This window comes from Scyliorhinus torazame, chromosome 30 (genome assembly GCF_047496885.1).
Source record: "Scyliorhinus torazame isolate Kashiwa2021f chromosome 30, sScyTor2.1, whole genome shotgun sequence".
Lineage (NCBI taxonomy): Eukaryota > Metazoa > Chordata > Chondrichthyes > Carcharhiniformes > Scyliorhinidae > Scyliorhinus > Scyliorhinus torazame.
The window spans coordinates 21,349,350-21,491,960 of record NC_092736.1 but is presented as its reverse complement, the minus strand read 5'-3'; the positions used below and the strand labels follow the sequence as shown (position 1 = coordinate 21,491,960).

General features: G+C 52.3%; 3 protein-coding genes across 7 annotated transcripts in view; 1 reads left to right on the top strand and 2 right to left on the bottom strand.

The window, feature by feature from the left end:
• Positions 1–37,731: 37,731 nt before the first annotated feature.
• Positions 37,732–99,434, bottom strand: neil1 (nei-like DNA glycosylase 1). 4 transcript variants are annotated; one of them, XM_072492935.1, is made up of 10 exons: positions 99,242–99,434; positions 88,288–88,773; positions 80,235–80,354; positions 73,723–73,870; positions 67,516–67,615; positions 57,933–58,057; positions 52,022–52,049; positions 46,854–46,930; positions 42,324–42,594; positions 37,732–38,076 (listed from the first exon to the last, which is right to left on the bottom strand). In XM_072492935.1, the coding sequence occupies exons 2-10, from the start codon at positions 88,758–88,760 to the stop codon at positions 38,027–38,029; spliced, it is 1,392 nt and encodes a 463-aa protein (XP_072349036.1). In that variant the 5' UTR covers positions 88,761–88,773; positions 99,242–99,434; the 3' UTR covers positions 37,732–38,026. The 4 variants fall into 4 exon arrangements, with proteins under 4 accessions (XP_072349036.1, XP_072349037.1, XP_072349038.1 ...); XM_072492936.1 differs by having other exon boundaries at positions 42,381–42,594; XM_072492937.1 differs by having other exon boundaries at positions 73,807–73,870; positions 99,242–99,433.
• A 7,762-nt stretch (positions 99,435–107,196) lies between these two features.
• On the bottom strand, positions 107,197–123,955 carry commd4 (COMM domain containing 4). Of its 2 annotated transcripts, XM_072492933.1 has the most exons (8): positions 123,882–123,955; positions 120,635–120,706; positions 117,230–117,295; positions 114,622–114,661; positions 112,058–112,177; positions 110,049–110,129; positions 109,698–109,874; positions 107,197–107,357 (listed from the first exon to the last, which is right to left on the bottom strand). In XM_072492933.1, the coding sequence occupies exons 1-8, from the start codon at positions 123,882–123,884 to the stop codon at positions 107,317–107,319; spliced, it is 600 nt and encodes a 199-aa protein (XP_072349034.1). In that variant the 5' UTR covers positions 123,885–123,955; the 3' UTR covers positions 107,197–107,316. The 2 variants fall into 2 exon arrangements, with proteins under 2 accessions (XP_072349034.1, XP_072349035.1); XM_072492934.1 differs by lacking the exon at positions 110,049–110,129.
• An 11,565-nt stretch (positions 123,956–135,520) lies between these two features.
• Positions 135,521–142,611, top strand: part of LOC140404416 (zinc finger CCCH domain-containing protein 10-like) — an 8,542-nt gene continuing 1,451 nt past the window's right edge. Inside the window, exons 1-2 of the mRNA XM_072492932.1 lie at positions 135,521–135,691; positions 142,325–142,611. The exon at positions 142,325–142,611 is cut by the window's right edge and continues 1,451 nt beyond it. Coding sequence (XP_072349033.1) covers positions 142,382–142,611 — 230 coding nt within the window. The 5' untranslated portion in view covers positions 135,521–135,691; positions 142,325–142,381. The remainder of the gene's footprint in view (positions 135,692–142,324) is intronic.

Genomic DNA, 142,611 nt, shown 5'->3' with positions numbered 1-142,611 from the left:
TTTTGGTGGTCTTGTGACGCTGTGGAGGGGGAGGGGGGGGGTGCGGGTGCGCTGCCTCTGAGACATAAGCCCCAGGTTCGGGTCCACCCCAGGATTTGATGGCCATGACGTTCATAACGCGGCCAAACTGGTTGAGTGTCGACCTGCCAAACCCTTCCAAACACGCCAATGGCTGGTGGTAAGGGCGGGGGAGATTCCTGGTCAGCCATGCTTGATGTGGAGTGGCACCCCCTCACGCTATAAGCTCCCTGGCGTTAAACTAGCAACCTGTTCCAGGGGTTACCAGCTGTGGAAACAGACAAAACTCTGCCTTAGCGCATCACTAGGTGCGGGAAGAGAACTGGAATGCAATTAAACCTTTTATTGTTTTAACGTGAGGATCTTTTGTCCCTCAGAAAGGTGCCTTTCGTGAATTCAGGATTTCCCAAAGCACTTTACAGACAGTGACCTGCTTTTTTTGAATGTAGTCACTGATGTAGTGTAGGGAACACAGCTGCTAATTTAAAAAAAAATTAATTTAGGGTACCCAATTATTATATTTTTCCCAATTAAAGAGCAATTAAATGCACGGTAGTATTGCGGATAGCACAATTGCTTCACAGCTCCAGGGTCCCAGGTTCGATTCCGGCTTGGGTCACTGTCTGTGCGGAGTCTGCACATCCTCCCCGTGTGTGCGTGGGTTTCCGGGTGCTCCGGTTTCCTCCCACAGTCCAAAGATGTGCAGGTTAGGTGGATTGGCCATGATAAATTGCCCTTAGTGTCCAAAATTGCCCTTAGTGTTGGGTGGGGTTACTGGGTTACTGGGGATAGGGTGGAGGTGTTGACCTTGTGTAGGGTGCTCTTTCCAAGAGCCGGTGCAGACTCGATGGGCCGAATGGCCTCCTTCTGCACTGTAAATTCAATGTAAATTTGGCGTGGCCAATCCACCTAGCCTGCACATCTTTGGGTTGTGGGGGTGAGATCCACGCAGACAGTAGGAGAATGAGCAAACTCCACGCGGACAGTGACCCGGGGCCGGGATCGAACACGGGTCCTCAGCGCTGTAGGCAGCAGTGCTAACCACTGCACCACCGTGCTGCCCTCAGCTGCCAATTTGTGCACAGTAAGCTCCCACAAGCTGCAATGTTAGAATGACCAGCCAATGTCTGTTATCGATGTTGGTATGCCAGGGATGACTCCACCCACAAAGGGGTCTTTCACATCCAGTTGCAAGAACAGACCGGGCATCGTTATAAAGCCTCCTATGATTTGTTTTTAATAAATTTAGAGCAGCCAATTGATTTTTCCAATTAAGGGGCAATTTAGCATGGCAAATCCACCTACCCTGCACATCTTTGGGTTGTGGGGGTGAAACCCACGCAAACACGGGGAGAATGTGCAAACTCCCCACGGACAGTGACCCAGACTCGGGATTGAACCTGGGTCTCCGGTGCCGTGAGGCAGCAGTGCTAACCACTGCGCCACCGTGCTGTCCCATAAAGCCTCCTCTGATGGCAACGCCTGAGTAAACCTCGAGTGGATATAATTGAAGCACCTGAAATAGTGAAAAACTTTGCTCCAAGTGGATATGATATTTGTGTTGGACAGGACTAAAATGAACAATAAGAATGTTGCTGATTTGTTCAGTAAGTACTTTGTTTTTGATTTTACAGGAGAAAAAGGAAACAAGATATAGAACCATAAAATTCTTACAGTGCAGAAGTAGGGCATTCGGCCCATTGAGTCTGAACCGACCCTCTCTCTGCAAGAGCTCCCGACACATGCCCATTCCCTCGTCATATCCCCGTAACCCCACCTAACCGACACATCCCTGGACACTAAGGGGCAATTTAGCACGGCCAATCCACCTAACCTGCACATCTTTGGACTGTGGGAGGAAACCGGAGCAGCCGGAGGAAACCCACGCAGACACGGGGAGAACGTACAAACTCCACGCAGACGGTCACCCAAGGTCGGAAACGAACACAGGTCCCTTGGCGCCGTGAGGCAGCAATGCTAACCACTGTGCCGCCCCGGAGGTTGAGTCTCAGTTATCCAAAATCCCCGGGGCCGATCGATTCCGGATTTCGGGTAGTTTCGGTTTTCAGATACCGCAAATAGAATTAGGCCTACTTACAGCACAGTGGCCGGTGCTTCGGCTAACTATTGTCTGAAGTAAATGAGAATGGATGGAAAGGCAAGATGTATCACTGAATAATAAATACAAGGAAACCTGGAACAGGTTCCCACCCATGGTGATTCTGCCTAAATGCTTCGGAGTCATACAGGCAGACAAATAACTAGACTAAAGGATGGGTGTGGGTAGCATGGTTCCTGTTGGCACTAAGGGCGGCATGGTAACACAGTGGGTAGCACTGTTGCTTCACAGCTCCAGGGTCCTGTAATGATATGCAGACATCTAGCCAATGGGTCATCAGAACAAGGCGCAACCAATGGGTAATCAGAACACCCAGCGGTGGCATCACCACAAGAGGGCACCACACGACCACTATAAAAAGGACAAGGCACACAGGCCCTGCCCTTCCACCGGCAGAAACCTAGAGAGCAAGACATGTGTGGTTAACAGCACCATCACACCATAGAATGTGGTCCAGAGCAAGTTCATATAGTTAGTATACTGTGTTACTAGAGTCAGATTAGTAGAGTGTAAAACTCATTTAGGAGCTTTGTTAATCGCTCAACTTACCTCAAGATCTGGACCATCCTTCAGCAACGCCTACACCAAGTAGCGGCTTATGCTACTCAAAGTAACATCACAACACAGGTCCCAGGTTCGATTCCCGGCCTTGGGTTACTATCTGTGCGGAGTCTGCAAGCTCTCCCCGTGTCTGCGTGGGTTTCCTCCGGGTGCTCCGGTTTCCTCCCACAAGTCCCGAAAGACGTGCTGTTAGGTAATTTGGACATTCTGAATTCTCCCTCCGTGTACCCGAACAGGCGCCGGAGTGTGGCGACTGGGGGCTTTTCACAGTAACTTCATTGCAGTGTTAATGTAAGCCTACTTGTGACAATAAAGTTTATCATTAAAAGTTGATGAGATTCAAAAAAAGTGTGATTTTTGGAACCGTTGGTTTATCGGATTGACGGATAAAGGACACTCAATCTGTACCAGCTACAAGATAACCTGAAAATATCAATGACAGCAAATGGATTGAATATAAGTAATAAAGGGCAACGGAGAAAAATAACGGCATTAGGAAGGCAAATCCCTGGAGCCCAGTGATTTCCACCTTGATTTACTGAAGGAAATGAGGACAGAGATGACAGCTATGCTAGTCATAATTTCCCAAAGTTCTTTAAATTCAGGTAACACATCTATTGGGCGAGATTCTCCGACCCCCCGCCGGGTCGGAGAATCGCCGGGGGCTGGCGTGAATCCCGCCCCCGCCGGTTGCCGAAGTCTCCGGCACCGGAGATTTGGCAGGGGCGGGAATCGCGCCGCGCCGGTTGGCGGGCCCCCTCGCGCGATTCTCCGGCCCGGATGGGCCGAAGTCCCGCCGCTAAAATGCCTGTCCCGCCGGCGTAATTTAAACCACCGACCTTACCGGCGGGACAAGGCGGCGCGGGCGGGCTCCGGGGTCCTGGGGGGGGGACGCGGGGCGATCTGGCCCCGAGGGGGTGCCCCCATGGTGGCCTGGCCCGCGATCGGGACCCACCGATCCGCGGGCGGGCCTGTGCCGTGGGGGCACTCTTTCCCTTCCGCCTCCGCCACGGTCTCCACCATGGCGGAGGCAGAAGAGACTCCCTCCACTGCACATGCGCGGGAAACTGTCAGCGGCCGCTGACGCTCCCGCGCATGCGCCGCCCGGAGATGTCATTTCCGCGCCAGCTGGCGGGGCACCAAAGGCCTTTTCCGCCAGCTGGCGGGGCGGAAATTCGTCCAGCGCCGACCTAGCCCCTTAAGGTGCATTCCGCACCTTTGGGGCGGCGCGATGCCCGTCTGATTTGCGCCGTTTTGGGCGCCAGTCGGCGGACATCGCGCCGTTTCCGGAGAAGTTCGCCCATTGGCTGAAAAAGTTGAACTTCTTTAAGATGGGAAGAGGGGACAAATATGGAGGTAATCGCAATGACCGGGTTGGTAATTACTTGGGAGGTAAGAGACCAGGAGTTGGGGCAAAGGGAACATAGAACTGTACAGCGCAGTACAGGCCCTTCGGCCCACGATGTTGTGCCGAACTAGTCTGAAACTAAGATCAAATCAACCTACTCCCAATCATTCTAGTGCACTCCATATGCCTATCCAATAACCGCTTGAAAGTTCCTGAAGTGTCCGACTCCACTACCATAGCTGAGAGTGCGTTCCACACACCAATCACTCTCTGAGTAAAGAACCTACCTCTGACATCCCTCCTATATCTTCCACCCTGAACCTTATAGTTCTGCCCCCTTGTAACAGCTACATCCACCCGTGGAAAAAGTCGCTGAACGTCCACTCTATCTATCCCTCTCATCATCCTGTGCACCTCAATTAAGTCACCTCTTATCCTCCTTCGCTCCAAAGAGAAAAGCCCTAGCTCCCTCAACCTTTCCTCATAAGACCCACCCTCCAATCCAGGCAGCATCCTGGAACATGCTCTGATTGGGGCGATAAGAACAAGAAACACACAAAGTAGCAGTGGGAGTGGACCATTCGGCCCATCGAGCCTGTTCCACCAACCCAAACGGTGATCCTGGGCTTCAGCCCCACTTTCGCTCCCCCCCTCCCCACCCCCCATATCCCTTGATTCTCTGAGAGATCAGAAATCTGTCTATCCCAAACTTAAACATATTCAACGTTGCAGCAACCTCAACTCTCTGGGGTAGAGGATTCCAACGATGAACACCCCTTTGTGTGAAGTAATTACTCCAAACCTCAGCCCTAAAAGGCCGCCCCGTCACGCCCAGTTTGCTCCCCTTGCGTTCTGGAAACACATTTTACACGTGGCAAGCGATCTCTACAGATTTGTGTCGGGCATCGGTTTTACACAGTTACGGGGAGGTGGTGGCACAGTGGTGTTGTCACTGGGCTAGTAGTCCGGAGACCCCCCAGGGTGGTGCTCTGGGGACCCGGGTTCGAATCCCACCAGGGCAGATGTTGAAATTTAAATTCAATAAAAATCTGGAATTAAAAGTCTAAAGATGACCACGAAACCATTGTCGATTGTTACAAAAACCCATCCGGTTCACTAATACCCTTTTTAAAAATAAATTTACAGTACCCAATTCATTTTTTCCAATTAAGGGCCAATTTAACTTGGCCATTCCACCTACACTGCACATGTTTTGGGTTGTGGGGGTGAGACCCACGTAAACACGGGGAGAATGTGCAAACTCCACACGGACAGTGACCCGGGGCCGGGATCGAACCTGGGACATCGGCGCCGTGAGGCAGCAGTGCTAACCACTGCGCCACCGTGGTGCCCCACTAATGTCCTTTAGAGAAGGAAATCTGCCCTCCTTACCTTGTCTGGGCCGACATGTGACTCCAGACCCCACAGCAATGTGGTTGACTAAATGCCCTGCGAAACGGCCGAACTAGCTATTCAGGGGCAATTAGGGATGGGCAAGAAAGGCTGTTCACTGACGTGCTACCAAATGCAGGCCCAGCCAGCAACGCCCAAATCCCTTGAATGAATTTGAAGACATTAACCTTCATGCCTGGGATAAGGGAGAGGTTTGTAGTGTAGGTACCATTTAATTTGGAAGTAAGACGTGCAGCCATGAGCTGAAGGTTACAGTGACATGGACAGACTGAGTGAGAGAATAAATGTTCAGTTTGGGGGGGGGGGGAGTGTGATACCATCCATTTTGGATCTGAGAAAGTCAAATCGCAATGTATTTCTCAATGGCGCGAGACGAGGAGCTGTGAAGGAGCAAGGGACCAAGGTGGCCGTGTGCGCAAGTATCAGAAAAAGCAATTTCAAAAGCTATTGGAATATGATCTCAAGAGGTTTGGAATGCAGAACTGTGGAAGTGATTCTTTGATTTTTTTACAGAGCCTTGGCCGCATCCCAACTGAAGCACGGCCCTCAGTCTCTCAATCTCTTAGATAGGTTGACCTTGAAGGGGCGAGTCCCAGAATTCACCTGAATTGACCTGCATTAGAATAAACCCCACAACCTTACTCACCCCGATTGGGAAGACTGTCTGTATTTTATTGTCTATTTGTATTAGGACGGCACGGCATCACGGTGGTTAGCACTGTTGCTTCACAGCGCCAGGAACCCGGGTTCGATTCCCGGCTTGGATCACTGCCTGCGCGGAGTCTGCACGTTCTCCCCGTGTCTGCGTGGGTTTCCTCCGGGTGCTCCGGTTTCCTCCCACAAGTCCCGAAGGACGTGCTGTTAGGTGAATTGGACATTCTCAATTCTCCCTCAGTGTACCCGAACAGGCGCCGGAATGTGGCGACTAGGGGCTTTTCACAGTAACTTCGTTGCAATATCAATGTCAGCCTACTTGTGACAATAATAAAGATTATAAAGATTATTATTACACCCATCCCAATCTTTAATGGAAGATACTTGGACAAGGCATCAAATTGTTGTCCGGTTCTGATCGTGTCCACTAGCTGCCCAGCCAATTAGCCTACAAATGCCCACTCTGACTCAAACAAGAGAGCGTGGCTTCTCTCAAGCATCTGGCTCTCCTTGTGGAGTTTGCATTCTCCCCCTATCTGCGTGAGTCTCACCCCACAACCCAAAACATGTGCAGGGTAGGTGGGTTGGCCACGCTAAATTGCCCCTTAAATGGGGAAAATGAATTGGGTACTCTAAATTTATTTTTAAAAAGGACATGAGTGAACCAGATGGGCAGCCCGGTAGCATTGTGGTTAGCACAATTGCTTCACAGCTCCAGGGTCCCAGGTTCGATTCCCGGCTTGGGTCACTGTCTGTGCGGAGCCTGCACGTTCTCCCCGTGTCTGCGTGGGTTTCCTCCCACAGTCCAAAGATGCAGGTTAGGTGGATTGGCCAGGATAAATTGCCCTTAGTGTTGGGTGAGGTTACTGGGTTATGGGGATAGGGTGGAGGTGTTGACCTTGGGTAGGGTGCTCTTTCCAAGAGCCGGTGCAGACTTGATGGGCCGAATGGCCTCCTTCTGCACTGTAAATTCTATGTAAATTCTATGATAATCTATGAAATCTGAAGTCTGCAAACAATCCCAAAAGTAGCATCCACCCAGAAACCGGTAACCGGATCGCCGTTTCCCACTTCGTTTCGGAAAGTCGCAGCCTTCCCGACAGGCTTTTCTGTAAACTATATCGAAAGTCCGCCTCTTGTTCCCGTAAATGAATCCCGCTCGCCTCAGCGTTATCTGCCTCCCTGTTTGTATCTCGGCTTCGCTGAAGTGCGTTTTTGTTTTCACATTTCAGAGACAGCAGTGACAGGAAACATCACCGTGAACTTTCACCCCCAGAACCCAGCAGCAACACCCCCCCCCCCCCCCCCCCCCCCCCCGACTTTTTATCTGACATTTTTTCAAACTGCTTCGGAGGTCCCGGTGAACTTTGGCCTTTAGCATCAGATGCCCTGACTGTGATTGATGGCTCTCATTTCAAAGCCGACAGGCACTCACTCAGAGCGCCTGTGCTGTGAGCGACTCCGCTTGGAGTGATAAGCAGACACTTTCGACGAACAAATGTGGATTTCATTAGGAAGGCAGTTTCGTTTGGTATCAGCTTACTGTCCCAATTGTAATTTAAAACATTCGAGAAGTGCACCCACACAGCACAACGCCCTTTTTATTGCCCTCTGACTAGCCAGGCCAGCACTTATCGGAACATTAAGGGAAAACTTAACAGTAAAAGTCGTCAGCCAATGTCTTGTTCTGCTGTGATCATTTTGGTGTAATTCTGTCTTCTGACCTTTAAGGTTCATTGTTCAGTAGGAGCATTGATTCCAATCAGTACAAACATCATCTAATCGAGACTGAATACCCATACCCAAATCGTGACTGGGGTACCACAACTAGGAGTTAATTAAAGGGATAAAAATCTTAGAAATCAAGAAAGATTCGCATATATCAGGTCAAGATATATGGGCGGCACGGTTGCACAGTGGGTAGCACTGTTGCTTCACAGCTCCAGGGTCCCAGGTTCGATTCCCGGCTTGGATCACTGTCTGTGCGGAGTCTGCAGGTTCTCCCCGTGTCTGCGTGGGTTTCCTCCGGGTGCTCTGGTTTCCTCCCACAAGTCCCGAAAGACGTGCTGTTAGGTAATTTGGACATTCTGAATTCTCCCTCAGGCGCCGGAATGTGACGACTAGGGGATTTTCACAGTAACTTCATTGCAGTGTTAATATAAGCCTACTTGTGACAATAAAGATTATTATTATTAAGATTCTTTAGCCAAAGCCATCGTTAGGCCATTTTGGTTTTTGGATATCGCCTGTAAACTTAAGCGAACTCTCTGTCTCTCTCTCTTTCTCTCTCTCTCTTTCCCGCATGGGTCAGGCTTTCGTCTGTTTCTGTAGCTAATTATTCCTTCCATCTGCCATCAGGGGCTTACAGCGTGAGGGGCGTTACACCACATCCAGCAGACCCACACTCACATGCGCACACACATACACGGACAAACTAAGGGACAATTTTAGCATGGCCAATCCACCTAACCTGCACGTTTTTGCACTGTGGGAGGAAACCGGAGCACCCGGAGGAAACCCACGCAGACACGGGGAGAACGTGCAAACTCCACATAGACAGTCACCCGAGGTCGGAATCGAACCCAGTCTACAGTAAATAAAATAGCTAGAAAGGTAAGATGTATCACCAAATAATAAATGCAAGTTATCTGTAATTAGTTTCTTTTTGACATGTTCAATTCAAAAATCGCAAGATAGACAGTGCAGAAAAACAACTAGACTAGATGTGCTCGCTCTTGGGATTTCCAGATAAAGGTTACTCGATCTGCGACACTTTTCACAACACCAGGATGACGCAAAGTGTTTGACAGGCAGTGAGGTACATTCGAAATGCAGTCACTGTTGTCATGTAAGTATACTTGGAGCCAATTTGTGCACAGCAAGCTCCCACAATGTGAAAATGATCAAATAATATTTTTCAGTTTCATGGTTTAAGAAATGTCTATCGACCAGAACCCATGGAAGAACCCCCATGGCATCCTTAAAAATTGCACCCCGGAATCTCCTATGTCCGCCTGGAAGAGAAGGCAAGATTCCTGTTAAACATCTCATTTGAAAGACTGTGGGCGTCATTCTCCGCCGGTGGGAGTCTCCGTTCTGCCGGCGCCCGGGGGTTTCCCGACGGCGTGGGGCTGCCCCACAATGGGAAACCCCATTGACCGGCCGGTGTTACGGAGACTCCCGCCGGCCGGTCAGCGCAGAAATGTGGCGGGGCGGGTAGGAGAATTTCGCCCTGTATCTCCGATGGAGAATGCCCTCGGTACTGCACTTGTAGCTAAAGGTTGACCTTGCCAGCGATACTCACGTCCCATGGAAAAATGATCCAAACCCCATTAATGCTCCTCTGTAACAAAAATCTATCACTCTCATGGGAACATAGAAACCCACCAGTGCAGAAGGAGGCCATTTGGTCCATTGGGTCTGCACCGGCCCTCCGAAAGAGGACCCCACCTAGGCCCACTCTCCCACCCTGTCCCTGTAACCACACCTTGCCTGCACATCTTTGGACACTTCTAGCATGGCCAACCATCTAACCTGAGCATCTTTGGACTGTTGGAGGAAACCAGAGCACCCGGAGGAAACTCACGCAGACACGGGGAGAACGTGCAAACAACGTGCACACAGATTGTCACCCAAGGCCGGAATCGAACCTGGGTACCTGGTGCCTGTGAGGCCGCCTGTAGACTATACACCAGCCACACACACACCGATCCCGGCCTTAAAGATGGCACTTGTTGTGCTGGACCGTGTCCCCGTTCACCCCGACCTCACAGCCCACCTCCAGGGCCACCCACCACTACTCCCACCCAGCCCTGGCAGAGGCCCGCCAGCCAGCGGCATGACTGTCGACGGAGTATGGCGGTGCCGGACACTCCCTGTACACCCTCTCTCTCTCCCCGCGGCCAACGCGCCAGGCTCACGACCATTGAGAGCAGACGTGGACTGCGCCGTCGGGAACACGGCCCATTGGAGACGGAGCATCACAGGTGGGCCCGCGAATGAGATGCGAACACGGTCGCGTCTACACGCGTGTGTCACAATGCCGTTTTCGAGAGGGCGGAGCATTGGGATTCGGCGTGAAACCGGCACCTGTCGCAATTTCGGCGTCGGGAGCTAGTCTCTGCCCGATCGCTGCTCCTGGTTTTGGCGTTGGGCAAACGGAGAATCCAGCCTGAGGTATTGGTTTGTTTGAGAGCCTCTGGTGGGATTTATTTATAGTTAGATCAGTACAATCAGCACAGCAACCTGTAGGTACACCCTATTGCCGAGGATACCACAGTGCACAGAGAGAGACACCATAGCTCCTGGTCACAAGGTGCCAAGGGGCATGGGGAGAACTTGGGAGAATAGCATTGAGCCGGAGGACCAACCATGATCATATCAAATGTCGGAGCAGGCTCGAAGGGCCGAATGGCCTACTCCTGCATCTATTTCCTATGTTCCTGTCATGGCATCCAGGTACCTCACTCACCTGCACGTCCAACTTCTTAAACGGACATCACCCTTAAAGCGATATTCCAGCATCCCCCCCTTTATTCCGCAAAGATAAATCTCATAAAATCATAGAATCCCTACAGTGCAGAAGGAGGTCATTCGGCCCATCGGGTCTGCACCTGCCCCCAGAACGAGCACCCCACCCAGACCCAATCCCTTCCCTATCCCTGTAACCCCACCTAACCTTTGGACACTAGGGGGCAATCGAGCACGGCCAGCCCACCTAATCCGCACATCGTTGAGCCTTTCGTAACATGTGAGACACCATCACCATGCGAGACCTCAGAGGCACCTATTGCCAGTTATAATGACCTAACCGGCAGTCTGATGTCACGACGGAGGGAGTGAATGAAGCTGTAAGTGATCTGCCGCAGCTCTGCGCAAACGTTCCTCCAAATGGGTGGATTGTTCGGACTGGAATCTTCGAGAAATCCATTGGTAAATCATAGCTGGCAGGTCAACCCCTAACTAAAGCTGCCTGGAGTGCAGTCACTAACAGAACGCGTGGATCCGCGGCCTAATCACTTCAAATGTCACATTTCAACCAACAGCAATAATACAGATTCTCTGACCGTTATCACATTGCCGTTTTTGGAAACTGGCTGCGCCTAAGTTGGCTGCTTTGTGTTTCCTACATCACAACAATGACAACATTTCACAAAGTACTTCGTCGACAGTGAGGAACTCTCAGATGCCATGAGGTTGTGAAAGGAACTTTAAATACAAACCTTCATTCATTTCAAATCTGACACGCCATTAAAATAGGACTCAGGTTAATTAAAGTCGTCTCCCCCCCCCCCCCTTCTGCGATTGTCTTCCAAAGCGAAATGAGATTAGACGGTCTCAGAACTGCTCCTCCGCAATAAGACCCAAAAACATTAGCACAAATTGCCTCTTACTTGGAATTCTCCTCTTCGTGCTGTATCCTGGAGTAGTCGTAGAAACCCTACAGTGCTGAAAGAGGCCATTCGATCCATTGAGTCCGCACCGACCCTCTGAAAGAGCACCCTACCTCGCCACACTCCCCCGCCCTGTAACCCCACCTAACTGGCACATCTTAAGACACTAAGGGACAATTTTAGCATGGCCAATTCACCTAGCCTAGGTAGGGTGGTCTTTCGGAAGGTACGTGCAGACTCGATACGAATGGCCTCTCTTCTGCAGTGTGGGGATTCTACAATTCTATAACATGCACATCTCTAGTTGTGCCCTAACCAGAGTTTTCTAACGGTTCAGCGTGACCTCCCTATTTTTGTTCTCAGTGTGTCTATCAATGAAGCACAAGGTCCCATATGCTTTGCTGACCTCGAATAGAATAGAATAGAATCGCTACAGTGCAGAAGGAGGGCATTCAGCACATCGGGTCTGCAGCGGCCCTTGCTCCGATAGAGCACCCTACCGAGGCCCAATCCCCCACTCCTATCCCCGTAACCCCACCTAACTTTATTTTGGCCAATCCACCTAACCTGCACATCTTTGGACTGTAGGAGGAAACCGGAGCACCCGGAGGAAACCCACGCACACACGAGGAGAACGTGCAAAATCCACACACAGACAGTTGCCCAAGGTCGGAATCAAACTTGGTTTCTGGCACTGTGAGCAGCAGTGCTAGCCACTGTGCCACCGTGCCGCCCAATGTGCCCTGTCACCTTCAAAGACCGATTCAACGCCCACCCCGGGGTCCCTCTCTACCTGCGCACTCTGTATAAATTGTGTCAGTAAGTCTATGCATTTATTCTGTATTCCAAAGATCCAAGTCATTTATACAGAGCAAAAAAAAATAGTCCTAGCGCTGATCTTTGGGTCACTGTTTTCTGTTCTTTGTTATCCAATTGGACACGAACCCTCCTACAGTATTAGCCTCAATCTTGTTAATCAGCCTTGTGATGAACGGTTACTGTAACACTGTACCCTTGTCATCATGTAAGGTGATGTCCCCTTTAAGACCGGGCTTGGAACCCTGGGGAAATCCGCCTCTGGCTCCGCCCATCTGGGAGCTGTATATAAGGAGCCGCCTTGTGGGCAGTGCAGCAGTTAGCACACATCTCAGCTCTAGTCTAGTTCTTAGTTTATTAAAGCCTTCTTTACTGTTTACACACTAAGCGTCATTATTGAGGGTACCACAAGCCTTTAATATGGGACCTTGTCAAATGCTTTCTTAAAATCTACATAGACAACATCCACTGTATTCCCTTCACCAAAGGCCCATTACTTCATCAGAAAATCCAATTAGATTCGTCAAACACTATCTGCCATTTACTAATCCACGCAGACTCTCCTTAATTAATTCAATTTCTCCAGTTCCTGTGGATTTTGTTATCCCCTGATTCTGGATTCAAAACCTTACCCACCAGTGGCGTTAAACTAACTGGCCGGTAATTGTTAAGGCTCTCCTAACACCCTCTCCTGGATTCCCTCTCCTGGATTCTCACTCGCATTACTCACTCTCCAATCCACTAGCATCTCCTCCATATCTGGTGAATTTGAAAGATTATGGCAAGCCCTTCTGTTCCACCTGCACCTACATTGACTAAACTGGAATAGAACAAAGAAAAGTTTGTCACAGGAACAGGCCCTTTGGTCCTCCAAGCCCGTGCCGAACATGCTGCCCGTCTACACTTCAACACTTCCAGGGTCCGTATCCCTCTATTCCCATCCTACTCATGTATTTGTCAAGGTGCCCCTTAAACGTCACTATTGTCCCTGCTTCCACCACCTCCTCCGGCAGCGAGTTCCAGGCACCCACTACCCTCTGTGTAAAAATTCTTCCCTCGCACATCTCCTCTAAACTTTGCCCCTCGCCCCTTAAACCTATGTCCCCCAGTAACTGACTCTTCCACCCTGGGAAAAAGCTTCTGACTATCCACTCTGTCCATTCCCCTCATAATTATGTCAGTTTCTCAACCTCCCATCACTCCAGTGAGAACAAAACAAGTTTATCCAACCTCTCCTCATAGCTAATGCCCTCCATACTAGGCAACAACTCTTCTGCACCCTCTCCAAAGTCTCCACATCCTTCTGGTAGTGTGGCGACCAGAATTGAACCCTATATTCCAAGTGGAAGCCATCTGGACCTGCAGGGCTGTAGAGGTTGGGTCATTAAGTATGTTCAAGGCTGAGATGGACAGGTTTTTAATCAGTGAGGGAATCGAGAGTTATGGGGACAATCCGGGAAACTGGAGTCGAGGATTATCACATCAGATCAGTCGTGATCTCATTGAATGGCAAAGCAGACTCGAGGGGCTGAATGGCCTACTTCTGTCTCCTACGTCTTATGGACCAGATGACCTATTCACCTTAAGTATAGCCAACCTTTTCAGTTCATCTGCTCTTTCAGTTTCCACACTATCCCCCACTATCGCAATTTCTACTGATATTTTGTCAGGTTCCTATTCCTTAGTAGCGACTGATATTATGGGGGCGATTCTCCAATATTGGGCCCAAGTGTTCGCGCCGTCGTGACCGCCGTCGCATTTCACGACAGCGCGAACTGGGCCCGGTTACATCCGATTCTGTCCCCCATAGGTTCACACCGCACCTGCCTCCTTTGGCGCCGCGCCAACCCACGCATGCGCAGTTGGGGCAGCTCCATCCTTCGCATGTGCGAGAGACTTCTTTAGCGCGCCGGCCCCGACTCAAGATGGAGTCGGTGTTCAGGGGCCGGCCGTGCCAGAAGGGAGGCCCGGGGGAGGGGGGGGGGAGAGGCCGGCCCACCGATCGGTGGGCCCCGATCGTGGGCCAGACCCCATCGGAGTGCCCCCCCCCCCCCCCCCCCGGTGAAGGAGTCCCCCTCCTGCCCCCACAGGCCACCCCCCCACCCCCGAGCGTTCCCGCAGAGTTCCCGCCAGCAGCGACCAGGGGTGAACGGCGCCGGCGTGTGATTCTTCTTTAGCAGAAGGTGCAACGGGGCCAGCGTAGTTGCCAGATTGGGGAGGAACTTCCCGTAACAGTTTACGAGACCGAGAAAAGAACGAAGATGCGAAGTGTCAGTCGGGGCGGGGGCCTGTTGAATTGCGCGCACCTTCTCTGCGACGGGGTGCAAACCTTCGCGGTCCACCCGATAACCCTTCCTTCGCCTGAAAGATGCACTTTGTGCGACGTAAACAGACTCCAGCCTCTGAAAAGCGTCTAAGGACAGCCTCCAAATTTTCCAAATGTTCCTGCTCCAACGTCCCTGTAATCAAAACGTCGTCTAAGTAGACAGCGACACGCGGTAAACCTCTCAAGATGCCCTCCATGACGCGTTGAAAAATTGTGCAGGCAGAGGATAGGTGGCCAACCTGGCCTGTGTTTCGGTTAACATTAGGGTCTGTATATCCTGCTTGATGTGGTTGAATGTCCTCTGGGCGATCACGGAGACCGCTGCACCAGTGTCCAACTACATCTCAAGCGGGTGACCATTGACCCGTACTGTCACCTTAATGGGGGCCTGCCACACAATAACGGGGAGCTGCCACACAATGCAGCTGCAGGCAGTCGTCCTCCGTCTCCACGTCCTCAGGAGTAGTCGCCGCAGGTTCATCCACATGGAAGATACGGCCCCTGGGCTGGTTCCAGTTTCTGTCGGAACGTCGGCGCCTCTGGCGCCCCCAGGACCGGCGTCCGCGACGGGGTCGGCGCCTACAAGGCCGACACAGACATGGCTCCTCATCCATTGGTTCTGGAGAAGGCTCCCTTCGGGGAGGAACGTCCGACGGCCACTGGCGTCGATCCGGACGTCGCCTCGCCCAAGGTACTGCAGGAGTGCGGGGGGACGTTTTCGGACAGAAGGGGTTGCGCCCCAAGTTGTGCACCTCCATTCCCTGTAGTTCCTGCACTCCCCGTTCTGCGCTCTCTCGGGACAATACTATTTGAATGGCCTGTTGAAAAGTCAATGTTGGCTCAGCTAACAACTTTCTCTGGGTGGCCGCATTGCAAACCAAATGGTCGCGTAACATTTCTGACAAGGTCTCACCATAGTCACAGTACTCCGCAATAGCCTGGATAGAGACTCTGCAAGGGATTCTCCTGGGGTCCTCTCAGCGGTATTAAACCGGTAACGCTGGACTATTGTGGATGGGGTTGGGTTAAAATGTTGCCCCACTAAGTTCACAAGTTCATCAAACGTTTTGGTGTCCGGCGCAGCTGGGTACGTAAGGCTCCTAATCACCCCAAAGGTATGTGGGCCGCAGGCAGTGAGCAAAATGACCACCTAGCGCTCGTTTTCGATGATATTGTTTGCCCAGAAATAGTAACACATCCGTTGTGCGTACTGGTTCCAGCTTTCCAGCGCAGCATCAAAAACGTCCATACAGAGGCATGGTGTAACAGAAATACAACAGGGAGGTGGCTTCAGCAGCGGAGACAGCTATCCACTTTAAACCTCGTCGCCAGTTTTATAAGGGCCACGAAGGGGGGCTCCTTCACCGGGGGTGGGGGGGGGGGGCCTCCGATGGGGTCTGGCCCGTGATCGGGACCCACCAATCGGCAGGTCGTCATCTCTCCCCCCCCCCCGGGTCTACTTTATGGCGCAGCCGGCCCCTGAACATCGACGGCATGTTGGTTGGGGCCGGCGCTAAAGAAGTCCCCCGCGCATGTGCAGGTTGGCGCGGCAGGAGGCTTTGAGCGGCATGAACCGCTCCAGCGCCGTGCTGGCCCCCTTGGGGGCCAGAATCGGTCGTACGCGGGCCGGTTCGCGCCGTCGTGAAACTTAACGGCGTTCACGACGGCGCAAACACTTGGGCTCCATATTGGAGAATCGCCCCTAGAGAGTACAAATTATAGTCACGCCGTTTTCACAATATTGATTCGAATCAATTTGTTTCACAGCTGGTCGAAGCTGACACTGGAAGATGGGGGGTTTTGTTGCTTATTTTTCTGATTCCAAAGTTGATTTGTTGCCATGGTATCATTTAATTGTAAACAGGCACAAAACCAGAACACATCCAGCTGTTGTGGGACAGGCTCATGTGAGCCGACCAGACATATTGGCCGCAGGACGCACTCGACTGTCGCACAGAGAGCTGATTTTTCCTCTCTGGGTTGCTTTAGAAAGTGCCTTACGTCTGATATCAAAGAGGGTCCTCTGAGTTCCCCACTACCGCATGGGCTGGTTTAGCTCAGTGGGCTAGACAGCTGGTTCGTGATGCAGAACAAGGCTAGCAGCGCGGGTTCAATTTCCATACCAGCCTCCCCGAACAGGCGCCGGAATGTGGCGACTAGGAGTTTTTCACAGTAACTTCATACTTGTGACAATAAAAGATTATTATTTACCCCCCCCGCCCCCCCCCCCCACCCCCCGCACTCCCCCCCACCCCTGGCCTCAGCTGAACCTCACTCCTGAAACATTTGGATGCGCTGCATAATCTCGCCATGGTATCTTCGACCCCCCCCCCCCCCTCCCCCCCCACACAGGGCTGAGACCTCCGCCAGCTGGAAGGACAAGGGGCATTGAGCCATGGGGACATCACATTTTCGCCCATGACACCCTCTGATTGGGCGTCGCTTCATCATCGCTGGGTCAACATTCTGAAACCCTTTACCCAACATTATAATTTAGGCACACGGACCGCAGTGCATCGAGGTGGCGGCTCTCACCAGATTTACAAGAGGGTTTAACTGACGTACAGTAAATACTGGCCTCTGCTGTAATGTCAAGAGGAAGGTTCCATTCATTCAAGCAATTTTTTGCTGGGTTCAGACCCGGTTTCCAATAGCGCGGAATCCAACCCGCCATCCAGGCCCCGGTCCCAGCCACAAATTAACCGCAGTTTTTCCAAAGTAGCTATAGTAGCTATACTTTGGTTTTCTGACTGGGACCAGACTGCTTGGCTTCTCCCGGTTGCCCCTTAGTGTCCAAAGATGTGCAGGTTAAGTTATGGGGCTGCAGGGGAGGGGTGGGGGAGTGGGCTGAGGTAGGGGACTCTTTCGGGGGGAGGGTTGGTTCAGATTTGATGGGGAGAATGGCCACCTTCTGCACTGTAATAATAATAATCTTTACTATTGTCACAAGTAGGCTTCCATTAACACTGCAATGAAGTTGCTGTGAAAAGCTCCTAGTTGCCACACTCCGGCGCCTGTTCGGGTACACAGAGGGAGAATTCAGAATGTCCAATTCACCTAACAGCACGTCTTTCGGGACTTGTGGGAGGAAACCGGAGCACCCGGAGGAAACCCACGCAGGCACGGGGAGAACGTGCCGACTCCGCACAGACAGTGACCTGAGCCGGGAATCGAACCTGAGACCCTGGCGTTGTGAGGCAGCAGTGCTGACCACTGTGCTACCATGCCGCCCATAAAGGGATTCTATGATTCTATGAAGATTGGAAGGACAATGATGAAAGGGTAAATGTTGGCTGTTGCCTCGCTGACTAAGTCTGTACCTTGAACTTCGCATTGTGGGGGCATCAGCTCCAGTTACATTACTCTACTTAGTTCTGGAGCATTACTCTTTGACAATTGGATTTCAGCCACCTCAGACCATCTGGTTTGTGTCAGCAGTCGGAGAAATAAGATTTGCAACATTATCACAAGCTGGTGCTGGTCGACATTTTACACCGAGCAGATCATCATTCAGACCTGTCGTTGAGCCTCGGCAGTGGGAAAGGTTTCGCACAATTACATTTAGATCCTGGAAACAATCACCGATGTTTCTTTGATGTTTTCGGGGTCACCTGTGAAAATGCTCATTCGCAGCCTCAGCCCTGTTCTCGTGTCTACGCTGCCTATGTGGATTGTGGCGTCAGTTCTGCGGAGATATGCATCTGCACGTTGATGGAAATAGTCATCGGTGTGACCTCCGACCAGCAGGTGGCACTAGAGATCCATCATGTGACTGGAGACACCTGGCAGTTGGCAGTGAGTCGTGCTAGAGGTCAGTCGCATTAGAAGTAACTCCAGGAGAATTCAATTATCAGTTACCGTTTGTGTCATAATTTGTTGGTTATCTTTCCACGTGTTGATCTTGTCAATAAATTCTCTTACTAATCAAGGAACTAGATGTTCTGTGTGCATCTGTACTATGGCCACAACACAGAACATAACAAGTTCCATGCTCCACATAGGCCAACCCATTGAATTGCAATTTATTAACCACGGGGCTCAAACTGAGGTCTTTGACAACTGTACGAAAGGAAGCTCCAAGTGATTGTAATAAAAAAGGTATGATTTCTGGCGCCTAGTGAGTGAAGTTACAAATTACAGTTCACCAGCCTTACCCCTGAGACTCCTTGCATTAAAATAAATGCCACCTAATCGTGCCATATTCTCTTTTGCCTCTTTCCTCTGCCTACCAGACAGCCTCAGTTTTTCTTCTATATTTCACTGTTTATGTCCCCCGACTGTACCTCCACTCTGCAACCTATCCCCGCTGCCAAATTAGTTTAAACACCACCACCCCCATTGGCAGTAGCAAACCTCCCCGCAGGATGTTGGTCCCATTCCAGTTCAGGTGCAACCTATCCGACTTCTACAGGTCCCACCTTCCCCAGGAATGGACCCAGTGATCCAGGAATCTAAAGCCCTCCCTCCTGCAACATCGCTTCAGCCATGCAAACATCTGCTCTATTCTCCTATTCCTACACTCTCTAGCACGTGGCACCGGGAGCAATCCAGAGATTACAACCTTTGAGGTCCTGCTTTTCAATCCGCTGCCGAGCTCCCTAAATTCATGCGGCAGGATCTTATCCCTCTTTCTACCAATGTCGTTGATACCAATGTGAACCACGACCTCTGACTGTTCACCGTCCTTCTGCAGCCGGTCAGTGACATCCTTGACCCTGGCACCAGAGAGGTAACACACCATCCTGGAGGCACGTCTGTGGCTGCAGAAACGCCTGCCTGCACCCCTCACTATCGAGTCTCTGACAACTATTGCTCTTGAGCTACCCACAATGCCGTGAACTTGGCTCCGGCTGCCCTCCGCAGAGGAACCGTCACTCTCACCGTTTTCCAACACAGAGCAACGGTTCTTGAGTGAGATGCACTCTGGGGCTTTCCTGACTACCTGCCCCCCTCCCCTCCCCTTCTTCTGACTGGTGGGCACCCATTCCATCTCTGACTGCACTTCCTTAAGCTGCAGCGTGACCATGTCTAACAAAGTGTTAGCAACAAACCTCTCAACCTCGCGGATGCACCGCTGCCTCCAGCTGGCGCTCCAGCTCCAAAACGCGGCTCTCAAGCTGGTCAAACCGGTGACATATCCTGAAAATGTGGTCGTCCACTGCCCAGAGAGTCTAGGGGACTTCCCACATACTGCAGGCCAGGCAAAAGTCGGGACTGAGCTCCCCAATCATACTTTAAGTTTTAAAAAAGCTTACATTAAATTTATTCCATGTAGAAGAATTATTCAAGTTATTTTTTAAAAAGCTAGAACACTTGCTTTTCCTTAATGTAGCTTTGAATTGGAGAAAAATAACCTACTCACTAATCCCCAGTCAGCTCTCTCCCTTGAAGCCTCGACTCCAGCTCTAGGTGCTGGCTGTCTGTCCTGGTGCTCTCGTTCTGCACTCTCCTCCATCTGCTGCCCACTACTACACCTCTCTCTACATTCTTTAAAGAAGTGTAGCCTCTCTCTCCTTATTGAAATTTAACCTCTCTCTCTGCTCTTTATTGAAGTCTCACCTCTCTGTGCACTCTTTATTGAGGTCCCGCCTCTCACTCTGCCCTCTTTATTGAAGTCCCGCCTCTCTCTCCGCCCTCTTTATTGAAGTGTCACCTCTGTCTCTGCCCTCTTTATTGAAGTGTCACCTCTGTCTCTGCGCTCTTTATTACTGTAATGGAATACTCTCCACTTGCCTGGATGAGTGAAGCTCCAATAACATTCAAGAAGCTCAGCACATTAGCACTGCTACCTCACGGCACCGAGGACCCGAGTTCGATCCAGGCCCCAGGTCACTGTCCCTGTGGTGTTGACGCATTCTCCCTGTGTCTGCGTGGTTCTCACCCCCACAACCAAAGATGTGCAGGGTAGGCGGATTGGCCAGGCTAAATTGCCTCTTAATGGGAAAAAAAAAGAAATGGATAAAGAAATCCAGGACAAAGCAGGTCGCTTGACTCGGGCGCCATTAACAAACATTCACTCCTTCCACCACGGATAAAAGGTGGCAGCAGTGTGTGCCATCTACAAGATGCAGTTCAGGAACTCACCAAGGCTCCTTAGACAACACCATCCAAACCCATGACCGCTACCACCTGGAAGGGCAAGGGCAGCAGACACATGGGAACCCCCACCACCTGAAACACCCCTCAACGCCACTCTCCCGCCTGAATTGGAAATATATCCCTATTCCTTCACTGTCGTCGGGTGAGAATCCTGGAACTCCCTCCCTGACAGCACAGTGGGTGTACCTACACCTCATGGACGGCAGCGGATTCAGAAGGCAGCTCGCCACCGCCTTCCCAAGGGCAATGACAGATGGGCAATAAAAGTTGGCCTGACCAGCGACGCCCAAATTCCGTGAATAATATTAAACAAAGCCCTGGGGGGGGGTCAGAGGCTCAAATCCCACCACAGCAGCTGGTGGAATTTAAATGCAATTAAATTTTTTAAATCTGGAATTTAAAAAAGCTAAGCTCTGTTATAGCGACCACGAAACCATTGTCGATTGTTGTAAAAACCCATCTGGTTCACTAATGCCCTTCAGGGAAGGAAGTCTGCCGTCCTTACCCGGTCTGGCCTACGTGTGTCTCCAGACCCCACAGCAATGTGGTAGACTCTGAAAGGTCAAAACACGCGAAACACTCAGTTCAAGGGCAATTAGGGATGGGCAACAAATGCTGGCTCAGCCCAGCGACACCAGCCCATAGAAGAATAAAAGATACTTATAGTTATAGCCCCTTGCTCCTGTCTCGACTGCCTGTATATTTATCCTTCAGGTCTTTTTATATCCTCCAAGAGGAAAACGCTCAAACCTGCTCAATCGTTCCCATTAGCTCTAAGTACTTAGAATAAAGTCTTTCTTTTAAGTCAATCAGGTTGCCAGTTATCATAATCTCGGCTCACGTGTTTGTCTGATTTAGGTTAGATTTAGATTTATTGTCACGTGTACCGAGGGACAGTGAAAAGTATTGTTCTGCGTACAGTCAGGCAGATCGTTCCATACATTAAAAAACGTAGGACATACGATAGATACGCAATGTAAATACATAGAGACAGAGATCGGGTGAAGCATACGGAGTGTAGCGCTACTCAGTGGAGAAGATGTGTGGAGAGATCAGTTCAGTCCATAAGAGGGTCGTTCAGGAGTCTGGTAACAGCGGGGAAGAAGCTATTTTTGAACCTGTTAGTGCGTGTTCTCAGACTTTTGTATCTCCTGCCCGATGGAAGAGGTTGGATGAGAGAATAACCCATGGGGGAGGGGTCTTTAATTATGCTGCCCGCTTTCCCAAGGCAGCGGGAGGTGTAGACAGAGTGAATGGATGGGAGGCGGGCTTGTGTGATGGACTGGGCTGTGTTCACGACTCTCTGTAATTTCTTACAGTCTTGGGCTGAGCAGGTGCCATACCAGGCTGTGATGCAGCTGGATAGGATGCTTTCTATAGTGTAAAAATTGGTAAGAGTCAAAGTGGACATGCCGAATTTCATTAGTTTCCTGAGAAAGTATAGGCGCTGTTGTGCTTTCTTGGTCGTAGCGTCGTAGTGGGTGGACCAGGACAGATTCATAGAATTTACAGTGCAGAAGGAGGCCATTCTGCCCATCGAGTCTGCACCGGCCCCTGGAAAGAGCACCCTACCCAAGGTCCACACCTCCACCCTATCCCCATAACCCAGTAACCCCACCCAACACTAAGGGCAATTTTGGACTCTAAGGGCAATTTAGCATGGCCAATCCACCTAACCCACACATCTTTGGACTGTGGGAGGAAACCGGAGCACCCGGAGGAAACCCACGCACACACGGGGAGGACGTGCAGACTCCACACAGACAGTGACCCAAGCAGGGAATCGAACCTGGGACCCTGGAGCTGTGAAGCAATTGTGCTAACCACTATGCTACAGTGCTGCCCATTGTTGGTCATGTGCACACTTGGGAATTTGAAGCTATCAACCACCTCCGCTTCGGCCCCGTTGATGCAGACAGGGGTGTGTACGACACATCGCTTCCTGAAGTCAATGACCAGCTCCTTAGTTTTACTGACGTAGATATACTGACACATAACACCATGATTTAAATGCAACTTTCTGCAAGACATTGCATACTCGGGGAAAAGACGTTAACTTCTATCATTGATGGCACATACTCAATCGACCGGTAATCGTACGTAGCACTCGTATTACTGAATGAATTTCCCATACCGTCATTGGCGGCTGAGAGAGATGATAAAAAGAGACAAATAATGTGGAGCCGCGCCTTGGCTTAAAGAAGGCAAAGATCCACTTTGCATGATTAAATTTGCCTCTTTGGTGACTGATGAGATTAGCCATTGCCTATAGAAGTGTAGATACTTCAGGCAACCCTAGCATATCTTCTGCTTACCATCCCAACTTGGAAATATATCGGCCGTTCCTTCACTGTCGCTGGGTTAAAATCCTGGAACTCCCTCCCTAACAGCACTGTGGGTGTACCTACACTTCAGGGACTGCAGCGATTTAAGACGGCAGCTCACCACCGCCTTCTCAAGGGCAGTTAGGGATGGGCAATAAATGCTGGCCTGTCCAACAACGCTCACATCCCATAAATCAATTTCTGAAATGATAGTTATGTGGCTTGATAATTAGTTTCCGGGGTGTCAGCAGGCAAGAGAACTTAAAACAATCTGACTGCTTCGTATTTTTCTTGACGGTTGAGCTGCAAGGCTGCAGACTGGAGTCCTCAAGCGCTTCAGTGCCTTACATCCAGTAGGAATTGCACACATAGCAGAGCTAACAAGAGTGTGGCACAGTGGTTAGCACTGCTACCTCACAGCGCCAGGGACCCGGGTTCAATTCCCGGCCTCGGGCGACTGTCTGTGCGGAGTCTGCACGTTCTCCCCGTGTCTGCGCGGGTTTCCTCCGGGTGCTCCGGTTTCCTCCCACAGTCCAAAGATGTGCAGGTTAGGTAGATTGGCCATGTTAAATTGTCCCTCCGTGTCCAAAGAAGTGGAGTTACGGGGATAGGGCGGGGGATTGGGTCTAGGTAGTGTGCTCTTACAGAGGGGCGGTGCTGGCTCGATGGGCCGAATGGCCTCCACCTGCACTGTTAGGATTTTATGAAAAACGCACAACATGGAGAAATGTTAGAATTTCGACAAACCGATAACTGATAGATTGAGTGTTCTGTGCCAAGATGGGCACTGTCTCACAGGCAGAGAAATGTTTCCACCGCGTATTCATTTTCAAACCGAAAATGAGGCCAACGAAGATTAATTTTGGGATGAAACGTGTCGCCCCCGATCATACCTCCATTAGCAGTGCCGCCATATTGGTAAAGGCAATCCTTTACCAATATGGCGGCCGTCCTGCCCAGCTGAAATGGGCACTCGGCCTCTTACACTGTTTGACGTCGTCTGCCACAAACCTGTCTGCCCAGTGCCAAGCAGACTCAGGAGCATCTTTCCCAAGGGTGGCCGAGCCAGTGGTCCACTGGAGTCAAAAAAATCTTTCGTAACTACCTCAGCGGAGCCCACAGTAAAAAGCATATCCTCCCAGCTCCACCACACCATTATCGGTCACTATCAGCCCGCACGAGTCTTTCTCACGAACCCCCGTCCTCTCAGTACTTAACTGACAGCCACTGGCGGTGAGAGGCTGTATTGTTCCCATGGTGGCGGGCGACCGGCCCCAGGAGACAGAGCGAGGGCCCTCTGCAAGTGAACTGCAGGCCTGTAGGACGTGTTCCACTCACTTCGACCGCCCTCCGTTCGAAATTGGAGTGGGAGCAACAACTTGCCCATTGTCTCCACTCTAACCCTGGACTTTGACTACAATCTTCCATCATTTCATTAAAACCCATGAATTCCAGAGGAGGCGGGGCCGGGCGAGTGGAAAGCGCGGGCTTTTTCCCACGCTTAGGGTTGAAGGGGCGGGGCCGGAGCTGGGAAGCGCGGGCTTTTTCCCGCGCTGGGAGTGGAATGGATGAGAGCCTGCTGGTGGACAAGTGGGGGGAGGGGAAGTTCCACACTGGGGGGGGGGGGTCGATGGAGTGGCAGGAGTGGCCGGGGTCAGCAGGAGTCAGCTGACTTACGGGAGTGCAATGGGGGGAGCCATGCAGCTAGGGGGGGACCTAGCTGGGGTGGGGGGAACGGGTTGCTGCTGGAATGGCCAAGGGGGAGCTGGAGTTGGTAGAGGAGGTCGGGGCGGGGGTCTGCCGCTGTGGCAAACAGGTCATGCGGGGGGGCGCGGGCATGTGGCTGGCCTAGGAAGGGCTATGGCTAGTCGGTGGGGGAGGGGGGTGAGTAGCCCCCTGATCCGGCTGATAACCTGGAATGGGCCGGTCAAGCGGGCCCGGGTGTTCGCGCACCTGAAGGGGCTGAAGGCGGACGTGGCCATGCTTCAGGAGACGCACCTGAGGGTGGCGGATCAGGTAAGGTTGAGAAAGGGGTGGGTAGGGCAGGTGTTTCATTCGGGGTTGGATGCAAAAAATCGGGGGGTGGCGATCTTGGTGGGGAAGAGGGTGTCGTTCGAGGCGTCGAACATCGTGGCAGACAATGGCGGTAGGTATGTGATGGTAAGCGGCAAGCTGCAGGGGGAGCGGGTGGTGTTGGTCAGTGTATATGCCCCGAATTGGGACGATGCGGGGTTCATGCGGCGTATGCTGGGCCGGATTCCGGACCTGGAGACAGGGGGCCTGATAATGTGGGGGATTTCAACACAGTGCTGGACCCGGCACTGGATCGCTCTCGGTCTAGGACGGGCAGGAGGCCGGCGACGGCCAAGGTGCTGAGGGGGTTCATGGACCAGATGGGAGGGGTGGATCCATGGAGGTTTGCGAGGCCGGGGGCCAGGCAATTCTCATTCTTCTCCCATGTCCACAAGGCCTACTCCCGGATTGAGTTTTTTGTCTTGAGCAGGGCGCTGATTCCGAGGGTGGAGGATACGGAGTACTCGGCGATAGCCATTTCTGATCATGCTCCGCACTGGGTGGACCTCGAATTGGGGTGGAGAGGGACCAGCGCCCGCTGTGGCGCCTAGAGGTGGGGTTGCTGGCGGGCGAGGAGGTGAGCGGGCGGGTCCGGGGGTGTATAGAGAGGTACCTGGAGGCTAATGACAATGGGAAGGTGCAAGTAGGGGTGGTCTGGGAGGCGCTGAAGGCGGTGGTCAGAGGAGAGCTGATCTCCATTAGGGCACACAAGGAGAGGGGGGAGAGGAGAGAGAGGGAAAGGTTGGTGGGGGAGATGGTGAGGGTGGATAGGAGGTACGTGGAGGCCCGGGAGGAGGGATTGCTTAGGGAGCGGCGTAGCCTCCAGGCTGAGTTCGATTTGTTGACCACCAGGAAGGCGGAGGCGCAGTGGAGGAAGGCGCAGGGGGCGGTATATGAATACGGAGAAAAGGCGAGCCGTATGCTGGCGCACCAGCTTCGTAAGCGAGAGGCAGCTAGGGAGATCAGGGGAGTTAGGGATGGAGGAGGGAACACGGTGCGAAGTGCGGTGGGCATCAATGGGGTCTTCAGGGACTTCTACGAGGAACTGTACCGGTCTGAGCCCCCACTGGAGGAGGGAGGGATGGGTCGCTTCCTGGACCGGCTGGGGTTTCCGAGGGTGGAGGAGGGGCAGGTGGCGGGGTTGGGGGCGCCGGTTGGGTTGGAGGAGTTGGTCAAAGGGATAGGGAACATGCAGGCGGGGAAGGCACCGGGGCCGGATGGGTTCCCGGTTGAATTTTACAAGAAGTATGCGGACCTGCTGGGCCCGCTGTTGGTAAGGACCTTTAACGAGGCAAGGGAAGGGGGGGCCCTGCCCCCGACGATGTCTAGAGCGCTGATTTCCCTGAACCTGAAGCGGGACAAGGATCCCCTACAGTGTGGGTCATATAGGCCGATCTCACTCTTAAATGTAGATGCAAAGTTGCTGGCAAAGGTTTTGGCCATGAGGATAGAGGACTGTGTGCCGCAGGTCATACACGAGGATCAGACGGGGTTCGTGAAAGGGAGGCAGTTGAATACTAATGTACGGAGGCTCTTGAATGTTATAATGATGCCGGCGAGGGAGGGGGAGGCGGAGATAGTGGCAGCGATGGATGCGGAGAAGGCCTTTGATAGGGTGGAATGGGGGTACCTGTGGGAGGTGTTGAAAAGGTTCGGGTTCGGGGAGGGGTTTGTCAGGTGGGTGAGGCTGCTACATGAGGCCCCGGTGGCGAGTGTGGCCACGAACAGAAGGAGGCCAGAGTATTTCTGGCTACACCGGGGGACGAGGCAGGGGTGTCCCCTGTCCCCCCTGCTCTTTGCGCTGGCGATTGAACCCCTGGGCATGGCATCGAGGAACTGGAGGGGGCTGGTGCGGGGTGGGGAGGAGCATCGGGTGTCGCTCTATGCGGATGATTTGCTGCTATATGTGGCGGACCCGGTGGGGGGAGTGCCGGAGGTGATGAGGATCCTTAGGGAGTTTGGAGATTTCTCCGGGTACAAGCTTAATATGGGGAAGAGCGAGTTGTTCGTAGTGCACCCAGGGGACCAGGAGAGGGGGATTGGTGAGCTCCCGCTAAAAAGGGCGGAGACGAGTTTCAGGTACCTGGGGGTCCAGGTGGCTAGGAGCTGGGGGGCCCTACATAAGCTTAACTTCACGAGGCTGGTGGAGCAGATGGAGGAGGAGTTTAAGAGGTGGGACGTGCTGCCACTGTCCCTGGCGGGTAGGGTGCAGTCAGTTAAAATGACGGTGCGCCTGAGATTTTTGTTCCTGTTCCAATGCCTCCCCACCCTGATCCCTAAGGCCTTCTTCAGACGGGTTAACAGGAGCGTTATGGGGTTTGTGTGGGCGCAGAAGACCCCGAGGGTGAGAAGGGTGTTCCTGGAGTTGGCGCTGCCCAACCTCTGTGGGTATTATTGGGCCGCCAACGTGGCGATTGTGCGTAAGTGGGTGATGGAGGGGGATGGGGCGGCATGGAAGAGGCTGGAGATGGTGTCCTGTGTGGGCACGAGCCTGGAGGCGCTGGTGACGGCACCGCTGCCGCTTCCTCCAAAGAGGTATACCACGAGCCCGGTGGTGGCGGCTAACCTCAAAATTTGGGGGCAATGGAGAAGTCACAGGGGGGAGGTGGGGGCCTCGGTGTGGACCCCGATTCGGGGGAACCACCGATTTGTCCCAGGGAGGATGGGCGGAGGGTTCCTGAGCTGGCACAGGGCAGGTATTAGAAGGATGGGGGACCTGTTTGTGGACAGGAAGTTCGCGAGCCTGGGTGAGCTGGAGGAGAAGTTCGGGCTCCCCCCGGGGAACACCTTCAGATATATGCAGGTAAGGCCGTTTGTTCGGCGGCAGGTGGTGGAGTTCCCACTGTTGCCGCCACGCGGGGTCCAGGACAGGGTGCTGTCGGGGGGGGGGGGGGTTGGAGAGGGGAGGATCTCGGCAACGTATCAGGTGATGCAGGAGGAGGAGGAGGCCTCGGTGGAGGAGCTAAAGGGTAAGTGGGAGGAGGAGTTGGGTGAGGAGATTGACGAGGGGACGTGAACTCTTCCTCCTCTTGCGCGAGGCTCAGCCTCATGCAACTTAAGGGGCTGCATAGGGCTCACATGACCGGGGCAAGGATAAGCCGGTTCTTTGGGGGTGAGGGCAGGTGTGTTAGGTGCTCAGGGAGCCCAGCAAACCACACCCACATGTTCTGGGCGTGCCCAGTGCTGGAGGACTTTTGGAAGGGCTTAGCGAGGACGGTGTCGAGGGTGGTAGGTTCCAGGGTCAAGCCGGGCTGGGGGCTCGCAATATTTGGGGTGGCAGAGGAGCCGGGAGTGCAGGAGGCGAAAGAGGCCGGAATTCTGGTCTTTGCGTCCCTGATAGCCCGGCGAAGGATTCTTCTTCAGTGGAAGGATGCGAGGCCCCCAAGCGTGGAATCCTGGATCAGCGATATGGCGGAGTTCATTAAATTGGAGAGGGTGAAATTTGCCTTAAGGGGATCGGTGCAAGGGTTCTTCAGGCGGTGGCAACCGTTCCTAGACTTCCTGGCAGAACGTTAGAAGATGGTCAGCAGCAGCAACCCGGTGGTGATGGGGGCTCGGGGGGTTGGTTCGTTTTTCTTGAGGAGGCGTGTATATTTGCCTTTGTGTTGATGAATTTATTATTTATGTATATTGGGGGGGGTGGGGAGGTTGTTCTTTTCTTCCTGTATTTTGTTGTTGATAATTAGTGAAAATTTGAATAAAATTTTTTTTTTTTAAAAACAACCATGAATTACGACAGGACTACATCGCAGCCCAATGATATTCCTGGAGCACAATCCAAGACCTCCAGCTGCCACGCGCTAATCACAGTTTCGGACCATTTACTTGGTTAATGAAGGCAGGTTCAGGGGAAAATTGGGTCTGTCCCTGTTGGCTCATCTGGTTCCTCGTCACACTCACCCCGTCCTATAATTAACGGAGAGCCAATCCACCATTCTTCCCCATTCCCGCATATTCCCTCACGGAATCGGGGAATGATTCAACGCAGCAGGACTGGCCACCTTGACTATGTGGGCCCACTTTGACAAGTCTGGAGATGCAGCTGAGAGCTTTTCCGCTACCACTGCGCCGGGCATAAGATCAACCCCGCTGAGCAGAGGCAGGAATTGAGCTTGGCATCATTTACGGCACGGAGGCACCGTGGTTAGCACTGCCGCCTCACAGCGCCAGGGACCCGGGTTCAATTCCGGCCTCGGGTCACTGTCTGTGCGGAGCCTGCACGTTCTCCCCGTGTCTGCGTGGGTTTCCTCCGGTTACATAGAGCATAGAACATACAGTGCAGAAGGAGGCCATTCAGCCCATCGAGTCTGCACCGACCCACTTAAGCCCTCACTTCCACCCTATCCCCGTAACCCAATAACCCCTCCTAACCTTTTTGGTCACTAAGGTCAATTTATCATGGCCAATCCACAACTTTGGACTGTGGGAGGAAACCCACGCACACACGGGGAGAACGTGCAGGCTCCGCACAGACAGTGACCCAAGCCGGGAATCGAACCTGGGACCCTGGCGCTGTGAAGCCACTAAATTTCCTCCCGCAGTTCAAAGATATGCACAATTGACCATGACAAATTGTCCCTTGGTGTCCAATGATATGTAGGTTAGTTGGGGTCATGGAGGTTGGATGGGGGGAATTTGGCCTGGCAGTAGGGTGCTCTTTCAGAGGGTCGGTGCAGACTCGATGGGCCAAATGGCCTCCTTCTGCACTATAGGGATCCTATTGATCCTATGGATCCTGTGGATTTACCGCACCCCCCAAGTTCTCATTCATTGCTTCAGAAATGCCAATTCAAAATATTACTTTCTGTGACCTTATACGAAATAAAGACATTTGCCAGGAACTTAGGTTCAAACTAGTGAGCGGTAAAGTTGGTATAAATGTCAGGAATTTCTTGTTCACAACTTGGATCATTGCCAATCGGAAGGCATCTCGATGGGCCGAATGACTATCCGTACCCATGGTTACCCTGTGATTATTCTTAGAATTGGTGCGACTGCCACCATTGAGACAGTAGCGTTAAAATCAAGCGTGTTCCTTTCTCAGAGTCACAAAGCCAATGTGCAGAATGGACAGGGCAAGCCCCTTCATCCATCTACTCGCTTGCTCAAAAAAACAATTCAAAATTCAAACGGAATATTGAGTTGGGGGAATTGTGGCTTCCTGGGTCCCAGGCACCCAGGAGACTTGAGAAAGACAAGTCCAAGCTGGTACTCCAGGGCCGCACCGCCAGAGGTGCCACTTCATATGTCAGTCCTGCCATCCCTAGAATCAGTCTGGTAAACCTTCACTGCACCCCTTCTACAGCAAGAACTATCCTTCCTCAATGTTCCAGTTGTGGCCTCGCCAAGGCCCTGTATAATTGCCTCTCGCTATGAAGGCCAACACATCTCATGTAAATCATTATTATATATTGTGAATAGCTGGGATCCCAGCACCAATCCTTGGGGTAGCACATTAGTCACTGTGGTGGTCGGTATTAGGGGTATTACGGTACCCTGAATAATGCTGTAAGACCATTGGTGTGGGAGGTACCTGAGACTGCTATTTCATTGGTGAAGCCTGCCTGCTGGTTCCGCCCAGTAAGGTGGAGTATAAGAGCCTGTGTCTCCCCAGCAGCCGCATTCTGTACCTGGACTGCTGGGGGAAACATCTAGTGCAATAAAGCCTTCAATTGTCTCCAATCTCGTCTCAGGAGTTATTGATCGAGCATCAATTTATTGCACTAGATGTTTCCCCCAGCAGCGCAGGTACAGAATGCAGCTGCTGGGGAGACACAGGCTCTTATACTCCGCCTTACTGGGCGGAAACAGCCAATGAAAATAGCAGTTTCAGGTACCTCCCACACCAATGGTCTTACAGCATTATTCAGGATACCATAATACCCCTAATACCGACTACCACAGTCACTGCCTGCCATTCAGTGATAAACCCGTTTATTCCTACTCTTTGTTTCCTGTCTGCCAACCAGTTTTCTATCCATCTCAATACACTGCACCCCTAATCCCGTGCGCTTTAATTTTACGCACTAATCTCTTATGTGGGACTTTGTCAAAACCCTCTTGAAAGTCCAAAGAAACCACATCCACTGGCTCCCCCTCGTCACCTCTATTGGTTACATCCTCGAAGAAGTCCAGTAGATTTGTCAAACATGATTTCCCTTTCGTTAATCCATGCTGACTCTATCTGCTCTTCCCACTGTTTTCCAAGTGCTCTGCTATTAAATCTTTGATAATGGACTCTTCCCCACTGCCGATGTCGGGCTGACTGGTCTATAATTCCGCTAGCTCTATCTCCTCCCTTTTTAATTAGCATTGTTACGTTAGCTACTGCCTTCACTGTGAGCTCATTAATTACTCCCATCTCGTCGCGCAATACCTTGGCCAATATTTATTCCTCAACCAACATCATGCCCTGGAAGATTTCATCGTCAGCTCAGTGCTGTTGTTTCTGTGACCTTGCTTTGCGTTGCGTGTGTGACTACGCCTCATTAGCTGTGAAAAGCTTTGGCGCATCCTGAGGTTTGGAGGGGCCAAGTACAATTGCTGTCAAAAACCACAACAGGAGCCACCCAGTCGGGTGACCTTTGATTGTCTGAGGTGTTTATGCTATCAGGGCAGGAACGCAGAGCTGGGTAATGGGCTTTCCTACAGCTTTGCACAGCAATCAGAGTTGTTTTTCTTTGTCAGTCCCGATTCATTAGTGGAAGCTGCTTATCCTGTTATCTACCATCTGCAGTCGGTGATGTTGAGAGGCGCTGTGTACTAAACTCACGTGGCATTAGCATTTGAAAGGCACCCCAGCAGTCAGCAGCCTGCTGAGATCTTTGATGTGTCCGACGACTAACTGAGTCGAGCCTCAGCGCTCCTGAGAGAAAAGGAGCTGTTTCATCTCCGGAGATTGTGAACAAGCGCATGGCGAATTAATTCCTGCAGCAAAAATAAAACCTGTCAGTTCCTCATTTTTTTCTTTTGTTTGTTGAGGCAGGCGTTTTCATTAGGAGAGGGTGCGCGACGGAAGGCGACGCTATCCCCAGGGGTCTCCGGGCCATTCTCGGCCTCTCTGCTGAGATCCAGCGTTAGGATCGAGCCCGAGATCAGGTGTGATGCCTACCCTTGTCAGCTTGGATCTAGTGCTTGGGGGACCATGATTTGGAACCAGCTGAATTCGAATTGGTTTTGTAACACTGAGAAAGGAATAAGATTTGACCGGGAATAACTGCAGTTTCTGTTCGATACAGGCTGGGATGTTTCAGGGCCTGGCAGGGTTGTCGAGGTGAAATCGGCAGGTTGTCCCATCCTGACCTCCGTTCAAGGGGTGGCATGTTGGTTGGCGCTGCTGCCTCACAGCGCCAGGGACCCGGGTTCAATTCCGGCCTTGGGTCACTGTCTGTGCGGAGTCTGCACGTTCTCCCCGTGACTGCGTGGGTTTCCTCCGGGTGCTCTGGTTTCTTCCCACAGTCCCAAGATGTGCAGGTTAGGTGGATTGGCCATGATAAATTGCCCCTTAGTGTCCAAAGATATGTAGGTGGGTGGGGTAGATGGGGTTGTGTTATGCTACTTCGTGTAACATAAACTGCTACTGGATGTAGGCTTTACGAAAGGATGCTCCAGACTATGAAATGAATTCAACGTGTTTATTGAACTATTAACATAGTTCTTAAATGAGTTCGACTCTCTTGCTAATCTAGCTCTAGTAACTCAGTCTAACTATACCAGCTTGCTCTAAGCCACGTGCTGGGGTGTGATGCTGCTGATCAGCCCTGTCTTACTCTCTAGGTGTCTGTCTGTGGAGGAGACAGGGTGTGTGTGTCCTGTCCCTTTCATAGTGTCCGTGTCATGCCCCCTTGTGGTGATGCCACCTCTGGGTGTCCTGGTTACCCATTGGTTGTTTCCTATTCTGATTATCCATTGGTTGCATGTTTGCATATCATGACAGTGGGGATAGGGCGGGAGATTGGGCCGAGGTAGGGAGCTCTTTCAGAGTGTCAGTGCAGACTCAATGGGCTGAATGGCCTCCTTATGCACTGTAGGAATTCAATGAGTTAATGCCTTATTATCATGTAAAGGTTGAAGAACAAGGAAGTAGCTGTGCAGGTGGTCAAAGTTTGATGAGGCTGCCAATAACTGAGTGGATGACAAGACTGTTGAGAGGTTCGACCGACTTTGACTGAAGTTGTGCACCTGTGGTGTTGGCCAACAAGCAGCTCAAGGAGGTAGGTTCAGCCTACGCATCGAGCAGGCAGGCACCATGTGGTTAGCACAGTGGTTAGCACTGTTGCTTCACAGCACCAGGTACCCGGGTTCGATTCCCGCTTGGGTCACTGTCTGTGCGGAGTCTGCACGTCCTCCCCGTGGCTGCGTGGGTTTCCTCCGGGTGCTCCGGTTTCCTCCCACAAGGTACATAGAATTTACAGTGCAGGAGACCATCTGGCCCATCGAGTCTGCACCGGCCCTTACAAAGAGCACCCTACCGAAGCCCACGTATCTACCCTATCCCCGTGACCCCCACTTAACATTTTTTTGGACACTAAGGGCAATTTTGGACATGAAGGGCAATTTAGCTTGGCCAATCCACCTAACCTACACATCTTTGGACTGTGGGAGGAAACCGGAGCACCCGGAGGAAACCCACGCACACACGGGGAGGACGTGCAGACTCCGCACAGACAGTGACCCAAGCCGGGAATCGAACCTGGGACGCTGGAGCTGTGAAGCAACTGTGCTAACCACTATGCTACCTTGCTGCCCGTGTTTGTTAGGTAATTTAGACATTCTGAATTCTCCCTCAGTGTACCCGAAGAGGCGCCGGAATGTGGCGACTAGGGGTTTTTCACAGTAACTTCATTGTAGTGTAAATGTAAGCCTACTTGTGACAATAAAAGATTATTATTATGCCCGGGGGGGGTATTGTGCTCCGAGGTAATAGTTAGTCAGCTCAGGAAGAAGTAGTCTGATTAACTGTTTGGAGACTTATTCTCGCTCCATTCTAACTCTTGGAAAAACCCAAGGGGCCTTTCCCACGTGGACACTCGAGTAGAATTCTTATTTAGTGTCAGATTTTGAATAAGCTGTGTGCAAACAATAATTTGGTAGCCTTGAGTTGTTAATACCCAGAGTAAACCTCCGATCCAGAAGTAGGAAGTTAGCCCACACCCACTCTAAGACTAGTGTATCCTTCCTCAGTTACAGTGCCTGGATCTGAATAGAATCCTCTAAAATGAGGTCCAGTCAGACTTTCCACTTTTTAACGTCGTACCCTCAATCTCCTTAACAAAGTAATCTGACGATCTTGGTTTTCAAAGTTCCCCAGCATCAAGGGGAAGCGATGTCAACAAAGCTTTGGGTGAAGCTTTGAGAATATCACAGCTGTACTGCGGGAGGACATCTCAGGGGGCAGCGAGGCTCTATGGGTAGAGATCAGGAATAAGAAGGGTGCAGTCACAATGTTGGGGGTTTACTACAGGCCTCCCAACAGCCACTGGGAGATAGAGGAGCAGATAGGTAGACAGATTTTGGACAGGAGTAAAAACAACAGGGTTGTGGTGATGGGAGACTTCAACTTCCCCAATATTGATTGGGACTCACTTAGTGCCAGGGGCTTAGACAGGGCAGAGTTTGTAAGGAGCATTCAGGAGGGCTTCTTAAAACAATATGTAGACAGTCCAACTAGGGAGGGGGCGGTACTGGAGCTGGTATTGGGGAATGAGCCCGGCCAGGTGGTAGAAGTTTCAGTAGGGGAGCATTTCGGGAACAGTGACCACAATTCAGTAAGGCTTAAAGTGCTGGTGGACAAGGATAAGAATGGTCCAAGGGTGAATGTGCTAAATTGGGGGAAGGCTAATTATAACAATATTAGGCAGGAACTGAAGAACCTAGGTTGGGGGCGGATGTTTGAGGGTAAATAAACACCTGACATGTGGGAGGCTTTCAAATGTCAGTTGAAAGGAATTCAGGACCGACATACTCCTGTGCGGAAGAAGGATAAATACAGCAAATTTCGGGAACCTTGGATAACGAGAGATATTTTGTAGGCCTCGTCAAAAAGAAAAAGGAGACATTTGTCAGGGCTAGAAGGCTGAGAACTGGAGAGAATTCTTCCGAGACAGGATCTACTCCCATTTGGAAGCAAATGGACATATTAGCAAGAGGCAGCACGGTTTTGTGAAGGGCAGGTCGGGTCTCACTAACTTGATAGAGTTTTTCGAGGAGGTCACAAAGATGATTAATGCAGTAGGGCAGTGGATGGTGTCTATATGGACTTCAGTAAGGCCTTTGACAAGGTCCCTCATGGTACAAAAGGTGAGTCAGGGGCGAGGGGTGAGCTGGCAAGATGCATATAGAACTGGCTAGGTCATAGAAGGCAGAGAGTAGCAATGGAAGGGTACTTTTCTGATTGGAGGACTGTGACGAGTGGTGTTCCGCAGGGATCAGTGCTGGGACCTTTGCTGTTTGTAGTATGTATAAATGATTTGGAGGAAAATGTAACTGGTCTGATTAGTAAGTTTGCAGACGACCCAAAGGTTGGTGGAATTGCAGATAGCGATGAGGATTGTCAGAGGATACAGCAGGATTTAGATCGTTTGGAGACTTGGGCGGAGAGATGGCAGATGGAGTTTAATCCGGACAAATGTGAGGTAATGCATTTTGGAAGGTCTAATGCAGGTAGGGAATATACAGTGAATGGTAGAACCCTCAAGAGTATTGAAAGTCAGAGAGATCTAGGTGTACAGGTCCACAGGTCACTGAAAGGAGCAACACAGGTGGAGAAGGTAGTCAAGAAGGCATACGGCATGCTTGCCTTCAATGGCCGGGGCATTGAGTATAAGAATTGGCAAGTCATGTTGCAGTTGTATAGAACGTTAGTTAGGCTACACTTGGAGTATATTGTTCAATTCTGGTCGCCACACTACCAGAAGGATGTGGAGGATTTAGAGACGGTGCAGAAGAGATTTACCAAGATGTTGCCTGGTATGGAGGGCATTAGCTATGAGGAGAAGTTGAATAAACTCGGTTTGTTCTCGCTGGAACGACGGAGGTTGAGCAGCGACCTGATAGAGGTCTACAAAATTATATGGGGCATAGACAGAGTGGATAGTCAGAGGCTTTTTCCCATTGTAGAGGGGTTAATTACTAGGGGCCATAGGTTTAAGGTGCATGGGGCAAGGTTTAGAGGAGATGTACGAGGCAAGTTTTTTTACACAGAGGGAGTGGGTGCCTGGAACTCGCTACCGGAGGAGGTGGTGGAAGCAGGGACGATAGTGACATTTATGGGGCATCTTGACAAATACATGTATAGGATGGGAATAGAGGGATACGGACCCCGGAAGTGCAGAAGATTTTAGTTTAGTCGGGCAGCATGGTCGGCACAGGCTTGGAGGGCCGAAGGGCCTGTTCCTGTGCTGTACTTTTCTTTGTTCTTTTTCTTTGAAAGGATGGTGATTGTTGTCGGGCGTTGGTTACAGTTCAGAAGGTCTGAAGAAGTCTCTGCTCATGTCTCATAACCCTTCCGAGGCTCACGGAAACCCTTCGTGCCCCGTGGGGCTCGTGCAGTACATGCTTCCCTGTTAGCGGGCGGAGGCCCACTCAGCCGGGGCTCGTAAGATCGAGCTTAAACACCGGCCCAAGCAGGGACTGGCACGTTGGAGTGTGAAGTGTAAATAGTTACTGCCGCGGACAGATTTTATGTTAAGAAAAAGAAATCCTTTGTTATTCCTACCGCTGGATCCCCGGTCATAAACGTAGGTTAACTCATTGACTCGCAGAACTATTTACAAACATATTGCAAAGGGTCCAAGCAAAAGGGTCCATGCTAGGTGCTATCTATTTGGGCAGCACAAGTGGATAGCACTGTGGCTTCACAGGGTCCCAGGTTCGATTCCCCGCTGCGTCACTGTCTGTGTGGGGTCTGCACGTTCTCCCCGTGTCTGCGTGGGTTTCCTCCGGGTGCTCCGGTTTCCTCCCACAATCCAAAGACTTGCAGGTTAGGTGGACTGGCCATGATAAATTGCACTTAGTGTCCAAAACAGTTAGGAAGGGTTGTTGGGTTACGGGGGCAGGGTGGAAGTGAGGGCTTAAGTGGGTCGGTGCAGACTCGATGGGCCGAATGGCCTCCTTCTGCACTGTATGTTCTGTGTTCCATGCTGGCTGCTACACAGGTCTCTGTCCAACACTAGGCTGACATGTATGCGAGTCATGTGCTCTCTTACATTACTGTGTGGACGATACTACAGTCCATCCCACATTAACCTTACATGTGCCAGATCCTTATATTAGTGATGGGTCTTCATTTGGAAACACGGCAGTCCTCATGCAATGAGATAACATCGGATTGTCTACCTCATAAATGTTTGCAGCAAAGCTGAGGCGTTAGTTGCCCCCCACCCCAGGCCCACTTCAACCTGCTTCCACGTGATAGATAACCCCAAGGTTCACCGATACCCCTAAAGGTTAGTGATGATACCATCTGATTGTCTTCAATTGCGCAGGACTTTAAGCAGACAGCACATTCACATTAGAAATAGGATGACTTCTTTCGGTTAAATCTTCATTAGACTTTATTTCAGTTTTTAAAAAACTAGGCCTACAGCTGAAAAAATAAACTTTATTTTAAAAAAAAAGGACATTCCACAAGCTTAATGAGGTCTAAATCCGTGCATTCCGAGATAGGAGAGACAGGATGCTACAGAGCCGGAATGTTCCAGGCATTGCAATCGCCTGGGGATTAAACCCCAACAGCCATGTTGGGTCAAAGCAGTCCCTCCATTGCCTCTTGATATTTTCCATCCATTCTGCTCATCTTTGACTAATCCTTTTTTATGCCTGCATCTGGATACCAATAAATCAACCCAAAGATTTTCCAGGATTTGCTCTTTAAAGTGGTGTTTAGTGTCTCGACCTGGTCCTGGATTTCCTGGGGCGCGGGATTTCAGACTCTGCGGGAGAGAGAGAGAATAATATCAGAAGCAGCACACCATCACCTTTAATGTAACATGAATTTGAATAGTAGACCAGGGCAGGGTTTAACAAGAGTATGGCCAGAGTCCATGGGCCACGGTATCGGGTTAAAGACCCTGTAGGTACTGTCGCAGGCTGTAATAAAGGTACCAAAAAGTATTTCCATCTTCCCCACTTGATGATGGATTTTAATCAACCAAGCCAGTTTCAGTCACGTGTTCCACTTTCTTCCTGTGAATCTATTCCATCCCAGACAGCTGGGCACACAGAAACCTTTAACATGCGTGGCCGCGAAGTAACAGACTCTCCCCCCCCCCTCCCCACCCACCCCGCATCCATCCTGCGGCACCCCCAACCCCCGCACAATTTCCACCTTTCCTGTGCAGAATAATGGCAGGCTAATAAGATATTGTTGTGCCTCCCCACCAAAAATAACAGGTGGGGTCGGATTGATTATCACGCCATGCGATTATATCCATGCAGGGAGAAGGTGGTGGAGTGGTAATGCCACCGGACTATTAATGGAGAGACCCAGGTTAATGCTCTGCCGACACAGGTTCAAATCCCATCACCGACGCTGGTGCAATTTAAATTCAATAATATAAGCGAATTTGGAATGGAAAGCTAGTCTCAATAAAAGTGACCACGAAGCTACCATCGATTGTCTTTTAAAAAAAAAAAACGTTAGATTCTTGATGAACGAGGGGGTGAAAGGTTATCGGGCGTGAGGCAGGAATGTGGGGTTGAGGTTACAATGAGATCAGCCACGATCTTATTGAAGGGCGGAGCAGGCTCGAGGGGCCGTCTCCAGTTCCTATATTTGTATATATGTTCCTGTGTCAATTGCTCAATCAATGACCCTAGAAAACTGCTTGGAGGGGCAGAATTACCCCCAGTGTCCAACATCTTCCTCTTACAACTTCTACTACCCATCTTTCACCACCTCTTCCCTCAGCCAAAGGGATGGAATCCAGGCCTGATCCCTCATTGTGGCACCTGGCTGAGCACAAAATGGCTGCTTCCGCTGGTTGTCTTCACTTCAGATTACTTCATTCTTTTGATCAAAGGAATAAGGTTCTAGCTGAGAGTGCCTCTCTCTCCCTTGCAACCGAGCAAAGATTCTTCAGTCCTTTCAATTTGATCTCAGTGAAGCTGGAGGTAGGGATGGGCAACTCGGGCCTATATTTGGGAAGAGACTGGAATACAAACTCCCAGCAGGCTGTGATCGCACACGTACACGGCCTTGCACTGGAAATTCTGGCCCTCCATCTCAGTTAGAGATCGTAAACGCAAGAGGGTAGCACAGTGGATAGCACTGTGGCTTCACAGCGCCAGGGTCCCAGGTTTGATTCTGCGATGGGTCACTGTCTGTGCGGAGTCTGCACGTTCTCCCCGTGTCTGCGTGGGTTTCCTCCGGGTGCTCCGGTTTCCTCCCACAGTCTAAAGATGTGCAGTTTAGGTGGATTGGCCATGATAAATTGCCCTTAGTGTCCAAAAGAAAAATGTTAGGAGGGGTTATTGGGTTACGGGGATAGGGTGGCAGTGAGGGCTTAATGTGGGTCGGTGCAGACTCGATGGGCTGAATGGTCTCCTTCTGCACTGTATGTTCTATATCCTATAGGGCGCAGTGGAAGGCAGTCTATCCCAGTCCCCAATCAATGGCTTAGTCAGAGGCTGTGGGTTCAAACCCCACTCCAGGAATTGAGCACAGAGTGTAAACTGAACTCAGTACCGATGGAGAAGGCTACACTTTACCTTCAGACTGGGCCTTCAATTGGACAGGGGCAAAATATTTCTTGGAGAGAGTTAAGGACAAGCGCTCTGCTGGCCAGGAGTCACCGTCAGCCAATTTGACCAATGTCCAGTTGCTTATCTGTTCGTTGTTGTGGGATCGTACTGTGTACAACAAGCAACCCACGTTTTCCTCCATAACAAGTCATCTAAATGTAACTTACTGGTCACAGCTACGGGTGTACAGATTTGGATAAAGTAGACAAAAGCTGTTCCCATTAGCTGATGGTACCAGCGCTACAGGCCACAAATTTAAGGTTCTGGGCAAGAGATGTAAGGTGGGCCAGGGGGAGATGTGAGGAAGACCTTTTTCTAGTGGCCTGGAACTTGCTGCCCACAAGGAGGGTGAAAGTGGAGACAATGGGATGATTTCAAAAGGAAATTGGAATGGGCACTTGAGGGAAATAAACTTGCTGGGCTGCAGGGATAGAGCAGGCGGTTTTAACTCACTGGATTGCTCTACAGAGAGCTTGTCATGGATGCGATGGGTCGAATGGCCTCCTTCTCTGCCTCTATGTTTTTACGACAGCATCTCCTCACAGCTTGAACAGCCAATTCTTGCCTCCCCAGTCAGCAGCCAAGATTTTAAGTGTTTCGGCAAACAGTTAAGAACTCAAATTTTTACTTCAATCACATGTGCAGTCCAACTTGGTCTTTTTTTCATTTTTCCAATTAAGGGGCAATTTAGCGCGGCCAATCCACCTAACCTGCACACCTTTGGGTTGTGGGGGTGAAACCCACGCAGACACAGGGAGAATGTGCAAACTCCACCCTGACACTGACCTGGGGCCGGGATCGAACGCGGGTCCTTGGCGGCGTGAGGCAGCTGTGCTAACCACTGCGCCACCGTGCCGCCCTTCCCAGCGAGTTTGGCTAAGCAACTTTGAAGTGACTACTTACAGTGGAAGAGCGTTTTAGCAACATGATCAGACTGCGTCACAGTGGCTAGCACTGCTGCCTCACAGTGTCAGGGACCCGGTTTCGATTCCGACATAGGACATACGATAATTCCACAATGTAAGTACACAAGAGCAGTCCTGTAGCACAGGGGTTAGCACTGTGGCTTCACAGCGCCAGGGACCCGGGTTCGAATCTGACCTCAGGTGACTGTGTGGAGTTTGCACCTTCTCCAAGTGTGTGCGTGGGTTTCCTCCGGGTGCTCCGGTTTCCTCCCACAATCCACAGATGTGCAGCTTAGGTGGATTGGCCGGGCTAAAATTGTTCTTAAGTTTCCAAAGATGAGGTGGGGTTATTGGGGATAGGGTGGGGGAATTGGACCTAGGGTAGAGTGTACTTTCAGAGGGACGTAATGGGTCGAATGGCCTCCTTCTGCATTGTCGGGATTCTATGTGAATTCTATGTGAAGTCTGAATAAAATAGATTCAGAAACTACCCTGCTATGTTGCACACCCAGTGACAGTCTGCTCTGTGGTGATCCAGAACTAGACGCTGATGCAACTACGATCGAAACCAACAATTGATCACAAAAACCAAACAATATTTTGAGGGAGAGAAAAAACAATGCGGCTGACTTCCCGGTTATTTTGGTCCACATATATTCAGCGGCAAATCTGCCAAGGAAACTGTTGTGGAAAAAACTAGCCAGCACTTCGAGGTTTCGCAAAGGTCTTTTATTATAACACGAAGTTCGTGGAGGGAGTTAGAGTGACCACCGTCCTTCTAATACCTTACAAGAATACAGCAGTACTTTATATGGTTTAATAAGCAATATTGAGAAAAAACGAGGCATTGCTTTGATAAGCCCAGACACAGAAAAGTGAGCAGAGTTAAACAACATGCCTTGAATTCCCAGCCTAAGAACAATAATAATTGTCTACTCTCAGCAAAATGTGCAGCTGTGCACTTGTTTACATAGTCTGACCTTCTGCCTATTACATGCAGAACTTCTTGACTGAAATAAAGCTAATCTACCCATCATGCTTTGCCAAGTGCCTATTGCCATGACATATAGTCAAGCAGCCGGTTAAGAAGGAATACAGGGTGTCAAGGCAACTAATCCGCCAACTAAAGTTCCTTCGACAGAAACCAACCAAACGGATATCTCACTCCCGTCTCAATTGTGTCGGAGCGGAGTCTCTCATTCCGAGCAGGAATGGACCCTTTGCATTCTGGCAGGTGAAAGGGCAGAATTCTAACCCACTCTGCCCCCCAGTAATCCTGTTCAGCGAAGAGCTTTGTCAGAGTGGCTTTAAATAACTAAAATGTTAAATGAAAGCCCACTTCAAACAAGGCTCGATGCCGGAAGGAGCGATATACTCAAAATGCAAATGTTGTGGTACTTAAGTGCTTGCGAACCCGTGGCGTTTTCAGAGATGAATATCTATTTGAGCGCGATTTGATTTTTTATTTGATCTATAAACGAACGTTAAGATTTAGCTCTCTGGCGTTAGTCCGCTAAGAGGAATGCACTTGCCTGATGCTTCTGGATCTGCTGCCTTTGCACCCGATGGTTCGCCCTCTGTTCCATTACCTTCTGGAGATTCCACAAGAGGCACCGCTTCTGCTGCCATTTTCTTTCTACTGCGGCTGGTCGTCCTCCTCGTTGCCTCGCCCGTCTGCAGCCCCTCCGCAGTTTGCTTGGCAGCTGCTTTGGCGCTCCGAGGCCGCACCTGGGATGGGTCCTTTGGGATCTTTGGAGGCTTCCGCCTCTCCGGTGCCACCTTCCCTTTCCCGGATTCGGATCCCTGGCAACAATAGGAAATCGCACAATGAACCGTCGGGACCATTTAAGGCCTAGCGGGTGGACAAGAAGTGTCGGGCACGTATACGGCGCCCTTCTCAATTCCATTATTAATAAAGGCACACGTATTTTTAAAAAAAACAGCTGTCTCTACTTATCCTGCCAAATATATTGCATCTGCTCATTTAACAGTCCGTCTCTGTCCTCCTAAAAACTATTCGATCTTCCTCATTATCCTCATTTTTTGAGCTTTGGTAACGCCCTCGATATTCAAGTTCGGCTCAGGGTCAATAATACAAACCAAAATAAATTGTTTTCCTAATTGTTAATGTTCTGTCAAATCACGTTGCTAAGGTTAAGAGAAGCAGGCGGTGGGTTAATGGTCGTTGAGCACGTATAAATCAAGGACGCACACGACGTCGGGGGAGGGGGTTGCGAGGAGGGAGGAAGACCTCCTTGCGGGCCTGCTATTAGGCTTGGCTAAGTTGGCAGCGGGCTGTTGAGGATGTTGCCTGACCTGGCCGTCTGCCTCGCTAGCCCAGGGTCGTTTCTCGAGGGTGGCCTTGGAGAGGGAGCACACGGTGTCCGCTGGCACGCTCTGTGCCTCCCAAGACCGGTGGGCACCATAGGGGCAGCGGTAGATCCATCACCCCCAGAAGATACCATTAGATTTAATTTATTAAGTCTCTTTTTGATGTTTTAATTACAGTCACCCCCCCCCCCCGCCATGCTTTAATTTCTTGATTATTGTTTTATTAAATCAGCACAATTTTTTCATTTGATCTTTTGTTAATTTGTCCCCCTTTATTTGTTACTTTGATAGCCTCTCTCATTAAGAAAAACTCTCTGCCCTGGTTTCAGCTTCCGCTTCGATCCCGCCTTCTCAACCTTGCCCCTCACCTGAGGTGCGGGGATCCTGTTAACATTGACATCCTATTAAGTGACCTCTTGCGAATACCATCGTTGGCCTCACTGTGGGCTGAAAAGCGACCGTAAAAGACCGCTCTCTGTTCTCTGCCCCTCATCCAATTTCAAAACCACACTGCCCCGTCCCATTGAGCCCACGGATTTCCAAGTGGCCAAGAGGCCTGGCAATAAATGCCGACCTTGCCAACGACGGCCACATCCCAACAATGATTTTTTAAATATGTTTTCAGAAGGTTCAATTCCCGTACCAGCCTCCCCGAACAGGCACCAGAATGTGGTGACTAGGGGCTTTTCACAGTAACTTCATTGAAGCCTACTTGTAACAATAAGCGATTATAGAGGCTGGTTTAGCACACTGGGTTAAATCGCTGACTTTGAAAGCAGACCAAGGCAGGCCAGCAGCACGGTTCAATTCCCGTATCAGCCTCCCCGAACAGGCACCGGAATGTGGCGACTAGGGGCTTTTCACAGTAACTTCATTGAAGCCTACTTGTAACAATAAGCGATTATAGGGGCTGGTTTAGCACACTGGGCTAAATAGCTGGCTTTTAAAGCATACCAAAGCAGGCCAGCAGCACGGTTCAATTCCCGTACCAGCCTCCCCGAACAGGCGCCGGAATGTGGCGACGAGGGGCTTTTCACAGTAACTTCATTTGAAGCCTACTTGAGACAATAAGCGATTTTCATTTTTCATTTCAGAAGGCAGCGAATTTTCATCAGCCGAAAAGAAGCCAACGGGTTAAATAAAACTTTCACCCGTCGCTGATGTTTTAAAAAAAACAAACGCTTTTAATTTACAAACATGTGTGAGCTCTGGGTTTTGATAATGAAATTGGCTCTGAACAGTGTCTGGTTTGGTTAGCGCGGTGTGAAATATTTGGACAAGGCGAAACCAGAAACCTCAAGCATAATTTGAAGTCACCACACAGTACTCGACACGTAGAATTCCTCAGACAGGACATGTCAAACCTGAGGAATAGGAATACTGTATAAACTTGTGTAAAAGTTGATCTCATGTCGCAGTCCACTCCCATGACTTTTGTCCTAAAGAAAATGTAACTCTTTTATCTTGTGTCAATGTTGACCCTGGAAGGAAGACCCAAACTTTCAGAAACACAAGAGCGTGCGGACTTGGGAAGAGAGCAGCTCTGGGTTTTAAATGTTCGGTCTGCAGTTGGAAAGGGAAGAATCAAAACAATCAAATGTTTTTCAATGTGAGTTGCAATAGAAACGACAAAGAAAATCCCAGTTGCCGCGAAACTTAAAAAGAGTTCATCATGATGGTGTGTTAGCAGCTGAGAGCGGCCTTGTAGAGCATTCGGCCCATCGAGTCTGCACCGGCTCTTGGAAAGAGCACCCTATCCAAGGTCAACACCTCCACCCTATCCCCATAACCCAGTAACCCCACCCAACACTAAGGGCAATTTTGGACACTAAGGGGCAATTTAGTATGGCCAATCCACCTATCCTGCATATCTTTGGACTGTAGGAGGAAACCGGAGCACCCGGAGGGAACCCACGCAGACACGGGGAGGACGTGCAGACTCCGCACAGACAGTGACCCAAGCCGGGAATCGAACCTGGGACCCTGGAGCTGTGAAGCAATTGTGCTAACCACTATGCTACCGTGCTGCCCCATACTACCTTCTGAGTCATAGATGAATGTGCTGCCCAATGAGCGATGACTGATCCAGTCTAAAGTCACCTGGAAGTGAGTCAGGGCAAAGGGGTCATTCCAAGAGCAACATCTCACAGCAGATGCTGCCTGACCAGACATAACAGTACTTTTAAGAAAATGAGCAGAAATTGAAGATGTCAGATACGTATTGTGTGTGTGTGTGTGTGTGTGTGTGTGTGTGTGTGTGTGGAGGGGGGGGGGGGGGTGAGTGTTTGGTCCATTTTGACAATCCAATACCATGGCAATGTCTCATGCATCGCAATGTACAGATTTCCCACTCCCCGCAAACCCACACAGGGCTGGAAAGCCAGGTTACCAAAGTCTGGAAAATCTGAGAGAAGAAAAGGGAAATTACAGAGTCTTCCTCATGGAAGGACTCGCCCAGCCTCGGATCCATTGCAGGATTGCTCTCGAATAAGCCGATTAATGGATAACTCTTGTTGAAAGACATAGAAACATAGAAAATAGGAGTAAGAGTAGGCCATTCGGCCCTTCGAGCCTGCTCCGCCATTCGATATGATCATTGCGGGGAGGGTGGCACAGTGGTTTGCACTGCTGCCTCAGCGGTAGGGACCCGGGTTTAATTCCAACCTCAAAGGACTTCTGTGTCGAGGTTCACATACTCCCCGTGTCTGCGTGGTTTTCCTCCGGGTGCTCCGGTTTCCTCCCACAGTCCAACAATATGCAGGTTAGGTGCTAAATTGTCTCTTAGTGTCCAACGATTTGGTGGGGTTATGGGGTTACAGGGATAGGGAGAGGGAGTGGGTCGAGAGGGAGTGGGTCGAGAGGAGCTCTTTCAGAGGGTGGGTGTAGACTCGATGGGCCAAATGGCCTCCTTCTGCACTGTAGGGATTCTATGAATTTATGACCGATCCTCTATCCCAATGTCATATTCCCGCTTTCTCCCCATTGGCGGGGTGGGCAGAAACGGCGCAGTGGAGTGGCGGGAACCACTCCGGCGTCGGGCCGCCCCAAAGGTGCGGAACCCTCCGTACCTTCAGGGGCTAGGACGGCGCCGGAGTGATTTGCGCCCCGCCGGCCGGCGCGGGTCCGCGCATGCGCGGGGTTGACGTCAACGGGTGTCTGCTGACGACATCCCCGCACATGTGCTGGGGGCGTTCACCTTCGCGCCGGCCATTGTAGAGGCCTATACAGCCGGTGCGTAGAAATAGAGTGCCCCCACGGCACAGGCCCACCCGCGGATCGGTGGGCCCCCGGGGCCCCGTGCACCCCCCCCCCCCCCCCCCGGAGGCCGGCCACGGAGCTGGGTCCCGCCGGTAGGGACCTACCTTGATTTACTACCGCGGGCCGGAGAATTCGGGCGGCCCCGGGGCCCGTTGAGTCGCGCCGGTCCCCACCATTCTCCGAGGCGGGAGGCACAGTTCACTCCTCGCCGACTTTTGGGGGGTGGGAGATTCGTTGGAGGGCGGGGGTGGGATTCACGCCGACCCCCAGTGGGGGGTCGGAGAATCCTGCCCATTATTTTATATTTATATGTATACCTGAATTCAGGCTTTTAAAAAACATCACTGCAACCAATATAAAATACAATATATGTACGCCAATTCCTTAAATTCATCACAAAACACTCATCAAATGTATATGACTAGGGCCAGTTGTGCTATGTATTTGTTCCCAGCTTTTAAAGTGAGTCTCACCTTAGGTGATAACGCCTCTTTTCCATTTTCATCCACTGCCTTTCTTCTTCGTGACTTGGCTTTAGGGACTTTGGATCCTTTGAGCGGGGGAAAGAGAAGATTTGGTTTTACGAATAAAGCCACAGTTGTAACCCTGTGGAGCCTCACTACTTTCTGTAAGAAAGGGGGCTGGCCCCACACATCTTAAATTGGAACCTGCGGACGATCAGGGATCCGCACATTTTACACCAATGGTTTTACAAGCACAACGCAAACAGAAATAAAAAGTGGAAATGTTGGAAGCAGCAGGTCTGGCAGTTTCTGCGGAGGGAGAAACAGGGATACTATTTCAGGTTTGTGAGTTTTCCTCAGAATTGGGAGAAGTTTGAGATGTATTAGAGCAAGTGACGCTGGGGAGCGGGGTTGGGAATGGGGAGGAGGGGAAGAAGGAAGTCAAAAAAATGAGATGGTGTTCTTTGAGTCTGCATTTGGTTAGCACGGCTGCCTCACAGAACCAGGGACCCGGGTTCAATTCCGGCCTTGGGTGAGTGGAGTTTGCATGTTCTTCCCCTGTCTGCATGGGTTTCCTCCGGGTGCTCCAGTTTCCCCCCACCTTCCAAGGATGTCAGGTTGGGTGGATAGGCCATGCTAAAATTGCCCCTTGGTGTCCAAAGATGTGCAGGTTAGGTGAGGTTACGGATATAGGGTGGGGAGTGGGCCTAGGTAGGGTAGTCTTTCAGAGGGTCGGTGCAGACCCGATGGGCTGAATGGCCTCCTTCTGCATTTTAGGATTTCTACGGCAATCTATGGTGCCAGTGTGATGCTGACAAATAAAGGCAGCCTGCTGTTTTAATGTCTTGTGGGGGGGTTTAGTCTTTGGAAAATGGTGGTGGATAACTGAAGCGTACTCAATGAGGGGTCCATCACAGCATGATGGAAATTTGGGAATGGGAATCGCATCCAGGGTGGCATCTATTAGGGCAGCACGGTAGCCTTGTGGATAGCACAATTGCTTCACAGCTCCAGGGTCCCAGGTTCGATTCCGGCTTGGGTCACTGTCTGTGTGGAGTCTGCACGTCCTCCCCGTGTGTGAGTGGGTTTCCTCCGGGTGCTCCGGTTTCCTCCCACAGTCCAAAGATGTGCAGGTTAGGTGGGGATTGGCCGTGATAAATTGCCCTTAGTGTCCAAAATTGCCCTTAGTGTTGGGTGGGGTTACTGGGTTATGGGGATAGGGTGGGGGTGTTGACTTTGGGTAGGGTGCTCTTTCCAAGAGCCGGTGCAGACTCGATGGGCCGAATGGCCTCCTTCTGCACTGTAAATTCTATGATGATGGATAACTAAGCACCATGAGGAAGATAACTGCAGCCCTGAAAGCATGGGCTTAACGTTACACAGTGCACTCCTTAAATCCGCCCAAGATGGGCCCTCGGCTTAACATCTCATAGACCAGGCATTGTCAAAGTCGGCGGCGCGACCCACGGGTGTCGGGAGGGTCGTGGAGCCGTCTGTTGCGGCGCTGTCGATCGCGCAAATCCACGCGCAACAGACGTAGCAGCCAGCTGTTAATAATGCCGGCTGCGAGCGGCCTTCACAATGGCCGCGAACATGTAAAACAAATGTGTCCGCACTGCGTATGCGTGCCGCTTTGTTCTCAATACGGTCGCAGCCTTTTTTTTCACAAGTTCGGGGGGGTTAAAATTTTACAGGAACAAAATGCAGAACTTTGGACAGATGGAGACTCCATACTTTCCGACACCGGAAGGCTTCACCTTCATCCAACAGGTTCCATTGGAGGAGCGTTTACGAGGGCCAAAGGGACCCCAAACCGTTTCCTCCATTTTTGTCAGCAGCAACCAAGGTAAGAGAAAATGGTGGGTCGCGAAGGTCGGCTGGCGTGGACCGCGAAGGTCGGCCGGCGTGGGTCGCAAAGGTCGGCCGGCGTGGGTCGCGAAGGTCGGCTGGCGTGGACCGCGAAGGTCGGCCGGCGTGGGTCGCGAAGGTCGGCCGGCGTGGGTCGCGAAGGTCGGCCGGCGTGGGTCGCGAAGGTCGGCCGGCGTGGGTCGCAAAGGTCGGCCGGCGTGGGTCGCGAAGGTCGGCTGGCGTGGACCGCGAAGGTCGGCCGGCGTGGGTCGCGAAGGTCGGCCGGCGTGGGTCGCGAAGGTCGGCCGGCGTGGGTCGCGAAGGTCGGCCGGCGTGGGTCGCGAAGGTCGGCCGGCGTGGGTCGCGAAGGTCGGCCGGCGTGGGTCGCAAAGGTCGGCCGGCGTGGGTCGCAAAGGTCGGCCGGCGTGGGTCGCAAAGGTCGGCCGGCGTGGGTCGCAAAGGTCGGCCAGCATGGGCCGTGAAGGTCGGCTGGCGTGGGCCGTACAGGTCGGCTGGCATGGCCCGCGAAGGCTGGCTCGTGTGGGACACGAAGGTCGGCCAGGTTGGGTCCTGAAGGTTGGGCGGTTAGTAAAAATGGGTCCCCGGAAAAAAAGTTTGAAAAACACTGTCATAGACTATACCTCTGAAAGTGCAGCACTCCCTTTGTCCTACATTGAAGTGAATTATGGTGGTTAATTTTTCGAGTTGGGGTTGAACACACGACTCTGAGTCAGAGACAAGAGTGCTACCCATTGAGCCACAGCTGGTACCTTCATAGAGACTGAGAAACCAGCTCTTGCTTTTGTCTGCTCCCCTTAAGTCACGTTTTGCCTTATTTTGATCAACACAACTGAAATTTTGATAGTATCTTTAACCTCCTAAATTGCTTCACTGGAGCATTATCAAACTCGTCCTAGTAAAGCCAAAGGACACATCGCTGTCAGCTATTTCGCGGATGCCTCAGTAGCACTACAGGCCCAAGCCACTGGAGGTCAAAGTTTGGAACCAGGAATCAGTTTCCCAGTGAGGGTGCGAGAATAAAAACAGGATGCTGGATAGGCTCAGCAGGTCTGGCAGTATTTGCGGAGAGAGTAACAAGAGTAACATGGGGAGATTATTGTGGCCTTGCTGTCGATTCATTGTAATTTCAGAGAATTCCAAGAGAGAGCGCCGTGGGTCAGATTTGTGAGCGGTTTAAAAAGTGAATGCATTGGTAGTAAATAGCCAGAGTTAACATTCGACAGAGCTTGCCCCTAGACAAGGCAGAACGGAACACGGGGGAAATGGACGTTAACCGCTAGTCGTTTTCTGAAGTAAATAACCGGCAGCTGAGGTAAGCGTAAGACCTAGCGACGGCAGGTAGTAGTAACAGAACAAAGTCTTGTTATCGGTACTTAGGTCAACATCGGACGTCGAGTCATTCATTTCTGAAGGCACACTGCTACAGCTGCAAGTAGAAGGGTCACCTTGGTTCGCACTGCTGCCTCACGGCGCCAGGGACCCGGGTTCGATCCCCGCTGGGTCACTGTCTGTGCGGAGTCTGTACGTTCTCCCCGTGTCTGCGTGGGTTTCCTCCGGGCGCTCCGGTTTCCTCCCACAGTCCAAAGTTGTGGAAAAGTCAAGCGGTAGAAGGTACTATGCTTGCACATTACAACATGTCCAAAAGGGTTAAGACGGCGTGCGATATACCTCTCCATACAGAGTAGTTGCTGCAATCTCTCGTGCGTTGGATAACGGGGAGCAGGGACTGATTGCAATTTCCTCTCGCACCCTCAGTGCCGGTGAGCGAAGTTACACTCCGATAGAACATGAAGGATTTTGATATTTGGGGTGAGCAGATTCCAGAAATACTTTTCTGGCTGTAGTTTCGCAATCGAAACTGATCATAACCCAAACTCTCCCGGCCTCACTTCAGCTGCAGCCCAATTGCAGAGATGGGCTTTGATTTTATTTGCTTATCAATAAGATATTAAATGCGGACAATCAGAAGATTATTGTAATGCCCATGTGATGTCTAGATCTGCCTCAGAGATCGAGCCCAACAAGGATGATATATTTTTCTCTCCACACACAGATGAGTTGCCAATCACAGCAGATGGCATTGCTCGAACAACGCGCAGGAATCCTGCGTTGGCGAGGATAATGACCACGTTGTTTTCATTCATGGGATGTGGGCATTGCTGGCCAGGCCAGGCCAGCATTTATTTGTCCATCTCTGATTGCCCTTGGGAAGGTTGTGGTGAGTTGCCTTCTTGAACCACGGCAGTCCATGTAGAGTAGGTACACCCACAGTGCTGTTAGGGAGGGAGTTCCTGGATTTTGACCCAGCGACAATGAAGTGATATGGGCCAGGGTTTAGAGAACCCCAAAGTGTATCATGGAGTTCACCTGACCCACAACTTTGAATAGATTGTGGTATGGGGAGCGCACGGCCCACTCTACAGGTGTGGTAGAGCAGAAATGGAAAAGCATTTTTAAAGCAAAACAATGTTTATTCTACGAACTCAAGTTTACCTTTTTTAAACATACAGTGAACATCTTAGCAACCATCAATTCAAATACAACCCCCAAAGACTACAACACTAAGTAATCCTTTAAGCTTTCCTTTCAACATCCATACGACTTAAAAACAAAACCTTTAACAGAAGCACATCAGGGTAAAGTCACTACTTATAATTCTGAATTCACCATATGATCAACAGATAGTTTTTTGATGGCAGAGAGAACAGCAGTACACCTGCTCTGTCTGGCTTCAGCACCAGCACTGAAAACAAAACAAAAACACACCCTGCAGCAAACAGCCTAAGACGAAAGTAAAAAGCTGACAGAAAGCCCAGCTCCACCCACACTCTGACATCACTGCAGTAATAAACACCCATTTCTTAAGGTACTCTCACTATATATATTTATATACACACCCATTTATAAACACCCATTTCTTAAAGGCACTCTCACATGACAGAAGGAACGGCCGATATATTTCCAAGTCGGGATGGTGTGCAACTTGGGAGGAAACCTGCAGGTGGGTCACGTTACCATGCGTCTGCTGCCCCCGTCTTTCAGGTGGCAGAAGTCACGGTTTGGAAGCTGCTGTCGAAGAAGCCTTGATGAGTTGCCAAGGTCAAAAATCAGGCCGCATTTTACGTGTCAAAGTATCAGTTGATAAAGATGCTTTATGTGGGGAGCCAGATTTCGGGAAGGTATAGATCGCTATGTGATCATCGTGATCAACACTTCGGGACGAGCTTGACAGAGACGCAAGAGCTTTTTTGTTTCTAAACAATGAGTGTGAAATAGAAATGGAACTAAAAGAATAAAGTCATTCTTACCTCTCGGTGCCATTGGGCCTGGGGTGCCCTGGAATAAAATTAAGAGACAAAGGCTTTAAATTGCTTAAATTAAATCGCGACACAGAATGTGACAGGGGAGAAACAGACCATCAAATGTTTGCTGCTCCACACTGAGCCACAGTCTAGTCCCAACTTTCTGCCCACCCCTCGAACCCTTCATTATTCCTCTTTCCAGGTAGCCAGTTTAGTCCTTTTGGAGCATTACATTGAGATGGTTGCTTATAACAAATGTTATAGCACCATACGACCATAAAACATAGGATCTGATGTGATAATCCTCAACTCCACTTTCCCGCCTTATCCCCATTACTTTGGATTCACTCTCTGATTAAAAATCTATCTCAGCCTTGAACATACTTAACGACCCAGCCTCTACAGCTCTCTGCGGTCAAGAATTCCACAGATTCACTAACCTGAGTGGAGAAATGCCTCCTCATCTGTGTCTTAAATGTGCGACCCCTTACTCGGTTCTAGACTCTCCCACAAGGGGAAACAACATCTCAGCATCGACCCTGTCAATCCCCCCGAGAATCCGATATGTCTCAATAAGGTCGCCTTTCATTCTTCTAAACTCCAATGAGTACAGGCCCAACCTACTCAACCTCTCCTCATAAGAAAACCCCTCCATACGGCAGCACGGTAGTATTGTGGATAGCACAATTGCTTCACAGCTCCAGGGTCCCAGGTTCGATTCCGGCTTGGGTCACTGTCTGTGCGGAGTCTGCACATCCTCCCCATGTGTGCGTGGGTTTCCTCCGGGTGCTCCAGTTAGGTGGATTGGCCATGATAAATTGCCCTTAGTGTCCAAAATTGCCCTTAGTGTTGGGTGGGGTTACTGGGTTATGGGGATAGGGTGGAGGTGTGGACCTTGGGTAGGGTGGTCTTTCCTAGAGCCGGTGCAGACTCGATGGGCTGAATGGCCTCCTTCTGCACTGTAAATTCTATGAACTCTATCTATACCTGAGGTCAAGCCAGTGAACCTTCTCTGGACTGTCTCATCATCGTATGTCCAAAATCACGAAGCGTTTTGGACATAGAGGGAGAAACATAATAATAATCTTTACTAGTGTCACAAGTAGGCTTACATTAACACTGCAATGAAGTTACTGTGAAAAGCCCCTAGTTGCCACACTCCGGCGCCTGTTCGGGTACACAGAGGGAGAATTGAAGATGTCCAATTCACCTAACAAGCACGTCTTTCGGGGCTTGTGGGAGGAAACCGGAGCACCCGGAGGAAACCCACGCAGACACGGGGAGAACGTGCAGGCTCCGCACAGACAGTGACCCAAGCCGGGAATCGAACCCGGGTGCCTGGCGCTGTGAAGCAACAGTGCTAACCACTGTGCTACCGCCCCACTGTCCCTTTGGTGGAAGGGCCTCTGACTTAAGGCGATTGACAAGAGAATCGAAGGTGACATGTTTATTACTAGAATAAAAGCAAAATGCTGCAGATGCTGGAACTCTGAACTAAAAACAGAAAGTGCTGGAAAGACGCAGCGGGTCAGGCAGCATCTGCGGATAGAGAAATGGAGGGCGTGACTCCTCTTTAGAGCTGAGGAGCGGGTTGTGGTTGGGATCTTGAATGCGCTCCCCCAGAGTGTGGTGGAGGCAGCGTGACTTTCAAAAGGGAATTGGAGAGGCTGGTTTAGCACAATTGGCTAAATAGCTGGCTTGTAATGCAGAACAAGGCCAGCAGCGCGGGTTCAATTCCCCAAACAGGCGCTGGAATGTGGCGACTAGGGGCTTTTCACAGTAACTTCATTGAAGCCTACTTGTGACAATAAGCGATTATTATTAGAAATATTTTGCAAGGCTACGGGGTAAGGGCCGGGGAATGGGACTAGGCGAGTTGCTCTTGCGGAGAGCAAGTACGGACCAGGCAAGTCAAACCGTGCTCCTGTGCTTTAATCACTCTATGATGATCAGACAACAGTTGACCTCTTGTGACTGTCCTCTGTAGATTTACATAGAGCAGATTTAGCAGTCTCTTAACACTACTGTATGTTCTGGCTGGTCACAGTCACCGTCTCATTAACTCGTCTTGGTCTGATGTTTTCAGGCTGCGGACAAGATTGGGTTAATTCAACAATTAGCTCCTCCACGCTTCTTGATGGCAGTCACACTGCGCTCCGCCAAGTGATCTCCAACCGAAGGAGGTGGCACTCCTGGGTTGCCTTGACGCCGTGGGCAGCGCTCCCATCTCCAGGGCAGAAGACTGTGCGTCCAGGCCCCAAACCAGGAATGCGGGCACGCAATCTCGGCCGTCACTCCAGTGCGATACAGAGGTAGTGCTGCACTGTCGGAAGATGCTGTCTTTCGGATGATGAGCCATTAAAAATCAAGGCCTCGCCGACCCCTTTCAGGGGTCAACATTAAAGGCCCCGGCAGGGCACTATTTCGAAGGTGACCAATGGTGTTCTCCCTGGTGTCCTGGCCACCATTTATCATACAATCCCTACAAAGCAGACAACGGCCATTCGGCCCCTCAAGCCTGCACCAACCCTCTGAAGGAACACCCCACCCAGGCTCAGGCCCAGGCCCAAGCCCAGGCCCGTGCTCTACCCCCCTAAACCCATCTGATCTTTTGGACACTAAGGGGCAATTTAGCGCGGCCAATGTACCTAACCCGCACGTCTTTGGGCTGTGGGAGGAATAGATAGTGACGCGAGGCCGGAATTGAATCCGGGTCCTTGGCGCTGTGAAGGCAGCAGTGCTAACCACTGTGCCACCTCAGCCAGCCTCACTACAGCAGACGATCCAGTCGGTGGGAGCTTCCTGTGCACGGATCGGCTGCTGCCTTTCCTACATTACAGCAGTCACCTCAAAACGTACTTCGTAAAGTGAATCGTAACATCCTGAGGTTGTAGGTGCTATATAAATGAAACTTGTTTTTTGTTAAATAGGCACCCTGTGTTCAGGCTTGACCAGCTACCAGTAGCGCCCCCTGCGGTTCTTACGGTTGCAGGTTGTAACATTGATCTGACTGAATTAGTCGGGATTCACTGTTATGCAAAGCTCTGGCGTCTGTAGTGAAGCACCAATGCTGGCTTAGCGGTTCATCCAGAGAAAGTGGAGGCTTCAATGAGAAAGGGTAAATCTCTTGACAGAACCCCGCACCAACCTGCCCCCCGAGGGACAATCAAACTGCAACCCGACGGCCGCTCGCAACATCAGAGGTGGGATGGCGAGGCCAAGGAGTTGCCATGGCGACACCATCAGCAGGAGAACGTGGGAACGAGCTGTCGTGTGCAGCTCAAAGGCAGCTGGAGTGTGCATCTTCTTACTTCACTTGCGCCCCCCCCCCCCCCCCCCCCCCCCCCGAGAATCTGGGTCTTTGAAGTCTCTCGTTTCATCTCGTCTGCTTTTATATTAAGCAGGAGGGGAGGGGGAAAAACTGCACGGGTCCAGCGGTGCACTAAGACAGTCTTTCGAAGGAGGCTTCCTGATCGTGGCAGAATGAGTAACTGGCCTCTCTGCACATTGGCCATCAGGTTACTTCTTGGCCTGCAGGCCTGGATATCAGGGGGCACATCAGGAGATTTTAGCGGAGATGGACCACTCTCGGAACACAGGACTACACTAATCGGAATGAGCACAATGTTCCCGGGTGGGTTGTAATGCTGGAGGAGGTTGTTGAGTTAGAGGCGGGGAGGGGTGGGGTTGAGGCCACGGGGGGGGGGGGGGGGATTCAAACATGAGGACGTGAATATTAAATTCTAGGCCCTACTGGACCAGGGGCCAACATGGGGCAGTGAGCACATGGGTGAAGGGCAGCTTTCGTGGGGCACCCCGGCTGTCGCTAATTCTGACCTTTCCCAACATTTACACACACACAAACGCACATGCGGTCACTTGGGTAACTGACTGACACAGGAACCCTGGCCGATAACCCCTTCAGGGCGCGCGTCAACCTCCAAATGGCAAAAAAACCCAGATTCTTCAAAACAGGAGGACACAGGAACCGTGGTACACAGTTTTCAAATCAGCATAACCACTTCATTTGCACTCGTGACTTTCCAATGCCAAGTTACTGAAGGGTAACCATGAACTCAATCGCTGGGAGACCACCCAGTGCATTCTGGACAACAGTTCCCTTCTGCGCTGACATCCAACACTGACCAACCCTTTGCAAAGTGTCTGCTAGGGCTCAGTGAGCAGCTCTCCCGTCTCTGAACCAGGAGGTTATGGGTTCGAGACCCACCCTGGAGACTCCCCCTGGAGACTCCAGCACATAATTCCAGGCCGGTACTCCCAGTGCAGTGCCGAGGGAACGCTGCACTGGCGGAGGTGACATCTTTCAGGCGCCACATCAAACCAAGATCCCCCCCCCCCCCCCCACCCCCCCCCCCCCCCCGCCCCAGGTAAAAATAAAAGATCCCACTTATCACATAGAAAATTAGCTCTGTAAGAAGCCTGACAACACCAGGTTAAAGTCGCAACAGGTTTGTTTCGAATCACTAGCTTTCGGAGCACTGCTCCTTCCTCAGGCGAATCCTCCCGAGGATTGACCTGAGGAAGGAGCTACGTTACGGTGAATTTGAGCACGAGGATACGGATATTAAATTCGAGGCGCTGGTGGACCGGGTGGGAGTCAACACCACTTTTTGTTTTAAAACTCTGGTCATTACTACGTCGCTGATGATGGGACCTTGTCGTGTATAAATCGACTGTTAAGGGATGGGCAATCAATACTTGCTCAGCCAGCGACGCCCACATGTCACGATCCAATAAAAAAAAGATTTGAGGGGAAACTTAAACAATTTTTAGAAATGTAAAGAATCCGATTGAATCCACACGTGGGGAGCGGGAGAAATCAGTCCATTGTCCATGATTGTTTTTCTGTATTAGGAAGAGGGGGTCCGACTGATTCAAGGTTAAAGCCCACGTTGATGGACTGTATTGCAATGCCAAGTCGCAACAGGAAACAAAATGAGAGAATCTAAACTCGATCCCCGCCAAGTAACAAACAGGGCAGCCCAGGCGGCGCAGTGGTTAGCACTGCTGCCTCTCACAGCGCCAGGGACCCGGGTTTAATTCCGGCCTCGGGTCACTGTCTGTGCGGAGCCTGCACGTTCTCCCCGTGTCTGCGTGGGTTTCCTCCGCGTGCTCCCGTTTCCTCCTGCAGTCACAAAGGTGAGAAGGTTAGGTGGATTGGAAATTGCTAGGGAGGGTAGAGTGCTCTTTCGGAGGGTTGGTGAAGACTCGATAGGCCGAATGGCCTCCTTCTGCGCTGTTCATTCTATGATCGGGATTCTAAACTATAAATACTCCTTCAGCCCAAGCAGAAATGGTGGTGGTGATGTCACTGAACTAGTTATCCAGAGGTCCAGGCCAACGCTTCTGGGGATGTCCCACCATGGGAGTTGAATTCAATTAATAAACCTGGAATATAAAGCTAAAGAGTAGTTATAGATGGGCAGCAAACGTTGGCCATGCCAGTGTGTCCACGATCCATGAATGAAAGACAACAAAACTCCCTTAGGATGACTGTGAATGAACCAGAGGAGGGAAAAGAGGAGAATTTTGTTTTGAATGTTCTGGTCTGTAAGGGTGTTTTGGGGGGGGGGGGGGGGGGGGGGGGTGGGTGTAACAGACTCAATAGGAAGTTTCACCCAGAAACATTTACAAGCTTATAGCGTAAGATCAGAGGGGGTGTGGGGCTGATTGGGTCAGTCTTTCAAAGAGCTGGCACAGGTGAGGCAGGCTGAAAGGCCTCCTACCATGTTGTAAGGTTGGGTTCACCAGTTGGCCACGCAGAGAAACATCAATCGACTACCTAGACTTCCTACGGAGTCGTACGGAATACATCCTGCGATGCACTCGCTGGGCAGAAAGACGTGGGTGATGTGGGTCTCAGCCTTCCAACTCGCAACAAAACCCCTCCCGTTACCTGGAACCAAATGGTTCTTCCGTTACTGTCACGGAGCAACTGCATCCCGTCAACATAATAGCAGCGGAGCCAATCTTCGAAAGCAGAGGAATCGTCCAAATGCTCCGGGTCGTAACCCTTGCCACCTGTGGGTTGGGCAAGAGGCAGGGCGGTCATTAAACTTTTCGGCTGGCCTCGTAAAGACCGCAGCTTTCCCTAAAGCAGGCCATGCGCTTTTTCCAACCAAGACAGAAAATCCCATCAAATCAACAATATAGAAACTCCAGTAATATTACCAGAAGGCAAACCCACTGTCGCTGTGTGAAAGGCATGGCATGTGGCTTCTCTCGCTTTCTCCCACTCTGCTGTGGAAATTCAAGAAACCTGAATTCACTCCCAAGCCACACAATGGCACAACAAGACTCTGCTTTCTGAAAAAGCAGGCACTTTTTCGAAACTCATCCATTCCAGGAATACAAAATTATATTATGTCTCCTTACTGTCCCCACCTTCGGACAAAGTAAAATGAATATCTTCACCTCATATATTTATGTCCTTTTCCAAGTTGTAAACCCCTTTTACTTCCCTTTGAAATTTAACAACTGAACACACAACAAGCCTTCTTTATCTCCTAATGCAAATTTCTACCCATGATTTATTTACATTACAAGAAAAACATGCAACTTACATAAGAACATAAGAATTAGGAACAGGAGTAGGCCATCTGGCCCCTCGAGCCTGCTCCGCCATTTAATGAGATCATGGCTGATCTTTGTGGACTCAGCTCCACTCTCCGGCCCGTACACCATATCCCCAAATCCCTTTATTCTTTAGAAAGGCATCTATCTTTTTCTTAAAAACGTTTAAAGAAGGAGCCTCAACTGCTTCACTGGGCAAGGAATTCCAGAGATTCACAACCCTTTGGGTGAAGAAGTTCCTCCTACACTCCGTCCTAAATCTACCTCCCCTTATTTTGAGGCTATGCCCCCTAGTTCTGCTTTCCCCGACCAGTGGAAACAACCTGCCCGCATCTATCCTATCTATTCCCTTCATAATTTTATATGTCTCAATAAGATCCCCCCGCATCCTTCTAAACTCCAATGAGTACAGTCCCAGTCTACTCAACCTCTCGTCATAATCTAATCCCCTCAACTCTGGGATCAACCTAGTGAATCTCCTCTGCACTCCCTCCAGTGCCAATATGTCCTTTCTCAGGTAAGGAGACCAAAACTGAACACAATACTCCAGATGCGGCCTCACCAAAACCTTATACAATTGCAGCATAACCTCCCTAGTCTTGAACTCCATCCCTCTAGCAATGAAAGACAAAACTCGATTAGCCCTCTTAATCACCTGTTGCACCTGCACACCAACCTTTTGCGACTCGTGCACCAGCACACCCAGGTCCCTCTGCACAGCAGCATGTTTTAACATCTTACCGTTTAAATAATAATCCATTCTGCTGTTATTCCTCCCAAAATGGATAGCCTCACACTTGGCAACATTGAATTCCATCTGCCAGACCCTAGCCCATTCACCTAACCTATCCAAATCCTTCTGCAGACTTCCGGTATCCTCTGCACTTTTTGCTTTACCGCTCATCTTAGTGTCGTCTGCAAACTTTGACACATTGCACTTGGTCCCCAACTCCAAATCGTCTATGTAAATTGTGAACAACTGCGGGCCCAACACTGATCCTTGAGGGACCCCACTAGTTACAGGTTGCCAACCAGAGAAACACCCATTTATCCCCACTCTCTGCTTTCTGTTAGTTAACCAATCCTCTACCCATGCTACCACTTTACCCTCAATGCAATGCATCTTTAGTTTATGCAGCAACCTTTGTGTGGCACCTTGTCAAAAGCTTTCTTGAAATCCAGATATACCACATCCATTGGCTTCCCGTTATCTACTGCACTGGTAACGTCCTCCAAAAATTCTACCAAATTAGTCAGACACGACCTACCCTTTGTGAACCCATGCTGCGTCTGCCCAATGGGACAATTTCCCTCCAGGTGCCCCGCTATTTCCTCCTTAATGATAGATTCCAGCATTTTCCCTACAACCGAAGTTAAGCTTACCGGCCTATAATTACCCGCTTTCTGCCAACCTCCTTTTTTAAACAGTGGTGTCACGTTTGCTACTTTCCAATCCTCTGGGACCACCCCAGAGTCTAGTGAATTTTGATAAATTATCACTAGTGCGTTTACAATTTCCCTAGCCATCTCTTTTAACACTCTGGGATGCATCCCATCAGGGCCAGGAGACTTGTCTACCTTTAGCCCCATTAGCTTGCCCAATACTGCCTCCTTAGTGATTACAATCATCTCAAGGTCCTCACCTATCATATCCTTATTTCCATCAGTCACTGGCATGTTATTTGTGTCCTCCACTGTGAAGACTGACCCAAAAAACCTGTTCAGCTCCTCAGCCATTTCCCCGTCTCCTATTATTAAATCTCCCTTCTCATCTTCCAAAGGACCAATATTTATCTTAGCCACTCTTTTTTGTCTTATATGTTTGTAGAAGCTTTTACTATCTGCTTTAATGTTCTGAGCCAGTTTACTTTCATAGTCTACCTTACTCTTCTTTATGGCTTTTTTAGTAGCTTTCTGTTGTCCCCTAAAGACTTCCCAGTCCTCTAGTCTCTCACTAATTTTTGCCACTTTGTATGTTTTTTCCTTCAATTTGATAATCTCCCTCACCTCCTTAGATATCCATGGTCGATTTTTCCCCTCTCTACTGTCTTTCTTTTTTGTCGGTATGAACCTTTTCTGAACACTGTGAAAGATCGCTCGGAAGGTTCTCCACTGTTCCTCAACTGCTTCACCATGAAGTCTTTGCTCCCAGTCTACCTTAGCTAGTTCTTCTCTCATCCCATTGTAATCGCCTTTGTTTAAGCACAAAACACTAGTGTTTGATTTTACCTTGTCATTCTCCAACTGTATTTTAAATTCCACCATATTGTGGTCGCTCCTTCCAAGAGGATCCCGAACTATGAGATCATTAATCAATCCTGCCTCATTACACAGGACCAGATCTAGGACCGCTTGTTCCCTTGTAGGTTCCATTACATACTGTTCCAGGAAATTATCCCGGGCACATTCTATAAACTCCTCCTCAAGGCTGCCTTTACCAACCTGGTTAAACCAATCGATATGCAGATTAAAATCTCCCATGAAAACCGCTGTACCATTTCTACATGCATCCGTTATTTCTTTGCTTATTGCCTGCCCTACCATCCTGTTACTATTTGGTGGCCTATAGACTACTCCTATCAGTGACCTTTTTGCCTTACTATTCCTGATTTCCACCCAAATTGATTCAACCTTGTCCTCCATAGCACCAATATCATCCCTTACTATTGCCCGGATGCCATCCTTAAACAACAAAGCTACACCACCGCCCTTACCGTCCATTCTATCCTTTCGTATAGTCTGATACCCTTGGATATTTAACTCCCAGTCGTGACCATCTTTTAACCATGTTTCAGTAATGGCCACTAAATCACAGTCATTCACGATGATTTGCGCCATCAACTCATTTACCTTATTTTGTATATTACGAGCATTCAGGTAAAGTACACTTATGCTGTTTTTTATGTCTTTGTTATGAATCCTAACACCTTGATCAGTAACTTTTCGCAATTTATTTTTCCTCTTACCCTTTCTCCTAATTTTCCTTGTCTTTGAACCCATATCTCTACATAATAACCTGTCACGTAACCTGCTGCCTTGATCTCCATTAACCATTATATATCCATAGCTTTACACTTCCCTTCCCCCCAACTTGCTAGTTTAAAGTCCTTGTGACCAACCTATTTATCCTATTCGCTAGAACACTGGTCCCAGAATGGTTCAGGTGAAGACCGTCCCAACGGTACAGGTCCCTCCTGCCCCAGTACTGATGCCAATGCCCCATGAAATGGAATCCCTCTTTCCCGCACCACTCCTTTAGCCACGTGTTAACTTCTCTAATTTTCTCAACCCTATGCCAATTGGCACGTGGCTCGGGTAGTAATCCAGAGATTATAACCCTGGAGGACCTGTTCTTTAATTTAGTCCCTAATGTTTGATAATCCCCAAACAGGTCCACTTTCCTAGTCTTACCTATGTTGTTAGTCCCAACGTGGACCACAACAACTGGATCCTCCCCCTCCCTCTCCAAAATCCTTTCAAGCCAATCAGAGATGTCCATCACCCTGGCACCGGGCAGGCAACATACCATGCGGGACTCTCGATCTGGCTTACAAAGGATGCCATCAATCCCCCTAATTATAGAATCCCCTACAACTACCACTTGTCTTTTTGCTCCCCCCTCTTGAATGGCTTCCTATACCACGGTGCAGTGGTCAGTCAACGCATCCTCCCTACAGCCCTCTTCCTCATCCACACAGGGAGCAAGTACCTCATACCTGTTGGACAAGGTCAAGGGCTGAGGCTCCTCAACTCCTAAACTCAGGATCCCCCGACCTGCCTCCCTTGCAGTCACACCACTCTGTCCCTGACCACTGTCCGAATTAACAGTACTTATTCTACCGGGTGTGACTGCCTCCTGAAACAAAGCGTCCAGGTAATTTCCCCCTCCCTGATGTGCCGCAGTGTGTGCAGCTCGGTCTCCAGCTCATCGATTCTGAGCCGAAGTTCCTCGAGCAGCCAACACTTGCTGCAGATGTGGTCACTGACGGTCTCAATGGGATCCACCAGTTCCATCATCATACAGCAACAGCACATCACCTGTCCAGCCATATTCAACTAGTTAATTAATTTAAATATTTTTATTTTATTTTTTTAAATTTTCTTTATAGAACCTCAAGGATAAACCCGAACACAGCCACTCACCCGATCTCAGTCACTCACCTAAACTCAGATGCACTCTGTTCCAATCAGCACTCCGTGACTAAAGGCACTCCTGCCACACCTTTTGTGCACTCACCTCTCCCAGCACTGTCCCGGCTCTCTCCTCCCGCGCTTTTTAAATCTCCCGGCTCTCTCCTCCAGCGCTGTTTTCGCTGACCCGGCTCTTTCTGCTCCCGCACTGTTTTCGCTGTCCCGGCTCTCTCCTCCCGCGCTTTTTAAATCTCCCGGCTCTCTCTGCTCCCGCGCTGTTTTCGCTGTCGCGGCTCTCTCTGCTCCCGCACTGTTTTCGCTGTCCCGGCTCTCCCCTCCCGCACTTTTTAAATCTCCCGGCTCTCTCCTCCGGCGCTGTTTTCGCTGTCCCGGCTCTTTCTGCTCCCGCACTGTTTTCGCTGTCCCGGCTCTCTCCTCCCGCGCTTTTAAAATCTCCCGGCTCTCTCCTCCGGCGCTGTTTTCGCTGTCCCGGCTATCTCCTCCGGCGCTGTTTTCGCTGTCCCGGCTCTTTCTGCCCCCGCGCTGTTTTTGCTGTCCCGGCTCTCTCCTCCTGCGCTGTTTTCGCTGTCCCGGCTCTCTCTGCTCCCGCGCTGTTTTCGCTGTCCCGGCTCTCTCTGCTCCCGCGCTGTTTTCGCTGACCCGGCTCTCTCTGCTCCCACGCTGTTTTCGCTGTCCCGGCTCTCTCCTCCCGCGCTTTTTAAATCTCCCGGCTCTCTCCTCCGGCGCTGTTTTCGCTGTCCCGGCTCTTTCTGCTCCCGCACTGTTTTCGCTGTCCCGGCTCTCTCCTCCCGCGCTTTTTAAATCTCCCGGCTCTCTCCTCCGGCGCTGTTTTCGCTGACCCGGCTCTCTCTGCTCCCGCGCTGTTTTCGCTGTCCCGGCTCTTCACTCCCGCACTTTTTAAATCTCCCGGCTCTCTCCTCCGGCGCTGTTTTCGCTGTCCCGGCTCTCTCTGCTCCCGCGCTGTTTTCGCTGTCCCGGCTCTTCACTCCCGCACTTTTTAAATCTCCCGGCTCTCTCCTCCGGCGCTGTTTTCGCTGTCCCGGCTCTTTCTGCTCCCGCGCTGTTTTCGCTGTCCCGGCTCTCTCCTCTCGCGCTTTTTAAATCTCCCGGCTCTCTCCTCCGGCGCTGTTTTCGCTGTCCCGGCTCTCTCTGCTCCCGCGCTGTTTTCGCTGTCCCGGCTCTCTCCTCCGGCGCTGTTTTCGCTGTCCCGGCTCTCTCTGCTCCCGCGCTGTTTTCGCTGTCCCGGCTCTCTCTGCTCCCGCGCTGTTTTCGCTGTCCCGGCTCTCTCTGCTCCCGCGCTGTTTTCGCTGTCCCGGCTCTCTCTGCTCCCGCGCTGTTTTCGCTGTCCCGGCTCTCTGCTCCCGCGCTGTTTTCGCTGTCCCGGCTCTCTCCTCCGGCGCTGTTTTCGCTGTCCCGGCTCTCTCTGCTCCCGCGCTGTTTTCGCTGTCCCGGCTCTCTCTGCTCCCGCGCTGTTTTCGCTGTCCCGGCTCTCTCTGCTCCCGCGCTGTTTTCGCTGTCCCGGCTCTCTGCTCCCGCGCTGTTTTCGCTGTCCCGGCTCTCTCCTCCGGCGCTGTTTTCGCTGTCCCGGCTCTCTCTCCTCCGGCGCTGTTTTCGCTGTCCCGGCTCTCTCTGCTCCCGCGCTGTTTTCGCTGTCCCGGCTCTCTGCTCCCGCGCTGTTTTCGCTGTCCCGGCTCTCTCCTCCGGCGCTGTTTTCGCTGTCCCGGCTCTCTCTGCTCCCGCGCTGTTTCCGCTGTCCCGGCTCTCTCCTCCGGCGCTGTTTTCGCTGTCCCGGCTCTCTCTGCTCCCGCGCTGTTTTCGCTGTCCCGGCTCTCTCTGCTCCCGCGCTGTTTTCGCTGTCCCGGCTCACTCTCCTCCGGCGCTGTTTTCGCTGTCCCGGCTCTCTCTGCTCCGGCGCTGTTTTCGCTGTCCCGGCTCTCTCTGCTCCCGCGCTGTTTTCGCTGTCCCGGCTCTCTCCTCCGGCGCTGTTTTCGCTGTCCCGGCTCTCTCTCCTCCGGCGCTGTTTTCGCTGTCCCGGCTCTCTCTCCTCCGGCGCTGTTTTCGCTGTCCCGGCTCTCTCTCCTCCGGCGCTGTTTTCGCTGTCCCGGCTCTCTCTCCTCCGGCGCTGTTTTCGCTGTCCCGGCTCTCTCTGCTCCCGCGCTGTTTTCGCTGTCCCGGCTCTCTCTCCTCCGGCGCTGTTTTCGCTGTCCCGGCTCTCTCTCCTCCGGCGCTGTTTTCGCTGTCCCGGCTCTCTCTCCTCCGGCGCTGTTTTCGCTGTCCCGGCTCTCTCTGCTCCCGCGCTGTTTTCGCTGTCCCGGCTCTCTGCTCCCGCGCTGTTTTCGCTGTCCCGGCTCTCTCCTCCGGCGCTGTTTTCGCTGTCCCGGCTCTCTCTCCTCCGGCGCTGTTTTCGCTGTCCCGGCTCTCTCTGCTCCCGCGCTGTTTTCGCTGTCCCGGCTCTCTGCTCCCGCGCTGTTTTCGCTGTCCCGGCTCTCTCCTCCGGCGCTGTTTTCGCTGTCCCGGCTCTCTCTGCTCCCGCGCTGTTTTCGCTGTCCCGGCTCTCTCCTCCGGCGCTGTTTTCGCTGTCCCGGCTCTCTCTGCTCCCGCGCTGTTTTCGCTGTCCCGGCTCTCTCTGCTCCCGCGCTGTTTTCGCTGTCCCGGCTCTCTCTCCTCCGGCGCTGTTTTCGCTGTCCCGGCTCTCTCTGCTCCGGCGCTGTTTTCGCTGTCCCGGCTCTCTCTGCTCCCGCGCTGTTTTCGCTGTCCCGGCTCTCTCCTCCGGCGCTGTTTTCGCTGTCCCGGCTCTCTCTCCTCCGGCGCTGTTTTCGCTGTCCCGGCTCTCTCTCCTCCGGCGCTGTTTTCGCTGTCCCGGCTCTCTCTCCTCCGGCGCTGTTTTCGCTGTCCCGGCTCTCTCTCCTCCGGCGCTGTTTTCGCTGTCCCGGCTCTCTCTGCTCCCGCGCTGTTTTCGCTGTCCCGGCTCTCTCTCCTCCGGCGCTGTTTTCGCTGTCCCGGCTCTCTCTCCTCCGGCGCTGTTTTCGCTGTCCCGGCTCTCTCTCCTCCGGCGCTGTTTTCGCTGTCCCGGCTCTCTCTGCTCCCGCGCTGTTTTCGCTGTCCCGGCTCTCTCTCCTCCGGCGCTGTTTTCGCCGTCCCGGCTCTCTCTGCTCCCGCGCTGTTTTCGCTGTCCCGGCTCTCTCCTCCGGCGCTGTTTTCGCTGTCCCGGCTCTCTCTGCTCCCGCGCTGTTTTCGCTGTCCCGGCTCTCTGCTCCCGCGCTGTTTTCGCTGTCCCGGCTCTCTGCTCCCGCGCTGTTTTCGCTGTCCCGGCTCTCTCTGCTCCCGCGCTGTTTTCGCTGTCCCGGCTCTCTCCTCCGGCGCTGTTTTCGCTGTCCCGGCTCTCTCCTCCGGCGCTGTTTTCGCTGTCCCGGCTCTCTCTCCTCCGGCGCTGTTTTCGCTGTCCCGGCTCTCTGCTCCCGCGCTTTTTAAATCTCCCGGCTCTCTCCTCCGGCGCTGTTTTTGCTGTCCCGGCTCTCTCTGCTCCCGCGCTGTTTTCGCTGTCCCGGCTCTCTCTGCTCCCGCGCTGTTTTCGCTGTCCCGGCTCTCTCCTCCGGCGCTGTTTTCGCTGTCCCGGCTCTCTCCTCCGGCGCTGTTTTCGCTGTCCCGGCTCTCTCCTCCGGCGCTGTTTTCGCTGTCCCGGCTCTCTCTCCTCCGGCGCTGTTTTCGCTGTCCCGGCTCTCTCTGCTCCCGCGCTGTTTTCGCTGTCCCGGCTCTCTCCTCCGGCGCTGTTTTCGCTGTCCCGGCTCTCTCTCCTCCGGCGCTGTTTTCGCTGTCCCGGCTCTCTCTCCTCCGGCGCTGTTTTCGCTGTCCCGGCTCTCTCTCCTCCGGCGCTGTTTTCGCTGTCCCGGCTCTCTCTCCTCTGGCGCTGTTTTCACTGTCCCGGCTCTCTCCTCCGGCGCTGTTTTCGCTGTCCCGGCTCTCTCTCCTCCGGCGCTGTTTTCGCTGTCCCGGCTCACTCCTCCGGCGCTGTTTTCGCTGTCCCGGCTCTCTCCTCCGGCGCTGTTTTCGCTGTCCCGGCTCACTCCTCCGGCGCTGTTTTCGCTGTCCCGGCTCTCTCCTCCGGCGCTGTTTTCGCTGTCCCGGCTCTCTCTCCTCCGGCGCTGTTTTCGCTGTCCCGGCTCTCTCCTCCGGCGCTGTTTTCGCTGTCCCGGCTCTCTCTGCTCCCGCGCTGTTTTCACTGTCCCGGCTCTCTCCTCCGGCGCTGTTTTCGCTGTCCCGGCTCTCTCTCCTCCGGCGCTGTTTTCGCTGTCCCGGCTCTCTCCTCCGGCGCTGTTTTCGCTGTCCCGGCTCTCTCCTCCCGCGCTTTTTAAATCTCGGCCATACTTACCTCAAGTGCTTGTCTTTCACACCGAGATCCCTTGCTGTCCTCAACCTTGTAGACATCCAGTCCCCAGTTTTAATTAAATTATGTTCACACATGGCCACACACACACACACACACACACACACACACACACACAGCCTGCTTCACGGAATAACGCAACACAACAAACCCCCAAAATATTAAAAATGATAGCCTCTTCCTTCACAGGCCCACGTTGCTGCAACTGAGAGCGCAGCAAACAGTATTCCCTGACAAGCACTGAATCCAAGAGGTATTGGGATAAGTGGACGGTAATTGATTTCGCAAGTCAACGCAGTTCGACCGGATGGACTGCCTGTAATTTGTGTTGGAGACGCTGGAGACTGCGCATAAAGACAGAGTGACTTACCCAGATTAATGACCTCCATAGGAAGCATGTGACAAAGTTCAAGAAGATCGGGATTCTCCAACTTCCACTTCACCTTCTTACTCAGAGTCAGCTCAGCAGCCTGAAAGCGAGAGATTGGGAGGACGTTAAATGGCGCGCGTCCAAAGCGACAATGAGTTGGAAGGAATCGGTTGATTCACAACAGAATTGTTTTGCTTAAAAAAAAAACCATTTGGTCCGCTTCCCAGTCTTGTTGTCTCATTTGCCTCTTCAAACAATCTTCTGCCCCAATCTTACCTCCGCTGGCTGACCACCACCACCACCCAGTACCCAGGGTGCGCTGCCCTACCTGAGGTGCCATGTCTGACAGTTCGGGAGGATGCAAGAAAGGGCCCTTGGCGCTCTTCGGGCTCAGACAGTTCTGATGTCTTCACCCGGCGCCCCCAAAGAAATAAATCAAGGCAGTCATTCGACTTCCTGCAAGACAACAATGGCATCACGTCAAACCCAATTGAGCGGCTGTGGACCAGGTCGAGACATTCTGAAGAGGTAATCAGAGCATTCAAATCCATGTTCTTCCCATAAACCTGAGAGGAATTTAACTGACAAAATAGTTTGTGTTGCAGACCGGGGCAGATGGATCCTCAGCACTGGGCAGGTAAGTCGATGCTCTTGTAATCTGAAGCTTTATTCTCTACTTGCCCATTTGCCTCCTATTTGTAAAGCACATGGTGGACAAGACCACTTCAGGCACCAAAGCTATTTTACCGGGTTTATTCATTCACATGGTGTGCAGGCCATGATGTGGATAGCTCACTGCTCATTGCCTATCCCGAATTAAGATGATAGTGATCGTCAAAAAGAAAAAGGAGGCATTTGTCAGGGCTAAAAGGCTGGGAACAGACGAAGCCTGTGTGGCATATAAGGAAAGTAGGAAGGAACTTAAGCAAGGAGTCAGGAGGGCTAGAAGGGGTCACGAAAAGTCATTGGCAAATAGGGTTAAGGAAAATCCCAAGGCTTTTTACACGTACATAAAAAGCAAGAGGGTAGCCAGGGAAAGGGTTGGCCCACTGAAGGATAGGCAAGGGAATCTATGTGTGGAGCCAGAGGAAATGGGCGAGGTACTAAATGAATACTTTGCATCAGTATTCACCAAAGAGAAGAAATTGGTAGATGTTGAGTCTGGAGAAGGGGGTGTAGATAGCCTGGGTCACATTGTGATCCAAAAAGACGAGGTGTTGGGTGTCTTAAAAAATATTAAGGTAGATAAGTCCCCAGGGCCTGATGGGATCTACCCCAGAATACTGAAGGAGGCTGGAGAGGAAATTGCTGAGGCCTTGACAGAAATCTTTGGATCCTCGCTGTCTTCAGGGGATGTCCCGGAGGACTGGAGAATAGCCAATGTTGTTCCTCTGTTTAAGAAGGGTAGCAAGGATAATCCCGGGAACTACAGTCCGGTGAGCCTTACTTCAGTGGTAGGAAAATTACTGGAGAGAATTCTTCGAGACAGGATCAACTCCCATTTGGAAGCAAATGGACGTATTAGTGAGAGGCAGCACGGTTTTTTGAAGGGGAGGTCGTGTCTCACTAACTTGATAGAGTTTTTTGAGGAGATCACTAAGATGATTGATGCAGGTAGGGCAGTAGATGTTGTCTATATGGACTTCAGTAAGGCCTTTGACAAGGTCCCTCATGGTAGACTAGTACAAAAGGTGAAGTCACACGGGATCAGGGGTGAGCTGGCAAGGTGGATACAGAACTGGCTAGGCCATAGAAGGCAGAGAGTAGCAATGGAGGGATGCTTTTCTAATTGGAGGGCTGTGACCAGTGGTGTTCCACAGGGATCAGTGCTGGGACCTTTGCTCTTTGTAGTATATATAAATGATTTGGAGGAAAATGTAACTGGTCTGATTAGTAAGTTTGCAGACGACACAAAGGTTGGTGGAATTGCGGATAGCGATGAGGACTGTCTGAGGATACAGCAGGATTTAGATTGTCTGGAGACTTGGGCGGAGAGATGGCAGGTGGAGTTTAATCCGGACAAATATGAGGTAATGCATTTTGGAAGGTCTAATGCAGGTAGGGAATATACAGTGAATGGTAGAACCCTCAAGAGTATTGAAAGTCAAAGAGATCTAGGAGTACAGGTCATTGAAAGGGGCAACACAGGTGGAGAAGGTAGTCAAGAAGGCATACGGCATGCTTGCCTTCATTGGCCGGGGAATTGAGTATAAGAATTGGCAAGTCGTGTTGCAGCTGTATAGAACCTTAGTTAGGCCACACTTGGAGTATAGTGTTCAATTCTAGTCGCCACACTACCAGAAGGATGTGGAGGCTTTAGAGAGGGTGCAGAAGAGATTTACCAGAATGTTGCCTGGTATGGAGGGCATAAGCTATGAGGAGCGATTGAATAAACTCGGTTTGTTCTCACTGGAACGAAGGAGGTTGAGGGGCGACCTGATAGAGGTATACAAAATTATGAGGGGCATAGACAGAGTGGATAGTCAGAGGCTTTTCCCCAGGGTAGAGGGGTCAATTACTAGGGGGCATAGGTTTAAGGTGAGAGGGGCAAGGTTTAGAGCAGATGTACGAGGCAAGTTTTTTACGTAGAGGGTAGTGGGTGCCTGGAACTCGCTACCGGAGGAGGTAGTGGAAGCAGGGACGATAGGGACATTTAAGGGGCATCTTGACAAATATATGAATAGGATGGGAATAGAAGGATACGGACCCAGGAAGTGTAGAAGATTGTAGTTTAGTCGGGCAGCATGGTCGGCACGGGCTTGGAGGGCCGAAGGGCCTGTTCCTGTGCTGTACATTTCTTTGTTCTTTGTTCTTTGTTGCCTTTTGAATACAATGGATTAGCTTAATCGGACATTTTAGAGGGAGTCAAGAGTCAATCCCATTGCGGTAGAGTCTGGAGTCACATGTAGGCCAGACCAGGTAAGGATGGCAGATTTCCTTCACTAAAAGGACATTAGAGAACAAGATGGGCTGTTTATAATAACTCAACAGTTTTGTGGCCACCGTTATTGGTCTTATCTAATAAACTGAATGTAAGCTGTCATTAAACTGTGGTGGGATTTGAGTTTACGTTCACAGGTCGCTAGTCAAATTAATTTGGGGAGGTGGTAGCATTCTATCTAGGCCTGCTCCCCCGCCCTATCCCCCGTAACCCCACCTAACCTGCACATCTTTGGACACCAAGGGGCAATTTAGCTTGGCCAATCCAGATGTGCAGGTTCAGTGGGGTTCTGAAGTTACAGGGGTAGGGCGGGGGCGTGGGCCTGGGTAAGGTGCTCCTTCAGCGGGTCGGTGCAGACTCGACGGGCCGAATGGCCTCCTTCAGCACTGTAGGAATGCTATGAATTCGAGATAGGCAGCAAATGCTGACCCAGCCAGCAACACTCACATCCCAATGAGCGAATAAATAGAAAAGACCAGTCAACCAACATAAGCATTGCGCTATTGCACTCTTGGGGATAATTAAAAGACTTTAAAAAATTAGAAGTTCTGGTTTCTGTCACTGTGCTGCACTAAGCAGCACCCCCCGCCCCCCCCCCCCGGGCAATGGGACATTAATTTCCTCACATTTTCACAATAATAGATGCGAATATAAAAAATTCAACAGGCAACTATGTGGAGCCCAACGCTGCAGCGAGATGTGACAGAATGAAACATCAAAACAACACGTTCTGTGCAACAAACACAGGCACAAAACGGGTTAAAGATGCCAGAAAGCAGAAGTGGCAGATGGCGTTCACCTTTGATGTCCTTTATTTTTTGATTTAAGCTGCTGCTGAACTCAGGCTTCTTTTTTTTTTTTACAAAGCGGAGATGATATAAATGAACTGCCGCTGAGCCGGGGCAGCATAATTCAGAATCGACACTGCAACTTTGCTGCTGAGAGATCTGGGCTGTTTAAACCACCCCCACCCCAGTCCCCGCCCCACCTACAGAAAAGGTCACACAATTTTGTAATCCCATAGAATCCCTGCTGTGCAGAAGGAGGCCATTTGGCCCATCCAGTCTGCACCGACCCTTCGAAAGAGCACCCTACCCAGGTCCACCCTACCCTATCCCCACAACCTAATCTGCATAACCCTGGGCATGAAGGGGACACTTTAGCACGGCCGATCCACCCACCCTGCACGTCTTTGGACTGTGGGAGGAAACCGGAGCGCCCGGAGGAAACCCACGCACACACGGGGAGGGCGTGCAGACTCCGCACAGACAGTGACCCAAGCTGGGAATCGAACCTGTGATCCTGGCGCTCTGAAGCAACAGTGCAAACCGCTATGCTATAGTGCCGCCCTCTCAAAATCACGAGGCTCCGTGGATTGCACTCCAGAGATTCGGACGCCCAAGAAAACCGTCTCCCATTCCCACCACCGTGCAAGTCTCTACGTACAAATCTGCTACATCAAGGGTGATCTAGTTCAAAAGCTGTGGATTTTCTAAACATAAAATCATTAATTGAGTTTCACCCATCTGGCCCAATTGATACAGGCTTGGCTAAGGTTAAAAGCATAACGAGCCCACGCAGTTGTATCCAGCTGCTATTCCCACCATGTCTCGCCGTGTGTCCCACTTCCATTTCACCCTCAGGATCAGATAGGTGTGACATATCTGATCCTGAGGGCAGCACGGTAGCACAGTGGTTAGCACAATTGCTTCACAGCTCCAGGGTCCCAGGTTCGATTCCCGGCTTGGGTCACTGTCTGTGCGGAGTCTGCACATCCTCCCCGTGTGTGCGTGGGTTTCCTCCGGGTGCTCTGGTTTCCTCCCACAGTCCAAAGATGTGCAGGTTAGGTGGATTGGCCACGCTAAATTGCCCTTAGTGTCCAAAATTGCCCTTAGTGTTGGGTGGGGTTACTGGGTAATGGGGATAGGGTGGAGGTGTGCGGGTGGTTAGGGTGCTCTTTCCAAGAGCCGGTGCAGACTCGATGGGCCGAATGGCCTCCTTCGGCACTGTACATTCTATAAATTCTTCCCAAACGCTCCTCCCACCTTCAACTGGTAACTCTTAGTTCTCTGTTGCTCACAGAGGGACAAGGATCTGAAGGTTCACTCCCAGGTTGTGAGCGCAGAGAGGGGACAATCCCCGACTCCACAAACCTGACCTGGGAGAACGTGCTCCGGGATATCGCCTTTTCTGTTCTGGGGGGGTGGGGGGCGTGCTTCAGGTGAAAATGGGAGGGGCGCAGTGCACTCTGGAAATTATCCACAAGGTGGCGGGTGCGTGGGTGAACTGGGCGGAAGACCTGCCACAGTGCACTTGGCACTCCGTCCAAGACCTTCAAAAGTGCAAATGAAAGAAAAAAGTACTCACACCAACTCACTACCCCAGCATACTCCCCGTATCCCAATAATGCCAACCCATGCCCACCTCATGCCTCCTACCCACCCCTCAATGGCCCCTCACACCTTCATTCCACCTGTGAACCTCTACCCACCTCCCATGGTTACTCAAACCCTCCATGCTTACCTGCACCCCATGCCAATGTCCCCCAAGGCCCTTTATAGCCCCATGCCAGCTTAGTGCCAATTCATGCTAACCCATGGCCCCCAACCCTTTGCGCTTATGCCCGCCGGGCCAAACTACCCAGTATCCAGCATGGGCAAGCCTCAGGACCCATGCTGAGATTAATTGGGGCTGGTTTAGCACGGGGCTAAATCGCTGGCTTTGAAAGCAGACCAAGGCGGGCCAGCAGCACGGTTCAATTCCCGTACCAGCCTCCCCGAACAGGCGCCGGAATGTGGCGACTAGGGGCTTTTCACAGTAACTTCATTTGAAGCCTACTCGTGACAATAAGCGATTTCCATTTTCATTTCATTTCAAATTATGTAAAGTTTGAAGTGAATTGCAGACTTTTCTTTTGAAAGACACTCATTCCTGTTGTCATAACCCCCAAAGAGGCCCCCGGGGTTAGCCAAACGGATCTTCCCATGGGACTCAGGGAGCTTCCCCGTTAGTGGGCAGAGGCCCACTCAGCTGGGGTTGATAATAATCTTGTTTCCAGGCCGGCCCAGACAGGGACCGGCATGTTGGTTGTCGCAACGGGACTTTGCGTGTGTATTTACTGCCTTAGGCAGATTCTTGTGACTGAATAAACCAGCGCTTACCCTACCTTTTGGCTTCCTGGGTCGTTATACCGATAAAAACCCATTCGCTGTATTTATGCCCCTTCAAATATTAAGAACACAATGGAGCCTTTGCACGATACTAACTGTAACTGTGAGGTGGGGTTGCTCAGCAGAATGACAAACACTCCAGTCCGGGACTGCGTCCGTGCAGGGAATTTCAAACCATACCTTTCCTTTGTGCAATAAAGGCTCCAACACGGTCCTCGCCTTTTCAAAAGGGGGAACTTTCAACCTAAAGTAAAATTGGAGAGAGAGCGAGATTAAGCACTCCAAGTATTTGTCAATCAGGTCCACCTCACAGTGATAAAGCCCTCTCGATATGTCCTGAATCGGATGTCCCCTTGCCCTGACTGCAAACTACACATCGACACGAGAAGTATTTGCGACACCCTGGTACGTTCATCATTTTTTGGCATTATGATCAAAATCGAGACCTGCTATTGCTGTACGAACATATTACACCCATCCTTAAATTGTTGGTGCCAATACTGAACTTGCACAGCGGGCTGAGAAAGCTGGGACAGGATCAGGGACAACAAGGAGAACATTCTCAAACTGGAAAGAAAATGAAATCTCTGCTTCTAAAGATTTGAACATCTTTACAGGGCTGTTTAATTGCTCCTGTTAATATTGTAAACGCTGTAACAATTGAGTGCATGCCCTAGTTGTCATTAAGAGCAGCTGGGACTAATTGGGGAAAGGTTAGTGTCGTGTTGGGTGCTCTGCTACACAGACGAACCAACACGGTTGCAGATGGTACAACTCTGTTTTATTACTTTCAAAAACAACATCTATAAACTTGTTACTGTGGTTCGTTCATTACCCTTTAACCTGTGGACCCAGCCCTAACACTATCTTGGAGAAGCACTCAGCACATGGTGAATTTCTGTGAGCTCTGTGCCCTGAGCTGTCTCCTGCTGCAATGAGCGGGAACTGTGGTGTTCCCCGTTTTATAGTGCGTGTGCCCTTGCTTGTGATTGGCTGTGATGTTGCGTGTGTGTTGATTGGTCCATTGATCTGTCCACCAGTGTGTATGTGTGTTTGCACCATGATGTTTATCTGAATATCATGGCATCCCCCCCTTTTTACAAAAATATGTGCCTATGTGTTAATAAATATAGATGTGTACTGAGCGCAGCTGAATGTGTGTGTGCAATATCTACAACATGTACATGAGGCTAAACTATATACATAGGAAGGTGTCAGGTGCAACATAGCAACGAGGTTGTACCATAAACAAAACAAGTGTAAACATCAAGCATCAAAACAAACTCCTGTAACGACAAAAAGAGAAACATATTAACATTGTGGCATAAAACTTTAGTGAGTCCAATGTTCAAACAGGCTCATAAGTCCAGCCTAGTAGGTGGGCGACGAATTAGGGTTGACCGCCTCAAGGGTGGGTCAGGATCCACCGGCTGAGGAATGGGCCTGGCCACAGCTAACAGAGGAATGGGCCTGGCCACAGGCGACAGAGGAATGGGCATGGTGGCAGGAAGCTCCACGAAGTCGACATCAGGAACAACAGGAAGGCGTGACACCGATGTATGATCACGTAGCGCGCGGAAGCAGGCGAAGAGCCCGGCGATTGCACCTGCGAATGGAGCCATCAGGCATGCGAACCAGGAACGAGCGGGGAGCCACGCGTGGGAGAACTTCGGCAGTTGCCGACCAGCCACCCTCTGGCAGGTGGATGCGGACGTTGTCTCCAGGCACCAAGGCAGGAAGATCAGTTGCCTGAGTGTCATGTGCCACCTTCTGCTGAGCACGCTGCTGTCGCATCCTTTGCAGTACTGGAGCATAGTCGGGTGTAGGAACAAGAAAGGATAGCACAGTGGTCCTGAGGGCGCGACCCATCAACAGCTGGGCTGGTGAGAGGCCAGTGGCTAGTGGGGCCGAGCGATAGGCTAGCAGGGCTAAACAGAAGTCAGATCCGGCATCAGCAGCCTTGCAGAGGAGCCGCTTGACGATATGAACGCCCTTTTCCGCCTTGCCATTGGACTGGGGATGCAGAGGGCTGGACGTCACGTGTGTGAAGCCATACGAAGCAGCAAAAGACGACCATTCATTGCTGGCAAAACAGGGCCCATTGTCCGACATGACAGTAAGCGGAATGTCATGGCGAGCGAAGGTGTCTTTGCATGCCCTGATGACAGCGGACGATGTCAAATCGTGCAGGCGTATGACCTCTGGATAATTCGAAAAGTAATCTATGATGATGACGTAGTCCCTGCCGAGCGCATGAAAAAGGTCCACACCCACCTTCGCCCAGGGGACGTCACCAACTCATGGGGCTGAAGCATCTCAGGGGGCTGCGCCGGCTGAAACCTTTGCCAGATGTGGCAGTTGAGCACCATGTTGGCAATGTCGTCGCTGATGCCCGGCCAGTATACAGCTTCTCGAGCCCTCCGTCTGCACTTCTCAACCCCGAGATGACCTTTGTGTAGTTGTTTGAGGACCAGCTTGTGCATGCTGTGTGGAATCACAATCCGGTCCAACTTTAGGAGGACACCGTCAATGACGGCCAAGTCGTCCCGGACATTGTAGAATTGTGGGCACTGTCCTTTGAGCCACCCTCCCGTCATGTGGCGCATCACACGTTGTAGAAGGGGGTCAGCCGCAGTCTCCCGGCGAATGCGGGCCAGACTTGAATCATCTGGTCTCCGAATCGGGCGGTGTGCTCACTGCTCTGGATATGGTCTGCATCCGCCATGATGAGGTCCTTTCCCGGGGTGTAGACCAGTTGGAAGTCGTACCTCCGGAGCTTGAGCAGAATGCGCTGGAGGTGAGGGGTCATCTCATTCAGGTCCTTTTGTCTGATGCTGACCAGGGGGCGATGGTCGGTTTCCACGGTGAACTGAGGGAGACCATACACGTAGTCGTGGAACTTATCTATGCCGGTTAACAAACCCAGGCACTCCTTCTCGATCTGCGCTTGGTGCTATTCTGTGGGGGTCATGGCCCGCGAGGCATAGGCGACCGGGGCCCATGATGCAGTGTCATCCCGTTGCAGGAGTACCGCCTCAATGCCGGACTGGCTGGCATCAGTCAAGATCTTCGTATCTCGAGAGGTGTCGAAGAACGCCAATACTGGGGCTGTGGTGAGCTTAATTTTGAGCTCTTCCCATTCCTTCTGGTGTGCGGGCAGCCACTGGAACTCCGTGGTCTTCTTCACCGGGTGACGAAGAGCCGTCGTGTGGGAGGCAAGGTTGGGAATGAACTTCCCCAGGAAGTTGACCATGCCTAGAAAGCGTAGCACTGCCTTCTTGTCTGTCGACTGCGGCATGGCTGTAATGGCGCTCACCTTGTCTGCATCCGGACGCACTCCTGACCGGGATATGTGGTCCCCCAGAAACTTTAGCTCAGTTTGGCCAAAAGAACACTTGGCTCGGTTGAGGCGCAGGCCGTGTTCCCGTATCCGCGCAAAGGCGCGCTGGAGACGATTGATGTGCTCCTGTGGTGTGGTGGACCAGATGATGACGTCGTCAACATAGACGCGCACCCCTTCGATGCCCTCCATCATCTGTTCCATGATCCTGTGAAAAACCTCGGGTGCCGAGATGATGCCAAACGGCATTCTGTCACAGCAGAACCAGCCGAAAGGAGTGTTGAAGGTGCACAGCTTCCTGCTGGACTGATCCAGTTGGATCTGCCAAAAACCCTTCGAGGCATCAAGCTTTGTAAAAATTTTAGCCCGGGCCATTTCGCTCGTGATCTCTTCCCGTTTGGGTATGGGGTAGTGTTCCCTCATGATGTTATTGTTCAGGTCTTTTGGGTCGATGCAGATCCGGAGTTCGCCAGAGGGCTTTTTAATACACACCATGGAGCTGACCCACGACGTGGGCTCCGTGACCCGGGATAGCACTCCTTGGTCCTGGAGATCCTGCAGCTGCTGCTTGAGGTGGTCCCTGAGTGGTGCTGGGACTCTACGAGGTGCGTGGATGACCGGGGTGGCGTCCGGTTTGAGCCGTATTCTGTAAGTGTAGGGCAGTGTGCCCATGCCCTCGAATGCCTCCTGGTTGTGGGCGAGGAGCGAGTGGAGCTGTGCCCTAAATTCTGCATCCGGGAAGTCTGACGTGCCTTCTGGAGACAGAGCGTGGACCCGCTGAACGAGGTGGAGAACCTTGCACGCCCCTGCGCCTAGCAGGGAGTCCTTCGATGATCCAACTATCTCGAAGGACAGTGTGGCCGTGTATGTATTGTGTGTCACCTGGAGCTGGCAGGATCCCATGGCCGGGATATTGTTTCCGTTGTAGTCGACGATCTTACAACGGGATGGCCGAATTGGTGGTCTGACATTCAAGGCGTAGAAGGCTGACCATGCTATTAGGTTGGCGGAGGCACCAGTGTCCAAACGGAATGTGGTTGGTGATCGGTTGACCGTTAGGGTGGCACACCATTCATCACCCGGATTGACACTGTTCACTGGCATCGGCTGGTGGGTCCTGCTTGGAGACATCCGGTTCCTGTCAATGACCGCAACACGGAAGGCTTCCCGGTCGTCTGTATCACCGGTCTGTATATCGTCCGGGTATGACTCGGAGTACGGAGGCTGAATTGTCCGCACGTCCCTGCGAGGCTGGCGGAATTGGGGAGCATTGGCAGGTTGAGCTGCTCGACAGCAGGCAGCGTAGTGGCCCATCTTGCCACAGCGGAGGCATTGTCGGTTCTTTGCTGGACATTGCCGCTTTAAATGTGCGGATCCAGTTGCCGCACATCGTGACGTCACGGCATTCGTTGCGCCACCGCGCATGCGCAGTTTGGTCCTGTGTAGAGCACGCCTGCGCGTCGCGTCCCTCTGCGTCGACGTCTCTTTTGGCGCGTACAAGCGCGGGAGGCCGCGGAAAGCGTGAGAAATGGCCGCCCTCGTCCGGGCCGCGGGCCGGGAGGAACACAATCGCCTGGACCCGTTCGGCCTCGTAGGATGCCTGCCGCGCCGATTCGGCCACCTGGAATTGGGAGTAGCGGCTGGTCACGTTTTCATGGAGGACGCAGGCTTCGATGGCGGTGGCTAGGGTGAGGCTTTTAATTTTGAGGAGCTGCTGGCGTAGGGTGCCCGAGGTGACCCCAAAAACAATCTGGTCCCGAATCATGGAATCGGAGGTGGCCTCGTAACCGCAGGACTGCGCGAGGATACGGAGGTGTGTTAGGAAAGATTGAATAGGCTCATCCTTACCCTGCAGGCGCTGCTGGAAGAGGTACCTCTCGAAGCTCTCATTCACCTCAACGCTGAAGTGCTGCTCGAGTTTGAGAAGGACCGTCTTGTACTTCGTCTTGTCCTCACCTTCCGCGAACACCAGGGAGTTGTAGATGTGGATGGCGTGTTGCCCTGCCGTGGAGAGGAGGAGGGCGATTTTCCTGGTGTCCGATGCATTCTCCCTTTCTGTGGCTTCTAGGAAGAACTGGAAGTGCTGTTTAAACAGCTTCCAGTTGACGCCGAGGTTTCCAGCGATTTGGAGCGGCTGCGGCGGGCTGATGGTGTCCATGGCGCAGGATAGCGGATTCCTGAAGAAGTGTAGGTAGGTCTCACAGTTGCTGGGTTCCAATCCTGGTACCATGTCGTGTTGGGTGCTCTGCTACACAGACGAACCAACACGGTTGCAGATGGTACAACTCTGTTTTATTACTTTCAATAACAACATCTGTATACTTGTTACTGTGGTTCATTCTTACCCTTTAACCTGTGGACCCAGCCCTAACACTATCTTGGAGAGGCACTCAGCACATGGTGTATGTCTGAGTGGCGCGCTGTGAGCTCTGTGCTCTGAGCTGTCTCCTGCTGGAATCAGCGGGAACTGTGGTGTTCCCCGTTTTATAGTGCGTGTGCCCTTGCCTGTGATTGGCTGTGATGTTGTGTGTGTGTCGATTGGTCCGTTGATCTGTCCATCAGTGTGTCTGTGTGTTTGCACCATGATGTTTATCTGAATATCATGACAGTTAGGGCGATTGAATGAGAGCCCGTTCCGCACTCGGAGCGGAGGGGGGGGCGAGGAAGAAGGAGGGCCTCCTCTTGAACCTATTTCTGGCAAAAGTCGCCATCAACGGGTCCAGGCAGCAGGGAATTGTGGGGGGGTCGTCTGGCCCCACTGTCTGCCCTCTACCATGGCTATGTTTGCGGCCAAGTGTCTCTGGAGAGGGAGAACGCAGTATCCGCTGGTACCCTCGAGATGCCCCGTGTCCAGTGGGCACCACGGGGATTGACGTGCATTACCGACCCTGTTAATCATGTTATAGTTTGATGTTTTATGCTTCCTTTTAAAGTTTTGCTTTTTATTACAGTTCCCCTTTAAGGGGCTGTCACTCCTGTTAATTAGTTTAATTTAATTGGTTTACAAAGAGTACACAGAAACAGTTTCCACCTGATTTCCCGCCGATATCGGGTAAAGGCCACTGTCCGGCGGGAAAGGCAACGCTGAGGCCGCTGACGGGAATGGCGGCTTTTCCCGGCATATAGCCCAAGACTCAGAAAAAAGTCAAGGCAGCACAGTGGGCCACTCAAGAGGACTACCCAACCTACCGGATCGCTCTGGATAAAGACTGAAGCAGACGGTTTTGGGCAAGAGTCAAAATGAAGTGAATCTTTCCTCTTCCCTCACCTGAACAATATCTCGGCTCGGAGGTAATTCCCAATACCGTTAAAGTATTTTTGATTCAAGAGCGCTTCGCAGATGGGCTTGTCAAAGGCCTTCTCAGGTAGATTTGACAGCACGTTCGACCTGAGATTGGTAACAGGAAAAGTAAAAAAAATTAAACTTGCAGCTGCAAAACACAAATAAGTTGGATTCACAGAAAAATGACAAAGGCCGGGATTTTTCGGTCCCAGCAGCGTGTTTTCCTGCAACGGAGGCGTGTTACGGTACCGGACCAGACCCTCATTTTACATTAGGGAAATGGACAAACCCCCCCCCCAACAATTTTTTTGTTGTTGTGAGGAATGAACACTTCACCCCCAGGAGTTACTCTGACAAATAGGGATTTTTTGTATTAAAGTTATTAACACGGGATTAACCCCATCAACAAAGAACAAAGAAAATTACAGCACAGGAACAGGCCCTTCGGCCCTCCCAGCCTGCGCCGATCCAGATCCTTTATCTAAGGCAGCACGGTAGCATTGTGGATAGCACAATTGCTTCACAGCTCCAGGGTCCCAGGTTCGATTCCGGCTTGGGTCACTGTCTGTGCGGAGTCTGCACGTTCTCCCCGTGTCTGCATGGGTTTCCTCCGGGGGCTCCGGTTTCCTCCCACAGTCCAAAGATGTGCAGGTTAGGTGGATTGGCCATGATAAATTGCCCTTAGTGTCCAAAATTGCCCTTAGTGTTGGGTGGGGTTACTGGGTTATGGGGATAGGGTGGAGGTGTTGACCTTGGGTCGGGTGCTCTTTCCAAGAGCCAGTGCAGACTCGATGGGCCAAATGGCCTCCTTCTGCACTGTAAATTCTATGATAATCTATGATAAACCTGTCGCCTATTTTCCAAGGATCTACTTCCCTCTGTTCCCCGCCCGTTCATATATCTGTCTAGATGTATCTTAAATGATGCTATCGTGCCCGCCTCTACCACCTCCGCTGGCAAAGCGTTCCAGGCACCCACCACCCTCTGCGTAAAAAACTTTCCACGCACATCTCCCTTAAACTTTCCCCCTCTCACCTTGAAATCGTGACCCCTTGTAATTGACACCCCCACTCTTGGAAAAAGCTTGTTGCTATCCACCCTGTCCATACCTCTCATAATTTTGTAGACCATCCAAGTAAAAAACAGCTTTACAATTAACAGTTCAACAGTTCTTTAAATAAAATAAAGGAAGGTTTACTTTCCCATCTACTTCTAAAATTTCAACTGAGCAAAATCCACACACACACAAGTCAAATGCCACTTATTAATGTAGTTAACACTAAAGTGGCTTACAGATTTATTCCCAATGTCCTTGAGAGAGAAGCTTTCAGAAGTCAGTCTGAGAAACAGACCTCCTTTCCTCGGAATCCAGAGCAGACCTCTCAAAAATTAAACGAAAAACAACAGACACAGGGCAGGGATGAAAACGAAACTAAAAACGGACACAGTCAGGGCTGAAAACTAAACTAAAAACAACAGACACAGGGCAGGGCTGAAAACGAAATGAAAAACGGACACGGGCAGGGCTGAAAACGAAACGAAAAACGGACACGGGCAGGGCTGAAAACAAAACTAAAAACAACAGGCACAGGGCAGGGCTGAAAACGAAACTAAAACCAGAGTCAGCCCCTCCCATGAGTGTCATCACAGCTTGCCCTGCTGTAAACCCCTTAATCACAGCTTCAGCAGACATATAGGGCGCGATTCTCCAGTGCCACGCCGTTTGGGAGAATCGCCTGGGGCGCCATTTTTTCACGCGACGCCGGTCCGACGGCCTCCCGCGATGCACCCAACCGGCGAGATCGGCACTATCGAGTTCTGCGCGGCGCAGTCCGGTGAATCGCCCGAGACACCCAAAATGACGATTCTCCGCCACCCGCGCTATTCTCAGGGCCGGATGGGTTGAAGTCGTGCTGGCTGACGCTGAGCAGTGAGGAGGTGAGCGGACTGTTCCGCAGCTCCTGGAGACCGGGTTGGCTTCCCCGAGAAGGCTGCGGCCAACGGGGGGGGGGGGGGGGGGAGTGAGGGAGCGGAGTGCAGGTGGGAGTGGGGTGAGGGAGTGTGCAGGTGTGAGGGGGGGGTGAGGGAGTGTGCAGGTGGGAGGGGGGTGAGGGAGCGGAGTGCAGGTGGGAGGGGGGTGAGGGAGTGTGCAGGTGGGAGGGGGGGTGAGGGAGCGGAGTGCAGGTGGGAGGGGGGGTGAGGGAGCGGAGTGCAGGTGGGAGGGGTGTGAGGGAGCGGAGTGCTGGTGGGAGGGGTGTGAGGGAGCGGAGTGCAGGTGTGAGGGGTGTGAGGGAGAGTGCAGGTGGGAGGGGTGAGGGAGCAGAGTGCTGGTGGGAGGGGTGTGAGGGAGAGTGTGGATGGTATCGTCCATCCGCGGATGCCACATGTCAGCCGCCCTGATATGGCAGGACGGTGACGAGGACACGGCCGCAGGTTCTCGTGTGGCTGATGGGCACAGGCGACTGGCACACTGGTGAGCAGTAGGGTGTGAACTGACCGTTGGGCGCAGACAGTGACCTGGTGTTAGGCTGGCTGCGTATCTGCAGCATGACCAGGCCACCGGGGCACACAGGTATCCCAGGCAACCCGGATGGCGAGGTGTGGAAGAACCTCCGTGTAACATGTCGTTTCTCTGCCCCCCACCGCCCTCCTGCAGGTCACCATGTATGCCAACCAGACAGCGATGTTCACTGCCGTGGTTGGAGCCGTAGTTCTGGAGTTTGCCATCCGGCAGCGTAGACTCCGACGGCCCACAGTGGCTGCGGATGCAGCGGTCGCCGGTGCAGCAGAGGGGATGGCCGCGGAGTGGCCCGTCGTCGCCGCGCAGACCGCAGGAGCTCAGGAACCGAATGTACAGGGGGATGCCGAGGGGAACATTGACCACCCGACGGCGGGGAATGCAGAGGAAGTGCTGGGGGGGGGGGAGGAGGATGAGGAGGAGGAGGATCCACTGATGGTGGTGCCAGGGCGCCACAGGCCGAGGGTGTACCGGACAGAATGTCGTTCGAGACCCTAACGGACATCACATGCAGGAGGAGACTACGGTTCAGCAGGGAGACGGTCGCACATATATGCCACCTCTTGGAACTGGTGGAGGACACGCGATACCAGTCTCCGTTAAGGTGACGGTGGCCCTAAACTTTTATGCGATCGGTTCCTTCCAGGCGCCGAGCAGGGACCTATCCGGGATATCACAGGTATCGGTCCACAGGTGCATCAGGGCCGTGACCGACGCCTTGTACACCATCGCGGACAAGTACATAAAATTCCCCGATGACCGAAGACATCAGGAAGCACGGGCACGTGGATTCGCCAAGGTGGCCGGGTTACCGATGGGCCAGGGTGTCATCGATGTGCACGTCCCCATGCGCCCGCCTGCAGACAACAGGGACGTGTTCATGAATAGAAAGGGCGCGTACTCCATGAACATTCAGGTGGTGTGCGACCCCCACATGAAGACCATGCACGTGTGTGCAAAGTACCCCGGGAGTGTGCATGACGCCTACATTCTGGCACAGTCGTTCATCCCCGCAATGTTCAATGGATGCCCCCCACCGGCTGAGGGGCTGGTTGCTGGGCGACAAGGGCTATCCATTGAGGTCATGGCTGCTGACGCCAATACGGAGGCCTCACACCAACGCGGAGAGCCTATACAACGAGGCCCATGCAGCAACCAGGGGTGTGGTGGAGCGGTGCTTCGGGCTGCTGAAGATGCGCTTCAGATGCCTGGACCGCTCCGGAGGGGCCCTGCAGTACCGGCCCGACAGGGTCGGTCGCATGGTTGTGGTCTGCTGTGCGCTGCACAACATTGCCATGCAGAGGGGAGATGCCCCGGTGGAGGAGTCGGAGGGAGGACCCGACGACACCGACGCTGACGCAAACGAGGGGGATGGGGAAGAGGAGGATGCGGAGGAGGAGGATGATGGGGCGCATCAGGGTGGGGGGACGGGCGCAGGACACAGACACGGCTCGGGTGCTGGTTACGTCCAGGAGGCTGCACGACGGCACCGCCGCGGACAGCGGGCACGCGACGCGTTGGTGGCCGCACGGGTCACGCACCGTGGGGGTGGGATTCGCTGAACACTGCCACTTGCATCATCAGTCCTGCACACGGGCACCACACAGCACCCACCCCCCCACCGCGTTCACGGCACCAATTCCACATCACTTTACCACTGCGGCACTACGGGTTTGCACAACAGTGATGACTGGGTAAGCGGGTGTGAACAGTGCCATGGTGAATGATGACAGCCCGCTCTGCGATGAGCTGTGTGCTCAGATTCGCCAGCCGAGGTCTGACTCATGGCTATAGCTGAACCATGCACTCCGGTGGTCAGAGCCGTCGTGACAGATATTTCACCACATGCCCGTGGGGTGGCTGGCGTCGGTGTGCCGAGGACAACGGTGTCCGATTATGGGAGGCATGGGGAAAGGGTCAGCACCTCCGGAACAGACCTTGAACCGCTCGTATACCACTAACCCACTCGGGCACCCTCAGAGTCCCCTGGCACCGGACATAGCACAGAGTCTGACAATCAAATTCAACAGTGAGTTTATTTGTGTGATTAACAGAGATGCCTTACCCCCTACAACTAAACTGTGCCCTGCACCCGTGCCAACTTCTTATGTGCCTAATGTCTTGGCCTTACGGGCCCTACCACTACGTCTAGGTGTGTTCCCAGATGGCACAGCAGGAGTGGAGGCGGACTGCTGAGATTCACGCCCTTCGACATGGCTCCCCGTCGGCACGCATTTCCTGGGGCGGCCCGGCTTCGATGGGCCAGGCTGGTCGGCTGGCGTGCTGGATGACGTTGTGCCACCCTGACCTGCCCGCTGCCCACCAGATGCGCCAAGGACGGAACGGGGGGGGGGGGGGGGAGGCCAAGTGTTCCGAGACGTCCCTTGCTGGAGCTACCGGGATGGGCCCCAGAACCTCCTCCTCCCTCAGGGAGCCTGGTGGCCCCTGGGCCTCACTGTGGGACTGAGATGCGATCGGAGACATGCCCCGTCGCACCACCGACACCTGGCGCTGCCAGCCCTGGAGGCCTGCAGCGGGATCGACCACGGTCCGAATGTTCGCCGAGACGGTGCCCAAGTAGTGCGACATTCCTGCCAGGGACTGTGCTATCTCAACCTGTGAGTGCGCGACGCCATCCATCACGTGCGCCAGACGGTCAATGCTCTCCGCGACTGACTGCTGGGACTGTGCCATCGCCTGCTGGGACCGGGCCATGGCATGGTGAGACTCGGCCAGGGCCCGGAAAGCGGCGGCAATGTCGTGTTGGCTCTGGTGCATGGCTACCTGTGAGACGGCAGCCCTCTCAGGGGCCATGGATGACGCGTGCACGTGAAGCCCAATGCCTTGCAGAACCTGACCCATGGCCAAAACCGTTTCACCCATTGCCTCCACCGCGGACGCCACCCGTGTGATGTCGGCCTGGGTGACTGCGATGAGCGGCATCACTCCCTGCTCCTGAACACGGATGGACTCCTGGTGTGCAGGTCCTGGAAGATGGCCCTCATCCCGTTATTCAGTCCCTCGGTGTCCACATGCATCGGTTGTCCGGGTGGGTCAAGGACATCCAGGAACCCGGGAACCGCCTGGTCGGCAGCTGTTTGCTGGGCCTGGGCTGTCCTCCGACCGTCCAGCCCCTCGGCTGCTCCAAACTCCACCTGCTGTACTGGCTCGGCTGTGGGGTGCGCACCAGACCGTGACCCGGGAGTCTCATCACTTATATGCCCAACCGAGGTGAGTGTCTCTGAGATGGTGGATGGTGTGGGAGACAGCAGTGCCGCAAGCGCGAGGTCATCGTCCGTTTGGAAGCCTGGTGTGTACTGGTCCCCCTCATGGCCCGGCGCAAGCTGCATGTGGGCCATGTCGTGGTGACCTCCAGCTGAATCCACGGGGTGTGTGGCCGTGATGTGTGCGTCTTCATCACTGTCTGCTCTGTGCCCCTCAGTATTGTCTCTGTCTGTGGTCTGAGCGTCCCCGTCCAGCGTCCCATACCGAGAGGATGACCCTCCTGATGGACCGACTGCCACCCTCTGGCGTGCGTCCCTGGGTGTACTTGTCGTTGGAGATGGTCGGCTGTCTCTTGGCCCTGAACCTTCGGCGGCTGGCCCTGGGGAACATAAAGATACGGGGTTCGTTAGACACGGTGGGCTGGGTGTATGGTGGTGGTGGGGGCACAGTGTGAGGGGGGCGACGGGAGCGAGGGTGCAGTGGCATGAGTGTGAAATGAAATGAAAATCGCTTGTCACAAGTAGGCTTCAATGAAGTTACTGTGAAAAGCCCCTAGTCGCCACATTCCGGCGCCTGTTCGGGGAGGCTGGTACGGGAAATGAACCGTGCTGCTGGCCTGCCTTGGTCTGCTTTCAAAGCCAGCGCTTTAGCCCTGTGCTAAACCAGCCCCTAAGGGGGGAGGGGATCGAGGTTGCAGGCAAAGTGTGAGGGGGGCGATGACGGGTTTTTGGGGGGGGGGGGGGTTGAGGACATGCAGGGTTGTCTCACTTGCTTCTGCGCCTCCGAGCTGGCATGACGCGACCTCCCGGGTGGTGGATCCCCCAGCGAGGTACAGGGCCCCTCTGCTCATGGACATTTAGGGGGTGCAGCACAGGGGAACCCTCTCCGGTTCTCATACGCTCACGCTGGTTGTGAGCACGCCAACCGCGCCTCACCGCGCTGGATGGCTGGCGGTGCCCACGTCTTGGGCAGCGGGTGGCCCTTCTGTGCTCCACCTCATCCAGCAGGGTGTCCAGGTCCGTGTCCCGGAACCTCGGTGCGGCTCGTCGGGGCTCAACCATTTCTACCCCTTCAACTACTCCGGGTCCTTCCGTGCGCGGGTCGGGCCATTTGAGGCGCAGCGCCGCGTCATTCGGCCGTCGCGCGGTGACGACGCTGCTTTCGCGACACGCCCCCCCCCCCCCCCCGAGTTTCTCGCGGCCCCGATCCTAGCCCATTTTGGGGCCCTGAATCGGTCGAGATCGGGGCCGTTTCGCGCCGTCGTGAACCTCGACGCCGTGGGCGCTTAGTTCCGGGAGCGGAGAATCGCGCCCATAATCTGGATACCTTAACCCAAGTTCTTTTAATAACATTACTGCAATGGACATGTAATATATTTATAAACATTTCCGACAGGTGGCTCCCGATTGATCGCCAGGCGGGACCTTCTGGTCCTGCTGCAGTCTGTGGTAGCTTTGGATGGCTCGTCCGTTCTAATGCCGGGGAGCCTGCCACAGTGCGGGGGGGGGGGGGGGGGGGGGGGCTTCGGCAGGACCGGAAGATCCCGCTGGTGGGAATCCCGCTCGAAGGGAAAAGTAAAGAAAAATAAATACACTAATTATAACAGCATCGCGGGTGTATCTACACCACACGGACTACAATGGTCCACAAAGGCAGCTCACCACCACCTCCTGGAGGGGCAATTAGGGATGGGCAATGAATGCTGGGCCTGGTCAGCGATGCCCTCATCCCGCAATTGAATAAAAAGTTAAAAACTTAGTCTCAAATCTGCCAGAGAGATTGTTTGTCAATAATGACCCTGCATCGTGACATTAAAAGGGTACCCCCCGGACAGCAATGAACAGGGATTAAGGGACACAGATTTTAGTTTGGGGCAAAAGATGAGGGGAAGAAGTTTTTGATGCAGCGGGGGGGCTAAATGACCTGGAACTCACTGTCTGCGAGGATGGTGGGAGAGGAGATGATGAAGCACTTGGAAGGGGCGTTGGATGGATACTTGAGGAAAATAAAGCTCCAGTGCTGTGGGGCTAGAGCGGGTGAATGGGGCTGACTGGATTGCTCTACAGACATCCAGCATGGACTCGATGGGCCAAATGGCCTCCATCTGTGCATGAGAACTCCATGGCAATGGCAATACAAGCAATACAAACAGCAACTTACAGGTAGAGTGTCATTGGATAGCAACACAAAAACACACACAACACACACCAGTCCTCCCAGACACACCCACACACAACACACACTCGCCCAGCCGGAGAAGCTAGGATCTCACTGGGAAAAGAAGGACACTTATACCTGAACTTCTCATATTCGAGCAGCACACACGGCCCTCTGTCCGACTGCCAGGTACCATTGACCTCCCAACTCCCAAATCGCCTCGGGTCAACAAAGCACAACACCTGCGTGGGCTTCCCTTTGGTGAAGAACTTGAGGTGAGCGTGTTTCGGGACCTCGTCCTCGTTGGTCAGCTTGAAGGACCCGGACATTCCGAAGCGGAAGGTTACATCCATTGGCGCCGGCAATCTGTCCTCGTCCTCCGTCGCGGTTGGCTTCATGTCCTCCTTCCCATCCTCCTCCTTGATGGGGGTAAGGGTCAGCTTGACCTCCTTCCCTCTCGACACGGCGGAGATGAGGTAGGCGTCGCACTTGAAGGGCACCTCGCAGTTTTTGCTCACCGCGGATTTTTCCACTTGCCCTGCGAACACTGTGCCGCTGCAGACCCGGTTAACAAATCTGCTGGCCAAGTGCAGCTCGGGTCCTTCAGGCATTTTGAAGTCCAATCTAGAAATATCAATCACAACACAGTGATCAGGGCAGGAGACAATGGACTGGGGGGGCAGGTGGAAAAGTAATCTCAAAGAAGCTCTCCCTTCATCAATGGAGAGTATGGATGAAGACAATGACTGATTGCGACCTCACGCCCCCATCATCCTCCCATTTACCCTGGATTCCCTCGCAGATCAATAATCTGTCTAACTCAGTCCTCGATATTTTCAGTGCCCAGTCGCCACTGCTCTCCGGAGTAGGGAATGCCGAAGATTCGCGACCCTTTGAGAGAAGAAATTCCTCCTCATTTCTGTCTTAAATAAGAGAGCCCTCATTCCGAAACTGCCTGTGGGATCTTGCTGTGCACAGACTAGCTGCCACGTTACCACTACGGCGGTGCCCGCACTTCAAAAAATGTAACACGTTGGCCATAAGGTGCTTTGAGATGTCTGCCGACTGTGAAAGGCGACTATGTGATTGCAAGTCTTTTTTTTCTTTCTACGATCTGGAAATTAGAGTTAGAGTTAGGTCATGTGGGGGAGGAATCCTAAAGCACTGGGCCCGCATGATAGAATTGCAGCGATATGGAAATCCTTGCTCCTTACGGGCTGTAAAAGTTGAGACAACTGGAGATTGCGAGACGGGGATAGGCAAACTTTAGTTAGCCAATCGCAACACTGGAGACGGAGATACGGGGGGGGCGATTCTCCGAGCCCCCCGCCAGGCCGGAGAATCGGCACAACCGCGCCACGACGCCGGCGCGCGATTCTCCGAGGTGCGGGGAATCGGTGCCATTTGCGCCGGCGCGTTTGCCGCGGGGCCGGCCACTGGAATCGGCGGGGCCGCGCGGGTACGACAGAATCCCGCCAGCGCCATTCACCCCTGGTCGCTGCCGGCGGGAACTCTGCGCGAACAGTTGGGGGCGGCCTGTGGGGGGTAGGGGGGTACCTTCACCTGGAGGGACCTCCGATGGGGCATGGCCCGCGATCGGGGCACACCGATCGGCAGGCCAGCCTCTCCCCCCCCCCCCCCACCCCGGGCTTACTTTCTGGTGTGAACCGCTCCAGCGCCGTGCTGGCCCCCTGTGGGGGCCAGAATCGGTCATACCCGGGCCCGGTTCGCGCCGTCGTGAAACGCGACGGCGTTCACGGCGGCGCGAACACTTGGGCCCAATATTGGAGAATCGCCCCCACGGCGTTGAGCCCCAATTTGATTAAATGGCTCGACAGACCGCACGAGCAGATCGGGCGCCTCCTGTTCCTCAAGTTATATATTTTAAAAACATTTTTTTATCCCATTCCTGAAGTTACAAAGCCAATGCGCAGAGTAGACAGGGCAAACCTTAATCCATCTCACTGCTCGCTCCAACAACCAATTCAAATTGAACCCAATTCATGATCTCCATAAGAGGGATATACAAGGCCCAAGCTGGCCAGAAAAGGCGTCGCCTCTCAGTTTGGGCTTGAATTTAGCTAAAAGGCCAATTGATGTTCCTCAATTTATATGATTCGAATTCCTATTTTAAATATTATTGCAGCACGCTGATAAATACCAATACAAGGCCTTTCCAATGATTGCAAAGCCCATCTTTAAGAATCTGGCGGATGGAATCTTTGCTCTCTGTACTAAAACTTCTCTGGACTAAACTCATCTAAAACAAATTCTCTTAATAATAATGATAATCTTTATTGTCACAAGTAGGCTTACATTAACACTGCAATGAAGTTACTGTGAAAATCCCCTCGTCGCCACACTCCGGCGCCTGTTCGGGTACACTGAGGGAGAATTCAGAATGTCCAATTCACCCAACAGCACGTCTTTCGGGACTTGCGGGAGGAAACCGGAGCGCCCGGAGGAAACCCACGCAGACACGGGGAGAACGTGCAGACTCCGCACAGACAGTGACCCAAGCGGGGAATCGAACCTGGGACCCTGGAGCTGTGAAGCAACAGTGCTAACCACTGTGCTTCATGGTCGTCACAAAAAATCCTCCTTCTTGCACCACATGTTTTGGGGCTTCATTTTGGCGATATGGACCCCCATCCATGTCTTGCAGTTTGAAAGAAAATTCCGGCAACATTAGTCAGCACAGTCCTGGGGAAAACTATCAACTCAACCCAACGTCCAACAACACAGAACGTATCTCACTGAGTCAACGGAGTTTCTCGTCTATTTGCCTCATCGTGATGACGGAGGTAGTGCTTAACCGGGGTCCAATATCAGTCAGCAAGCATGGGGTATTGCCGTATGTGTGTGTGTGGGGGGGGGGGGGGGGGGGGGTATGGGTGAATGGAGCATTGAGTGGATGGGACTTGGTCATTTACAGAATCCCCACAGTGCAGGAGGGGGCCATTCGGCCCATCTAGTCTGAACCGATCCTCCGAAAAAGCACCCTACCTAGGCCCAATCCCTCCCACCCTATCCCCATTACCCCATGACCTCACCTACCTTTTAGACACTAAAGGGCAACTTATCATGGTCAATCCAGCTAGCCTGCACATCTTTGGACTGTGGGAGGAAACGGGAGCACCCGGAGGAAACCCACGCAGACACGGGGGCGAACATGCAAACTCCACACAGTCACCCGAGGCCGGAATTGAACCTAGGTCGCTGGCGCTGCGAGGCAGCAGTGCTAACCATGGTGCCACCGTCATTATGTCAGGATAGGACCCAGAGAGCGGTAGAGGCAGGGTCAAGAATAGTATTAAGGCAGAGGTGGGCAAGATTCTTGATTTACAAGGGAGTCAATGGTTCTTTGGGGGGGGGGGGGCATGAAATTGAGGTCACAACCAGATCAGACATAATCTCATTAATTGACGGAGCAGGCTTGATGGATCAAACGGCCTGCTTTTAATAATCTTTATTATTGTCACAAGTAGGCTTACATTAACACTGCAATGAAGTTACTGTGAAAAGCCCCTGGTCATCACACTCCTGTGCCTGTTCGGGTACACGGAGGGAGAATTCAGAATGTCCAAATTACCTAACAGCACATCTTTCGGGACTTGTGGGAGGAAACCGGAGCACCCGGAGGAAACCCACGCAGACACGGGGAGAACGTGCAGACTCCGCACAGACAGTAACCCAAGCCGGGAATCGAACCTGGCGCTGTGAAGCAACCGTGCTACCCATTATGCTACCGTGCCAATTTGTATGCTCGCATTCAGGTATGAATGAGAGTTTCAACAGATGAGCTTGGTGTGTGTGGTACCCTCAATAACGACGCTAGAGAGTAAACGGTAAAGAAGGCTTTAATAAGCTAAGAACTAGCCTGGTGCCGAGACGGGTGCTAACTGGGTGCCGCCTGCAAGGGCGCCTTATATACAATTTTAGGGGTAACATGATGACATGTCCCAGGTGGGCGGAGCCGGAGGCGGAGTTCCCCAGGGTTCCAAGCCCGGTCTTAAAGGGGACATCACCTTACATGATGATAAGGGTACAGTAATACAGTAACCGTTCATCACAGTGTGTACATACATCGAATATATTTGTTAAGATGTTACGTGTCCCATGTCATCACGTTACCCCTAAAATCAGCACTCAAAGAAGTGAAGTGAATCAAAATGAAAACTTCCTGGATTTTACAAAGAATGGCGCATAATTAAGAGGAGGTTGAAGCCTCTTCCACGCTGGACTCCCCATACAATTCACACCATTTACCGCATGTCACAGGAGTCTGCGTTTCCTCCAAAGATGATTAGATTTTCAATGGATATGTTACACCTCGTCACCGCAGCTCCATATTTCTCATTCGGAAACTACGCGCAAACCTATTTTGGAACAGGCTGCACAGGTGAGCGCTTTGTGCGGGAATGTTCAGTGCCAGTGGAGTTTACAAATCTACACTGCCAGTCTTGCTGGCTGGCTGGAACATTCCAGAAACCAGTCTCCCGGGATTTATTAGTTGGGGTACACAGCACCAGAGCAGGGAGCTGATGCAGGGCTTCGACAAGACACCAGTTAGACCTCAGCTGGAATACTGTTCCGTTCTGGGCGCCACGCTATAATAATCATCTTTATTAGTGTCACAAGTAGGCTTACATTAACACTGCAATTAAGTTACTGTGAAAATTCGCTCGTCGCCTGTTCGGATACACTGAGGGAGAATTCAGAATGTCCAATTCACCTCACAAGCACGTCTTTGGGGATTTGTGGGAGGGAACCGGAGCGCCCCCGGAGGAAACCCACGCAGGCACGGGGAGAACGGGCAGACTCCGCACAGACGGTGACCCAAAGCCGGGAATCGAACCTGGGGCCCTGGCGCTGTGAAGCCACAGTGCTAACCACTGTGCTGCCAGATGTGAACGCGTCGGAGGACGCGCAGAAGAGGTTTACAGGAATGGTTCCAGCGATGAGAAGGGGAAAAGGGGGAAGGCACTACGTCATGATGCTCGTTTGGAGAGCTGGTGCAGACACCATGAGCCGAATGGTCTCCTTCTGCCCAGTAACAATTCAGTGACCACAGGCATGTTTCCCAGCCCGCGGTACCGATAATGAAATCCTACAGCACAGCTGGAGGCTGTTCAGCCCTTCACACCTTTACTGCCTCTTAGTCAGTGAGTCCCACTCCTTCACTCTCCCCACATAACCCTCCAATTTTGCCCTTTACTGCAACAATCCAAGACCCTTTTGAAAGTGGCTATCTGTTTGCCAATCCTCTGTCAAAAACATGCAGTTTTTGAATGCCTCGCTTAAAGTGTGTGGTAGTCTCTATTAGGGGTGTTATGGTACCTAGGTTGAGGCTGTAAGACCATTGGTGTGGGAGGTACCTGAGGCATGAAGATCATTGGTGAAGCCTGCGTGCTGGTTCCGCCCAGTAAGGCGGAGTATAAGAGTCTGTGTCTCCCTAGCAGCCGCATTCTGTACCTGCGCTGCTGGGGGAAACATCTAGTGCAATAAATTGATGCTCGATCAATAACTGCAGAAGCGAGATTGGATGACAATTGAAGGCTTTATGTGAACATACTCTGTGTCGCTCTGTGATTACGCAGGGAGGGTGCATGCAATACCGCCCGTTTAACGTCACAATATATCACAGGCACAGCAAAATACTGCACCCCATGCAGTAGCAGGGATCCCACAGCGGCAAGCAATTATGTATTGTCTGAGCGGTGGCACAGCGGTTAGCACTGCTGCCTCACAGCGACAGGGACCCGTGTTCGATTCCAGCCTCAGGTGACTGTCTGTGTGGTGTCTGCGCTTTCTCCTGGTGTCTGCATGGGTTTCCTCCGGTTTCCTTCCAGAGTCAAAATATGTGCAGGTAGGGTGGATTGGCCATGTTAAATCGCCCCTTAGTATCCAAAGATGTGCCGGTTAGGTGTGGTTAAGGGGTTACGGGGATAGGATAGGGGGGATGGGCCTGGGTACGAAGCTCTTTCAGAGGGTCGGTGTAGACTCGATGGGCCAAATGGCCTCCTTCTGCACTGTAGGGATTCTATAATTAAAAACGGACACCATCAGAAGTTAAAGCTCAGGCAATACTTAACGGTTCAATATAAACGCAAGTAATTATTACACAGAATAGAGATGAAATAGCAGGGTGTTTCACAGTGCAGTCACTGGGTGCATGCAGCACCCCCCCCCCCCCCCCCCCCAACGACCCCTGCCGCTTTTCCCACATAGGAAAAAACACCTGGGGAAATTTAAATTGGACAGTTTTTATAACTGGTGGTTAATTCACAACTGAAGTTTGCGGTCCAAGTTGAAAATAAACACCAATAAACAAAGGCCTGCATTTACATGAAAAATTAAATGAAATTAAAATCGCTTATTGTCACAAGTAGGCTTCAATGAAGTTACTGTGAAAAGCCCCTAGTCGCCACATTCCGGCGCCTGTTCGGGGTGGCTGGCACGGGAATTGAACCGTGCTGCTGGCCTGCCTTGGTCTGCTTTCAAAGCCAGCGAATTAGCCCTGTGCTAAACCAGCTAAACATAGCACCTTTCATAACCGCAGAACATCCCAAAGTGCTTTACAGCCAACGAACTGCTTTGTGAAGCACAGCCACTGAATTACTATTGGGAGTGTGGCAGCCAATTTGTGCACAGCAAGCTCTCACAACCAGCAACGTGACAACGACCAGATAGTCTGTTCAATGTGGGGGAAAAAACAGAAAGTACAGGCTGATACTCAGTTATACGGGGGCTTTGATGAGACTACAGAGTAAGTACTGTGTACAGCATTCTAAAGTCCTGTATGCTGTATTCTAGAGTACTCGTACTGCATTCTAGAGTACTGTTATTGTATTCTAGAGTACTGTGTACTGCATTCCAAAGTACTGTATGCCGTATTCCAGAGTGCTGCGTACTGTATTCAGGGGTGCCGTGTGCAGTATTCCCGAGCACTGTGTTCTAGAGCAGTATATTCTAGAATACCGAGTGCTGTATGCTAGAGTACCGTGTACTACTTTCTAGAGTATTGTGTACTGCATTCTAGAGTACTGTGTACTGTATTCTAGAGTACTGCATGCTATATTCTAGAGTATGTGTACTGTATTCTAGAGTACTGAGTGCTGTATTCTAGAGTACTGTGCACTGTATTCTAGGGTACTGAGTGCTGTATTCTAGAGTACTGTGTACTGCATTCTACAGTACTGTGTACTGTATTCTAGAGTACTGTGTACTGCATTCTACAGTACTGGGTACTGTATTCTAGAGTACGGTGTACTGCATTCCAAAGTACTGTATGCCGTATTCTAGAGTACTGTGTACTGCATCTTAGAGTACTGTATTCTAGAGTGTTGTGTGCAGTATTCCAGAGCACTGTATTCTACAGTATTGAGTGCTGTATTTTAGAGTACTGTGTACTGTATTCTAGACTACTGTCTACTGCATTCTAGAGTACACTGTGCAGTACCTATCTCTTTTTTTAAGTAAGGAAGTACGTAAAGGTTGGAGAGGTTCGGCTTGTATTCACTAGAGTTTGGAAGAGTTAGAGGTGGCTTGATGAAGGGTTCTGTGGTGTACCGACAGGGAGAATGTTGTTTCCTGTGGGAGCATCTAGAACTAGGGGGTCACTGCTTAAAAATAAGGGGTCACTCATTTAAGATGGAAATTAGGAGAACTTTTTCTCTGAGGTGCTGTGAGTCTCTGGAACTCTCTCTTCCCCAAAAGGCAGGGGAAGCAGGGTCTTTGGGTATTTTTACGGCAGAGCTGGATAGATTCGAGAGGCCGACTCCTGCTCCTAATTCGCATGTTTGTGTGTCAGCAGTCTGTTTCATGCATGTCACAGCAGAGTTACGTATCAGCCAGGGGCAACTGGGGAGAGTGTCGTGGCTCTCCTTCAAATGGTGCGATCATTTACGCCCAGTTGACTGAATGGGCAGGACCTCAGTTTAAAACCTCACCTAAATGGAGGCACCTCCAACAGTCACCCTTAATACTGTGCTCAAATTTCCTGGGGCCAGATTTTATCTCATGCAGGCGGCACGGTGGTTAGCACTGCTGCCTCACAGCTCCAGAGACACGGGTTCGACTCCCGCCTCGGGTCACTGTCTGCGCGGAGTCTGCACGCTCTCCCCGTGCCTGCGTGGGTTTCCTCCGGGTGCTCCGGGTTCCTCCCACAGTCCAAAGATGTGCAGGACTGGTCGTGATGAATTGCCCCTTAGTGCACAATTGTTAGGTGGGGTTATGGGGTGATGGAGTGGGCCTGGGTAGGGTACTCTTTCGGAGGGTCGGTGCAGACTGGAGGGGCCGAATGGCCTCTTCCTGTACTGCAGAGATTCGGTGACACCTGATAATTATATCATAAAATCATCAACATCTTAATATTAATGATCTGCTTAATGCATCCAGGTGCATTTATACAAAATGAATCGGCTGCAGAATGTGGAATAAACATGCATTGCTTCTCTCTGGCTCCAGGTTGGGTGGTGAGTGCAGCCTCGCAGTAAAGGGGAGGGGGAAACAGGAGATTGGGGCTCCCGGGTGAGAATCCCCAACATTTGCAGCTCAGCGGCAGCTTGTGCAGCTCACACAGGGAGATTTATTGTCGGGTCTAACTCCTGAGCAAACCCCGGTGCAAAACAGCATTGGGATCTCCCAATGAAAGATGCACAGGCTTTGCAACAAGGAAGACGTGGGATAAAGCACAGACACACACAGAGGAAAGAGTGAAAAAGACTGCTACAATTAGACTTTGCAATGCGATGGGACGTTTCGTTCTGCACAAACCCCAGAGGCGAGATAATCAGTGCTCTTGCCTCTGTTCGAATGTGGCTTTCAACTTCCTCACCCTCTTCAATGCAGGGACCTGGCAGCTGTCGTCTTTCTATTGCACTGACGTCAGCCTTAAAGGAGCAGGCTTCGCCTCTGCGGAAAGGGTGAGAGTGAGGAGAAAGGGGAGGAGGACGGAGAAAGGTGGAGGAGATAGGGAAGGAGAAGGAGGTGAGGTTTGCACTGTTCCAGTTCACTCACAGAGTGTGAGATGCTGTGATGTTGAGCCGTGATGGTAGACATCCCAACCCTCATGGCTGAGCCAGGAATCTCCCCCCACTTTCCTCCTCCCCCTGCTCTTCCTACCTGCCACTGGCATAGACACATAGAAAATAGGTGTCACTACAGGGCCAGTATTCTTATTTCCCTTTTTCTTTTGGGAGACCATTCGAGTCTGCTCCGCCATTCAATCATGGCTGATATTTTTCTCATCCCCAATCTCCCCTTAACCCTCTGCAGCCTTCTAGAGAATTCCACATGTTCACCACCCTCTGAGTGAAGAGTTTTCTTCTCATCTCGGTCCGAAGTGTCCGACCCGTATTCAGAGTCTGTGGTCCCCTTATTCTAGTCCCCCCCCCCTTGTTCTCGTCCCCCCTCCCCCTGCCCGGACAGAGGAAACGTCATCCCTGAATCCAGTTTGTCCGTCCCTGTCCGAATCTTATACTTTCCTACAAGATTTCATAGAATTTCATAGAATTTACAGTGCAGAAGGAGGCCATTCGGCCCATCGAGTCTGCACCGGCTCCTGGAAAGAGCACCCTACCCAAGGTCAACACCTACACCCTATCCCCATAACCCAGTAACCCCACCCAACACTTAAGGGCAATTTTAGCATGGCCAATCCACCTAACCTGCACATCTTTGGACTGTGGGAGGAAACCGGAGCGCCCGGGGAGGATGTGCAGACTCCGCACAGACAGTGACCCAAGCCGGGAATCGAACCCAGGACCCTGGCGCTGTGAAGCAATTGTGCTATCCACAATGCTGCCGTGCTGTCCAAATGAGATCACTCTCATTTTTCTAAACTCTGGTGAATACAGGCGTAGCCGACGCAATCTCTCCTCATACGACAGCCCTGCCAGCCCAGGAATCAGTCTGGTGAACCTTCACTGCACTCTCTCGATGGCAAGTATATCCTTTCTCAGATAAGGAGACCAAAACTGCACGCAGTGCACCAGATGTGGTCTCACCAAGGCCCTTACTGCAGCTGCAGTAAGACATCTTTGCTCCTGTACTCAAGTCCTCTTGCGATGAAGGCCCACCTACCATTTGCCTTCCTAACTGCCTGCTGCGCCAGCAAGCTTGCTTTCAGCGACTGGTGTGCAGCATTTCCCAAGCGATCAACATTCTGTCCAACGTGGATAACTTCACATTTATCCACATTGTACTGCATGTATTGGAAGGACTTTGCAGGTTGACGCCCAACCTGTTGGGCCGCGTTACGAACATACCTTCCTTGGCCATCGGGTCCTGGGGTAGGAATCGAACTGGGAGCTTCGGGTTCGAATGCAGGGACACCACCCACGGCGCCACAAGACCTCCTCCTAGCCCTGTATGTTATTCTTCAAGAGCTAATTCTTATGATGATGTACATCAGGGCGTCCGATTCACTGATACACTGCAGTCAGGTGCCGAGTGACAACGCATCAGCCACGTGGAGGGCAGCCAGGAATAATAATAACACAATAACCTTTTATTGTCACAAGTAGGCTTACATTAACACTGCAATGAAGTTACTGTGAAAAGCCCCGAGTCGCCACATCCTGGCGCCTGTTCGGGTACACGGAGGGAGAATTCAGAATGTCCAATTCACCTAACAAGCACGTCTGTCGGGACTTGTGGGAGGAAACCGGAGCACCCGGAGGAAACCCACGCAGACACGGGGAGAACGTGACCCAAGGCTGGGAATCGAACCCGGAACCCTGGCGGCGTGAAGCAACGGTGCCAACCACTGTGCCTCCCCACTCGACGAAGCTCCAGAATTTTGCGTCTAAAACTCTTAACCCCTTGGCACCAAAAAAAAAAACTCCACACGACAAGCACCTTTGATGACCAGCGGACACCCCGAAGCCAGTGAAGTGCTTGTTGAAGTTTACCCTCTTGTTGTGCTAGAGGAAACGCAGCAGCCAATGTGCACACAGCAAGATCCCACACACAGCAACGTCACCGCAACCGGATAACGTGCTTCTGTGTTGTTGATTGAAGCATAAACATTAGGGACCGGGATAGCTCGCACGCTCTTTCTCCGAAATAATGACATCGGATCATTTACCTGAGAGGGGAGACGGGGTGCTAAGTGTTCTTTGTTGTCTTTCGGTTCCCAGGCCTTGTTAATAATTAGACACTTGCAAAGATCAGAAACTCTGCCTGCTTAATCTTGCCCTGCCGTCTGCTTTAAAAGCAAAATCAGGTTGCACTGGTTATTTCCACATCATTGGGCCTCTGGTGCAGCTGTGAAATGTGGTCCTCTGGAACACTTGCACAAAAAACATTAGTTCCCAGCGACTGACTGATATTCACAGAGAATCCAACAACATCTCACAGAGGGGGGGGGGGGGGGGGGCCTCGGTTTAATGTCTGAACTGAAAGATGGCACCGCCGACAGTGCAGCGTCCCCTCGGTAATGCACGGGAGTGCCAGCCACGCATTTGCGCTCAAATCTCGCAGGGGGACATGAAGCGCCGCGACTCAGGGTGGGGGGGGAGATCTGCAGTCTGAACCACAGCTGGACAATATTTATATATTTAAAGATAGAATGGAGGTGCTAATTATTCTATGATTAGGGCTGCAACCCTAATGAGGGACAATAAGAATTCACAGGAGTGGCGAGAGAATCTAATCATCACCCCTTGACATTCAATGACTTTACCATCACTGAATCTCCTGCTACCAACGTCCTGGGGGTAACCGTTGATCAGAAATTGAACTGGACTAGCCATATAAATCCCGGGCACGATTCTCCAAAATGGAGACTTAAGTGTCCGCGCCGTCGTGTACGCCGTCGCGTTTTACGACGGCCCGAAACAGGCGTGGGGACAACCGATTGGGCCAGCGGAGGCCCCCACCCCACCCCGGTGAAGGAGCACTTTTCCACGCCCCGCAGGCCGCCCCCCCCCCCCCCGACCCTTCACGCAGAGTTCCCGCCGGCAGCGACCAGGGGTGGACGGCGACGGCGGGACTCTGCCGTTTCCGCGCGGCCGCTCGGCCCATTCGAGCCGGAGAATCGGCGGCCCGCGACCAGCGCCCGACGAGCCGGCGCAAATGGCGCCGATTCTCCGCACCTCGGAGAATCGCGCGCCGGCGTCAGGGCGGCTTGGCGCGGTTGCATCGAATCTCCGTCGCAGACCTCGGAGAATCGCGCCCACTGTGTCTACAAAAGCAATTCAGAGACTAGGAATACTCAGTAACTCACCCTCATCGGGCATTAAGGGCTGCTTTAGCACAGTGGGCTAAACAGCTGGTTTGTAATGCAGAACAAGGCAGCAGCGCGGGTTCAATTCCTTCGGGGAAGCTGGTACGGGAATTGAACCGTGCTGCTGGCCTGCCTTGGTCTGCTTTCAAAGCCAGCGATTTAGCCCAGTGAGCTAAACCAGCCCCTGGAATTTTGGAGTCCGCATTTGGGGGCATTGTTCAGTGGGTGGCACAGTGGTTAGCACCATTGCTTCACAGCGCCAGGGTTCCAGGTTTGATTCCCGGCTTGGGTCACTGTCTGTGCGGAGTCTGCACGTTCTCCCCGTGTCTGTGTGCGTTTCCTCCGGGTGCTCCGGTTTCTTCCCACAAATCCCGAAAGACGTGCTGTTAGGTAATTTGGCCGTTCTGAATTCACCCTCAGTGCACATGAACCGCTGTTGAAATTTGGCGACCAGGGGATTTTTCACAGCAACTTCATTGCCGTGTTAATGTAAGCCTACTTGTGGCAATAAAGATTATTAAAATTTGTACCTTGTCTGCGTGGGTTTCCTCCCGGTGCTCCGGTTTCCTCCCGCTGTCCAAAGATATGCAGGTTAGGTGGATTGACCATGATCAATGCGCATGGTTGGAGGATATGGTGGGGGAGTGTGCCTCGGTCTAATGTTCTTTTGGAGCGTTGGCGAGGACTCAATGGCCTTCTACACTGTAGGGATTCCATTCTACAGACAATATCCACTGAACAACTTTTGTATGTTGTAATTAATTTCCAAAATATATCCCCATAACCCCACTCATTGATCATGGCCAATGGGAACAACTCGATACTTCTAATGCTCCTTTAGCACTCTAAAGGGTCCCAAGGACTGGCCTGGAGTCTCCAGGAATTGAAGATTAATCATCAAGACGCTGCCATGTGCGACCTTGGAGAAACATCATCAGGCCGTAATCATAGAATTTACAGTGCAGAAGGAGGCTTTTTGGCCAATCAAGTCTGCACCGGCTCTTGGAAAGAGCACCCTACCTAAGCCCACACCTCAACAAAGAACAAAGAAATGTACAGCACAGGAACAGGCCCTTCGGCCCTCCAAGCCCGTGCCAACCATGATGCCCGACTAAACTACAATCTTCCACACTTCCTGGGTCCGTATCCCTCTATTCCCATCCTATTCATGTATTTGTCAAGATGCCCCTTAAATGTCATCGTCCCTGCTTCCACCACCTCCTCCGGCAGCGAGTTCCAGGCACCCACTACCCTCTGCGTAAAATACTTGCCTCGTACATCTACTCTAAACCTTGCCCCTCGCACCTTAAACCTATGCCCCCTAGTAATTGACCCCTCTACCCTGGGGAAAAGCCTCTGACTATCCATTCTGTCTATGCCCCTCATAATTTTGTAGACCTCTATCAGGTCGCCCCTCAACCTCCGTCGTTCCAGTGAGAACAAACCGAGTTTATTCAACCGCTCCTCATAGCTAATGCCGTCCATACCAGGCAACATTCTGGTAAATCTCTTCTGCACCCTCTCTAAAGCCTCCACATCCTTCTGGTAGTGTGGCGACCAGAATTGAACACTATACTCCAAGTGTGGCCTAACTAAGGTTCTATACAGCTGCAACATGACTTGCCAATTCTCAATGCCCCGGCCAATGAAGGCAAGCATGTCGTATGCCTTCTTGACTACCTTCTCCACCTGTGTTACCCCTTTCAGTGACCTGTGGACCTGTACTCCGAGATCTCGCTGACTTTCAATACTCTTGAGGGTTCTACCATTCACTGTATATTCCCTACCTGCATTAGACCTTCCAAAATGCATTACCTCACATTTGTCCGGATTAAACTCAATCTGCCATCTCTCCGCCCAAGTCTCCAAACAATCTAAATCCTGCTGTATCCTCTGACAGTCCTCATCGCTATCCGCAATTCCACCAACCTTTGTGTCGTCTGCAAACTTACTAATCAGACCAGTTACATTTTCCTCCAAATCATTTATATATACTACAAACAGCAAAGGTCCCAGCACTGATCCCTGCGGACCACCACTGGTCACAGCCCTCCAATTAGAAAAGCATCCTTCCATTGCTACTCTCTGCCTTCTATGACCTAGCCAGTTCTGTATCCATCTTGCCAGCTCACCCCTGATCCCGTGTGGCTTCACCTTTTGTACTAGTCTACCATGAGGGACCTTGTCAAAGGCTTTACTGAAGTCCAGATAGACAACATCCACTGCCCTACCTGCATCGATCATCTTTGTGACCTCCTCGAAAAACTCTATCAAGTTAGTGAGACACGACCCCCCCTTCACAAAGCTATGCTGCCTCTCACTAATACGTTCATTTGCTTCCAAATGGGAGTAGATCCTGTCTCGAAGAATTCTCTCCAGTAATTTCCCTACCACTGAAGTAAGGCTCACCGGCCTGTAGTTCCCTGGATTATCCTTGCTACCCTTCTTAAACAGAAGAACAACATTGGCTATTCTCCAGTCCTCCGGGACATCACCTGAAGACAGTGAGGATCCAAAGATTTCTGTCAAGGCCTCAGCAATTTCCTCTCCAGCCTCCTTCCGTATTCTGGGGTAGATCCCATCAGGCCCTGGGGACTTATCTACCTTAATATTTTTGAAGACACCCAACACCTCGTCTTTTTGGATCTCAATGTGACCCAGGCTATCTACACACCGTTCTCCAGACTCAACATCTACCAATTCCTTCTCTTTGGTGAATACGGATGCAAAGTATTCATTTAGTCCCTCGCCCATTTCCTCTGGCTCCACATAGATTCCCTTGCCTATCTTTCAGTGGGCCAACCCTTTCCCTGGCTACCTTCTTGCTTTTTATGTACGTGTAAAAAGCCTTGGGATTTTCCTTAACCCGATTTGCCAATGACTTTTCGTGGCCCCTTCCAGCCCTCCTGACTCCTTGCTTAAGTTCCTTCCTACTTTCCTTATATTCCACACAGGCTTCGTCTGTTCCCAGCCTTTTAGCCCTGACAAATGCCTCCTTTTTCTTTTTGACGAGGCCTACAATATCTCTCGTTATCCAAGGTTCCCGAAAATTGCCGTATTTATCCTTCTTCCTCACAGGAACATGCCGGTCCTGAATTCCTTTCAACTGACACTTGAAAGCCTCCCACATGTCAGATGTTGATTTGCCCTCAAACATCCGCCCCCAATCTTCAGTTCCCGCCTAATATTGTTATAATTAGCCTTCCCCCAATTTAGCACATTCATCCTAGGACCACTCTTATCCTTGTCCACCAGCACTTTAAAACTTACTGAATTGTGGTCACTGTTCCCGAAATGCTCCCCTACTGAAACTTCTACCACCTGGCCGGGCTCATTCCCCAATACCAGGTCCAGTACCGCCCCTTCCCTAGTTGGACTGTCTACATATTGTTTTAAGAGGCCCTCCTGGATGCTCCTTACAAACTCTGCCCCGACTAAGCCCCTGGCACTAAGTGAGTCCCAGTCAATATTGGGGAAGTTGAAGTCTCCCATCACCACAACCCTGTTGTTTTTACTCTTTTCCAAAATCTGTCTATCTATCTGCTCCTCTATGTCCCGCCGGCTGTTGGGAGGCCTGTAGTAAACCCCCAACATCGTGACTGCACCCTTCTTATTCCTGATCTCTACCCATATAGCCTCACTGCCCTCTGCGGTGTCCTCCCGTCGTACAGCTGTGATATCCTCCCTAACCAGTAGCGCAACTCCGCCACCCCTTTTACATCCCCCTCCATCCCGCCTGAAACATCTAAATCCTGGAACGTTTAGCTGCCAATCCTGCCCTTCCCTCAACCAGGTCTCTGTAATGGCAACATCACAGTTCCAAGTACTAATCCAAGCTCTAAGTTCATTTGCCTTACCCGTAATACTTCTTGCATTAAAACATATGCACTTCAGGCCACCAGACCCGCTGTGTTCAGCAACTTCTCCCTGTCTGCTCTGCCTCAGAGCCACACTGTCCCTATTCCCTAGTTCTCCCTCAATGCTCTCACCTTCTGACCTATTGCTCCCGTGCCCACCCCCCCCCGCCATACTAGTTTAAACCCTGCCGTGTGACACTAGCAAACCTCGCGGCCAAGTTTCCTCCTCCCTATCCCCGTAACCCAGGCAGTGGCGCAGTGGCAGTGCGCTGGATTAGGTAATACTCTGGTCGGGCCATACTCTGGGAACCTGTATTCGAATCCCATGCCATTTTTTGAAATTTGTTTGGAATTAAAAAGTCTAATGACAACCGTGAACACCATTGTCGATTGTTGTAAAGCCCCATCTGCCGTCCTTACCCGGTCTGGCCTACATGTGACTCCAGATCCACAGCAATTAGGGCTGGGCAATAAATGCAGGATGCCCACAGACCGTGAACCAATTGGAGAAATGTGGGGGGGGGGGGGGGTTATGCAGATGGGAGCAAGGATCAGCCAAGTTCTTCGGAAATGGCGAAGCAGGATTGAGGGGCAGCCGACAGCAGTTCTTCATGCTTAAACTTAACTTTATTTTCACAATTCATAAGTTTGCAATACTGCCATTAATTAGCTGGACAGTGCTTATTTCATGCATGTGTGCAAAAAATCCAAAAGAAATCTTTGTCTTAATGCTTAAATCCAAAAGAATATCTGTACATAGCATATAAACCTACTGGTAAATTAGGTACACAAAGATCTTCAACTGTGACCACCACGCTCATTAAAAAATACTTCACAACACTGAATTATTGTCGCTGATGAAGAAAAGGTACAATATCGCTTTGCTTTACCATCACACGGATTCCTGCAGGAAGCAGATTACAAAACTGAATTAAATTTAACTTTTTCCGAGACACTTTTTTTTTTGTAACTTTATTCGACATGCGTGTAAACAATTACCCACAGCACGCATACTGGTTCGGGAGAAGATATTCTCATTTAGATTTCTGACGTTGAGGGCCAAGGTAAGGTTACAAACTGCTCAACATCCCGTTTGTACCGCGAGCTCAAGGCACAAATCACCCCGAGCCGCCCTGTTCGTGAAATTCACGCGAGAGTCTCCGATTCCGATTGTCCCTGCTCCAGGCCATCGTTAGATTTGACGTTGGGGAAGTGGGACACACACACACACACACCAATGATTTCAAGCTCCACTCAAAGGGGGCGATAATGGCCATTTCGGACTCCTCTGTTTACGATGTAATGCAGACCCTTATCGTCCGCTGTCCCGGGTTTGTTAGTAGGAACTTGGCAAAGACAAGGGCCCAGTGTATCGTAAAACTTACTACCCGCCTGGGGGGTGAATCCCAAGATGGTTGCAAGCCCAATCTCGTGATGGCCGCTGGATTTTTATTTCATTTTTTTGGAGAGTGTAAGCTTAAAGGAATTCTGCTGGGCCTTCGCGCTTGTCAAGGTGAAAGAAAGAGCTGGAACATTTTGTTGTGGCCGGGGTCCGAGTTAAATATTCTCACAGCAGCCGGAGCAAAGGCAGTTGAAGCTTCACCATATCCGATATTCCCCGCAGCCCCCTAAGCCATCCCTCCTACAGCACAAGGGAGAGAGAGACACCAATTTCCATACCAGCCTGACTTGCGACATTTCAACCCAACATGGCCTAGCGATTGCGGAGCCTTCAGCCTTAGCTGCTTACGAAGCCAGATTGTAAGGGTTGAAGGTTTAATATGGTAACCCGCTATAAATGGGGAAGGACACCAGATTCTTTAATAAGTGTGGGAAGAACCACCTTTGCGGATTGGCTCGCTCCTCTGGGCTAACCTCCTCCCGTTAGCAACGTTGCTAAGACCCAAGCGAAAAAGAAAAAATTGGTCTAAAAGATTGGTCATTTCGAAACCAAAGGAGCAATGTAGCAATGTTGAAAAACAACTCCCCCCCCCCCCCCCCCCCTCCACCAACCCCCGACTCCTCGGAAATACCAGTTTATTAATTTGCTTGGCCTCAATTTTTTTCATGGCCTTCCAGATCGAACAAAGACTTCAAATGGTGGTCAAATCTGCTCCATCCTGGGAAATGGCAGTGACTGACGCTGCCCTGGATTCACAGGTTTTATCATTCAATTGGCTCCGGTTTGCCTCGAATGCCAAAAAATGGACAAAGATGCTTGGTCAAAGTTATTAACCACCGAGAGGTCAAATGAAAGAATCCCGGCAGTGAAATAATTATCCCTGCTCCCCGATTAGTGTCAAGTTCTCAAAATGTGACGCGCTTCATTCAACAAAGAGGCTGTAGCTACGTCCCAACTCCCCATTTAACTCAAAGAGATCAACTGAACCTTCCATTGCCCGGCACCTGCGTCCCCACGGACGCAAAGCGAAACCGTTAAATTCTGGACATCGCAAATCAAGGACTCCCCACTCAAACAAACAACCATGTTGGGACGACATCCTTGACCAACCATTGCTGCCAAGGGGAGACTTTCCACCCGCGTGGACTCAGGCACGGTTCGAGCCGAGTGGTGAGTGGGGAATGTTCCAATTCCAATCTGCTAGGCCAACTTGGTCACTCAACCTTGGCTCAGAGGTCCGTCAGCGTCGCCATTTAAAATACCGCAGCATCGGGACTGAACCAGCCACGAAGAGACGTTCATTTCTCCTCGCGCTTTCCCAGTGGCAATTCCGCTTGTGCCCTCCATATCCCCAAGATATTGGCAGTGCTGACGAAGCCAAATCGGTACAGACAAAATCATTCTCTAGCAAGTGCTTCATCAAGAGACAAATTCAGGTTCTAATGTTCTGGACATACATATATCTTTCCATAAGGTTTGCGGGAAGAATGCTCGGTGGAATGTCCAAGCTCTGTGTGATCCACAACGCAACTAATCGTTTCCACAGAGAGAGCAACAAGAGTCATTGTTTATTTATTTTTTTCATCCATCCATACGTTCGTCCTCTCTCCCTCCAGCTTCCTGTAAAGCGGGAAGCTCACGGCTGCCAGAAAAGTTGCTTATGTGGACAAAGTTGTTTAGTTCAAGGCATTCATTAATGTTTGTGCTTGCTTGAGTTCTGGGGGGAAAAGACAAGAGTAGTTGTTAACCCTTACGGACTCTGAACAACAACTTTAATTTATGTAGCAGCGTTTACAAGACCCCCAATAGCACCGTTCACAGACCCCAAGGTGCTCCACAAGAACGTAATCAGAGATTGGCACCGAGCCCAAGCATTAAAGGTGATTGACCTAACGTTTGGTCAGAGGTAGGTATCAAGGACTGTCTTATCAGAGATGTGGGAGGTGGAGGGGACATTTTCTAAATGGGAAGATGCTTAGGAAATCAGAAGCGCAAAGGGACTTGGGAGTCCTTTTTCACGATTCTCTTAAGGTTAACGTGCAGGTTCAGTCGGCAGGTAGGAAGGCAAATACAATGTTAACATTCATGTCCAAGAGGGCTAGAATACAAGACCAGGAATTTACTTCTGAGGCTGCATAAGGCTCTGGTCGGACCCCATTTGGAGTATTGTGAGCAGTTTTGGGCCCCGTATCTAAGGAAGGATGTGCTGGCCTTGGAAAGGGTCCAGAGGAGGTTCACAAGAATGATCCCTGGAATGAAGAGCTTGTCGTATGAGGAATGGTTGAGGACTCTGGGTCTGTACTTGTTGGGAGTTTAGAAGGATGAGGGGGGATCTTATTGAAACTTAGTAGCCTGGTTAGAGTGGACGTGGAGAGAATGTTTCCACTTGTAGGAAAAACTAGAATCAGAGGACACAATCTCAGACTAAAGGGACGATCCTTTTAAACAGAGATGGAGGAGGAATTTCTTCAGCAAGAGGTTGCTGAATCTGTGGAACTCTTTGCCGCAGAAGGCTGTGGAGGCCAAATCACTGAGTGTCTTTAAGACAGAGATAGATAGGTTCCTGATTAATAAGGGGATCAGGGGTTATGGGGAGAAGGCAGGAGAATGGGGATGAGAAAAATAGCAGCCATGATTGAATGGCGGAGCAGACTCGATGGGCCCAGTGGCTTAATTCTGCTCCTATGTCTTATGGTCTTATGGACAATTAGAATCATAGAAATCCTACAGTGCAGAAGGCCATTTGGCCCATCGAGTCTGCACCAACCCTCTGAATCAGCACCCTACCTAGGTCTGCTCCCACGCCCAATCCCTGTAACCCCACCTAACCTGCACATCCCTGGAGTAATGGGCAATTTTTATCATGGCCAATCCACCCAAGCTGCACATCTTTGGACTGTGGGAGGAAACCGGAGCACCCGGAGGAAACCCACGCAGACACGGGGAGAAGGTGCAAACTCCGCACAGACGGTTAGCCAAGGCAGGAATTGAACCCGGGACCCTGGCTGTGAGGCAGCAGTGCTAACCACTGTCCCACCTTAGGGGAGGGAATTGCAAAATTTGGGGGTGGGAAGGCCCGAAGGCCTGCCTGCCAATTGTGTTGCAAAGGGAGTGGAGAGGGGCGATGTACAAGTCATCCAAGTTGGAGGGACACCGAGTTCTCAAAGCAATGTGGGCGGTTGCAGAGAAAGGGAGGGGCTGAGGCCATGAAGGGCTTTAAACAAGAGGGTGATAATTCTGAAGACAGATGTTAAACACCTGTGGAATAACAATCTTAGGGCTGAAGTAGCAGGTGTAAAGCAGGCACGTGTATTAGAAATGTTAACTTTAATCAGTCATTGCTGGAGGGATGGAGTTTAAGACGAGGGAGGTTATGCTGCAATTGTATAGGGTGTTAGTGAGGCCACACCTGGAGTATTGTGTTCGGTTTTGGTCTCCTTACCTGAGAAAGGACGTACTGGCACTGGAGGGTGTGCAGAGGTGATTCACTAGGTTAATCCCAGAGCTGTAGGGGTTGGATTACGAGAAGAGGTTGAGTAGACTGGGACTGTACTCGTTGGAATTTAGAAGGATGAGGGGGGATCTTATAGAAACATATAAAATTATGAAGGGAATCGATAGGATAGATGCAGGCAGGTTGTTTCCAATGGCGGGTGAAAGCAGAACTAGGGGGCATAGCCTCAAAATAAGGGGAAGTAGATTTCGGACTGAGCTTAGGAGGAACTTCTTCACCCAAAGGGTTGTGAATCTATGGAATTCCTTGCCCAGTGAAGCAGTAGAGGCTCCTTCATTAAATGTTTTTAAGATAAAGATAGATAGTTTTTTGAAGAATAAAGGGATTAAGGGTTATGGTGTTCGGACCGGAAAGTGGAGGGGAGTCCACAAAAGATCAGCCAAGATCTCATTGAATGGCGGAGCAGGCTCGAGGGGCCAGGTGGCCTACTCCTGCTCCGAGTTCTTATGTTCTAAAATAACCAAAGTTTTACGCAACACAAAAATGGGTTTGGTCAAATCCCATTCATTCCCCCACCCCTATTTGCTTTAGGCTTGGACCTACCAGCGAGTAAGACTCTGAACTTGTTGGCCGTTACCGAAACGACCATGGGCTCCACATCTCCAGTGTCAACGTTCCGAACATTGATCTTCAGATGGACAACAGGTTCATTTACTTCCTTCAGCTCACTGGAACTCAGCGTGTAGTCCACTCTCCAGGACACGGAGTCGAGTTTGTTGACTGTACACAAGATCAAACACCACAAGCCTAGTTAGGGTCACAACAGTCTCAAAATAAATAGACACAAACCTATTCAGAGAGTTTAGCAACATCTCACCCACACTGCACTAAACTGGAGAGAGTCCAAATAAATCGGCTTATCGTCAAACCTCGAGAAAGGATAATGCCACTTACGCCTGAGGCTGCTCTCTTTTAATCTGTCCTGAAGGGCAGTCTGTTTCTCTTCGTAAGATTTACAGAGTGCAGTAGCGTGCTCTGAAAGGTTAAGCATGAGATGCAGTTAAGAAGATTTCAGGCCCAGCATTAAAGGCATCGTCAAAGGTCATTTCGGGAATACAGTGGAATCTTCGCACTGAGAGCATTCTGTCCAGAACAAACAAGTCCAACTAATTCAAAATACTCCCAATTATTCTCACAAAGCCATGTTGATACAACATTTGAAATAGCTCTTAAATAATGGCTGAACACTGACGGAAACAGAAATTGTTGCAAGTTAATAATGGGCCTGTTAGCAATCTGGGAGGGGGAAAAGGCAGATTATATAATGTTTCGTGTTTGTATCTGACTGATCAAATCCCTTCATGGCCTCATCCCTCCTATCTGTAATCTCCCTCAGCTTTACAATTCGGCTCTCTGTTCTGAATACAGCGCAGATAGCCGAGATATGTAGTACGGGGAATAGGCTGGGAAATGGCGCCAAGTCATGATGCTCGTTTGGAGAGTCTGTGCAGATTTGATGAGCCAAAGTGGCCTCCTTCTGTGCTGTGACGAAAAGGAGTTTCGGACAAAAGAAAAAAGGCCATTCGGCCCGACTCATCCATGCAACGTGAGCCTTCTCCTATCCCACTTCATCTCACCATGGCAACGTATCTTGTTGAGACATACAAGATTGAGTGGGTTTGACAGAGTGGATGCTGAGAGGATGTTTCCCCTTGTGGGAGAGACTAGAACTAAAGGGGGGAGGGGGCACAGCTTAAACATAAGGGACCTCCCATTTAAGATGGAGATGAGGAAGATATTTTTTCTCTAAGAGGGTGGTTATAGTTTTTGGATTTCTCTTGCAGGGGGAGCCGAGGAATCGGGAGTCACTGAATATATTCAAGGCTGAGTCTGAAAGATTTGTGATCCACGAGGGAGATGAGGATTATGGGGCACAGGCAAGGCCCCGGTCCAGAGCACCCATGTTTTTATTTTGAATGGTGGGGCAAGCACGATGGGCTGACTGGCCTACTCATGGCCCCTATTTCTTATGATCCTTCTATTCCTTTCTCCCACGAGGTGGCGAGTGTTTATCCAGCTTCCGTATTGCGCGCCTCAACTGGCGGAGGGAGTCCTGTATGCTAAGCACTCTCTGGCTAAAGAGGTTTTGCCTGAATTCCCTCGACGATTTGTTCACGATTGAGTCAATTGAGTTCTAAATAATTCAAAAATGTCACTATTGTCGTGATATGCAGTTAATGATATACAGACAGGCAGCTAATGAACACTGAGAACAGGACATAACCAATGAGCAGGCAGGACACTCAGGGGTGGTATCTCACTAGAAAAGGCACGAGGCACTCACACTCCGCCTCTTTCCACTGATGAACATCTACAGAGTGAGTCAGGGTGTATGTACAGTATCACACCTCCAGCACGTGGCTAAGAGCTAGTCTGGTTCAGTCAGACAGAGTAACCACACTTAGGTTAGCAGAGAGTCGAACTCCTAGAGAACTGTGCTAACTGTGTGACAGGTTCAATAAATCAGTTTGAACTAACCTCAAGGTCTGGAGTATCTTTTGGTTAAAGCTGCATCCAGTTGCAGCCTGCGTTCTCCCAGAGTACATATCACATCAACTATTACAGGTCGAGTACCCTTTATCCGTAAACCTGAAAGATCCAAATACCACACTTTCTTTTTTGAACCTCACCGACCTTTAATGTGGGAGGTCCAATTGTTTGTCCGCACTGTTTACCTTACGACTTCTGTGGTGAACATATCAAGGAGAAACTCATCTCAGGCACCCTGGACTTATTGTTCAGTGATACATCTTACTTTTTAAACTATTTTATTTACTTTCGGCTATAGCCATGCAAGTTTAAAAGCGATAACGGAGATGATCTGAAATCCGAAACGCAATTAACGAGAGTCTCAGATAAAGGATACTCGATCTGCATCGTTTCGGGTGGGAAAACCACAATACCTTTTGGCAGACCAAGTTGTTGTAATTCACTAGATAACGATTCGCCGTCCACACCGTATTTGCCAGCACTTGCTAAAACAAAGTTTAGCACCGCAATCGTGGCCTTTATGTCGCTGGTTTCTGGAATTTAAGAAAAAACGGAAAATATCTGATGAGATGTTTTTTTTAAAAAAAATAATGTGGAGATGCCGGCGTTGGACTGGGGTGGGCACAGTAAGAAGTCTTATACCAGGTTAAAGTCCAACAGATTTATTTGGATGCACTAGCTTTCGGAGCACTGCTCCTTCCTCAGGTGATCACCCGATGACCTGATGAAGGAGCTACGCTCCGAAAGTTAGTGTTTCCAAATAAACCTGTTGTTGTAATTTTTTTGTTAAGGAATGTAGAATTGTCCTTTGCGCAACTTTACAAAGATTCTCATTTGGCAGGGGCGGGGTGCGTGGGGATCAAACCTGACTTCAGGGTGCTAAAGATTGGAAACAATTATAAAAGGGGCGTTTCAAACTCAACAGAAAGTGTGCTGGCAACATCTTCATCAAATGGAAACTCTCCCACATTGATACATGGGCGGCACGGTAGCACAATGGTTAGCACTGTCGCTTCACAGCTCCAGGGTCCCAGGTTCGATTCCCGGCTTGGGTCACTGTCTGTGCGGAGTCTGCACGTTCTCCCCGTGTCTGTGTGGGTTTCCACCGGGTGCTCCGGTTTCCTCCCACAAGTCCCGAAAGACGTGCTTGTTAGGTGAATTGGACATTCTGAATTCTCCCTCCGTGTACCCAAACAGGCGCCGGAATGTGGCGACTAGGGGCTTTTCACAGTAACTTCATTGCAGTGTTAATGTAAGCCTACTTGTGACACTAATAAAGATTATTATGTGTATCAGGTTTTTTTTCCTGTCGCTACATATGGCAGTCACTTCTTTTAGGTATAATACTGAATCAGATCGGCGCAGCCTCGCAGGAGATTAGGTGATCAGCAGTTGAATCATTGTTGAAGGTAAATCAGTGGGTGCACAGGGTTGCACTCATGGCTGGGCTAGTTGTGTACCCTATAACATCTGTTCACAATGTACACCAGCGGTGGGCAATCGGAGGCCTATGGGCCACATTCCGCTGGTTTCTGCCCGCATAGGGGCTGTTTAGCACACCGGGCTAAATCGCTGGCTTTGAAAGCAGACCAAGGCAGGCCAGCAGCACGGTTCAATTCCCGTAATAGCCTCCCCGAACAGGCGCCAGAAGGTGGCGACTAGGGGCTTTTCACAGTAACTTCATTTGAAGCCTACTTGTGACAATAAGCGATTTTCATTTCATAGTCTTTTTTTCCTACTGGTATTTCTGAAATGGTGCGAACATAAAGGGCGAGAGAAATGAGGTAGATGGCAACTGCGCTCAGAACTGACTGTGGACACAGGAAGCACACAGCTGTCAATCACAGTATGGTGTTGGTAAGGTAAGGGGAAACATTTCTTTGGTTTTTAACCATTTGTAGCTGATGACAGCTCTATTAATATATGAAGCACTTTCTATAACACGTTAGGAAATATTTGCCCCGTGTTAAATGTTTAATCTTAATCATGGGGTTGTGGTTAGTGAGCAAGCCCGATTTCAACCTGCGGCCCACTGAGATGAAGGGGGGTTGGGGGGGGGGGGGGGGGGGGGACCACTCCCGTCACCCACTCACTAGCCCTGGGTGCCCGTCACTGATTCAGACCATCAGCAGCGGCTCATACTGGTAGCATACTCGTCACATGGTTCGAGGGTTTGTGCACAGAAATCGTGGCTGGCACTCCAGTGCGGCAATAAGGGAGTGCTGTACTGCCAGAGGGGCTGTCTGTTGGTTGAGACATTAAATCAAGGCCCCGCCTGCCTGCCTAGAGGAACACAAAAGATCACTTGGCCCTATTTGGAAGGGCAGCACACCGGTGTCACTGGTGACATGGGCAAAAGTTGTCCATCAATCAGCATTACAAAACCATTAATCCCATCTTATATCACATTTGCTGCGTGCAAATTGGCAGCTGTAGTTCATACATCGCAACAGTGGCTGCACTTCATTGGCAGTGAAGTGCTTCGAATACTCAGGTGGCCGTGTAAAGCGCTCTATCAAAATGCACGACTTGTAGGCGGCGAGGCGGCGCAGTGGCTAGCACTGCTGCATCACGGCACCGAGGACCCGGGTTCGATCCCAGCCCCGAGTCACTGTCCGTGTGGAGTTTGCACATTCTCCCCATCTCTGCGTGGGCCTCACCCCCACAACCCAAAAAGATGTGCAGGATAGGTGAATTGGCCACGCTCAATTGCCCCCTTATTGGAAAAAAAAGAATTGGGTACTCCAATCTTATATTAAAAAATGCCACGGCTTTTACATTCTTTTTGCACGTTCACAACAAAGTGGGCCTCTTGCATTCTGCACACAAGTAATAATATTCTCTTCCCAACATGATATACAGTATGAAAATATCACATCACACGGCACTGTATGAATGATTGCAGGTGCAAAACAAAAATGCGAGCATTGCAAAGATATTTCAACAATATACATGAAAAAGCTTTGTGTAGACTTACCAAACTTGGCATCTGCAGTGAGCTTTGCAATCTTCTCATACTGACAGGAGAGAACCGACAAACAAATAAATGAGTAATGTTCGATATGTTGCTAATGCAAAGAAGCTTCTCAAAAACACAATACATTGAGTAACTCTTACAGAAACATTCACACAGTCTGAATCAAGGAATATATTTATGTTGCTGCTGGCATTTAATTGCACATCATATTAATCATCAAACTGGCCCCACCGACAGGTCAGCCTGACCCCGCCGGCTGCTAAGTGGTTAGCCTGGGATCAGACAGCAACAGTACGTCCACCACTTCACCTTTGCCAATCTACAGTGTGGACATTCCCGGCAAAGGTCCTCCTCTGTAACCGACTGGCAGGGATTCAGTGACAGAGCGTATTGCAACAATTATGTGATTCTGAGCATGTTGATCATTGGCTTCGGGCCTTTGTAGAGAGTTCATCAGCTTATTTACATTGGTGGGTTTGGGAAGGGACGGGGGTGGATTGTCAAGCTTGAATAGGAGCAATGCCACTGTATAGCACAACACCGCAAACATTGGCACCAAAGGTTATCTTAAAAGTTATTTTCCAAGCTCCGAAACAGGCCCTTCTCAAAGTCTTATCAGCAGGCATTCAGTGGCCGCAAGCCAAGAGTTGATGTCTGGTTATATCTCCAAGAGACACATAACACAGGCGGCACGGTAGCACAGTGGGTAGCGCAGTTGCTTCACAGCTCCAGGGTCCCTGGTTCGATTCCCGGCTGGGGTCAGTCTGTGTGGAGTCTGCACGTTCTGACCGTGTCTGCGTGGGTTTCCTCCGGGTGCTCCGGTTTCCTCCCACAGTCCAAAGATATGCAGGTTAGGTAAATTGGCCATGTTAAATTGCCCTTAAGTGTCCCCCCAAAAAAGGTGAAGTGGGGTTACTGGGTTATGGGGATGGGGTGCAGGTGTGGGTTTTTCCAAGGACCACTGCAGACCCGATGGGCCTAATGGCCTCTTTCTGCGCTGTAAATTCTATGATTCTATAGCCCAGGGAACAAGTGTAGCCCAGGGAACAATTACACGATATACTCACACTTAATAGAAATATATTAACACGTAATAGAAATCTGTTGGTGTATTGGATTCATGCATTGCCACAACCCATTGCTCACTTTGTTGATGGATAAATTAAAACACCCAAGGGTAAAGATTCCCATCAATAAAAGGCATGAATTTTCCATGTTTCCAAAGAATCAGGGACCACAAATTCCCACCCTTTGGAAACACCCTGCTTTCTGCTGCAAGGTGGTTTGGAAAACGTTGCTATACAATGGGCGGAATTTCCTCGCCCTTCACGCTGGCTTGGATCTTCCCGTCCCACCGGAGTGAATGGAGATGGCCAACGGCTCCCTGGCCTCGCCGCGGCTTTTCGGGCAGGGAATGGGAGGGGGGGGGGGGACTGGAACATTCTGGCTCAGGAACCCGATCGGCAGCACGAGGGGACGGACTTCCTGCGTCCAGAAAACAAAACACTTTTCAATGATAAACCACTCCCGCTGCTCAGGATAAAACAAGAATTTAGACGGGAAACAAATGAATGGGCTGGTGACTTCCATAGAATCCCTACAGCGCAGGAGGAGGCCATTTGGCCCATCGAGTCTGCACCGACTAGAGCTGCAGGATCCAGATCGAATAAAATTCATTCATCGATCCACTCTGCGCTTTTTCTTTTCCCAATTAATTTTGGACAGCAGAAGAAGCTTGGGCCGGACGTTTAAAACGTAAAACCATCTCCAATCGCTTTAGGTGATGAACCCGATGATTCTGACCCAGCCACAGCGGGAGAGAGATTCTCCCAGGTCGGACTTCGCTGTTAAAGCAGCAAAACCCTGGGAAGCTCGAATTTTTAATCCTCAAGCCTTTGTGCGAAGCATGATTCTCTCCCTTGCAGCCCTTTCGTTTGTCGTCCTTCTCTGCAAGTCGGTCAGTAGCCACAAATTCTTTTGAATCCATTCTCAGGATGTGAACATTGCCAGTTAGCCGCACATTATTGTCCGTTCTCAATTGTCCTCAAGGTGGCGGTGATGAGCCGGCTTCTGGAGCTGCTGCGGTCCACATGGTGCATGTACTCGGGTAGTTGAATTGGAGTTCCTCGTTCCCAATAACAATGAAATTACAGTAACACATGTCCAAGATTGTGAAAGGAGGAGGTGGTGCTCTTTCCTTTCTCAATGCTAGATGTTAATTATATATTAATCGTGCACATTGACTGGGGTTTAACTCAAACTCACAGAAAGAGACACTTATCGAAACTGGGGTGGTTGAGTTAGGAGGTATATGCTTGCAACGTTTAGCTCTGCCAATAAATGTCAGACTGAGTAAAGATTTTCTCCACGATCGACCTCCACCAATTCGTTCTCCAGGATATAGCAGCAGAGTGTATGGGACGGTGCCATGCAGCAGGCTTATAACCACAGAGGTGGGAAGGAGGGGGGGGGGGGTAATAGAAGAAAATATTTAATATCCAGAAAGTCTTAACAAAACAAAACGGAACTTCCCCTCACGTGAGAGACAGATGTGAGCTACACTGTCCCTTTACGACCTTAGCTTCGCAGGTCCTAGAATGATACTTACATCAATTCCATCTCCCAGCAGCTCTTTCATTACCTGGACACAGAGCAACTTCATCTTCACAGAAGACTGGAAGAGAAATCAATGATATTAAAAGGGATGGGGAAAACAGCCATGAAATCATTCTTACATTCACCTCATGCACAGATTGCCCATTCCACCATGAAGAAGTGCTTTGACCCAGAAAGTACGGGAGGAAGTGATGCAGGTCATTAAATGCCAGCAGTTTGAAGTCGTCAATATTACTATTTGCGGAACTGTGCATCACTCGGACAGGTTTTCCTCTCGTGTCACCGTAACCTTGAGCTTGATCCGGAAGCCCATGGGAGGGAACAATGCTCCAGTTGTCGAGCCTTGGTCAGACCCCCTCGGGGGTCCCACATTCAGCTCTGACAGAAGGTTTATTGAAGGGTTAAGTTATAAGGAGAGGTTGCATAAACGGACCTTGGATTTCTTTACGCTCAGAAGATTGAGTGACGTGTTTAAACGAGCAAGGCAAAGGCCGGGAAATTGATTTCCTCCGATTAAGAGATCGAGAATCTACCTTCAAATTAGAGAGTGTCCATTCTGCAGAGGATTCAGGGAGCGGAACTTCCAAGCAGTGGAAATCCCTCCCCAGAATTGCTGTGGTGGCTGAGACTTCTCGAGACCAAAACTGGTCACTAGGTAAAAGCATGAAAGGGATATCCACCAAAAACAGAGATACAGACCATCCAGGCCTCCCAAAATGCTACGTTTCCATCAATGGGCAGCACGGTAGCATTGTGGTTAGCACAATTGCTTCACAGCTCCAGGGTCCCAGGTTCGATTCCCGGCTGGGTCACTGTCTGTGCGGAGTCTGCATGTCCTCCCCGTGTGTGCGTGGCTTTCCTCCGGTTTCCTCCCACTGTCTAAAGATGTGCAGGTTAGGTGGATTGGCCATGATAAATTACCCTTAGTGTCTGAAATTGCCCTTAGTGTTGGGTGGGGTTACTGGGTTACGGGGATAGGGTGGTGTGGGCTTGGGTAGGGTGCTCTTTCCAGGAGCTGGTGCAGACTCGATGGGCCGAATGGCCTCCTTCTGCACTGTAAATTCTATGATTCAATCTGCGGGACTATCTTGCTCGAGACCGCTCAAACTGGAGAAGGATCCGCAAAGGTGCCGGTCATTTCGAATGCCTCCGGCAGGCCCAGGTGGAGGCCAAGAGCAAGCAGTGGAAAGAGCGTCCAACCCACCCACCTCATCAAAGGCTCCCTGCCCCGCCTGTGGCAGAGTCTGCGGATCCAGCACTGGGACGTTTGAAGTCACCTCAGCCCTCCCCCCCCAGAGTGGAGGAAAATCACGCTCGGTCCCAAAGGACTGCCCCAGAAGATTCACAATCTAAGCTGCGGCTTCGAGGGACCAAGTGGCCTCTTGCTCTTGCTCCTATTTCCATTTGGTGGTGTGAATGGACCCCTGCTCAAGACGCCCATTGGGGCTCGCGGGTCTCGTCGATCACCGACTAAGGTGGACCATTGCAGGTTTGACTGTTCCCGTACTTTTCCAATGCTAACCACACTACCCTCGGAAGAGTAATGTTAATCTATAAATAGGCAAGAGACACAGAAAGGATTTCATTTAATGTCCCACTCCATTAAAAAGGCCATTAAAGTCTATTCCGTGGCAGCACGGTGGCGCAGTGGGTTAGCACTGCTGCCTCGCGGCACCGAGGTCCCAGGTTCGATCCCGACTCTGGGTCACTGTCCGTGTGGAGTTTGCACATTGTCCCCGTGTTTGCGTGGGTTTCGCCCCCACAACTCAAAGATGTGCAGGCTAGCTGGATTGGCCACGCTAAACTGTCCCTGAGTTGGAAAAAATGAATTGGGCACTCTAAATTTTTTTTTTTTTTTAATTAAAGTCTATTCCGTTATACATAAAGCAACTTAAGTGTGCAGATGAAAGTGAGGCCTGAGCAGCAGATTTTGTATGCTGGCCGCAGATTAACAACATTCTGTGACACATCCCAAGGTGCTTCACCAAGAAATAAAACTTGACACCGAGATACGGTCAAATGGCCAAAATGTTGGTCAAAGAGGTAGGTTTTTAGTGGTGTCGCAAAGGAGCAAAGTGAGATGGAGAGGTGTGGGGCAGGTATTCCAAAGCTGGAAGACCGAGTTTGCTGGAGTTGAAGATCAATGTTGGACAAAGGCTTTAGCTCACAAAATGGTACTGGAGTAAATCGCCCTTCAAATGATGATTATTCTCGCATTCAGCGTACCCTTACTGGGCAGCGAATGGGAGAGAAAGCACAACCCATTCAACGGAGCACTGGAAGACACTATAAATGTCAAACAAATGGGTGTCGCTGGCTGTGCCAGCATTTATTGCCTATCCCTCAATGTCCTTCTGAGTGACTTCAATTGCATTGCTGTGAGTCTGGAGTCACAGGTAGGCCAGACCGGGTAAGGACGGCAGATTCCCCTCCCTCGAAGGACATTAGTGAACCAGGTGGGTTTTTATGACAATAGATTCATGGCCATCATTAGATTCTTGATTCCAGATTGTTTTTAAAAATTTCATTCAAAATTCCACAATCTGCCACGGTGAGGAAGGAGCAGTGCTCCGAAAGCTAGTGTTTGAAAACCTGTTGGACTTTAACCTGGTGTTGTAAGGTCCCTTAAATGGAACATGGGCAATGTATGAAGCATGGGTGAGATCGGAGAGGGCTAATAATGTGCATGGACCTCACACTGGGGCAAGCACGTGGAATAAAGAGGCATATAATTATAAAGGAAAATGTAGACGACTAGGGCGAACAGTCAGTTTTCTACATAATCTGTCATTTCCCTCTACAGAACGCAGAGAGGGAACGTCGCCTCCTTTGATGTGACTCAGGTACAGACTCTTTAAGGTTAAACCGAAGCCCCATCTACCCTTCCAGGAGGACATTAAAAGTCCCGTGGCACCATTTTGAAGAGGAGGAGGGGAGCACCTCCCCCGGCGTCCCGGCCAACATTCATTCCTCAACCGCCAATTAAAACAGATTAACTTGTCGTCATCACGTATTCCTGCTTGTGGCAGCTTGCTGTGCACAAATTGCCTGCCATGTTTCCAACGGTTACAACATAGGCTGTACGTCTTTTTAACGGGCTTTGGAAAGTCCGGAGGTGGGGAGCTTTGTCTCTATATGAATAAAAGGGGGGCACGACAGGGAATTTCAACTGTTTCCGGGGCTCTCGTGAGCCAGAAACTACCGTTAACATTACTGATTGCATCGAAACTTTGCAAATGATGTCCAAAAGGTCAACAATTTGCTGTACGGTTCTGATGGTTAGAGCTCAGTGGAATCAGTTGCATTTGAACAATGGCCATTTCCCTTGGCACAATTGCTAGGTTGGCATTCGGCAGCGTAACCACAGTTGCGACATTCAGACGGTTGGATACTCAACTATTTTTGCCAAGGTGCTGATCTCCGCCAGGACCCAGTCAGGGCAGTCCAGGTCGCCACAGAAACGGAACCTCTGCAAAGTAGAAGGTCACAATGTTAGTCGTCTCCCACCCTGGGTCACACGCGGGTCAGAACGCAAAACTGGAAGCACAAGTCTGAAATGCCAACATCTATATTATAATATTTCATATCAGCGATCAAAATAAATATGTTAAACGGACAGTGTAAAAACAACCGAGAAATATATTATAGTGTATACCCATCAGGAAAGCTAAACGGATTGCCACTGGGGAAAAAAGAGGTGAGATGGGCAGCATGGTAGCATAGTGGGTAGCACTGTGGCTTCACAGCACCAGGGTCCCAGGCTCTCTGCCGGGACGGCTCCGCTCTCTGCCGGGACGGCGCCGCTCTCTGCCGGGACGGCTCCGCTCTCTGCCGGGACGGCAGATTTCCAAGCTACCTTCCTTTTCAAAGTTACTAAAAATGACCAACTAAATGGGTTAAAAATAAAACTAAATTGTGCAAGCAGAGGCAAAGTGGCACAATACACACGCATGGCAATAATTTACAGCTCGGTTCTAGATAACTGTGCACCGCCTCTGATACACAAACACAGACAGAGAATTTACAGAGTTAGATAAAAACTATGAGCACAAACGTCAGATTTAAACATTTGAACTCACGGATAGAGTTTTATAACTGGCAACGGGCACATGCTGCCTAACACAGTCACACCATCGCGCTCCGATCTGGCTCCCAGAATGAGAATGTCATTTTATAGGATGCCTTTAAAGTAGCAGAAAGGTCCCGAGGTGCTTCACATGAGCAGTTTGGGACTGGTGACCAACAGCTTGCTCAAAGAGGTAGGTTTTAAGAAGGGTCAAAGGTGGTCAGAGGCGGATAAGTGTGGGGAGGGAACTCCAGGAGGTTCCAGGTAACTGAGAGCCAAGCCACCGATGCAGTGGCTAAAATCGGGGCTGCATAAGGGGCAAAATGTTAGAGGAGCGCAGGCACCGCAAAGTGTCACGGGGGCGCAGACGTCTCGGCATCGTGGGGGCGCAGACGTCTGGGCATCGTGGGGACGCAGACGTCTGGGCATCGTGGGGACGCAGACGTCTGGGCATCGTGAGGACGCAGACGTCTAGGCATCGTGGGGGCGCAGACGTCTGGGCATCGTGAGGACGCAGACGTCTGGGCATCGTGGGGGCGCAGACGTCTGGGCATCGTGGGGACGCAGACGTCTCGGCATCGTGGGGACGCAGACGTCTGGGCATCGTGAGGACGCAGACGTCTAGGCATCGTGAGGACGCAGACGTCTGGGCATCGTGGGGGCGCAGACGTCTGGGCATCGTGGGGACGCAGACGTCTCGGCATCGTGGGGACGCAGACGTCTCGGCATCGTGGGGACGCAGACGTCTCGGCATCGTGGGGACGCAGACGTCTCGGCATCGCGGGGACACAGGCACCTCCCTCCCGCTCCTTGCTACCTCACCCCCCCCACTCCTCGCCTCCCTCACCCCCCCACTCCTCGCCTCCCTCACCACCCCCCACTCCTCGCCTCCCTCACCCCCCCCACTCCTCGCTCCCTCACCCCCCCACTCCTCGCCTCCCTCACCCCCCCACTCCTCGCCTCCCTCACCCCCCCCCACTCCTCGCCTCCCTCACCCCCCCCACTCCTCGCTCCCTCACCCCCCCACTCCTCGCTCCCTCACCCCCCCACTCCTCGCCTCCCTCACCACCCCCCACTCCTCGCCTCCCTCACCCCCCCACTCCTCGCCTCCCTCACCCCCCCACTCCTCGCTCCCTCACCCCCCCACTCCTCGCCTCCCTCACCCCCCCACTCCTCGCCTCCCTCACCCCCCCCACTCCTCGCCTCCCTCACCCCCCCACTTCTCGCCTCCCTCACCCCCCCCACTCCTCACTCCCTCACCCCCCCACTCCTCGCTCCCTCACCCCCCCCACTCCTCGCCTCCCTCACTCCCCCCACTCCTCGCCTCCCTCACCCCCCCACTCCTCGCCTCCCTCACTCCCCCCACTCCTCGCCTCCCTCACTCCCCCCACTCCTCGCCTCCCTCACCCCCCCACTCCTCGCCTCGCTCACCCCCCCACTCCTCGCCTCCCTCACTCCCCCCACTCCTCGCCTCCCTCACCCCCCCCACTCCTCGCCTCCCTCACCCCCCCCACTCCTCGCCTCCCTCACCCCCCCACTCCTCGCCTCCCTCACCCCCCCCACTCCTCGCCTCCCTCACCCCCCCCACTCCTCGCTCCCTCACCCCCCCCCACTCCTCGCCTCCCTCACCCCCCCACTCCTCGCCTCCCTCACCCCCCCACTCCTCGCCTCCCTCACCCCCCACTCCTCGCCTCCCTCAACCCCCCACTCCTCGCCTCCCTCAACCCCCCACTCCTCGCCTCCCTCACCCCCCCACTTCTCGCCTCCCTCACCCCCCACTCCTCGCCTCCCTCACCCCCCCCTCCTCACCTCCCTCACTCCTCGACACCCTTACCCCCCCCACTCCTCACCTCCCACTCCTCACCTCCCTCACCCCCCCACTCCTCGCCTCCCTCACTCCTCACCTCCCTCACCCCCCCACTCCTTGCCTCCCTCACCCCCCCACTCCCTCCTTCTTCACACCAGCGGCTGGTTTAGCACAGGGCTATAGAGCTGGCTTTGAAAGCAGACCAAGGCAGGCCAGCAGCACGGTTCAATTCCCGTACCAGCCTCCCCGAACAGGCACCGGAATGTGGCGACTAGGGGCTTTTCACAGTAACTTCATTTGAAGCCTACTTGTGACAATAAGCGATTTTCATTTAATTTTTCCATCATTTCATTTTCATTCCTTCCCTCCTCGCTCCCTTCTGCATCGTCCCCTCCCCACCCCCTCCTTCCTCTTACTGCAGGGCTGTCACTCTTGCTGCATAGGTTTTCAGCCTCTGTCCCTTTTGGCTGCTCCTCGCCCAGGGCTGCACAGGATCCAGATTATTCCCAACACCCCCCTTTTGCAGCTGTGCAGGGGTCAGGGACAGAGCCCCTGGGTCAGTGACAGAGCCCCTGGGACAGGGACAGAGCCTCTGGGTCAGGGACAGAGCCTCTGGGTCAGGGACAGAGCCCCCTGGGTCAGGGACAGAGCCCCTGGGTGAGGGACAGAGCCTCTGGGTGAGGGACAGAGCCCCCTGGGTCAGGGACAGAGCCCCCTGGGTCAGGGACAGAGCCCCCTGGGTCAGGGACAGAGTCCTGGGACAACACTCACCATGGTGACTCCAGGCTGCACCTCCACCAGGAAGCTGCAGTCAATCAGCTGAGCTCAGCCTGACCAGCAACTGGCCAACTGCAAGCTTTCCCAGGGTTCCTGCAGTCAGCTGGCCAACTAGCATCTCTCCCTGGTGTTTCCTAACACACCTCTTGCAATAGAAACCAGCTGTGTATTTTTTTAAAAATCCTAACCTGCAATAATATAGCACCTTGAAAATAATAGGCCACCTCGCTGTAGAGCTATAAAGCAAAGTTTGACAGCCAGACGGCAGAAGGGGTCGGTGACACAGTGAGGTTTTAATAAGGAAGATTTGCATTTATATAGCGTCTTTCCCAACCACCAGACAACTCAAAGGCTAATGAACCACTTTAGAAGTGTGCCCATTGTCGGAAGGTAGGGGGAATGCAGCAGTCACTTGGCGCACAGTAAGATCCCACGAACCAGCGACCCGATAATGGATCAGATCATCTGTTTTTTTCCTTTGGGATGTTGAATAAGGAATAAATACCGGCCAGGACAGCAGTAATACCCCCTCCTCCCCTGATCTTTTTCAAAGTAATGCCCCAGGACTGGATCTTTCACGCTGTAGCCATCTGGGATGGCCACTTCCCCATTACAAAATGGACACTTTGCAAAGATTGCAGGGAAAATGGACAATACTGAGGAAACAAGCAGGTTCAGGGTTTGTCTGTTAATTAGAGCCGCAGCTCCCAGACAAGACCAGAACTGCAAACCCATTAGCATACTAATGGGCCATCTCCGGGGACAAAAGAGTCACATTTAAGTAAACGATACTGAGGCAGACACGCTGGCACCAGAGGAGACCAGAACAAAGCAGGCCGACGGCCACCTAGGACACGCCCAGCCACCAGGGCACCCACCCCTTTATTGGAGGAAATCAATAGGAACGATTGAGAAGCGGCCCAATTAATTGGGGCCAAGTTCAAGGCCCGCCCAAAAGCGCGCGAATCCCCCTTTGGGTATGAGAAGGAGCCCCCAAGAGAGAATCGCTCTCTTGGCTCTGGCTCTCACCGAGGAGAGACCTGTCCAAAAGCTGCACCAGAACAAGTAAGTCCAAGGTCAACGCACGCTACCAGACAGATGACCTTAGCTGTTATCCCATACCAGTTCCACCTCAGAACCGAACAACAGCCATTGTTCCTCTGACTGAGTGAGCACCCGTAGCTAAGTATAGGCTTTAGCAGTAGTGATAGTTTAGTCTGTAGTATTTGTGCATGATTATATTTCACTGTGTGTGTAAATAAATAAGCATTGACTTTGAGCTAACTAACTGGTGTATCAAGTCTTTGATCAGTATTCGGTTTGAACCGTGTGGCGGTATCAAAAGATACCTGACGACTCTAGAGCAAAACGTAATTTGAACTAAGGAAGGCGACCATATTGGCCGCCATATTCAGAGCCAAATAAAGAGAAACACAATTAGCAACAGTGCCCCAGCCGAGCGGGCAGCTCAAGCCTCGGTTTAACATTTCGCGCGACGATGGGAGGATGTTTCCCACCTGCGGTAAGAGACTACACCAGGAGACATGGCTTCAGAACAAGGGGTCTGCTGCCTAAGAGGGAGGTGAGGAGAATTAGTTTCTCTCAGAGCACCGTTAACTTGAGGGATTTGCTTCCACGGGGACTGATGCACTATCAATTACGACGAGACGAGAGTAGAGAGCAATCGAGGCTTTATTAAGCAGAGATGTGTTGCCTCCTGCAGCTGCTACTGAAATGGCAGCAGCTCGGTGAGCACACACATTTATACTCCGCCTACTGGGCGGAGCCAGCAGGCAGGGATCTACCCCCGTACCTGTAGTACAGGAGCCTTACCGTATTACCTCTAATACATGTATTGTACAAACAGTGGTGACTACCACAGGGACCAGTAGAGGCAGGGCCATTGAATTCAAGGCCTTGTGAGATAAATTTTCGATTGACAAGGGAGTCAAAGGTTGTGGGGGCGGACTGGAAAGTGGAGCTGAGACTACACACTAGAACAGTCATGATCTTACTGAATGGCGAAGCAGGCTCAAAGGGCTGAATCTCCCGCTGCTAAGTCGTATATTCCTAAGTGACGATGTAGGGCGCCCTCAGTACTGCATTGGAATGTCAGCCTTGAATTCTGGGCTCACACCCTGGAGTAGGAACTGGACCCAGAACCAAACTTAGAAACAAGCGTGCTACCAACAAGCCTCTACTGAAAGCTAAGGAACATCTCCAAGGAGGAAAAGGAACCAGAGGGGTTTTGAGTCATCAATGACACAGAAGAAGGCCATTCGGCCCATCGGGTCCATGAGGCCACATGTAAACCATAGAATTTAGCCATAGAATTTACAGTGCAGAAGGAGGCCATTCGGCCCATCGAGTCTGCTCCGGCTCTTGGAAAGAGCACCCTACCCAAGCCCACACCTCCACCCTATCCCCATAACCCAGTAACCCGACCCAACACTAAGGGCAATTTTGGACACTAAGGGCAATTTAGCATGACAAATCCACCTAATAAACCTATCCGATCCATTCCATTCCCTTGAGTTATCCCCCCTCGTCTTGCATGTTTGGAGGGAATTCCACCACAGTTAAGAGGCTACACAAGCGGAGTTTCTGTAATTTACCATAGATTTCCTCTGCAATGTCAGGAGGTTGCTGTGGTGAACCGGCCCACAAAAGAAGCAGCTCATTGGTTAGCGTTTGAGAATTTGTGCACGCGTCAAGCTGCAAGGGTTTCTGGACGTGGAGTGATCGTCTAAGACGACAACGTAATTGTTTGATTCACCCTTATCTGTAGACATTCTGCCTCCGTGGCTGCTGCCCTATCGCGGTGCTGCTTCCCCTCACCGTTTTACACGGCGAGAAACGCTGACGTCCACAGCCATCCATCAGGGTCGCCAACCCTTCAGGATTAACCGCCAGACATTGAGGATCAATCTCCGGGATACTGCTGTGTGCAACGCTGGAGAAAAACCGGCGGGACATTACAGATTTTTTTCCCGGTCATTTTCCTTGAATATTTCTTTTTACCGGGTATAAAAATATTGAAAAAAGGGAAAGCGACCGTTAGGCTGACAGTCAAGCGCCTTCCCATAGAATGTACAGTGCAGAAGGAGACCATTCGGCCCATCGGGTCTGCACCGGCCCTTGGAAAGAGCACCCTACTTAAGCCCCACGCCTCCACCCCATCCCCGTAACCCAGTAACCCCTTTTTGGACACTAAGGGGCAATTTATCACGACCAATCCACCTAACCTGCACATCTTTGGACTGTGGGAGGAAACCGGAGCACCCGGAGGAAACCCACGCAGGCACGGGGAACTGCAGTGGATGTGCAGACTCCGCACAGACAGTGACCCAAGCCGGGAATCGAACCTGGGACCCTGGAGCTGTGAAGCAACAGTGCTAACCACTGTGCTACCACGCTTCCCATCGGGGAACGAGTCTTTTTGCTGTCCAATTGGAAAGCCGGAGGAAGGCCGTGCGTCACGCGGGGGGATGTGTTGGCCGGTTAATGGCTGCAGCGTGGGGACAAGTCATGTGGTGAAACCTTCAGGAATGTATTAAATTCCATTGTGCTGTCTCTACACCCCCAGGCCTCAGTCCCATTGCCCATTCGCCCTCAGCGGAGCCTGTTTTGTGCGGTGACTGGGTGACAGCTGTTGGGGGGGGGGGGCGGGGGGGAGATGGCAGAAGATAGGAGGAGGGGCTGCTGCTGCAATGAGAAATATACCTAATGGGGTGTGTAGTGCGGGGAGGGAAGAATATCAATGTGAATGAGGAATGGGTGTTCAGCTTGCACTGTGTTGCAAAGGGAGATGTGTGGCTACATTGAGGTGGAGGGATAGCAGAGCAGGGTCAGTATTAACTGGAAGGGTCAAGGGGAAATGTGTTGAAAGAGAATGGGATGATGTCCAGAGGGGATAGGGAGGCTCTCTGCGAACTGCAGTGGATGTGGGAGAGTGACGGTTGAGGTCATCTCAGGAGGGGTGGTGTTCTGATTGGAATACCAAATGTTTTATCTTCAAAATTAAAACATTGTGCAGTATAAGAGTGATCTCAACTTGCCAGATGTAATATTTAAATATACTGCAGGGTGCCCCAGGCCCATAACACTTTCAGGAATTAATGTTTCTTTTCCCCCAATATAACTGTTGTGCGTATCAATAGAATCATAGAGTACCATAGAATCATAGAATTTACAGTGCAGAAGGAGGCCATTCGGCCCATCGAGTCTGCACCGGATCTTGGAAAGAGCACCCGACCCAAGGTCAACACCTCCACCTAATCCCCACAACCCAGTAACCCCACCCAACACTAAGGGCAATTTTGGACACTAAGGGCAATTTATCATGGCCAATCCACCTAACCAGCACATCTTTGGACTGTGGGAGGAAACCGGAGCACCCGGAGGAAACCCACGCACACACGGGGAGGATGTGCAGACTCCGCACAGGCAGTGACCCAAGCCGGAATCGAACCTGGGACCCTGGAGCTGTGAAGTACCTCTAGTTCAGGAGGCCATTCAGCCCCTCGAGTCCACACTGATAACCTGAAAGAGCACTCTGCCCGGGCCCAATCCCCAGGCCTATCCCCATAATCCCACCTAACCGACACATCCCTGGACACTAAGGGGCAATTTAGCACGGCCAATCTACCTAACCTGCACATCTTTGGACTGTGGGAGGAAACCGGAGCACCCGGAGGAAAACCACGCAGACACGGGGAGAACGTGCAGACTCCGCACAGACAGTCACCCGAGGCCGGAATCGAACCCGGATACTTGTGCTGTGAGGCAGCGGTGCAAACCACTGTGCCACTGTGCCGCCCACAAAACTAAGGAATGTACTTGTTTTTCATTATTCATTTAAAGGATAGGGTGTCGCTGTGTGGTACCCTCAATAACGACGCTTAGAGTGTGAACGGTAAAGAAGGCTTTAATAAACTAAGAACTAGACTGGTGCCGAGACGGGTGCTGACAGCTACGCCGCCCACAAGGCGGCCCCTTATATACGGCTCCCAGATGGGCGGAGCCAGAGGCGGAGTTCCCCAGGGTTCCAAGCCCGATCTTAAAGAGGACATCACCTTACCTGATGACAAGGGTACGGTGTTACAGTAACTGTTCATCACATTCACCCCCTGTTTAAAAAAGAGTCCGGCGGGGGTGAAGCGCCATCATAAGTCCATCCGTCTCGGTGGCCGGATCATCCTCATCGACCTCCTCAGTTCGGGCGGTGGTGCGGCGGACACGGTCATCTTGTTTGAGGGTACGTCCGGGAGCACAGCGGTCGGAGCTTCGGCCCGGGTCGGGGCAGGGGATCGGGGCGCAGGGAGAGTAGGCGGGGCCAGGGATAGCGGTGCCGGCGCTGGCGGGGTGTGTAAAGGGGGGGAGATAGGGGGCGCGCGCGGTAGGTGCTCACCAACGGGAAGTGGGGCCGGGAGGGGGGGTGTTGTAGAGGGTGTCAGGTCCTGCAGGGGAGCGGCGCGGGAAGAGGCGTCTGTAGTGGGGGATCCAGCGGGTGCCAGATCCCAGAGGGAAACTGCATCTTGCCTGCCGTCGGGGTACTCCACGTAGGCGTAACTGGGGTTGGCGTGGAGTAATCGGACCTTTTCGACCAGGGGGTCGGTTTTATGGCTCCTCGTGTGCCTCCGGAGAAGAACAGGTCCTGGAGCCATCAGCCAAGGTGGAAGCGAGACCCCGGAGGTAGACTTCCTGGGGAAGACAAACAATCGGTTGTGAGTGTTCTCATTCGTGGCCGTGCAGAGGAGCGACCTAATGGAGTGTAGGGCATCGGGCAGGACCTCCTGCCAGCGGGTAGTTGGGACACCTCTTGACCGTAGGGCCAGAAGGACAGCCTTCTGCACTGTCGCGTTCTCCCTCTCCACTTGCCCGTTTCCCCGCGGGTTCGTTCTGCTCGAGGTGATGCAGATACTGACGCAGTTCATCGCTCATGAACGATGTACCCCGGTCACTGTTGGCGCATGTGCCGCGGGACAGGGCATCTGGGGGCTCGTTGAGCTCCCCTGGACGATACTTGATATCGTATGTGTAGGTGGAGAGTTCGATCCTCCACCTCAAAATGTTATCGTTTTTTTATTTTGTCCCGTTGCGTGTTATTGAACATATAGGCGACCGACCGATGGTCGGTGATGAGGGTGAACCTCCTACTGGCTAGGTAGTGCCTCCAGCGCCACACAGCCTCCACAATGGCTTGTGCCTCCTTCTCGACTGCAGAGCTTCGAACATCGGAGGCGGTGAAGGTCCGGGAGAAGAACGCTACTGGTCTGCCTGCCTGATTGAGGATAGCAGCCAGGGCGATGTCTGATGCATCGCCCTCTACCTGGAAGGGGATAGTTTTGTCCACCGCGCACATCACAGCCTTGGCGATATCGGCCTTGATGCGGTTGAAGATCAATCGAAGTTTGGCCAATCGAGAGGGGAAAAGTGGTGGTCTTTATGAGTGGGCGGGCTTTGTCCGCATACTTGGGGACCCACTGGGCGTAGTAGGAGAAGAGCCCCTCGGACCCCGTTTTCCACGACATAGCCGAGGATGGCTAGCCGGGTTGTGTGGAAAACGCAGTTTTCCTCATTATAGGTCAGTTTAAGGGCTCGGGCGGTTTGGAGGAACTTTTCGAGGTTTGCGTCATGGTCCTGTTGGCATTGGCCGCAGATGGTGACATTGTCCAAGTACGGGTATGTAGCCCGCAAACCGTACTGGTCCACCATTTGATCCAACGCCCTTTGAAAGATGGAGACCCCATTTGTGACGCCGAAGGGGACCCTGAGGAAGTGGAAGAGCCGGCCGGCTGCTTCGAAGGCAGTATAGGGGCGGTCTTTTGGTCGGATGGGGAGCTGGTGGTAGGCAGATTTGAGATCGACCGTGGAAAATACTCGGTATTGGGCGATCCGATTTACCATTTCTGCTATGCGAGGAAGGGGGTATGCATCGAGCTGCGGGAAGCGGTTTATGGTCTGGCTATAATCCACGACCATCCGTTTCTTATCCCCGGACCGGACTACCACCACTTGTGTTCTCCAAGGGCTGTTGCTAACCTCGATGACCCCCCTCTCCCAGTAAACGCTGGTCCTATGACTTGATAAAAGTCGTATCTTGGCACTATACCGCCGGCTCCTGGTGGCGACGGGCTTACAGTCGGGAGTGAGGTTCGTGAATAGCGATGGGGGAGCAACTTTCAGTGTCGCAAGGCTGCACACCGTGAGGGGAGTCAAGGGTCCGCCGAACTTCAGTGTCAGGCTTCGGTGGCTGCACTGGAAATCCAGTCCGAGCAGCAGGGGGGCACAGCGGTGGGGAAGGATATAAAATTTGAAACGGGTGTATTTGGCACCCTGAATCGAGAGATCCGCGATACAGTACCCCTTGATTTGTACTGAGTGGGACCCGGATGCGAGGGCTATGGTTTGGGACACGGGATGGGTGCGCAGGGAGCAGCGCATTACCGTTTCAGGATGGATAAAGCTCTCCATGCTCCCGGAGTCGAAGAGGCATGCAGTGTCGCGCCCGTTGACCTGGACCTGCATCATAGACTTCTGCAGGTGTTTTGGCCGAGTTTGGTCGAGGGTGATCACTCCCACCCGTGAGTAGTTGGAGTCCTCAGCCGAGTTGGACTCGTAAATGGCCGCCGCCGTCGGTTGCACGTGTCAGGTCGAGAAGATGGCCGCCGACAACATGGCCGCTCCCATGATTCGCACGAGGCTGATGACACGTCAGAATGGGGCATGTCGGGTCGGTGCGCAGCCGCATTGTGAGGCCTGCGGGCCTGAGAGCCTGATTTTCGGGCCGGCTGGTCTTTGTTCTTCTGGCCCCTGGGCCTGGCCAGGCAGACCCTCGCAAAATGCCCCTTCTTCCCGCAGTCGCTGCAGATCGCGGAGCGGGCTGGGCAGCGTGGACGTGGGTGCTGGCCCTGCCCGCAGAAGTAGCACGGTGCACCCCCATGATGAGCGGGTCGCCGCGTGGCGCAGGCCTGTAATACGGCTGAGTCTGAGGAAGTCCGGGGGGGCTCGCAGAGTCTGTGGGGTACGTACCCAAATTATGTCGGGCCACCTCCAGCGAGGAGGCGAGCGTTAGCGTGTCCTGGAGGTCTTTTGCCCCGTTTTCGAGCAGCCGCTGCCGGATGTAGGTCGAGCGGATGCCGAACACGAAAGCGTCTCTGATGTGCAGGTTCATATGGACTTCCCCTGTCACATCCTGGTGGTCACAGTCCCTGGCAAGCGCAGGGAGTTTTTCGCCGAATTCGTCGAGTGATTCCCCCGAGCGCTGCCGGCAGGTAGAGAACAGATGCCTGGCGTGCACCTCGTTGATAGGCTTGACGAACCGCTTGCGGTGTAGCTCGACCGCATCTTCATAAGTCGTCGCCTTTTTGAGCGTGGCGGAGATTCTGTGACTCACCCGGCCGTGGAGTAGACGCAGCTTGCGTGGCCCCAGGATGGGAGTCTCTGAGGAGTCCAGGTAGGCCTCAAAGCATCGGAGCCAGTATTTAAACATTTCCTTTGCCTCCGGTGTCCGTGCTTCCAGGTTGAGCTTCTCTGGTTTTAGGCCTGCGTCCATCCTGATGTAGTTTAGTCTATTAAATTGTGGTACCCTCAATAACGACGCTTAGTGTGAACGGTAAAGAAGGCTTTAATAAACTAAGAACTAGACTGGGGCCGAGACGGGTGCTGACAGCTACGCCGCCCACAAGGCGGCCCCTTATATACGGCTCCCAGATGGGCGGAACCGGAGGTGGAATTCCCAGGGTTCCAAGCCCAGTCTTAAAGGGGACATCACCTTACATGATGACAAGGGTACAGTGTTACAGTAACCGTTCATCACACGCTGGCAACGTTAGCATTTTTGCCCATAGCAACTGAGTGCCTTGCTTGGCCACTGCAGAGCCGAGTTAACTATCAGCCATGTTGGTGTAGATATGGGGCGGGCTTCTCCGACCACGGCCGGGTGGGAGAATCGCCGGGGGTCGGCGTGAATCCCGCCCCCGCTGTCCTCCCAATTCTCCCGCCCCCCAAATACCGGCCAGGCGTGAGTCGTGCCGCCCGCCTCGGAGAATGGCGGGGTCCGGCGTGACTCAATGGCCGCCGGGGCCGCCCGAATTCTCCGGCCCGCGATGGACCGAAGTCCCGCCCGCCTGTAACCGGTCCCGCCGGCGTAAATCAGAGTAGGTCCCTTACCGGCGGGACCTGGTGGCGCGGGCGGGCTCCAGGGGGGTGCCCCGGGAGGTGCCCCCACGGTGGCCTGGCCCGCGGTCGGGGCCCACCGATCAGCGGGCGGGCCTGTGCCGTGGGGGCACTCTATTCCTTCCACATCGGCCGTTGTGGTCCTCCGCGACGGCCGATGCGGAGGTGAATCCCTGTGCGCATGCGCGGGGATGATGCCAGCACCTGCTGCCGCTCCTGCGCATGCGGTGACTCGCGCCGGCTGGCGGAGGCCCTTCGGCGCCGGTTGCCGTGGCGCCAGGCCCCTATCCCGCCGGCCTGCGGGGCGCCAACCACTCCAGGGCAGGCCTAGCCCCTAAAGGTGCGGAGGATTCCACACCTTTGGGGTGGCCCGACGCCGGAGTGGTTCACACCACTCCGTCCTGCCAGGACCCCCCACCCCGCCGGGTACGGGAGAATCCTGCCCACGGAGTTCCATTTAGACAGACCAGGTAAAGACAGCACATTGTAATAGAAATAAAATACTGCAGATGCTGGAGATCTGAGATAAAACCAGAAAACGCTAGACAAAGAGTCATTTTGGACTTGAAACATTAACCCTTGTTTCTCTCTCCACAGAAACTGCCAGAGCAGCCGAGTTTTTTACCCAGCACTTGCTGTTTTTATTTAAGACAGAACATTGGGGGAAATGGTGCTGCAGTGGTGTAATGTCACTGCGCTAGTGATCCAGAGGCCCTGGGGACATGAGTTCAAATCCCACCACGGCCATTGATGGAATTTAAAATCAGTTAAAATAATCTTGAATAAAGGGCATGGTGGTTAGCACTGCTGCCTAGGGCACTGAGGACCCGGGTTCGAATCCCAGCCCTGGGTTACTGTCCGCGTGGAGTTTGCACATTCTCCCCATGTCTGCGTGGGTTTCACCCCCATTACCCAAAGAAAGCACCGTAGCATTGTGGAAAGCACAATTGCTTCACAGCTCCAGGGTCCCAGGTTCGATTCCGGCTTGGGTCACTGTCTGTGCAGAGTCTGCACGTTCTCCCCGTATCTGCGTGGGTTTCCTCCGGGTGCTCCGGTTTCCTCCCATAAGTCCCAAAAGGTGTGCTATTAGGTCATTTGGATAGACTGTATACTCCCTCTGTGTACCCGAACAGGTGCCGGAATGTGGTGACTAGGGGCTTTTGACAGTAACTTCATTGCTGTGTTGTAAGCCTACTTGTGATGATAAAGATTATTATTATGCTGCCACACCAGGGCTATGTTTCTTTTTCGAGGGCAGCTTTAGCTCAGTTGGCAGGACAGCTGGTTCTTGATGCAGAGCAAGACCAGCAGCGCGGGTTCAATTCCCGCACCGGCCCTGCCTTCTCAACGTTGCCCCTTGTTTGAGGTGTTGTTATCCTCAGGTTAAATCACCACCAGTCAGCTCAAAGGGGAAAGCAGTCATCTGGGACTACGGCGACTTTACTTACTAAGCTTTGATTTAACCTCTGTAAGGTCGGGTCTTCTTTTCATTCGGCATTGGCGTTCTTCATTTAATGTCTTTTGGATGAGAGGCTTAATTTGCCCTCACGAGCGGTTGCTTGGTTGTTAACCAACAGCAAATCAGCCAGTCACTGCCGTTTGTGAGATCTTGCTGTGCACAACCTAGCTGCTGCCTTTCCGACAGCGGCTTCCCATCAAACGCATCTCTTTAGCCTCTGGGACAGCCTGAGGCTGTGAAAGGCGCCATACCAATGCAAGTCCTTTCTTTCTTCAAAAGGTCCAGCAGGCGCGCAGACTTCTACCAGTCTGGGCTTCGGTTACCAGGTGCCGTGCGAGCTTCAGGAATTCTGTGCACGGAAGTCTTTTTCTGTCGGCTGATGGGGGAATGTTTTTAAAAATTAGTGTATCCAATTCATTTCCCCCCCCCCCCCCAATTAAGGGGCAATTTAGCGTGGTCAATCCTCCTAGCCCTCACATCTTTGAGTTGTGGGGGCGAAACCCACGCAAACACGGGGAGAATGTGCAAACTCCACACGGACAGTGACCCAGGGCCGGGATCGAACCTGGGACCCCGGCGCCGTGAAGCTGCAGTACTGACCACTGCGTCGCCGCGCTGCCCGTGGGGGAATGTTTTTAATCTGTGGACAAGTATTGAGCAGGAGGGAAACTATTATGTTTAAGAAAAGCTATTTTCGGCATTGATAATATTTCTCTTTCAGTGGCTGCTGTGGGTCGTTCGTAGTCAGAGGAGAGTTTGTTATCTGCTATTTGTTTATTTGCCTCTATGGATTGAACAAGGCCCATCATTCCTGTGCCATCTGATCTCGCTCTACTGCTCTATTCTCAAAGTCCTTCATTAATGTGTATTTTAAAGTATTTATCCTATTCCCTATTGAAAGTTCCTGTTGTGTCAGCTTCCACCACCACACTGCAGGGCCTGCCTGCCACAGGGACCAACAACAACCTGTGCTTGGGAGGTCTGGTCCCTCTTGGTTCGGAGGCCCAGCGAGCTCCTCGTTGGCTGTGGATCTGGGTGCCCGCCGTTGAGGTCACTCATGGCTGGGAGGACCAACTAGCTCCTCGTTGGCGTGGAGCTGGGTGCCCGCTGTTGACAGTCTCTCTTGGCTCGGAGGACCAGCTGGCTTCTTCTTGTCCACGGGCCGGTAGGTGCGGCGTCGTTAGGCTGCTCGCTTCGGGCGGCGGAGGATGGGGATAATAGGGATTGGGGAGGAGAGGGAGGGGAATGGGGGGATAGGGAGAGGGGATTGGGGAGAGGGGGGAATAGGGATGGGGGAATAGGGATTGGGGAGGGGGGGGAATAGGGATTGGGGAGGGGGGGGAATAGGGATTGGGGAGGGGGGGGAATAGGGATTGGGGAGGGGGGGGAATAGGGATTGGGGAGGGGGGGGAATAGGGATTGGGGAGGGGGGGGAATAGGGATTGGGGAGGGGGGGGAATAGGGATTGGGGAGGGGGGGGAATAGGGATTGGGGAGGGGGGGGAATAGGGATTGGGGAGGGGGGGGAATAGGGATTGGGGAGGGGGGGGGGGAATAGGGATTGGGGAGGGGGGGGGGAATAGGGATTGGGGAGGGGGGGGGGAATAGGGATTGGGGAGGGGGGGGGGAATAGGGATTGGGGAGGGGGGGGGGAATAGGGATTGGGGAGGGGGGGGAATAGGGATTGGGGAGGGGGGGGGAATAGGGATTGGGGAGGGGGGGGAATAGGGATTGGGGAGGGGGGGGAATAGGGATTGGGGAGGGGGGGGAATAGGGATTGGGGAGGGGGGGGAATAGGGATTGGGGAGGGGGGGGATAGGGATTGGGGAGGGGGGGAATAGGGTTTGGGGAGAGGGGGAATAGGGTTTGGGGAGAGGGGGATGGGGATTGGGGCGAGGGGGGATGGGGATTGGGGCGAGGGGGGATGGGGATTGGGGCGAGGGGGGAATAGGGATTGGGGCGAGGGGGGATGGGGATTGGGGCGAGGGGGAATAGGGATTGGGGCGAGGGGGGATGGGGATTGGGGAGAGGGGGGATGGGGATTGGGGCGAGGGGGGAATAGGGATTGGGGCGAGGGGGGAATAGGGATTGGGGCGAGGGGGATGGGGATTGGGGCGAGGGGGGAATAGGGATTGGGGCAAGGGGGGATGGGGATTGGGGCGAGGGGGGGATGGGGATTGGGGCAAGGGGGGAATAGGGATTGGGGCGAGGGGGGATGGGGAGAGGGGGATTGGGCAGAGGGGGGGATAGGGATTGGGGCAAGGGGGGATGGGGAGAGGGGGATTGGGCAGAGGGGGGAATAGGGATTGGGGCAAGGGGGGATGGGGAGAGGGGGATTGGGCAGAGGGGGGGATAGGGATTGGGGAGAGGGGGGATGGGGATTGGGGCGAGGGGGGAATAGGGATTGGGGCGAGGGGGGGATGGGGATTGGGGCGAGGGGGGGATGGGGATTGGGGCGAGGGGGGATGGGGATTGGGGCGAGGGGGGATGGGGATTGGGGCGAGGGGGGATGGGGATTGGGGCGAGGGGGGATGGGGATTGGGGCGAGGGGGGTGGGGAGAGGGGGATTGGGGAGGGGGGGATAGGGATTGGGGCGAGGGGGGATGGGGATTGGGGCGAGGGGGGAATAGGGATTGGGGCGAGGGGGGATGGGGATTGGGGCGAGGGGGGATGGGGATTGGGGCGAGGGGGGATGGGGATTGGGGCGAGGGGGGAATAGGGATTGGGGCGAGGGGGGAATAGGGATTGGGGCGAGGGGGGAATAGGGATTGGGGCGAGGGGGGAATAGGGATTGGGGCGAGGGGGGATGGGGCGAGGGGGGATGGGGAGAGGGGGATTGGGCAGAGGGGGGATAGGGATTGGGGCGAGGGGGGATTGGGCAGAGGGGGGGATAGGGATTGGGGCAAGGGGGGATGGGGAGAGGGGGATTGGGCAGAGGGGGGAATAGGGATTGGGGCAAGGGGGGATGGGGAGAGGGGGATTGGGCAGAGGGGGGGATAGGGATTGGGGAGAGGGGGGATGGGGATTGGGGCGAGGGGGGAATAGGGATTGGGGCGAGGGGGGGATGGGGATTGGGGCGAGGGGGGATGGGGATTGGGGCGAGGGGGGATGGGGATTGGGGCGAGGGGGGATTGGGGCGAGGGGGGATGGGGATTGGGGCGAGGGGGGATGGGGATTGGGGCGAGGGGGGGTGGGGAGAGGGGGATTGGGGAGGGGGGGATAGGGATTGGGGTGAGGGGGATGGGGATTGGGGCGAGGGGGGATGGGGATTGGGGCGAGGGGGGATGGGGATTGGGGCGAGGGGGATGGGGGATGGGGATTGGGGCGAGGGGGATGGGGATTGGGGCGAGGGGGGATGGGGATTGGGGCGAGGGGGGAATAGGGATTGGGGCGAGGGGGGAATAGGGATTGGGGCGAGGGGGGAATAGGGATTGGGGCGAGGGGGGATGGGGATTGGGGCGAGGGGGGATGGGGAGAGGGGGATTGGGCAGCGGGGGGATAGGGATTGGGGCGAGGGGGGATTGGGCAGAGGGGGGGATAGGGATTGGGGCGAGGGGGGATTGGGGATTGGGGCGAGGGGGGAATAGGGATTGGGGCGAGTGGGGGTGGGGATTGGGGCGAGGGGGGGTGGGGATTGGGGAGAGGGGGGATGGGGATTGGGGAGAGGGGGGATGGGGATTGGGGGGAGGGGGATGGGGAATGGGGGGAGAGGGAGAGGGGATTGGGGAGAGGGGGGGATAGGGATTGGGGAGAGGGGGGATAGGGATTGGGGAGAGGGGGGGATAGGGATTGGGGAGAGGGCGGGATAGGGAGAGGGGGGATAGGGATTGGGGAGAGGGATAGGGATTGGGGAGAGGGGGGATAGGGATTGGGGAGAGGGGGGAATAGGGATTGGGGAGAGGGGGGAATAGGGATGGGGGAGGGGGGGAATAGGGTTTGGGGAGGGGGGAATAGGGTTTGGGGAGGGGGGGAATAGGGTTTGGGGAGGGGCGGAATAGGGTTTGGGGAGGGGGGAATAGGGATTGGGGAGGGGAATAGGGATTGGGGAGGGGGGGAATAGGGATTCGGGATTGGGGGGCGAGGGGGGAATAGGGATTGGGGGGAGAGGGGGGAATAGGGATTGGGGGGAGAGGGGGGAATAGAGATTGGGGGAGAGGGGGGAATAGGGATTGGGGAGAGGGGGGAATAGAGATTGGGGGAGAGGGGGGAATAGGGATTGGGGGGAGAGGGGAATAGGGATTGGGGAGAGGGGGGAATACGGATTGGGGAGGGGGGATAGGGATTGGGCAGGGTGGGAAATATGGATTGGGGAGGGGGGAAATAGGGATTGGGGAGAGGGGGGATGGGGATTGGGGCGAGGGGGGATGGGGATTGGGGCGAGGGGGGAATAGGGATTGGGGCGAGGGGGGATGGGGATTGGGGCGAGGGGGGATGGGGATTGGGGCGAGGGGGGATGGGTATTGGGGCGATGGGGAGAGGGGGGATGGGGATTGGGGAGAGGGGGGATGGGGATTGGGGAGAGGGGGGATGGGGATTGGGGAGAGGGGGGATGGGGATTGGGGAGAGGGGGGGATGGGGATTGGGGGGAGAGGGAGAGGGGATTGGGGAGAGGGGGGGGATAGGGATTGGGGAGAGGGGGGATAGAGATTGGGGAGAGGGGGGGATAGGGATTGGGGAGAGGGGGGGATAGGGATTGGGGAGAGGGGGGATAGGGATTGGGGAGAGGGGGGGATAGGGATTGGGGAGAGGGGGGGATAGGGATTGGGGAGAGGGGGGGATTGGGGAGAGGGGGGGGATAGGGATTGGGGAGAGGGGGGGATAGGGATTGGGGAGAGGGGGGATAGGGATTGGGGAGAGGGGGGGATAGGGATTGGGGAGAGGGGGGGATAGGGATTGGGGAGAGGGGGGGATAGGGATTGGGGAGAGGGGGGGATTGGGGAGAGGGGGGGATAGGGATTGGGGAGAGGGGGGGATAGGGATTGGGGAGAGGGGGGAATAGGGATTGGGGAGAGGGGGGAATAGGGTTTGGGGAGATGGAGAATAGGGTTTGGGGAGGGGGGGAATAGGGTTTGGGGAGGGAGGGAATAGGGATTGGGGAGGGGGGGAATAGGGATTTGGGATTGGGGGAGAGGGGGGAATAGGGATTGGGGGGAGAGGGGGGAATAGAGATTGGGGGAGAGGGGGGAATAGGGATTGGGGGGAGAGGGGAATAGGGATTGGGGAGAGGGGGGAATAGGGATTGGGGAGGAGGGGAATAGGGATTGGGGAGGGGGGGATAGGGATTGGGGAGGGGGGATAGGGATTGGGGAGAGGGGGGAATAGGGATTGGGTGGAGGGGGGAATAGGGATTGTGGAGGGGGGGATTAGGGAGGGGGGAATAGGGATTGGGGAGGGGGGGAATAGGGATTGGGGAGAGTGGAATAGGGATTGGGGAGGGGGGAATAGGGAGAGGGGGGGAATAGGGATTGGGGAGAGGGGAATAGGGATTGGGAAGAGGGGGGATAGGGCTTGGGGGGAGGGGGGATAGGGATTGGGGAGAGGGGGGATAGGGATTGGGGAGGGGGGGTGAATAGGGATTGGGGAGAGGGGGCAATAGGGATTGCGGATTGGAGGGGAATAGGGATTGGGGGTGGGATGGGAGGGGGGATAGGGATTGGAGAGGGGGGAATAGGTATTGGGGAGGGGTAGATAGGGATTGGAGAGGGGGAATCGGATTGGGGGGGATAGGGATTGGGGGGGATAGGGATTGGAGAGAGGGGATAGGGATTGGAGAGGGAATAGGGATTGGGGGGAAATAGGGATGGGGGGGGGAATAGGGATTTCGGGGGAATAGGGATTGGGGAGGGGGGAAAGGGGATTGGGGTGGGTGGGAATAGGGAGAGGGGAATAGGGATTGGGGGGGGAAGGGGGGATAGGTCTTGGGGAGGGGGGAACAGGTTGGGGAGGGCGGGATAGGGATTGGGGGAATGCGGAGGGAAGGGGGGATAGGGCTTGGGGAGGGGGGAACAGGTTGGGAAGGGGGATAGGGATTGGGGAGGGGGGAATAGGGATTGGGGAGGGGGGGGTTTGGGATTGGGGAGGGGGAGTTTGGGATTGGGGAGGGGGGGTTTGGAATTGGGGAAGGGGGGGTTTGGAATTGGGGAGGGGGTGGTTTGGGATTGGGGAGGGGGTGATTGGGGAGGGGGATAGGGATTGCGGAGGGGTGGATAGGGATTGGGGGGGGATAGTGATTGGGGAGGGGGGAATACGGATTGGGGAGAGGGAGATAAGGATTGGGGCGAGGGGGGGATAGGGAATGGGGAGAGGGAGGGAATAGGGACTGGGGAGAGGGAGGGAATAGGGACTGGGGAGAGGGGGAATAGGGATTGGGGAGAGGGGGGGAATAGGGATTGGGGAGGGAGGGGGGAATAGGGATTGGGGAGGGGGGAATAGGGATTGGGGAGGGGGGAATAGGGATTGGGGAGGGGGGAATAGGGATTGGGGAGGGAAGGGAATAGGGATTGGGGGGGATAGGAATTGGGGGGTAGGGATTGGGGAGGGGGGGAATAGGGATGGGGGGATAGGGATTGGGGGATGGAGGAATAGGGATTGGGGAGGGAGGGGGAACAGGGGTTGGGGAGGGGGTACAGGGATTGGGGAAGGGGGATAGGGATTGGGGAAGGGGGGATAGGGATTGGGGAGTGTGGATAGGGATTGGGGGGAATAGGGGAGGGGGGTAGGGATTGGGGGGGGGAGTGTGGAGGGTGGGAAGGGGGGGGGGAGTGTGGAAGGGGGGGAGGATGGGGGAAGGAGTGAGGATGGGGGAGGGAGTGAGGGATGGGGGGAATGGGGAGTGGGAGGGAAAGGGAGGAAGTGTGAGAGGATGCTAGTAAGAGGGGGAGAACGGGAGTGGGGGGAAGGAAAAGGGTGGGAAGGGAGGCTGAGAAGTTGGAAGGGGAAAGCAGAGAGAAGAAAAAGGTGAGAAGAAAGAAGGGGGTGTGGAGACGAAGAGTTGGAGGAGCATGAGGATAGAGATATGGAGAGAGGGAGCGGATGGTCGGAGGGTAGAAATTCTCCTAAACTTTCTCGAAGTGAAACAAAAGCTGCAAACATAAAGGAAGGCAGTTTATAGCGGATGGGGATGGAATAAAATGAATTGCCTAACCTGGTTTCGGTTGCAGACAGATTATGCTGTTTGGTTTGTTGACCCGATTAAAGTTATTCCCCTTGCTGCGCAGCCAAAGTAAAAAAATGTTTGGAAATTGGGGTAGAGGAAGGGATTGCTCCACGGGGAGCTAGTATGAACCCAATGGGCCAAATGGCCTCCTCCTGTGCTGTAAATGGCTGTGAACTGTAAAGGTGCCAGATGGGGCCCCGTTGATAACACACTCGCCTCTTGAAACAGAATGTTCTGGGTTCAAGTCACTTAACGATCCAGCGTTGCGGTATAGAGGGGGTGCTGCGCTGTTGGAGATGCCATCTTTCAGATGGGGTGTTAAACTGAGGCTCCATCTGCTCCCTTTGAGATCAAAGATCTGGCTGGTGCCATTTTGGACAACAGTGGTGTAGATTCTCCCTGGCGTCCTGGCCAATGTTAATCTCAAATCACAAAAGAACAGATTATCTGGTCACGACGACATTGCTGTTTGTGAGAGCTTGCTGTGGGCTAATTGGCTGCTGCGTTTCCTACATAACCATGACTACAATTCTGAAGTAGTGCATTAGCTCCAAAGCACTTTGTGTTGCTGTCGAAAAGCACTCTGCCAGTGCGTCATTTTCATTAAACTCTGCATGGAATGACATTTATCTTTCTTTTCCAGACTGCCTCGTCTGTGGAGAGCTGTCGTCGTCCTGGAAAGCCGTAAATATTGAGCAGGATGCCGGAGAAAGACACCGCCTTCAGCAGTGGCAGCGACAAGGCTGGCCACAGCTCCAGCGACGTCTGCAGGGATTTCATGCGCAAGGTCTGCAAGCGGGGAAAGCGCTGCAAGTTCCATCACCCGGAGACGAACGAAGGGCCGGAGGCCGGCCCGGTGAATGCAGAGACGGCCCTCGGAAAGGGGGAGGTGCCCATCTGCCGCGACCATTTGTACGGCGGCTGCCAGCG

Excerpts from the sequence above, each read along its gene's own strand:
- neil1 (XM_072492935.1), bottom strand. The coding sequence starts at position 88,760 with ATGCCTGAAGGACCCGAGCTGCACTTGGCCAGCAGATTTGTTAACCGG. Across the intron at positions 67,616-73,722 it reads AACCCCACCTCACAGTTACA|GCTGCTGAGCTGACTCTGAG; the intron begins GTTAGTATCGTG and ends TCTCGCTTTCAG. Across the intron at positions 58,058-67,515 it reads TATGGAGGTCATTAATCTGG|GTGGCAAGGGTTACGACCCG; the intron begins GTAAGTCACTCT and ends CCCAACCCACAG.
- commd4 (XM_072492933.1), bottom strand. Across the intron at positions 114,662-117,229 it reads TGCTGGGAGATGGAATTGAT|TATGAGAAGATTGCAAAGCT; the intron begins GTAAGTATCATT and ends CTCTCCTGTCAG. Across the intron at positions 107,358-109,697 it reads GTTCAGAGTCTTACTCGCTG|AACTCAAGCAAGCACAAACA; the intron begins GTAGGTCCAAGC and ends TTTTCCCCCCAG.